This window comes from Cajanus cajan, chromosome 8, assembly GCF_000230855.2.
Source record: "Cajanus cajan strain Asha chromosome 8, NIPB_CcT2T_4, whole genome shotgun sequence".
In the NCBI taxonomy this organism is placed as follows: Eukaryota; Viridiplantae; Streptophyta; class Magnoliopsida; order Fabales; family Fabaceae; genus Cajanus; species Cajanus cajan.
Genome location: NC_138524.1, coordinates 19,952,446 through 20,096,624, shown reverse-complemented (window position 1 = coordinate 20,096,624; position 144,179 = coordinate 19,952,446). Strand labels below are relative to the sequence as shown.

Below are 144,179 nucleotides of genomic sequence, written 5' to 3'. Positions count from 1 at the left end.
TGGCGTGTTTATAACTGTTTAAACGTTTCAAGTATTTAAAAAAACCGCCCAGATAATCGATTATTTATGCAAATAATCGATTATTTGCATCAACAAAATCCCTTAAAAACTCAATCTGATGTGAATAATCGATTATATTCAAGATAATCGATTATTACAGAGAGTACTTTCTCCTAACTTTGCCCAGATAATCGATTATTTTCAAGATAATCGATTATTTTATAGGCCTTTCAAATTCCTCTTCCCAGATAATCGATTATTTCCCAAGATAAGCGATTATTCTAGAGACTTTTGAGATTCTTCATACCAGATAATTGATTATTACCCAAATAATCGATTATTTCAAAGGCTCTTGGAATTCTTCATGTTCCAGATAATCAATTATTACCCAAATAATCGATTATTATCATGGGTTTACTTAAAATAATCGATTATATTTTAAGATAATCGATTATTCCAGAGAAGTTTTGCTTCTCAGAAATTTTAACCTTTCAAATTACACCAAGTCTAATTTCCCGCTTGAGTACTCTATTCTATGTATCAGTGTATTATACATCTCTAACTATCATTCTCAAAGCATAATCAATCCAAACATGATTCTTTGATTATTCCTAATTCAATTCTTAATTGGTTGAATCTTTCCCTTGGTAGAGGTTTTGTAAATATATCAGCTAACTGCTTGCTTGTCTCCATAAACTCTACAACACAATCATTTCTTTGAACATGATCTCTCAAAAAGTGGTGTCTTATTTCAATATGTTTTGTCCTAGAGTGCGAAATTGGATTCTTGGTCAAATTTATTGCACTTGTGTTATCAAACCTCAAAGGTATTTTATTTAGCTCAACTCCATAATCTCTTAATTGTTGCTTCATCCAAAGAATTTGAGCACAACAACTTCCAGTAGCTATATACTCAGCCTCACCTGTACTTAAAGCAACACAAGCTTGCATTTTGCTATGCCATGAGACAAGTGCACTACCTAGTAGATGACAAGTACCACTTGTGCTCTTTCTATCTAGTCTACACCCAGCATAGTCTAAATTTGAGTAGCCTATCAGACTTAGTGAGACTCCCTTTGGATACCACAAACCTACATTGGTTGTACCTTTCAAATAATTAAGAATTTTCTTTACACTCTTCATATGAGATTCTTTAGGATTAGCCTGAAATCTTGCACATAGGCACACAACAAACATTATATCAAGCCTACTAGCTGTCAAATATAAGGGTGATCCAACGATACCTCTATACTTTGAGTTATCAACAGCTATTCCTTTTTCATCTAGGTCAAGATTGCAATTGTTTGATATTGGTGTGGCAGCCTCCTTACACCCTTCCATACCAAACTTTTTCAAAAGTTCATTGCAATACTTGCTTTGACTTATGAAAATTCCATCATGCATTTGTTTGATTTGCAACCCCAAAAAGAATGTAAGCTCCCCCATCATTGACATTTCAAATTCTCCTTGCATGGTTTTTGCAAATTCTTTACATAGAGAGGTATTTGTTGATCCAAATATAATATCATCCACATAGATTTATACATACATTGTATCATTTTTAAACTTCTTGACAAACAATGTATTATCCACCTTCCCTCTCACAGTCATTTTCAATCAAAAATTTGCTCAACCTGTCATACCATGATCTTGGAGCTTGCTTCAAGCCATAGAGTTCCCTTTTGAGCTTGTACAAATGATTAGGATTCTTAAAGTCCACAAAGCCTGGTGGTTGTTCAACATACACTTCTTCTTGTATCAACTCATTGAGCAAAGCACTTTTCACATCCATTTGATAAAGCTTGAAATTCATTATGGAGGAATAAGCAAGAAGTAATCTAATGGCTTATATCCTTGCTACAGAGGCAAAAGTCTCATCATAGTCAATTCTTCTTGATTATACCCCTTAGCCACTAGTCTTGCCTTATTTCTTAGAACTATCCCAGATTCATCAAGCTTATTTCTAAAAACCCACTTGGTTCCTATAACAGGATATTCTTTTGGTAATGGCACTAAACCCCATACTTCATTTCTTTCAAACTGATTTAGTTCCTTTTGCATTGCCATTAATCTTGATAATCAAAAGTCAATATAGCAAAATTTTTATATTCTCTCTCTGCCTTTTCAGCTTTAACTTTTTCTTCTTAGCATAACTTAAAGTTAGCTTACATCACTTTGCGAAAGCAACGAAAAGTAAGAAAGTTTGGGCAGTTACGTAGATATGGATGCATGACGTAGATTGGAAGTTTCAGTTAATAGTGTCGATCTATGCTATTAATAATATTATTAAAGATTATCATATTTAATATATCTATTTTTTAATTACTTTATTCTTATAATTACTTCTGAAATTATATTTTTACTCTCTAATTGATAGAGATGAATTTCACAAGAAGGAGAAGGAGAGTAAATTAGAGTGAATTTATCAAAAAATAATTATGATTAATAAGTATACTACTCACATCGGATACTCAAACCCAGCTCGATATCCGGTCATCATACGACATCGGTCAACATGCGAGCCCACGGTCCATTGGGCCATGACCAATCATGGGCCATGATCAACCCTACTCTCGTTTAAGGAAAAATCTTAATTCACACTAAGGTACGTGCATTATATATATGAGACCCACACACCTATAAGCACTAACTTAAGCATCAGAGTCTCTTTTGCAAGTACCGCCTCCATCTTGGAACAACCAGTGTACGAAGTAGAGGAGACTCACCAACCTCATCAAAGAGGTCGCCCCCAGACCGATCTCAGGTGAGAACATCTTGGCGCCCACCGGGGGGCCCGAAAAAGAATTCCCTTTTTGGCCAATCTTATGGTTTTCACCCAAAGCCACAACAGAAGAGTGACAAACGAGGAAGATCAAAACGTACCAAGGATTGAAGGAGAAACAACACTTCGGTGACTGCTCGAACAGGTCCAGCAATTGCGGCAACAACATACTGAGGCCATTGAAAACATGCGCACTCAGCATCAGGCCGATCTGGCGGCACTACGTGTAGAAAATGAGTGCATCCGTGCCTAGCTTCACCAGTAACCTTTCCACCTACCTCCTCAACCAAGAAACCAACATGAGGAGGAACATCAATCGGTCTCCCCACTGCCGATGGCACATTGAACAACCACTCATTGGTCAACAACACATCGGTCACACATGCCAACATAAAGATCGGACCACGAAGTCAGCCGTGCCCCAACCCAGGTCCTTGCAAATTGGATAGGCGTCCGCCGTCATCCCTTTGTTGACGGCATCATGGAAACACCCCTCCCTTTCAGATGGAAGCCTCTGAACATCTACAAGTATGATGGTACAACCGATCCAGATGAACATATCGATTTGTATGTCACGCAGCTGAACCTGTACACCAATGACGATGTTATCTTGTGTCGAGTCTTCCTGACCTCATTCAAAGGTCCAACACTTACCTGGTACACCAAATTTCCAACAGGATCAATCAACAATTTTTAAACCCTGGTAAGGCAATTTACGACACAATATGCAACAAGTCGGCCTCACCACATTACATCTATTGCCTTAGACAACCTCAAGCAGGGCGACGTTGAGTCACTGATAAAATTCATGGAACAATTCGCCAACGTCTCCATCCAGATCTGTAACTTGAATCCCGAAGTCACCCTACATGCCATGCTCATGGCACTGAAGTCAGGCCCCTTCGTCGACAGCCTTTGCCAACGACCTCCTCTCGACATGGATGAGCTACGTGCCTGGGCCGCTGGGTACATTTAGATGGAAGAACATAATGAGTTCTGCAATCAGATCCGCAGAAGTTCGTAGGGGAAGCAAGACCAAGGTCAAAAGGATAGGTTGAGAGTTTCCAATGACAGTCAATTCAACAAGTTGCGACAGAATAAGGGCGAGAAGTATGATTTCTACACTCCGCTAAACGCACCCCGAATACATATACTAGAAGAAACCAGCAAAGCTGACCTGATCACCCTACCACCACCCGGACACAATCCTAACAACACTAAAAAGACAAAACATTGTCGTTACCACATAAACTACGACCATACAATAGAAGAATGTCGATCACTCAGAGACCGCATTGAGGAGCTTGTCCAAGGTGGACACCTTGGGTAGTATGTTTAAAGATCCCAATGTCATAGAGGTGGTTACCAAGGGCAAGGTAGAGGGCGCAAGAGAGGTTGAGGCTCCAATTTCTGAGCCGATCAACCTTCTAGATCCCGAAAGAACACCGGGGAGACAAAACAACCTGAGGTAAGTCATTACACAGAAATGCCTTATTTATGAGGAGTCATTAACACAATTGCAGGTGGATTCGCTAGAGGCGGCCCGAGCAGCTCGGCACGCAAAAGACACCTACGGAGTATCAACAACGTCCATGTTGACACCACAACTCCGCCATGCAACACACCACCAATCACCTTCATGGATGACGATTACATTGATATCTGTCCAAACTAGGATGATCCCATGGTCATCCCAGTCGAAGTCGCCAACTAGGAGGTCCACAAGACATTGATTGACCAAGGAAGCTTAGCTGATGTCTTATATTGGCCAACTTTTCTGAGGTTAGACATCCCTCATACTCTCATCCAACCTCATAGTCGGTTTTGCAGGTGAACGAGTCCACACTCGTGGTTACATCAAGTTGCTAACAACCTTCAGAGCACCTCCTAATTCAAGAAGAACAATGGTTAGATACCTCTTTGTTGATGCCAACACGTCATATAACATCATCATAGGAAGGCTGACGCTGAACCAACTTAGCGCCGTGATGTCAACCTCACACTTGACAATGAAATTCCTGGGGAACAATGGGCATATAATCTCCATCAAGGCAAACCAGAGAACAGCTCGGTAGTGCTATACAGAAAGTCTGAAAGCATTGCCACCTCTGGCTAAGACGCAATGCCAAGGCGACACCCCCACTGTGGCTCACATAGCCCAAGTTGAAGTCACCGACCTCGACACAAGGTCGGAATACAATGATAATCGTCCAAGCCCCATTGATGATTTAGTCAACTTCCAGATCGGTAAACTGCCTGACCAATGTACAAAAATAAGCCAACAGCTAAACCTAGAGCTGTGAAAGCAACTCATGGCCACGATCTCTAAAAATGTCGACCTTTTTGCATGGTCAAGAGTCGACATGCCAGGTATCGACCCTAACCTTATCTATCACAGGTTGGTAGTCCACAAAGAGGCAAAACTGGTAGCTCAAAGAAAACAAAAGGTTGGGGGAGAATGACGAGATGCCATTCTAACTGAAACTCAGAAACTATTGAAAGTAGGCTTCATCCGAGAGGTAAGATATACCACTTGGCTAGCTAATGTTGTACTTGTCAAGAAAAGCTATGGAAAGTGGTGAATGTGCGTCGATTACATCGATTTAAACAAGGCATGCCCAAAAGACACATACCCGCTACAAGCATCGATAGGTTGGTCGATGGAGCCTCTGACCATGCCTTCCTCAGTTTCCTCGACTCATACTCTGGGTACAATTAGATCATGATGTACCCACCAAATAAGGAGAACACAACCTTCATTACCGATCAGGCCAACTTCTACTATCGAGTAATGCCCTTCAGCCTCAAAAATGCAGGGGACACCTACCAGAGATTGATGGACAAGGTCTTCAATCAACAAATTGGAAAGAACATGGAAGTTTACATAGATGACATGGTCGTAAAAACAACATCGGATGAATCACATGTGATAAATTTGGCTGAGGTATTTGGCCAGATACAGAAGCACAACATGTGCTTAAATCTTGAGAAATGTGTCTTTGGAGTCCAAGGAGGAAAGTTTCTCGGGTTCATGATCACTAATAGAGGGATCGAGGCCAACCCCGAAAAATGCGAAGCCATCATACAAATGCAAAGTCCCCAAACTACCAAAGATATCCAGAGATTGGCAAGAAGGTTAGCCTCTCTCTCACGCTTCATACCCAAGTTGGCTGAGAAGGCGGGGCCGATCTTCAACCTCCATGCAAGCCAAAAAAATTTGAGTGGACCAAATAGTGTGAAGAAGACTTCAAAGTCTTCAAAAGCTTTCTCGCAACCCCGCCAATCTTTCAAAGGCTAAACCACCAGTTCGACCTCCTCCTATATTTGGCAATAGCTGAGAATGCCATCAGTGCGGTGATAGTGCAGGAACACCACAAAAAGCAAAATCCCATCTTACTTCCAAAGCCACCAGGTGGTGGTAAAAATAAATTATCCAATCAAACTGATATTGAGAAAACCAAAAACTAACGGGACGTATGATCGCATTGTCAGTGGAGCTATCCGAGTTCAGCATCCGATGTGTTGAGCTTAGAGGAGCCTGAACTTGATAAGGTCAAGATTATCTCTAAAGCTTAATGGAGTTTTGATGATCACAAAACGTGTGTCAAGGACAACAACAAACAACAAACAACTTAGAAGACAAAAACAAAGTCAAAGAAAGTGCTATGTAATAGGAATTAGTGTGTAATTTGTTTTGAATGGTTTTATGTGTTGTGTGTTGTGTGCATAAGCTAAATCTATATCTATACTGAGTAGAGAGTGTATGATGATGAATTAAAGGGACTAAAAAGTTATTTTGAGACTTAAAAAGAAGTTTTGAAATCTAACTCAAAATAATCGATTATCGTTAAATATAATCGATTATTCCAACAACAGGAAAAATGGGATGCCTTGCTGCAATAATAGATTATTTGCAAAATAATCGATTATCCCAGAAATGACTCTCTGGAATAATCGATTATCCAGCAAAATAATCGATTATACTGTTCTTGGTTGGTTTCCAGAAAACCTGAAGAACAAAATAATCGATTATTCTTTAAAATAATCGATTATCTGGATCTAAAACTTTTATAAATAGTTTAAAATTTTAGAAACTTCAGACATGAGTTAGAATTGATAATCAAATTTAGAAAAGCGTTTTTGTGGAGTCTCTATGACAATCTTGGAGCGTGTTCTTTGTGAATCCAAGAAGAAAAACGTTTGTGAAAAACTTTGAGAAAGGATCATCATCATCATCATATTCTTGAAAGGGGAAGATTAAGGTTTGCTTCTGAATTCTAGGTGAATTTTATTCTTGTGAATACTTGTAAAATCTTGAGAAGGGTTTCTCAAGTGGAAAAGATTCTTGTAGTGGATTTCTACAAGGGGTGCTTTCTTGGGGTCAAGAAAGTGGTTATCTTTAGTGTTGAAGTATATGCATGTGTGGTGTGCTTGTAAACCTTCTTCATTGAGATAATGGAACAAATCTTGATCAGGTGTTGATTGAGGATTGGATGTAGGTCACATGTGGAGTGGTTGAACCAGTATAAAAGACTTGTGCAATCTTCTTCAACCTTTATCTTTTACTTTGAGTAATAGCTTGATTGTACATTAAAGAAGATGATTCTTGATTAACATGTGTGTGTGAATATTGATGGTTTAAACTAAATTAGAGCATTACATTTGAACATCATTATTTTTGTCATCAAGAAAGCATATAGCATTCATTTTTCTATAAGCAATTCTTTGAAGAAACTTCATTGAAAATTCAGTCTTAGAAAAGTTTAAGTGAAATAAAGATCCTAAATACTCTGAAATTTTTTAAAGGGTCATAGAATCCAATTCACCCCCTCTCTTGGATTGTGCCATTCTTTCCTAACAATTGGTATCTAGAGCAAGGTTCTTGAGAGTTATTCAAGATTTCAAAAATGGCCAACAACAACCTACCCTATGGTGAGGGTGTGTCTATTCATAGACCTCCTATTTTCAATGGTGAAAACTATGTCTACTGAAAAATTAGGATGAGAATTTTCATTAAAGCTATTGATATTGCTGTATGGGATGCAATAGAAAATGGACCCTATATCCCTATGAAAAAATATGGTGATGAGATCAAAGAAAAACATTGGAGTGAGTGGAGTGATGAGGAAAAGAAAAGAGCCCAACATGATAAGAGAGCCAAAAACATCATTACATCTGCATTGTCAGTTGATGAATTTTTTAGAATTTCACAATGCATATCTGCTAAAGAAATGTGGGATACTTTGCAAGTCACTCATGAAGGAATAAGTGATGTTAAGAGATCAAGAAAGCATACTCTCATAAGAGAATATGAGCTGTTTAGAATGCAAAATGGTGAATCTATTTCTGATTTTCAAAAGAGATTCACACACTTGATAAATCACCTTGTTGACCTTGGCAGGAAATTTGAGAAAGAAGAGCTGAATTTGAAAGTGCTGCAATGCTTGGACAGATCATGGCAAGCAAAGGCGACAGCCATTGAAGAATCAAAGGATTTGACCTCCTTGACACTTGCTACTCTTTTTGGGAAGCTAAGAGAGCATGAGCAAAAGCTGCACATATTTGAAATCTGCCAAAGGAAAAGAAGTGTGTGAAGAATCAAGCTCCGATGATTCCAAAACTGAAAACATCAATTTGCTGGTGAAGAAGTTCAGAAAATTCATAAGGAGAAAGAAAAATTCCCCCTACAAATTCAATAGAAAAACAAACAAGAAAGAGGAAGCAAGCACATCCTCCTTCAATTGCTTTGAATGTGGAAAATTGGGACACATGAAAGCTGAGTGTCCAAACATCTTGAAGAAGCAACAAGAGGAGAAGAAAAGCAAGAGAAATGGCAAAGGGAAGAGAGCCTACATTGCTTGGGAGGATAATGACTCAAGCACAACAAGTGATGAATCCGAATGTGAAGAAAATAATATGTGTTTGATGGCTGGAACTGACCTAGACACAATTGTAAGTGACTCTGACCTTGAATCAAATCTGGACTATGACCAACTCCAAGAAGCTTTTATACAAATTCATAAAGAAGCTGTAAAATTGGATGCATTGAATTCAAAGCTGAAAAACAAGCTGAAATGGTATGAAAATACTTTAATTAAATCTGAACAAGAGCTTGAGGATTTGAAACATGAGCATGAAAATATTCAAACTATGTTTAACTTTAGTGAATCTCATTGTGAAAACCCCACCTCCTCAAAAGATGTTTGTGAAAATTGCAAGACTTTTGAAAAAGAAAATGCTGATTTAAAATCCACTCTTGCAAAGTTCACTAATGGAAATGAAAATTTAAATATTCTTTTGGGAAAAAAAAGAAACACTTTTGATAGGAGTAGACCTGGTTTTAATCAAAGCATGAGCATGCCATTTAAGTCAAAGAAAGAGGCTTTTAGGAAAAACCAAAATTTCAGAAAATTTAAAAGCAACTTCTCTAGAAAAACAACTTGTTTTTATTGCTGTAAAAGAGGTCACACAATAAGGAACTGCTACTCTATAAAATATGAGTTCCAAATGGAGAGATGGTTTGGATTGAGAAGAGCTAAAGGCTGAGAACTAACCTACAAGGACCCTCCACATGGGTACCTAAATTTTTTCTCTGAATCTTTGTTGTAGGAATGCTTGAGGGCCAAGAATCTACTTTTGTATCTTGATAGTGGCTACTCAAGGCATATGACTGGAGATCCTTCAAAATTCTCAAGTCTGAAATTGAAGAATGAAGGGTATGTTACCTATGGTGACAACAACAAAGGGAAAATACTTGGTCATGGCAATGTTTGTAATTCCTCCTCTCAAACATTGATTGAAAATGTTTTGCTTGTTGATGGATTGAAACATAGTTTGCTGAGTATAAGTCAACTAAGTGACAAAGGCTTTAAAATTGAATTTGATGATACATGTTGCTTAATATGTGATAGAAAGACTAAAGAAATTAGATTCATTGGAAAAAGGATTGACAATATTTACATGCTTGACTTAGAACACTCTATAGCAATTTCAAATACTAAGTGCTTAATAACTCAAGAAGAAAATATATGGCTTTGGCATAAGAGAGCTGCACATATTCATATGGATCATTTGAATAAACTGAGTAGGAAAGAATTAGTGGTTGGTTTACCTAAACTCAAGTTTAGTAAGGACAAACTTTGTGATGCTTGTCAAAAGGGCAAGCAAGTGAAGGCTAGCTTTAAAAATAAAAATCTGATTTCCACAACTAGATCTTTACAATTAATTCGCATGGATTTGTTTGGTCCTTCAAGAACCATGAGTCTAGGTGGAAACTACTATGGTTTAATGATTGTTGATGACTACTCAAGATACACATGGGTTATGTTTCTTGCAAACAAAAATGATGCTTTTAATGCCTTTAGAAATTTGCCAAGCTTGTTCAAAATGAGAAATGTTCAAACATTACCTCTATAAGGAGTGATCATGGAGGTGAATTTCAAAACATAATGTTTCAAAAATTCTGTGAGGAACATGGTATAAACCATAATTTTTCAGCACCTAGGGCACCTCAACAAAATGGGGTTGTTGAGAGGAAAAATAGGTCCTTAGAAGAACTAGCTAGGACAATGTTGAATGAAACAAAATTGCCAAAATATTTTTGGGCTGATGCTATTAACACAGCTTGTCATATGTTAAACAAAGTTCTGATCTGGCCTATATTAAAGAAAACACCCTATGAAATTTACAAAGGAAGGAAGTCTAACATTTCATATTTTAGAGTGTTTGGGTGTAAGTGTTATGTGCTGAACAATGGAAAAGAGCAACTTGGAAAATTTGATGCAAAGGCTGATGAGGCAATCTTTCTAGGATACTCTACAAATAGTAAAGCCTATAGGATCTATAACAAGAGAACTCTAGTTGTAGAAAAATCTGTCCATGTGGTATTTGATGAGTCTAACAAACAAGAGACAAGGCAAACTGAAATTGAAGACTTGACTGATTTGCTTGATCAACCTCTATTGGAGAATGAACCAAATGAAAAGCCTAAGGAGAGTGAATCACATGAAAGCACAAAGGAAACATGTGAACAATTGCCTAATGAATGGAAAACTTCTAGGGACTTATCAATAGACAACATAATTGGAAATATTGGTAAGGGAGTCTCAACTAGAAGTGCCATCAAGAATATCTGCAACACTATGGCATTTGTGTCACAAGTTGAACCTAAGAGCATTGATGAAGCACTAAAAGATGAACTTGGTTAATGGCAATGCAAGAAAAACTAAATCAATTTGAAAGAAATGAAGTATGGGATTTAGTGCCATTACCAAAAGATTATCCTGTTATAGGAACCAAGTGGGTTTTTAGAGATAAGCTTGATGAATCTGGGATAATTCTAAGAAATAAGGCAAGACTAGTGGCTAAGGGGTATAATCAAGAAGAGGGAATTGACTATGATGAGACTTTTGCCCCTGTAGCAAGGATAGAAGCCCTTAGATTACTTCTTGCTTATTCCTCCATAATGAATTTCAAGCTTTATCAAATGGATGTGAAAATTGTTTTCCTTAATGAGTTGATACAAGAGGAAGTGTATGTTGAACAACCACCAGGCTTTGTGGACTTTAAGAATCCTAATCATTTGTACAAGCTCAAAAAGGAACTCTATGGCTTGAAGCAAGCTCCAAGATCATGGTATGACAGGTTGAGCAAATTTTTGATTGAAAATGACTATGTGAGAGAAAAGGTGGATAATACATTGTTTGTCAAGAAGTTTAAAAATGATACAATGTATGTACAAATCTATGTGGATGATATTATATTTGGATCAACAAATACCTCTCTATGTAAAGAATTTGCAAAAACCATGCAAGGAGAATTTGAAATGTCAATGATGGGGGAGCTTACATTCTTTTTGGGGTTGCAAATCAAACAAATGCATGATGGAATTTTCATAAGTCAAAGCAAGTATTACAATGAACTTCTGAAAAAGTTTGGTATGGAAGGGTGTAAGGAGGCTGCCACACCAATATCAAACAATTGCAATCTTGACTTAGATGAAAAAGGAATAGTTGTTGATAACTCAAAGTATAGAGGTATCATTGGATCACTCTTATATTTGACAGCTAGTAAGCTTGATATAATGTTTTCTGTGTGCCTATGTGCAAGATTTCAGGCTAATCCTAAAGAATCTCATATGAAGAGTGTAAAGAGAATTCTTAATTATTTGAAAGGTACAACCAATGTAGGTTTGTGGTATCCAAAGGGAGTCTCACTAAGTCTGATAGGTTACTCAGATTTAGACTATGCTGGGTGTAGACTAGATAGAAAGAGCACAAGTGGTACTTGTCATCTACTAGGTAGTGCACTTGTCTCATGGCATAGCAAAAAGCAAGCTTGTGTTACTTTAAGTATAGTTGAGGCTGAGTATATAGCTACTAGAAGTTGTTGTGCTCAAATTCTTTGGATGAAGCAACAATTAAGAGATTATGGAGTTGAGTTAAATAAAATACCTTTGAGGTTTGATAACACAAGTGCAATAAATTTGACCAAGAATCCAATTTTTCACTCTAGGACAAAACATATTGAAATAAGACACCACTTTTTGAGAGATCATGTTCAAAGAAATGATTGTGTTGTAGAGTTTGTGGAGACAAGCAAGCAGTTAGCTGATATATTTACAAAACCTCTACCAAGGGAAATATTCAACCAATTAAGAACTGAATTAGGAATAATCAAAGAATCATGTTTGGATTGATTATGCTTTGAGAATGATAGTTAGAGATGTATAATACACTGATACATAGAAGAGAGTACTCAAGCGGGAAATTAGACTTGGTGTAATTTGAAAGGTTAAAATTTCTGAGAAGCAAAACTTCTCTGGAATAATCGATTATCTTAAAATATAATCGATTATTTTAAGTAAACCCATGATAATAATCGATTCTTTGGGTAATAATCGATTATTTGGAACATGAAGAATTCCAAGAGCCTCTGAAATAATCGATTATTTGGGTAATAATCAATTATTTGGTATGAAGAATCTCAAAAGTCTTTGGAATAATCGATTATCTTGGGAAATAATCGATTATCTGGGAAGAGGAATTTGAAATGCCTATAAAATAATCGATTATCTTGAAAATAATCGATTATCTGGGCAAAGTTAGGAGAAACTACTCTCTGTAATAATCGATTATCTTGAAATAATCAATTATTCACATCAGATTGAGTTTTTAAGGGATTTTGCTGATGCAAATAATCGATTATCTGGGCGGTTTTTTTAAATACCTGAAACGTTTGAACAGTTATAAACGCGCCAAACTCTTAAAACCTCCCTGTCGCCACCCGCCGAAACGGACGTTGGCTTTCGCGACGATGGTTGGACTCTTTTTAATTTTGAAAGTGGTGGATTGTTAGAACGACTTATTCTCAAACTGAGACCTCATCGAACTAACAATTTTATTAAATGATTCACCAATCCATGTTAATCCCAAGCGGGACCCTCCATGGATTTAGTGTTTTTCGCAAAAAGAAGGGTTCTTGGAGTCGCCACCAATGTTTTACTCAAAACATTGGAAAAAGATATAAGGCAATTGATTTTTATAAATCAACTTCGGCCATTACAACCAGAGTTGGGTAAGGGAGTCGGTTACGTGCGAGGAAGGTGTTAGCACCCCACAGCGCCCCTTTCGGGTTCCCTATGACGGATTATTTCATGAATAACAGTGTAAAATTACTAAATTACCCCTATTTATTAGAAACGATTATAAATTAAATATTTACATGATAAAAGCTGTAAACGTGCTATGCAACAATCAAAAAGCAGTAAATAAAAGCGGTAAAAGAAGGGATTTGAAAAGAAACCTCCGAAGCAAGCTTTTATATATTCAAAACGAAGTTTAGGAGGCTTTTTGGCGCTCCTTCCCACTACAAGCTCGCTCGCTCCCTTCCTAAAAGATAATTTTTACTTTGGAAATCAAAAAGATTTCCCTTCGACTAGGTTCGAGACTCAAGCAAATGGCTCGTGACTCAAGAACTTAGCCGGATCGACTCTCAGAGAGATCTTTAGGGCAGAGAATAGCTCAAAAGCCCGAGAATACTCAGTAAGAGGGTCCAAAAAGTGTCCAAAAGTGTGGAATGACGTCCAAATGACGTCCTATATATAAGAGTGAGGCGCAGTACGGCCTCTGACATCAATACGGCCCGTACTGAAGTTTTGAACTACAGTACGACCATATTGAATTCAGTACGGCCGTACTGAAGTTCAAAAACTTCAGTACGGCCGTATTGGTTTCAGTACGACCGTATTGTAGTTCAAAATGTTCAGAACGGCCGTACTGAACTTCTAGGAGGCCGTATTGAGCTCCAATCCTCCCACATCCTTATTTTAAGCTACTCTAAGACCTCTAAACCTACAGATAATCATCCTAGGGTCTTCCAGGGTCTTCCAGGAGTCCCTCCGGCTGACTTTCCTTCGGTCTTCGAGAGTCTTCGAGTCTTATCTCCGACCCGAACAATTTTAGGGGTCTACAGCTGCCCCCCCTTTACTTAGTCAAACGGCTTTTTGGTGTACCGATTGACAAGTAAAGGAGTTGACCCAATTGTCCGGGGAATGAGCCATCCTTCCGACTTGTAGTGTCTTCCGGTGGAAAATTGTTGAGTAGCCTCTCCAGGTTGAGTATTAGTCGTCGCCTCTCCAGGCTCGTGCATACCTCGGTGTTTCTGACAACCTCGGTAGCTGAGTACCGCCTCTCCAGGCTCTGCTTCCGTGTTTCTGACGACGTTAGCAGTTGCACACCTCCGTGTTTCTGACGACGTTGGTGGCTGAGTACCGCCTCTCCAGGCTCTGCCTCTGTGTTTCTGAAGACATTGGCAGTTGCATACCTCCGTTGTTTCTGACGACGGGGTAGCTGAGTACCGCCTCTCCAGGCTCTGTCTCGGTGTTTCTTACAACCTTGACAGTTGCATACCTCCGTTGTTTCTGACGACGGGGTAGCTGAGTACCGCCTCTCCAGGCTCTGCTTCGGTGTTTCTGACAACCTTAGCAGTTGACTACCGCCTCTCTAGGCTCTGCCTCCGTGTTTCTGACGACGTTGGCAGTTGAGTTTGCCCTCTCCAGGGTCTGCGGTTTTCCCTCCCCGGGGTTGCATACCTCCGTGTTCCTGATCACTTCGGTAGCGTGAGTTTGCCCTCTCCAGGGTCTGCCTCCGTGTTTCTGACGACGTTGGCAGTGTGAGTTTGCCCTCTCCAGGGATTTGTGATGATTTTGTCTCCACAGTCCACGATGCTGCTTCGACGGTTGTTTTTTGATTTTTGTGCCATTGAGGGCTGGATAACGCAGGGATCCGTCTAGGGGATGTGCAGTTACTCATAGGTTCTTGTGTCCCAACTTTCCATTGCGTAGTTGGTGCCCACTGGGGAATTTCTGATTCCTTGGGGGTGCAGACACAAAGATGCTCTTTCTGAGGTGAGCGATGCCTTATGATTGGCTGACGTCCTTTCGACGTTGGTGGAGTATCCCGGTTATCCTTATTCGGGTGACTCTTTTTGATTTTCTGGTTTTATTGCCTCTGGGTAGGCTGTTATCCGCTGGGGGATTTTGTCGTTGATTTTGATTGGCCTCTTCTGTTAGGCGTATCATCTTGACGTTCAGTGTTTTGGCTGATTGCCAAATTCCGCTTGGGGAATGATTATTGATCTCTTTTTGGATTTTCTCTTTTTGAAGGAGTGCCTCTGAGTAGGCGAATTATCTTGATGTTTGGTGTTCGGCTGAGTGCCGGATTCCGCTTGGGGAATGGTTATTGATCTTTTCGGATTTTTCTCTTTTTTGAAGGAGTGCCTCTGAATAGGCGAATGGGGATTGAAGATCTTATGTATCCCAGAGTATTATTTAGAAAGCCTCTTCAGGCTTAGCTTCACTCGTCGCTCGAGTTGGAAAGCTATCTTCCACTGAGGAAGTCTAAGTCCTTTGACTTGGATATGTAGTTTGGATGATCATGCTTCCATTGGGGAATCTTGCTGATCGTGTTCTGATAGCTTTCACTGGGGAATTTGGCCCAAGAGTGCAAGCTGAGATGTCTCTGGGGAGTATTATTTCAGCAAGCCTCTCCAGGCTCAGTTATTCTGTACGATTGGGGAGTATTATTTCGGCAAGCCTCTCCAGGCTCAGTTATTCTGTATGATGAGGGAGTATTATTTCGGCAAGCCTCTCCAGGCTCAGTTATTCTGCACGATGGGGGAGTATTATTTCAGCAAGCCTCTCCAGGCTCAGTTATTCTGTATGATGAGGGAGTATTATTTCGGCAAGCCTCTCCAGGCTCAGTTATTCTGTATGATGTGGTTGATTTTCTGAATTTTTGCCTTTTTGTCGTTTTTTGGCTTTTTTATTATTGATTGCCGTTTTTTTTGTCGATTTTTGGCTTTTTCTGTACAAAAATTAAAGTGCTAAAGAATTTTGTACTCGAAAATTGAAAATTTCATTATTCAAATGGAATGAAATTTGTACAATAATTATCAAAAGAGTGGGGCGCAGCCCGATAAACAAAATAAACAAAAAGCGGAAAAATAGCCGGTCTTCACTCCTCTGCCAGCGGATCCTGTGGAGGGTCTGGGAAGCGACGATGCAGCCAGACTGATAGGCTGTCAAAATCCTGTCGTAGGGTGTTGATACTGTTAACATCCTGTCGTAGGGCGTCGATACTGTGCTGTGCAGCGTCGAATCGAGTGTCGATGCTCTGCTGCAACGCGTCGAAACGAGCATCGAAGTAGGCCCTGTCTTGCTGCGAGGTGTCAGCCTCTGGCTGTGGGTCCACATCACCCGGGAGCTCGATGTCTGCGAAGAGCTCGCTGAAGGTGTCATGGTTGGTCGCCCGTACATATTGCCTCCCTACCTTGGCAATGATCTTCATGTTGAGTAGGGTGGCAGCATTGATGGGTTTGGGCGCCAACTCCCCCGCATCTACGCCATCGGGGCACCCCCAATGCTCGGCGAGTCGTGAGAGAAGCGTGGAGACCATTATGTATCCTCGCCGAGCTTCGCTACCCTCTCTTGCCCCCAGATTCTTTATATGCTCGAGGAAGAAGAATCCGGGGTTGGCCTTCTGTCCGGTGGCCATGCAGTAGAGAGCCAGTAGATCCTGCTGCGTCACTGACTCTAGACTCTTCGGCCTGGCGTGAATGGAGCCGGTGATCAGCTTGTGGCAGATTCGGAGCGCAGTTGGGATCCGAGTACCCTTCACTCCAGCATGGTAATCCGTCTGACCCGTGATCTCTCTCCACATCTCGGTCTGGGTCGGACTATCAGGGTACTCGCAGATGGCGTCCCGATACTCCAGCTAATCGGCTCGCGGAAAGAAGCCGGCCTGGACGTTGAACTCGTCCAACGACAAGGAGCGGTATCCTCCATTCATCCAGAAGTCCACTGAGTAGACTGTCGCTCCAAAGTTGTTCGTCGACTCTGTGACGCCGACGGTAGCCAAAAATTCCTTTGTCGCAGTCGGGAAGATCCTAGGATGGGGGTCAAGGAGGAATCCCCATCCTATGGCGGCAATGTAGCCCCGGACCTCGTCCTCCCACTCCATTGCTTGAAGGATGCTGAAGTCGAGCACCCTTGACGGTAGGAAGATGAACGACTCAAGAAATTCCAGCCTCTCTAGATGCCGTGCAGTCATTTCGCGTTGAGCGGGGACCCTCTGCCTCTTTCTTGATGACTCGGCCATTTCGCAGAATTTGGAGAGATCTCAGACACACTCACAAAGAAGGTATGCAAAGGAATGAAGAATGCTGTGCAGAAATGAGAGGGAAAGGGGTCTATTTATAGACCAGTTTACGTCAGTACGGCCCGTATTGAATTCAATACGGCCGTACTGACCCTAACGTTATTGTGTAAAATGGGGAACCAATACGGGCCGTATTGAATTTAATACGCCCGTATTGGTGTGACCGTTACGGTCAATACGGGCGTATTCAATTCAATACGCCCGTATTAAACTGAAGAGTTGCCCATAACCCTAGTTTCAATACGGGCGTATTGAACCTGGTACGGGCGTAGTGATTTTTTTTTTTTTTTTTTTTGGAATAAACAGAGAATAAGTGATCTTCCATTACACCTATCATCTGTATGCATGTATGCGGTATGATGCACCTAATTCTATTTGATTTATCTTTCAAAAGAATTAATCGATGCGTTTCTTTGCGTGGATTTTTGCCATTCCTCTAGACGGGCTGTGCGCTGCCGATTTCTATAACCGAGGAATGATGCGTGTTATATCGAGATTTGGTGTCATCAACCAAGTGATCCTTCCCTTCCTTTAGAAGACGTATCAACCCTCCTATTGACCACTATATCTCCATGTTTCCACTAGATTATTCTAAAATCGTTTGGGACAAGAGAGAAAAGAAGGGAAAGATATATTTTTTCGAAAGTTTGTGTTTTAGAGGGGATTATTATTGTTTTTGAAAATGGTTTTTGTAAGAATGGCTGGCCAAGGTAGGCTTATGTGTTTAAGCTTGTTTGATTAAACACTTATGAAGTTAAGAAAGTCTTGTTATTGACGTTGTGAATTGACAACTTAGATAGCTTTCCTTGAACCTTTCTTTTTGAATTCGGTTCATGGTGCCATCATGGATTTCTTGTGCTTTTTTGATTGCCCTTATTTTTGCCTAAAACACCTCTTTGTGGCGTTTTAGCGAACCTTTGCTTTTGTTTATTTTTGCAACCCTAATTTTTGCCTAGGTCACCCTTTTGTGGGATTCCTAGCGGGTTATTTGCTCTTATTTTTGCGCAGCCCCCTTTTTGGGTTTCCTGCCGAGCTTCTTTGTTTTTTAGGATTTCTTTTTATCCATGACGGCACTTGTCGAGTCCAAGGAAAGGTGCTCTAAGTTGTCACACTTATTTTCGCATAAAAATGATGCGGGTTTATTGTTATTAAGACGATTTTAATCCTCATTTGTGCTTATTCAAACAGGGTTAAATAATGCTGTCTAGAATTTTATTGCAAGCAAGAAAAGAAGCAATAAGAATTAATAAAGAATGATTTTATTATAATCATAATGGAAACATGTGCCCTATCGAGGCTCGGGGGTCGGGCTGTCCCCGAGGAGTAATCTCTAATAGTCATCAGGTCTATACATCCCTATCGAAAGGAGAAGTGTGACACCCTCTACCCCAACATAATTACAGAATAAATATAACCATAAATATATATATATAAAAACCTTCAATAGTTTATTATAAAATAATAACCTCAAGAGTCATAGGGTAAAAGATGCACATTCATAATTTATACACATAAATATTAAAGTCAAGAGGTCATAATAAAACAAAGATTATAAATTAATCCCAGTAAAGGTGGCAGTGCCTCCTAGTTAGGAATTAATTTATAATTTATCAAATATTAATGTTAAAAGAAATGACAAAGTTTAATCGTTCAAAATTACAAAAGAAAAGAAAATGATTTTTAATATATTAATAACACAGAAGTAAGTCTAACTAAACCCGATGTCACATCCTATCAGAGCATGCCCAAATGAAGCCTTAGGCCTCATCACCAATTTCTTCATGATGCTGATCATCTGCAACATAATTTAAATACATACAAAAACAACAAGGGAGTGAGAAACATCTCACTCAGTTGCAGATGTAGAAATAAAAATAAATAGCACACACACACACAATATGGTACACATATATAATCATTATCACATATATGCTTATGTATCATGCAATGATTTTATTGACTCGACTCACAAATGCATGCATGTGGCGCCATAAGGAAGTTTCAGAATTCATCACTGGTGACCCGAAGGCACACCTATACAACTGTCGGTGACCCTAAGGTACACCTATCATTGGTGTCCATACGGCACACCTGGTTATCGTGTTACTTCGTGGGTGACCCTAAGGTTCACCTTGTTAGTCGTGGGTATGCGGCCTCAGCGGCACACCTGGAGTATATATGCATATGATGCATGTCATACATTCAATGACTCATGATGCAACTGATTACAGAAGTTTATCATATTTTATTCTTTTAATCATAGTTTATTTCAATTGTCTAATAATCTAGTTCGATAATCCAATAATCCAATAATCCAATAGTCCAATAGTCCAATATTCCAATGGTCCAATGGTTCAACAGTTCCAATAGTCCAATAGTTCAAAGGTAGCTTAGGTATCATATTTTTCATTTATAAAGATATATTAAAATTCTTAAATAAAGTAGGAAGCTTAAAAGGAAATATAAGAAAATAAGGAGGCTCAGCCTTCCATTCAAATAATAGATTATAAATTTATAAATACTTAGGAGGCTTAACCTTCCATTCAAATAACAGATTCCAATATGTAAATAAATAGGATATAAAACAAAACACATCAATAGTTTGCCACCCTTGTTACCCAACAGAGTACGCAATCCAACGCTCAATTACTTCGAAAGGAAAGGGCAAAGGTAAACCCACCTATCTGAAGGAAGCAATATGGAAACACTTGAACAAAGAAGCAAAGACCTAGACAAATTGTTTAGGTCTTTACTTGCCTTTGGAAAAGCAACATTTAGCCATCCAAAGGACAAGTAAAGAGGGGCAACAGTAGACACCCAATTTTGTCTAGGGTACCCAAACCAAGGAAAAAGGTCTACTAGAGCAAGACAAACAAGCCTTGAGGGGCCCAAAGCGTTGAACAACAGTTTTTTTATGATAATATCTCTCGTTATAGAACTAATTTTGACAATCTAACCGCTGAGATTAAAGATCAATGTATTGAGAAGCTATCATCAAAATTCCAGCATGATCCAATGGTTAATGAGTTCTCTAAAAGCCTCACCTTGCAATTGGAAAAAATAGCACGCACGGACCCTAAGGGCCCAATAAAGCACCTAAACGGGCCAAGATGGCTCTGAAAGGCCTAGAAAACTAAAAAAACACTAATTCGGGGCATGGAACGGCTCGTTCCCAAATTGGAACGAGCCGTTCCCAATGTTGGAATGGCCCGTTCCAAAATCAAAACAGCTCGTTCCATTTTCCAAAAAATTTTGCATTAGGCAGCATTTTTGTTCTGATAATATCTCCCTCTAAAGACCTAATTTTCACGATCCGACCGTTGAAGTTAAAGATCAATGTCTTAAGAAGATATCATCATATTTTTAGTATGATCCAACGATTAATGATTTCTCTATAGGCCTCCTATTCCAGCTAGAAAATATGAATCTTGTACCAGACAACGTTTTTGTTATGATAGTATCTCTCACTACAAACCTAATTTCAACGATCTAACCGTTGAAATTGAAGATTAATATACTGTGAGGAAACCATAATAAAACCAGCACGATCCGACAATTAACAGGTTCTCTAAAGGTCTTGCATGGTTGTAGACCCCTAAAATTGTCCGGGTCGGAAATAAGACTCGAAGACTCTCAAAGATCGAAGGAAAGTCAGCCAGAAGGACTCCCAGAAGACCATAGGATGACTATCTTTAGGTTTAGAGGTCTTAGAGTAGCCAAAAATAAGAAAGTGGGAGGTTTGGAGCTCAATACGGCCTCCTTGGAGTTCAGTACCGCCGTACTGCACATTTTGAACTACAATACGGCCGCACTGAACTCAATACGGCCGTATTGAAGTTTCTGAACTTCAATACGGCTGCATTGAATTTAATACGGCTGCACTGAACTTCAATACGGCTGCATTGAATTCAATACGGCTGCACTGAACTTCAATACGGCTGCACTGAACTTCAATACGGCCGTATTGAGGTTTTTGAACTTCAATACGGCCGTATTGAATTCAATACGGCCGTATTGTAGTTCAAAACTTCAATACGGACCGTATTGACCCCCAGAGACCGTATTGAGCCTCATCCCTATAAATATGACGTCAATGGGACGTCATTCTACACTTTCACACACAGTTTTAACCCTCTTCTTGAGTATTCTGGGCTTTTTTTTAGCAGTGCTCTGCCTAGAAATCACTCGGAGAGTTGATCCGACGAAGTTCTTGAGTCACGAGCCATTTGCTTGAGTCTCGAACCTAGTCGAAGGGAAATCCTCCGGATTTCCATAGTTAAAATTTTATAGGAGGGAGCGAGCGGTCTTGTAGAGGGAGGGAACGCCAAAACGCTTCCCAATTTCTGTCAAGATATATAAGAAAGCACGCTTCAAAGGTTTATATCTTTAAAGTCCCTTCTTTTACCGCTTTCTGTGTGTACATATTTAAACTGTCATCATGTAGATAGTTAATTTATAATTGCTTAGAATAAATAGGGGTAATTTAGTAATTTTGCACTATTATTTTTAAATAATCTGTCATAGGGAACCCGAAAGGGGCGCTGTGGGGTGCTAACACCTTCCCCACGCGTAACCGACTCCCTTACCCGACTCTGGTTGTAATGGCCGAAGTCGATTTTTGAATCGATTGCCTTAAACTTCTTTTTCCAATGTTTTGAGTAAAACATTGGTGGCGACTCCATGAACCCTTCCTTTTTATGAAAACCGCTAATCCATGGAGGGTCCCGCTTGGGATTAACATGGATTGGTGAGCCTTTTAATAAAATTGCTCGTTTGACAAGGTCTCAGTTTGAGAATAAGTCATTCTAGCAATCCATATTTTTAAACAAATAAAAGAGTCCAACCATCCTTCGCGAATGCTGAAAGCCCGTTTCGGGCCGGTGGCGACAGATGGCGACTCCACTGGGGAAGCCTCGAGAGTCAGTGCCATTTAGTGACAGATTATTTTTAACAAATAATAGTTAAAATTACTTTATTACCCCTTGCTTGTATGATAACACGTTTTACCTATTTGGCTTTTAATAACTGTTGTTTGTTTAAATTTCCGCAATTGTTTGAAATACAAACTGCACACAAACCTTTGCACACAACAGTTCCCTCTATACCCGGGGGCATGAGTGGTAAACCATAGGGAGTGGATGTTAGTACGGCCGGATGTCGAATGGGTCTATAGGTGCCCGTAGACCGTTGTCGGAAAGCATCACTCAAGGTGATAACCATGAACTCGAGTCCGACAGTGCGTTGGAGCTTTCCATCGACTTACGACGAGAGGAATTGGGTCCCTATAATGGGGGCACCTTGGGGGCCTCAGACCGGTGAGAACAGTTAGAACCACCTTGAATATGCACCTTTCTGCAGGAAACCCCTACCTCGTGATTCGCTCGTGACTGTTCGTGGATGAGTGAATTGTTTGTGTAAATGCTTAGGTGCAATTGTTTGTGCATTAATAAATAACCTCGCGATAAGGTCTAAAGAATAATCCCCATGCATGAAAATGTCATGACATGAGAGGAAAAACCAATGTGTGAAAATATAATAAAAGTGAGGAGCATGTGCATCATTACCAATAAGATATCATGCATCCTCATAAACCATGCATTCTAGGTTCACCAATACCTCTTGACATGAGTAAAAGAGACCCATAATTATCGAGACTCTCCGTTGGGGAGGGATCATAAGTCAAGGAGGGTGGTAACTCTCCGTTTTAAAAAGGCAGCGCCTTAAAAATGGAGGGTTATCAAGCTCATGTCAAGAGCGTATTCATTCCATAAATTAATTAAATTAAATATTCATTTTTAGAAAGTGGCTGGAGGACCAAAATAAGAAGCTTACAGCCGAGCTCTCACAGCTCAAAGAACAAATGGCGCAAATGATGGAACTCATGCGTCATCATAATGTACATGGGGCTCACCACAGTGACCATGAGTCCCATCATCATGAGGAGGAACATGAGGAAGAACCTCCACGAGCTATACCCCTTGGGGCGGGGATCATGATTAAAGAGCCCGAGGTTTCAAAGGAACAATTCCATGCTCTTGAGGATCGGCTAAGGGCTATGGAGGGGCATGATTTTGACATCAAAGATGCCGCCGACATGTGCTTGGTGAGGGACATCCAATTCCCTCCCAAATTTAAAGTGCCAGATTTCCCAAAATACGTGGGATCGACTTGCCCCAAGAGTCATCTCACCATGTACTGCCGAAAGATGGCTGCATATGCCACAAACGAAAAGCTCTTGATCCACTGCTTCCAAGAGAGCTTGGCTAATACCGCGCTCAACTGGTATATGCAGCTAGATGGAAATCTAGTACACACATGGAGGCAGTTGGCCGACGCCTTTCTCAAGCGCTACAAATACAACATCGACCTAACACCCGATAGGTCAGACCTTCAAGCCTTGAGTAAGAAAAATGATGAATCTTTCAAGGCGTACGCCCAACGATGGAGAGAGTTGGCGGCACAGATAGAGTCCCCGCTGTCGGATAAGGAGACGGTGTCCTTATTCATCAACTCGTTGACTGGTCCCTATTACGATAAAATGATAGGGAACACAACGACACTCTTCTCGGACATCATCACCATTGGGGAGAGAGTGGAACAAGGACTTAAAAGTGGGAAGCTGGCTAAGCCTTCCCAATCATATGAAGCTAAGAAGGCCTTCGGGAAGAAGAAGGAGGGAGGAGTCAACGCCATAAATATTTCTTCATCTTCTTCCACTTCGAAGTCGGGAAAGTCGCAATACAACCCTGTGAGGAAGTTTGATAAACTTCCGACCACATATAGCGACCTCCTGCCGAAGCTAGTAGAAGCGCGTCTTCTAGCTTATGTTCCACCGAGGAAATTTGATCCACCATACCCCGATTGGTACAAACCACAAGACAAATGTCTATACCATTCAGGGGCATCGGGGCATTCAACGGAGAACTGTAAAGTTCTCAAATATAAGGTCCAAGACCTTATTGATGCTGGGTGGGTCACCTTCGATTCGACAGCGCCCGACGTGAGCAAGAATCCTCTACCAAAGCAGGAGTAGAGAATGGCAAGCCACGATAGGGCCCCTTCATATTTTTCTTTTCTTTTCTTTTAGGGACTCATGATCAGTACCCGAGATCATGAGAACCTTTTCATGTAAATAAGGGTCTTTGTACAAATTTTAATACATATCAATAAAGAGGCATTTTTCACATATCATTCTCTCTTTTGTTCTTTTCTCTCTTTCCTCATTAAAAATTCTAAACCTAAACAGAACCAATAAAATAATTATGTCTGTAATTGTTCGCTCTGACCGGGATCCAAAAGTGAATGGGTTGAGTTGGAGAGTGATGAGGAGACCATCTCTCCGGATCTGCAAAGACTGCTAGAACGAGAAGCTCGCCTACTCCAACTCGTCAAGAGAAATTGGAGACTGTGAATTTGGGGCATGGCCGAGAGATATAAGAGGTCAACATTGGGACCCATATCAGTGATGAAATAAGGACACATATTTCCGCTATGATTATAATAAAATCATTCTTCATTGCTTCTTTTCTTGCTTATAATAAAATTCTAAACCACATTATTTTTAACCCTGTTTGAATAAACATGAATGAGGTTAAAATCATCTTAATAATAATAAACCCACATCATTTTTATGTGGAGGTGTGTGTGACAACTTGGAGCACCTTCCCTTGGCCTTGACAAGTGCCATCATGGGTAAAAAGAAATCTTTCAAAATAAAAGAAGCTCGGCAGGAAACTCAAAAAGGGGACTGCGCAAAAATAAGAGCAAAAGACCCGCTAGGAATCCCACAAAAGGGTGACCTAGGCAAAAGTTAGGGTTACAAAAATAAACAAAAACAAAGGTCCGCTAAAACGCCACAAAAGGGTGTTTTAGGCAAAAATAAGGACAATCAAAAAACAAAAATAAATCCATGATGGTACCATGAACCGAATTCAAAAAGAAAGGTTCAAGGGAAGCTATCCAAGTTGTCGAATCACAACACGACTTTTTAACTTCATAAGTGTTTAATCAAACAAGCCTAAACACATAAGCCTACCTTGGCCATCCATTCTTTCAAAAACCATTTTTGAAAAATAAATCCTCTCTAAAACACAAACTTCAGAACAAAAATATCTTTCTTTTCTTTTCTCTCTTGTCCCAAAAGATTTTAGGATAATCTAGTGGAAGCATGGAGAAATAAATCATCACTGAAAATGGATCTAATCTGAATAATAAAATGGGGGAAGAACTGTGCCAAGAATTCAAGATCCAACACCATAACTCTTCCCCATATCGGCCGAAGATGAATGGGGCAGTCGAGGCAACCAATAAGAACATCAAGAAAATAGTGCAAAAGATGGTTGTCTCATTTAAAGACTGGCACGAGATGTTACCCTTCGCTCCTCATGGCTATAGGACTTCAGTACATACATCTACAGGAGCTACTCCATTCTCCCTCGTTTATGGGATGGAGGCAGTTCTACCCATTGAAGTCGAAATACCTTCCCTAAGGGTAATCATGGAAGCAAAACTTTCCGAAGCAGAATGGGTTCAAAGCCGGTATGACCAGTTGAACCTCATTGAAGAAAAACGGTTGAACGCCATATGCCATGGTCAAGCCTATCAAAGGAAGATCAAAAAGGCTTTTGACGAGAAAGTCCACCCTCGAGTCTACCATGAGGGAGAGTTGGTAATGAAGAAATCGCTACCAACTCAAAAGGACAAAATCGGAAAGTATGCCCCAAATCACGGAGGACCATACGTGGAAAAACGAGTCTTCTCAGGAGGAGCATTGATCCTCACAGACATGGATGGAAAAGAACTTCGATACCCAGTCAACACTGACGTGGTAAAGAAGTACTATGCTTGAAGACATTGCTTGCATAGGCCCCCTAGGATGAAAACCCAAAAAGGGCGTCCTAGGCAAAAGTTAGGGCAAAATAAAAAGCCCGCCAGTACAAGGGTACTAGGCAAAACAAAGGCGAAATTATCCCCGCTAGGATACGTCCTAGGCAAAAGTTAGGGGCAAAAGAATAAGATGTAAAAGCAAAGCAAGCAACGGTCACTTGAATCGAAAACCGAAAGGCGGTTCAAGTGATTATCTTCTAGAAGCAAGCGTCTTGCAGCATCTACACTCCTGGCACAGGCATCTCACCCGAAACAATTAGGGGAATGTAAAGAGCAACAATTACAGATATAATTGTTAAACCCAATGTATATAGCCTACCCTGGCCAGCCATTCTTCAGAAAATTCCTTCTGTATATCTTTCTGTAAAAAAACACTTGTGAATATCAATAAAATATCTATTCATTTCTTTTCTCTCTTGACCATGTGATTATGCCTCTAAATTGGTATTTCTAAAAATTGTATGAAATTCCTTAATAATCGGTCAATAAAGAAAATTGGAGGGGTTCCTATAAAATCCATAATCTCCTGCATAAAAGGCTCACAAAAATATTCCCTCACGTCGATGACAGAAATTCCTCCAAGAAAAGGAGGATAGGGAGAGCCATTCATTTTTCTAAAAACATTAAATAATAAAACTTGCATTTGTGCATCACACACATTAGTTGCACATTCAAAGACCTTATCATGAGGCAATTGCATAAAATAGAAAATAGGAAAAATTGCTTGTGTATGGCAGCGGTCAACAGAAAAAGCCGCAAATCAACAGAAAAGGCAAAAATACAGAAAAAGCCAAAAAAATGACAAAAAAGGCAAAAAATACAGAAAAAGCCAAAAACGACAAAAAAAGGCAAAAGATTTAGAAAATCAATCGCCTCGTACAGAATAACTGAGCCTGGAGAGGCTTGCCGAAATAATACTCTCTCAGAATAATTGAGCCTGGAGAGGCTTGCCGAAACAATACTCATGCAGAATAACTGAGCCTGGAGAGGCTTGCCGAAATAATACTCCCACAGAATAATTGAGCCTGGAGAGGCTTGCCGAAATAATACTCCCACAGAATAATTGAGCCTGGAGAGGCTTGCTGAAAAAAATACTCCCACAAAATAATTAAGCCTGGAGAGGCTTGCCGAAATAATACTCTCCAAAAGACGTCTCAGCTCGCATTCTTGGGCTGAACAAAAAACCAATTCATCATACAGAATAATTGAGCCTGGAGAGGCTTGCCGAAATAATACTCGTATAAGAATAATTGAGCCTGGAGAGGCTCGCCGAAATAATACTCCCCAGAGATATCTCAGCTTCCACTCACGGGCCAAATTCCCCAGTGAAAGCTATCAAAGCGAGATCAGCAAAATTCCCCAACGGAAGCATGATCCAAACAAAATATCCAAGTCAAAGGACTTAGACTTCCTCAGTGGAAGATAGCTTTCCAACTCAAACGAAGAGTGAAGCTAAGCCTGAAGAGGCTTTCTAAATAATACTCTGGGATACATAAGAACTTCAAATCCCCAGTCGCCTACACAGAGGCATTCCTACAAAAAGAGAAAAAATCAAAAGATCAATAATCATTCCCCAAGTGGAATCCGGCTCTTAGCCAAACATCAAGCGTCAAGATGATCTGCCTAACTGAAGAGGCTAATCACAATCAATGACAAAATCCCCCAGCGGATAATAGCCTACACAGAGGCGACAAAATCAAAAAAAACCCAAAAGAGATACCCGAATAAGGATAACCGGGATACTCCACAACGTCGAAAGGACGACAGCCAAACATAAGGCATCGCTCAACTCAGAGAGAGAGCATCTGTGTCTACACCTCAAGGAGTCAGAAATTCTCCATGGGTACCAACTAAGCAATGCAAGTTGGGGCACAAAAACCTATGAATGACTGCACATCCCATAGACGGATCCCTGCGTTATCCAGCCCTCAGTGGCATCAAAATCAAAAACAACTGTCGAAGCAGCATCGTGGACTGTGGAGACAAAATCATCTCAAAGCCTAAGAGGCACTACTCAGCTACCCAGTTGTCGAAAGCACCGAGGTATGCACAAGCCTGGAGAGGCGGTACTCAGCTACCCAGTTGTCGAGAGCACCGAGGTATGCACAAGCCTAAGAGGCAATACTCAGCTACCCAGTTGTCGAGAGCACCGAGGTATGCACAAGCCTGAGAGGCAATACTTAGCTACCCAGTTGTCGAGAGCACCGAGGTATGCACAAGCCTGGAGAGGCGGTACTCAGCTACCCAGTTGTCGAGAGCACCGAGGTATGCACAAGCCTGAGAGGCAATACTCAGCTACCCAGTTGTCGAGAGCACCGAGGTATGCACAAGCCTGGAGAGGCAATACTTAGCTACCCAGTTGTCGAGAGCACCGAGGTATGCACAAGCCTGGAGAGGCGGTACTCAGCTACCCAGTTGTCGAGAGCACCGAGGTATGCACAACCCTGGAGAGGGCAAACTCAACTGCCTAGGATGTCAGAAGCACCGAAGCAGAGCCTGGAGAGGCGGTACTCACAGCTTTCAGCTTGGGCGGCAAGCGAAGCTAAGCCTGGAGAGGCGGTACTCACAACTTCCAGCTCGGGCGTCGAGTGAAGTTGAGCCTGGAGAGGCGGTACTCACGCTACCAGAGTGTTCAGAAGCACGGAGGTATGCATCTTCCGGCTCGGGCGACTGTAGACCCCTAAAATTGTCCGGGTCGGAAATAAAGCTTGAAGACTCTCGAAGACTGAAGGATAATCAGCCAGAAGGACTCCTCGAAGGCCCTAGGAGGGTTCTCTGTAGGTCTAGAGGTCTTAGAATAGCTCAAAATAAGGAAGTGGAGGGAAAAAGCCCAATACGGCCGTACTAAAGTCAATACGACCGTATTGACACTTCAATACGGTCGTACTGAAGTCAATACGACCGTATTGACACTTCAATACAACCGCAGCGAACTCAATACGGGCGTATTGAAATTTCTGAATTTCAATACGACCGTATTGAAGTTCAAAAATTTCAATACGGCCGTATTGCCCCTGTAGGCCGTATTGCGCCTATTCCCTATAAATATGACGTCAATTGGACGTCATTCCACACTTTTTCACTCAGTTTTGACTCCCTCCTTGAGTATTCTGGGGTTTTTGAGCAGTGTTCTGCCCTAGAAATCTCTCTGGGAGTCGATCCGACGAAGTTCTGGAATTCCGAGCACTTAGCTTGGAGATTCGAACCTAGTCGAAGGGAAATCCTCCGGATTTCCATAGTCAAAAGTTTTTAGGAAGGAGCGAGCGAGCTTGTAGAGCGAGGGAACGCCAAAAAGCTTCCCAGTTTTACTCAATATATAAAAGCACGCTTCAAGAGGTTTCTTCTTAAATCCTTCCTTTTACTGCTTTCTGTGTGCATATTTAAACTGTCATCATGTAGATAGTCAATTTATAATTGCTTATAATAAATAGGGGTAATTTAGTAATTTTATACTGTTCTTTTAAAAATAATCTGTCATAGGAAACCCGAAAGGGGCGCCGTGGGGTGCTAACACCTTCCCCACGCGTAACCGACTCCCTTACCCAACTCTGGTTGTAGTGGCCAAAGTTGATTTTTAAATCAATTGCCTTATCCCTTTTTCCAATGTTTTGAGTAAAACATTGGTGGCGACTCCACGAACCCTCCTTTTGCGAAAACCACTAATCCATGGAGGGTCCCGCTTGGGATTAATATGGATTGGTGAGCCTTTTAATAAAATTGCTCGTTTGATGAGGTCTCAGTTTGAGAATAAGTCATTCTAGCAATCCACATTTTTTAAACAAATAAACGAGTCCAACCATCCTTCGCGAATGCCGAAAGCCCGTTTCGGGCCGGTGGCGACAGCGACGAGCAAAGCAAAACCTGGAGAGGCTACTCAGCAAATTTTCCACCGGAAGACACTACAAGTCGGAAGGATGGCCTTATTCCCCGGACAATTGGGTCAACTCCTTTACTTATCAACCGGTACACTAAAAGGCCGTTTGACTAAGTAAAGGGGGGGCAGCTGTAGACCCCTAAAATTGTCCGGGTCGGAAATAAGACTCGAAGACTCTCAAAGATCAAAGGAAAGTCAGCCAGAAGGACTCCCAGAAGACCATAGGATGACTATCTTTAGGTTTAGAGGTCTTAGAGTAGCCAAAAATAAGAAAGTGGGAGGTTTGGAGCTCAATACGGCCTCCTTGGAGTTCAGTACGGCCGTACTGCACATTTTGAACTACAATACGGCCGCACTGAACTCAATACGGCCGTATTGAAGTTTCTGAACTTCAATACGGCTGCATTGAATTTAATACGGCTGCACTGAACTTCAATACGGCTGCATTGAATTCAATACGGCTGCACTGAACTTCAATACGGCTGCACTGAACTTCAATACGGCCGTATTGAGGTTTTTGAACTTCAATACGGCCGTATTGAATTCAATACGGCCGTATTGAATTCAATACGGCCGTATTGTAGTTCAACACTTCAATACGGACCGTATTGACCCCCAGAGACCGTATTGAGCCTCATCCCTATAAATATGACGTCAATGGGACGTCATTCTACACTTTCACACACAGTTTTAACCCTCTTCTTGAGTATTCTGGGTTTTTTTGAGCAGTGCTCTGCTTAGAAATCACTCGGAGAGTTGATCCGACGAAGTTCTTGAGTCACGAGCCATTTGCTTGAGTCTCGAACCTAGTCGAAGGGAAATCCTCCGGATTTCCATAGTTAAAATTTTATAGGAGGGAGCGAGCGGTCTTGTAGAGGGAGGGAACGCCAAAACGCTTCCCAATTTCTGTCAAGATATATAAGAAAGCACGCTTCAAAGGTTTATATCTTTAAAGTCCCTTCTTTTACCGCTTTCTGTGTGTACATATTTAAACTGTCATCATGTAGATAGTTAATTTATAATTGCTTAGAATAAATAGGGATAATTTAGTAATTTTGCACTATTATTTTTAAATAATCTGTCATAGGGAACCCGAAAGGGGCACTGTGGGGTGCTAACACCTTCCCCCACGCGTAACCGACTCCCTTACCCGACTCTGGTTGTAATGGCCTAAGTCGATTTTTGAATCGATTGCCTTAAACTTCTTTTTCCAATGTTTTGAGTAAAACATTGGTGGCGACTCCATGAACCCTTCCTTTTTATGAAAACCGCTAATCCATGGAGGGTCCCGCTTGGGATTAACATGGATTGGTGAGCCTTTTAATAAAATTGCTCGTTTGACAAGGTCTCAGTTTGAGAATAAGTCATTCTAGCAATCCATATTTTTAAACAAATAAAAGAGTCCAACCATCCTTCGCGAATGCCGAAAGCCCGTTTCGGGCCGGTGGCGACAATGGTGCCTAGGAAAAGATGGTATTTTTATAAAATTTAGTCCCACATACGATAGCTCTTTTATGCTTTTGTCTCCTACTTGGCTATATAAGAAACCCTTTGGCCAAGGGATGAAAAGAAAAGAAAAGTTGCATAGCTTCTTGCCTCTCTATATAAACCTTTGAGTGATAGGGAGGTGTGTGTAGAGTGAAGGGTTGCCAAAACACGCCCCGCACGCATTTGGGAAGATTCCCTTATAAAAGACTTGTTTTAGAGGTTCTAAATTCTTCTCTTTTATTTATTCTTTTTTTAATTATTTTATTTATTATTCTTTTTATTATTCTATTTCTTTATTTATCATTTTATTTATTTATAATTCTTATATACCAATAAATAATCATGTAGATAATAGGTATTTTTTGTCATGTAAATAATAACAGGGGATAAGATTTAAAATATTATTTATTATTATGCTAATTTCATCATTTAGGGCGTTGTAGGGGTGTCTAATATCGTCCCTACACATAACCGACCTCTGAACCTAATTCTGGCTATGAAGACCTTTATTTTAATTTCAAAATATTTTCTTTTTCCAATATTTTGAGTAAAACATTGGTGGCGACTCCATGAACTCATTTTTCAAAACCATTAATTAAGGATTAGTCTAGTTTCCAGGCATTCCCTACTTGATGAAATTTTTCAAAAGGTAGTCCAAACCATTGGTCGTAAGACCAGAATTTTTTGGGTTACAACACCTTAGTGGGGATAAACTTAAAGGATCCCAAATGCCACTTTCTCTTGCAGATCTCCTTGATCATAACTACCAGAGTTGTTGAATGGGGAATCAAAGTTGTTGGGGGAGGAACCCGAGCTCGCTTATCGGCCCTCGTGCATGATGACTCTCCTTGGCTCATTTTGTGAGGGTATGGAAGTAGAATGTGAGAAATGTGAAAAGAAAGTAGAGAAAGGAAGCATAAAGGCAAAGATTTGGAGTGGAATGAGAAGTGGGGTGGAAACCCCCTTATATAGGCCCTAGAGGGGCGCGAAATGGTCGTTTTGACCAATGGGCTTGGGATGACCGTTTTGCTTTTGGGAATGGCCGTTCCAGCCAAATTTTTTTTTTTTAATTATTACCCTCCTATATGCCCCTATTTCATATGCATCTAATGAATTTCATGCTCGTTTTTTATTCCTAAAAATGCAATTTGATTAAAGCTTTAAGAAACTTAAACTATGTGATGGAGTGAGGCAAGTGAAGTGAATGTTGAACCTCTTTTTCCTTAGTCCAAGGCCAAGATCTCCTCCTTGAGATTGAATTCTGGACGTGAAGATCTAGATACAAACACTTGAAGACCCACCTAGCTAGAGAAGGAAGAACCTAAGCAAGAAGAGCAAAGGATTGCTCAAGGAAAGGCTTAGAAGCTCTCGGGTTCCTAAAACTAAGCTCGGTATTTTGGTGAATTTTGGGAGAGAATTTGCTAAGCAAAAGTGTGTTGAAACTCTCATATATCAAAAGTGATTCAAATGTGGAAGAATGAGTGAATTTATAGGCTAAATGGATGGCACAATTGGTGCCAAACTCAAGCATTGCATTGGCGTCGGATTTTGAATTCAAATGGTATTTGAATTCAAAATTCTCGGTCACTCCCATGTGTTATGCCATGTGTTTGGTTCAATTATGCATTAAAGTTGCATTTAGAGGACATTTGAGGTTGATTTGGGACGTGCCATGTGCAGCCACCATTGGCTTAATACATGTGACCCAAATACAACTCAAATTACTTCTAAATGAAACTTAAATCTAGTTAACTTTTCCTATTTATGTTTTCACTCTATTTTCCTATTCTAATGGCTGAAATACAATGGTCTATCAAATACAAACAATAGAAAATAATAAAAGAAGCAAAATGTGCCCAATATTGGGTACCAAAATACCCAAGGCCCAAAAATAGGCCCTCTAAACCTATGGCCTAAAAATCTAATCCAGGTGGCCTAGAAATACAAGACCAAAACATATAAATCCTACACTACAAAGTTAAGTACAAAGAAGGTGGATCACTATGAAGCCCATGTGAAGAGTACCTTAGGTCCACCAATCCCATTGAAGTAATCAAATCTTCCTATAATCTTTTGGCCATGGCTCTAGTGGTTGGACCCTTGGTCCATGCTCTTCCATCACTATGCACATTTATTGCTGATTTAGACAACTTTTTTTCTTGTTCGTGTTGTGTTTGTTTATTATTGGGATGTGTTCTTCAGAACCTGAGATATGGTTATTCATTATTTGCATTGAATAAGTCTTAGTAGTCAAAACATTTCCAGACCCTATTCAGGGACATCTCCGTCTTTCCCTTGTGAGTATTCACTGTGCATTCTCTGTGTATCCTTTGGTACTTTCCTAATGCCATGTAGGTCAAAAGAAAAGAAAAGGAAAGGGTATTTTTGATTTTTCAAATGGTTTGTTTAGCAGGATTTTTCAAAAAGTTGCTTTTAGAAGAATGGTTGTTTGAGGTAGGCTAGTGTTTAGGTTAATAAATAGGCAAATTTGTAAGAGGGAAATTATCTTTGTGTTAGCCTTTTCTTTGAATGATGACTTGGGGTTTGTGGTTTTTGTGAATGATTTTTTTCTAAGCCACCTTTGGGTTTTCAGCCCGGGCTGCTACTTTTGCGTCCTAATAGAAAGGTCGTTTAACATAGCTCGAGGGCCTGGACATGTCCCGAGTTCATGATTCATACATAGGGAAATAGAAAGAGGGGCCCTTTAGAAAGGCCTAGTTGGTCTAACTACCAAAGTTACTCCTCCATTTGCTTGGATGCCAGCGATCCAAAAGATTTTGTGTAAAGGGAGGTTGCTTGGCTCCTTTCTGCTGAAAAATGTTGTTGGTTCGTATCCCAAACCATGTCGCCCTGGATTTCCTTGAAGTCTGGCAACTCTATGATCCCTTGAGTGTTCTTACCAAGCCCTTGTCCTGGTTGGTAACCATTCCTGAGCAGGATTTGTGCTACTAGGTTTCCTTTGTTTAAGACCTTCTCAACATGGATGATCTCCAATGGGCGATCTCGAATGCTTGGAAAGTAGTTTCCGAAGCTTCCTCTATAGCGTCCACATATGGAATAGTTGATGGCTTGTTCATGATCATATCTTCTTCTACTTGCACTACTATTAGTTTATCATTAACCACAAACTTGACCTTTTGGTGGAGCATGGAGGGTACAACTTTTGCTTGATGTATCCATGGGTGCCCAAAGAGACAATTGTAGGCAAAAGTGATGTCCATCACTTAGAACTTGATGTCAAAGGTAGTGGGCCCAACTTGGATTGGTAAGGTGATCTCTCCCATTACTTCTCTTCTAGATCTGTTGAAGTCTTAGATGACCATATGGCTTGGTCACATTTGGGCTTCCGTGTTTGTCAATTTGTCGAATGTGCTCTAGGGTAGCACGCTTAAAGAAGACCCGTTGTCCACTAAGAATTTAGCGATGAGGAACTCTTGGCACTTTATAGAGATATGTAAAGGCTTGTCATGGTCAACCTCATTGTTTGGAATCTCGTCATCTGTGAAAGTTAGATGATTGTTTGCCCTGATGTGACCTACGATCCCTTCAAACTTGTCTTGTGAGATGTTGTGTGCGACGTAAGCCTCGTTGAAGGCCTTCAATAGAGCCTTTCGGTGAGGCTCTAAGCTCATGATTGTAGACCCCTAAAATTGTCCGGGTCGGAAATAAAGCTTGAAGACTCTTGAAGACTGAAGGAAAGTCAGCCAGAAGGACTCATGGAAGGCCCTAGGAGGATTCTCTGTAGGTCTAGAGGTCTTATAATAGCTCAAAATAAGAAAGTGGAGGGAATGAAGCCCAATACGGCCTCCCAAAAGTTCAGTACGGCCGTATTGAACATTTTAAACTACAATACGGCCGCACTGAACTCAATACGGCCGTATTGAAGTTTCTGAACTTCAATACGGCTGCACTGAACTCAATACGGCCGTATTGAGGTTTTTTGAACTTCAATACGGCCGTACTGAATTCAATACGGCCGTATTGTAGTTCAAAACTTCAATACGGACCGTATTGACCCCCAGAGGCCGTATTGCGCCTCATCCCTATAAATATGACGTCAATTGGACGTCATTCGACACTTTCACACTGAGTTTTAACCCTCTTCTTGAGTATTCTGGGTTTTTTTGAGCAGTGCTCTGCCTAGAAATCACTCGGAGAGTTGATCCGACAAAGTTCTCGAGTTCTGAGCTTTTTGCTTGAGTCTCGAACTGAGTCGAAGGGAAATCCTCCGGATTTCCATAGTTAAAATTTTCTAGGAGGGAGCGAGCGGGCTTGTAGAGCGAGGGAACGCCAAAAAGCTTCCCAGTTTTACTTGAATATAAAAGCACGCTTCAAAGGTTTCTTCTTAAGACCTTCCTTTTACTGCTTTCTGTTTGTATATTTAACTGTCATCATGTAGATAGTTAAGTTATAATTGTTTAGAATAAATAGGGGTAATTTAGTAATTTCACACTATTATTTTTAGAAATAATCTGTCATAGGGAACCCGAAAGGGGCGCTGTGGGGTGCTAACACCTTCCCCACGCGTAACCGACTCCCTTACCCGACTCTGGTTGTCATGGCCGAAGTCGATTTTTGAATCGATTGCCTTAAACTTCTTTTTCCAATGTTTTGAGTAAAACATTGGTGGCGACTCCATGAACCCTTCCTTTTTATGAAAACCGCTAATCCATGGAGGGTCCCGCTTGGGATTAACATGGATTGGTGAGCCTTTTAATAAAATTGCTCGTTTGACAAGGTCTCAGTTTGAGAATAAGTCATTCTAGCAATCCATATTTTTAAACAAATAAAAGAGTCCAACCATCCTTCGCGAATGCCAAAAGCCCGTTTCGGGCCGGTGGCGACAGATGGCGACTCCACTAGGGAAGCCTCGAGAGTCAGTCCCATTTAGTGACAGATTATCTTTAACAAATAATAGTTAAAATTACTTTATTACCCCTTGCTTGTATGATAACATGCTTTATTTATTTGGCTTTAATAACTGTTGTTTGTTTAATTTTCTGCAATTGTTTGAAATATAAATTGCACACAAACCTTTGCACACAACAGTTCCCTCTATACCCGGGGGCATGAGTGGTAAGCCACAAGGAGTGGATGTTAGTACGGCCGGTTGTCGAATGGGTCTATAGGTGCCCGTAGACCGTTGTCGGAAAGCATCACTCAAGGTGATAACCATGAACTCGAGTCCGACAGTGCGTTGGAGCTTTCCATCGACTTACGACGAGAGGAATTGGGTCCCTATAATGGGGGCACCTTGGGGGCCTCAGACCGGTGAGAACAGTTAGAACCACCTTGAATATGCACCTTTCTGCAGGAAACCCCTACCTCGTGATTCGCTCGTGACTGTTCGTGGATGAGTGAATTGTTTGTGTAAATGCTTATGTGCAATTGTTTGTGCATTAATAAATAACCTCGTGATAAGGTCTAAGAATAAATCCCCATGCATGAAAATGCCATGACATGAGAGAAAAGACCATGTGTGAAAATATAATAAAAAGCGAGGAGCATGTACATCATTGCCAATAAGACCTCATGCATCCTCATCAATTATTCATTTTAGGATCACCAATACCCTCTCGATGTGAGTAAAAGGGACCCATGACTATTGAGATTCTCTGTTGGGGAGAGATCATAGGCTAGGGAGGGTGATAAACCTTCATCTTAAAAAGGCAGCGCCTTAAAGATGAAGTCTTATCAAGCTCACATCAAGAGTGTATTCATACCATGAATAAACTAATTAGAATAAAACATTCATTTTAGAAAGTGGCTGGTCATCTCTCTGTCCTCACACGCGCGTAGAAAATCAAGAAAATGGAAGCATTGGAGGAGCAAAATAAGAAGCTCACAACCGAGCTTTCACAGCTTAAAGAGCAGATGGCGCAAATGATGGAACTCATGCGTCAACATAACTTCCATGGATCAAGCCACAGTGACCATGGGTCCCATCATGAGGAAGAGGAGGTGCATGAAGAAGAGCCTCCGCACGCCATACCTATTGGGGTTGGAATTATGATTAAAGAGCCCGAAGTTTCAAAGGAACAATTCCACGCCCTAGAGGATCGGCTAAGGGCTATGGAGGGGCATGATTTCGATATTAAAGATGCCGCCGACATGTGCTTAGTGAGGGATATTCAATTTCCTCCTAAATTTAAAGTGCCAGATTTCCCGAGATACGTGGGATCGACTTGCCCCAAGAGTCATCTCACCATGTACTGCCGAAAGATGGCTGCATATGCCACAAACGAAAAGCTCTTGATCCACTGCTTCCAAGAGAGCTTGGCTGATACCGCGCTCAACTGGTATATGCAGCTAGATGGAAATCTAGTACACACATGGAGGCAGTTGGCCGACGCCTTTCTCAAGCGCTATAAATACAACATCGACCTAACACCCGATAGGTCAGATCTTCAAGCCTTGAGTAAGAAAAATGATGAATCTTTCAAGGCGTACGCCCAACGATGGAGGGAGTTGGCGGCACAGATAGAGCCCCCGCTGTCGGATAAGGAGACGGTGTCCTTATTCATAAACTCGTTGACCGGTCCCTATTATGACAAGATGATAGGGAACACGACAACACTCTTCTCGGACATCATCACCATTGGCGAAAGAGTGGAACAAGGGCTGAAAAGTGGGAAGCTAGCTGGGCTTCCCCAATCATTTGAAGCCAAGAAGACCTACGGGAAGAAGAAGGAGGGAGGAGTCAATGCCGTAAATATTTCTTCATCTTCTTCCACTTCGAAGTCAAGAAAGTCGCAATACAACCCTGTGAAGAAGTTTGATAAACTTCCGACCACATATAGCGACCTCCTACCGAAGCTAGTGGAAGCACGTCTTCTAGCTTATGTTCCACCAAAGAAAATGGATCCACCCTACCTCAATTGGTACAATCCACAAGATAAATGTCTATACCATCCGGGGGCACCGGGGCACTCAACGGAGAACTGCAGAGTTCTCAAATATAAGGTCCAAAGCCTTATTGATGCTGGGTGGGTCACTTTCGATTCGACAGCGCTCGACGTGAGCAAGAACCCTCTGCTAAAGCAGGAGTAGAGAGAAGGGAAAGCCACGATAGGGCCCCTCCTTAATTTTCTTTTTCTTTTTGGGACTCATGATCAGTACCCGAGATCATGAGGACCTTTCATATAAATAAGGGTTTTGTACAGTTTTAATACATATCAATAAAGAGGCATTTTTCACATATCATTCTCTCTTTTGTTCTTTTCTCTCTTTCCTCATTAACATTAATAATTCTAAACCTAAACAGAACCAATAAAATAATTATGTCTGTAATTGTTCGCTCTGACCGGGATCCGAAGGTGAATGGGTTGAGTTGGACAGTGATGAGGAGACCATCTCTCCGGATCTGCAAAGATTGCTAGATCAAGAAGCTCGTCAAGAGAAATTGGAGACTGTGAATTTGGGGCATGGCCGAGAGATATAAGAGGTCAACATTGGGACCCATATCAGTGATGAAATAAGGACACATGTTTCCGCTATGATTATAATAAAATCATTCTTCATTGCTTCTTTTCTTGCTTATAATAAAATTCTAAACCACATTATTTTTAACCCTGTTTGAATAAACATGAATGAGGTTAAAATCATCTTAATAATAATAAACCCGCATCATTTTTATGTGGAAGTGTGTGTGACAACTTGGAGCACCTTCCCTTGGCCTCGACAAGTGCCATCATGGATAAAAATAAATCCTTTAAAATAAAAGAAGCTCGGCAGAAAACCCAAAAAGGGGGATGCGCAAAAATAAGAGCAAAGAACCCGCTAGGAATCCCACGAAAGGGTGACCTAGGCAAAAATTAGGGTTGCAAAATAAACAAAAAACAAAAGAAATCCATGATGGTACCACGAGCCGAATTCAAGAAAGGTTCAAGGGAAGCTATCCAAGTTGTCGAATCACAACACGACTTTTTAACTTCATAAGTGTTTAATCAAACAAGCCTAAACACATAAGCCTACCTTGGCCATCCATTCTTACAAAAACCATTTTTGAAAAATAAATCCCCTCTAAAACACAAACTTCAGAACAAAAAATATCTTTCCTTTCTTTTCTCTCTTGTCCCAAATAATTTTAGAATAATCTAGTGGAAGCATGGAGAAATAAATCATCACTGATAATGGATCCAATCTGAACAACAAAATGGTGGAAGAACTGTGCCAAGAATTCAAGATCCAACACCATAACTCTTCCCCATATCGGCCAAAGATGAATGGGGCAGTCGAGGCAACCAATAAGAACATCAAGAAAATAGTGCAAAAGATGGTTGTCTCATTTAAAGACTGGCACGAGATGTTACCCTTCGCTCCTCATGGCTATAGGACTTCAGTACGTACATCTACAAGAGCTACTCCATTCTCCCTCGTTTATGGGATGGAGGCAGTTCTACCCGTCGAAGTCGAGATACCTTCTTTAAGGGTAATCATGGAAACAAAACTTTCCGAGGTAGAATGGGTTCAAAGCCGATACGACCAGTTGAACCTTATCAAAAAGAAACGGCTGAACGCCATATGCCATGGTCAAGCCTATCAGAGGAAGATCAAAAAGGCTTTTGACAAGAAAGTCCACCCTCGAGTCTACCATGAGGGAGAGTTGGTAATGAAGAAATTGCCACCAACTCAAAAGGACAAAATCGGAAAGTGTGCCCCAAATCACGGAGGACCATACATGGAAAAACGAGCCTTCTCAGGAGGAGCATTGATCCTCACAGACATGGATGGAAAAGAACTTCGATACCCAGTCAACGCTGACGTGGTAAAGAAGTACTATGCTTGAAGACGTTGCTTGCATAGGCCCGCTAGGATGAAAACCCAAAAAGGGCGTCCTAGGCAAAAGTTAGGGCAAAATAAAAAGCCCGCCAGTACAAGGGTACTAGGCAAAACAAAGGCGAATTTATCCCTGCTAGGATACGACCTAGGCAAAAGTTAGGGGCAAAAGAATAAGATGTAAAAGCAAAGCAAGCAACGGTCACTTGAATCGAAAACCGAAAGGCGGTTCAAGTGATTATCTTCTAGAAGCAAGCGTCTTGCAGCATCTACACTCCTGGCTCAGGCATCTCACCCGAAGCAACTAGGGGAATGTAAAGAGCAACAATTACAGATATAATTGTTAAACCCAATGTATATAGCCTACCCTGGCCAGCCATTCTTCAGAAATTCCTTCTGTATATCTTTCTGTAAAAACACTTGTGAATATCAATAAAATATCTATTCATTTTCTCTTCTCTCTTGACCATGTGATTATGCCTCTAAAATTGGTATTTCATAAAAATTGTACGAAATTCCTTTAATAATCAGTCAATAAAGAAAATTGGAGGGGTTCCTATAAAATCCATAATCTCCTGCATAAAAGGCTCACAAAAATATTCCCTCTCGTCGATGACAGAAATTCCTCCAAGAAAAGGAGGATAGGGAGAGCCATTCATTTTTCTAAAAAACATTAAATAATAAAACTTGCATTTGTGCATCACACACACATTAGTTGCACATTCAAAGACCTTATCATGAGGCAATCGCATAAAATAAAAAAATAGAAAAATTGCTTGTGTATGACAGCAGCAAACAAAAATGCAGAAATTCAGAAAATCAATAAAACGTACAGAATAACTGAGCCTGGAGAGGCTTGCCGAAATAATACTCTCAGAATAACTAAGCCTGGAGAGGCTTGCCGAAATAATACTCTCTCAGAATAATTGAGCCTGGAGAGGCTCGCCGAAATAATACTCTCTCAGAATAACTGAGCCTGGAGAGGCTCGCCGAAATAATACTCTCTCAGAATAACTGAGCCTGGAGAGGCTCGCCGAAATAATACTCTCTCAGAATAACTGAGCCTGAAGAGGCTTGCCAAAATAATACTCCCCAGAGACATTTCTGTACAGAAAAAGCCAAAACCTTCAAAAAAGGCAAAAATACAGAAAAAGCCAAAATCAACAAAAAATACAGAAAAAGCCGAAATCAACAAAAAAGGCAAAAAACACAGAAAAAGCCAAAATCAACAAAAAAGGCAAAAACACAGAAAAAGCCAAAATCAACAAAAAGGCAAAATACAGAAAATCCAACAAATTATACAGAATAACTGAGCCTGGAGAGGCTTGCCAAAATAATACTCTCCAAAAGACATCTCAGCTTGCATTCTTGGGCTGAACAAGAAAAGCAACTCATCGTACAGAATAACTGAGCCTGGAGAGGCTTGCCAAAATAATACTCTCTCAGAATAACTGAGCCTGGAGAGGCTTGCCGAAATAATACTCCCACAGAATAATTGAGCCTGGAGAGGCTTGCCGAAATAATACTCTCGCAGAATAACCGAGCCTGGAGAGGCTTGCCGAAATAATACTCTCTCAGAATAATTGAGCCTGGAGAGGCTTGCCGAAACAATACTCCCTCATCAGAATAATTAAGCCTGGAGAGGCTCGCCGAAATAATACTCCCCAGAGATATTTCAAGCTTGCACTCACGGGCCAAATTCCCCAGTGAAAGCTATCAGAATACGATCAGCAAAATTCCTCAAAGGAGGTCTGATCATCCAAACAGAATATCCAAGTCGAAAGGATTTAAACTTCCTCAGTGGGAGATAGCTTTCCAACTCAAGCAGTGAAGCTAAGCCTGAAGAGGCTTTCTAAATAATACTCTGGGATACATAAGAACTTCAAATCCCCTGTCGCCTACCAAGAGGCACCCTTTCAAAAAAGCAAAATCACAAAAGATCAATAAACCATTCCCCAAGTGGAATTCGGCTCTCAGCCAAACGTCAAGCATCAAGATGATTTACCTAACAGAAGAGGCCAATCAAAATCAACATCCAGAATCCTCAGCGGATAACAGCCTACACAGAGGCAGCAAAAATCAGAAAATCCAAAAGAGATACCCGAATAAGGATAACCGGGATACTCCACCAACGTCGAAAGGACGTCAGCCAATCATAAGGCATCGCTCACATCAGAAAGAGCATCTTTGTGTCTGCACCCTAAGGAATCAGAAATTCCCCAATGGGTACCAACTACGCAATGGAAAGTTGGGACACAGGAACCTATGAGTAACTGCACATCCCCTAGACGGATCCCTGCGTTATCTAGCCCTCAGCGGCATCAAAATAAAAAACAACCGTCGAAGCAGCATCGTGGACTGTGGAGACAAAATCAATGACAAAATCCCCAGCGGATAATAGCCTACACAGAGGCAACAAAACCAGAAAAACAAAAAGAGTCGCCCGAATAAGGATAACCGGGATACTCCACCACCGTCAAAAGGACGTCAGCCAACCATAAGGCACCGCTCATCTCAGAAAGAGCATCTTTGTGTCTACACCCCAAGGAAACAGAAATTCCTCAATGGGCACCAATTACGCAATGCAAAATTGGGACACAAGAACCTATGAGTAACTGCACATCCCCTAGACGGATCCCTGCGTTATCCAGCCCTCAGCGGCACCAAAATCAAAAACAGTCGTCGAAGCAGCATCGTGGACTGTGGAGACAAAACTATCACAAATCCCTGGAGAGGGCAAACTCACGCTACCCAGATGTCCAGAGCACCGAGGTATGCACAAAGCCTGGAGAGGCAATACTTAGCTACCCAGATGTCCAGAGCACCGAGGTATGCACAAGCCTGGAGAGGCAATACTCAGCTACCCAGATGTCTAGAGCACCGAGGTATGCACAAGCCTGGAGAGGCAATACTCAGCTACCCAGATGTCCAGAGCACCGAGGTATGCACAAGCCTGGAGAGGCAATACTCAGCTACCCAGATGTCCAGAGCACCGAGGTATGCACAAGCCTGGAGAGGCAATACTCAGCTACCCAGATGTCCAGAGCACCGAGGTATGCACAAGCCTGGAGAGGCAATACTCAGCTACCCAGATATCCAGAGCACCGAGGTATGCAATGAGCCTGGAGAGGCGACGACTAATACTCACCCTGGAGAGGGCAAACTCAACCTGGAGAGGCTACTCAACAATTTTCCCACCTGAAGACACTACAAGTCGGAAGGATGGCTTATTCCCCGGACAATTGGGTCAACTCCTTTACTTATCAAACGGTACACCAAAAGGCCGTTTGACTAAGTAAAGGGGGGGCAGCTGTAGACCCCTAAAATTGTCCGGGTCGGAAATAAAGCTTGAAGACTCTTGAAGACTGAAGGAAAGTCAGCCAGAAGGACTCATGGAAAGCCCTAGGAGGATTCTCTGTAGGTCTAGAGGTCTTATAATAGCTCAAAATAAGAAAGTGGAGGGAATGAAGCCCAATACGGCCTCCCAAAAGTTCAGTACGGCCGTATTGAACATTTTAAACTACAATACGGCCGCACTGAACTCAATACGGCCGTATTGAAGTTTCTGAACTTCAATACGGCTGCACTGAACTCAATACGGCTACACTGAACTTCAATACGGCTGCACTGAACTCAATACGGCCGTATTGAGGTTTTTTGAACTTCAATACGGCCGTACTGAATTCAATACGGCCGTATTGTAGTTCAAAACTTCAATACGGACCGTATTGACCCCCAGAGGCCGTATTGCGCCTCATCCCTATAAATATGACGTCAATTGGACGTCATTCGACACTTTCACACTGAGTTTTAACCCTCTTCTTGAGTATTCTGGGTTTTTTTGAGCAGTGCTCTGCCTAGAAATCACTCGGAGAGTTGATCCGACAAAGTTCTCGAGTTCTGAGCTTTTTGCTTGAGTCTCGAACTGAGTCGAAGGGAAATCCTCCGGATTTCCATAGTTAAAATTTTCTAGGAGGGAGCGAGCGGGCTTGTAGAGCGAGGGAACGCCAAAAAGCTTCCCAGTTTTACTTGAATATAAAAGCACGCTTCAAAGGTTTCTTCTTAAGACCTTCCTTTTACTGCTTTCTGTTTGTATATTTAACTGTCATCATGTAGATAGTTAAGTTATAATTGTTTAGAATAAATAGGGGTAATTTAGTAATTTCACACTATTATTTTTAGAAATAATCTGTCATAGGGAACCCGAAAGGGGCGCTGTGGGGTGCTAACACCTTCCCCACGCGTAACCGACTCCCTTACCCGACTCTGGTTGTCATGGCCGAAGTCGATTTTTGAATCGATTGCCTTAAACTTCTTTTTCCAATGTTTTGAGTAAAACATTGGTGGCGACTCCATGAACCCTTCCTTTTTATGAAAACCGCTAATCCATGGAGGGTCCCGCTTGGGATTAACATGGATTGGTGAGCCTTTTAATAAAATTGCTCGTTTGACAAGGTCTCAGTTTGAGAATAAGTCATTCTAGCAATCCATATTTTTAAACAAATAAAAGAGTCCAACCATCCTTCGCGAATGCCGAAAGCCCGTTTCGGGCCGGTGGCGACAATGATCAGTGACAACAATGTGATCTTTACTAGAGTGTGGTTTAGCTAATCTATAATGGAGTACTCACTCTACCTGATGTACTTGAGGAGTTCATCTTCTTCCTCGAGTTCTTTTCTCTTCTTATCCTTCTTATTTTCTTTTTCTTTGGAGTTTTTATCTTATAGTTCTTTAGAAGAATAGATTCGTCTGCTCCTTCTATCCTAGTAATGTTGGATGAGTCCATCGTCGATGAGCTTTGTACACAATATACCCATGGCATGACTTTATTGCTTGCCTATGGAAAAGGACTCGGTGTTTGAATTGTCAATTTGGGCATGTTTTTTCCCTTGTCCTTTTGTGAGATTACTGGTCTTAAATTAAGCATTTCCCGACTTTGTGTATTGGGTTTGCATTTGATTACTAGCAACTTCATTATCTAATTAATGTGCAAGGATTATATTTCCCTTTTTATTCTTATTTATTTATTTACAAGGAAGGCATAATGTTCTAAATGAATGCAATGTAGAATACAAAGACAATTGAAAAATTCAACAAATATCATTCTTATTGATTTATTTGTTTAGAGAACATTCTTATATAATGTTTTTCAATACACTTTGACAACATTGTAAAAGTCTAAAGTTCATGCTTGGCTGATATCTTTGTAGATCATCTTCAGCTTCTACGACATGTCTTCTCATTGTCTCCACCTACATGTGGTCCACCTTGCTCATCTCATCACAAACCAATTGCGCTTCTTTGGTCTTTTGCTAATGATACCTAGTCATCACCCTCAACTCCTGAACTTTTTCTAGAGCCCGGTCTCTTTGTTGGATAAGTTCCTTAAACTGTTTGTGTCCTTCTTCTTCCTTTTTTCATAAGTTGGAAAGAGCGATAACGCATTCTTAGGATAGTTTCCACCAAACTTGGGTCTCAAATCGGGCCATAGACAGCTCCTTTCATGCTTAACTTATCCCTTGTGCTTGCTTATGGACTTTAGCTTCAAGTTGTGCCATCTTTGATAAAGCTTCCTAAATTTGAGCATTCAGGTCGATTCTCTACAACTTCATCATAGCCTTTTCATGTTTATCAACAAACTTATCTTTGAGGCGCTTAATCTCCATGTCCTTCTTCTTGCATTGTCTTTGTAGACCATCGATGATAAGATTGGATGCTTCATCCTTTTCTTTCAAGGCTCTTAGTTGGCCTTCTAAAATTTCCATCGTCTTGGTCAAGGCATCAATTTGTTGTCCCTTGCACCAATCTATAGGTCTAGTCATATTTGTGGTTCCTCGTTTGCTTCTCCATAGGTCGTAGTCACTAGAAGAAGCTACCTTGGGTTTTCCTAGCTCGGTGTCTCCAATGTAGACTAGTTTTTCCCAAGCTTCCTTGATAGCATTCGTCATTTGTTGTTGCTCGAGGTAGTAAAGGTAACAAACCCATCTAAGGTCTTTCGTCCTAGGCAAAGTCTGAGTCCTCCAAAGTTGCCTCAATACTAGCATCAAGGAATAAGCTATGCACCTTTTTAGTCACATCAATGGAATGCTAAGGAAGTTGTCACATCGGATCAACACTTGTCCGGGATGAAACCAAGGGCATGTCCATGTGAAAGAATCCTTAGTATGACCTTCCAGTTTGGCTTTCCAGCATATAGCATATTTCTTCAACATGGGTATTTTGGGGAAACTTCTTAATGGATCGAGCAGATTTCCCATATGTCTTTTGGTGAAGAAATGGGTATATGCCCATACATATAGCAATGGACTGCAACACTTCAATTGTTTTCCTAACTTCTGGCTACAGATGTCGACAAAAATTAAGGTGTCGGCAAGGATGGTAGGCACGAGGCTCTTTAAATATGCACCCCAGGTGAAGAAAGTGTCAATTACGGCGCGGTCCACCATCTTTTTGTGAAAAGGGAAAAGGATAATCCTGAATACGATTAGAGCGAGGGTCTTGTTGAAGCTCAACCAATCTTCTTGATCAACTAAAAAGGAAAGGTGGCCCTCTAGTATGGAAAGCTTCCATCCCTTAATTACCTCATTGCATTCCAAGTCAGATAGATAAGGGGGCAATCTGATTAGCTTGGCTACTCTCTTTGTGGAAATGTGATGTTCTCTAATAGTGTAAACTCTTTTTGACTTGGGCCATTTGATTATCAAGTCGTATTCCTCTATAATGGGTACTATATCGAGATGTGGGAGCTCAAAACAACAGAGTTCTGGTTTCCAAAAGTGTACCAAGGCTTTCATGAAGCCAAGATCAACTATTATTCTTAGTAGATTGAGAATCCTTCTGTAACATTTCTTGAAATCCTATCGGACCTCCTTCGGCATTAAGACACAAGCTATTGACTCTTGGCATTGCATAGTTCATAATGTGCACTTTTCTCAATGGCCCATGCATGCTGTTATCTATGCCTTCCATATCTAATGATAAAATTGAAAGAGAATTGATGTACTATCCTAAGAAGGATGCATATTTTTCTGCCTAAGCCTTATCATGTTTTGATTGTCTATAGGGAGATGATGTATGATCAGGAGATTTTTCTTCATTCATCATTTTTTTTAAGAAAAAGAAACTACTTAGATGATCTTATTAAAATGATGACCAAAGGACATACAAGAGGCTATTAATTTACTTTATTTTATTTTATTATTATCTATATGTTTGTTTAAACTCTTAATCCACTCCAATTAAAACAAACAAAACAAACAAATGCAACACTGACATGCTCAAACAACATATATATACCCATGAATAGTCACATTCAAATCCATGGGTTGAAGTCTTGTAAAGAAAGGTGCGTGGTATATATGGTGGTTCTAACTATCCTCATCGATCTTTAAAAGGCTCCCAAGGTACCCCCATTATAGGGACCTACTATCTTTGTTGTTGTCAACCAGCAGACTCTAGGGTCCGTCCAAAGTATTTGAGCTAGAGTAACTAATTACCACCTTAAGTGTGACTTCCAATGATAACCTACAGGCTCAAGGCCATCACTTTGGTCGACTGTACATCAATTGCTCCCTATGGTTATCTCACTTGCCCTCGGGTATAGAGGGAACTTGTAGTGTGCAAAGGTTTGTGTATCATTTTATTTCAAGCAAATGCGTGATTTTAAACAAGCAAACAAATATTAAAGACATACTAAAGAAAAGATATGATGGTGAATTCAAGAGAAGTGATGGATGAACTCCTCCTTTCCTTCACCAAGCGTAGGATCTTCTTCTTGGAGACTTGAACCAAATAGATGAAGCTTGATTGATTGAGGAACACGAAGCAAGAAAGCCTAGGCTAGAGAAGGAAGTATCCTAGCTTGAAGGCTCAAAGGAATGCTCACTTCAAAGGTAGGAAACTAAAGGAATTTCCTAGGGTTTTGAAGGCACTCTCTCTCGATGACTCCTGTAGAAATTTGGCTGAATAAATGTTCAGAAATTTCATATATCAAAAGTGAATACAAGGTGCTAGGAGGGAACCTTTTATAAGCTCTATTTAGGAGACACTTGGAGCCAATGTGGAAGCTTCACATGTGGCGCCAAGATTTGAATTCAAATTTGAATTTTGAATTCAAATCTTAACCCACATGTGCATCACCAGATTCCAAGGGTGTTAAGTGAATTTAGTTTTAATTTAATTTACATTTAGGGTTGAATTTGAGTCACACATGTTCAGCCAATGTGGCGCCAACCATGTGACTCAAAATGCAACTTAAATGCAAGCTAAATTAAACCTAGTTTTGCCTAATCCTCTTAAACAAGTATTCCTCCCTAATTCCTATACTAATGACCTAAATACAATGGTCAATGAAATACAATGAATAGGAAAAATTACAAGAAAGAAAATGAGCCTAATATTGGGTATCAAAAGCCCAAAGGTCCATGAAGCCCAATTCTAAGCCCTATAAGCCCAAAGCTTACAATTCCTAATCTATAGTCCAAAATACAAGACCAAAACAAAGTAAATTCCTATTCTATGAATATGCAATAAAAAGTGGTGTCAAACAAGTAAAGCCCAAGTAAGGAGCACCCTAGGCCCACCGAGCCCATTGGGCCCACTAAGCTCTAAAGCAGTCAAGTCTTCAAGTAATCTACTGGCCATTACTCTAGTGGTTGGACCCTTGGTCCATGCTCTTTCATCATTCCCTCCCTCTTGAAAAGGATTCGTCCTCGAATCTAAAGACTCTTCCTCATCATCACTAGCACCTACAAAAGGTTTCAAATCACTAACATTAAAAGTAGGGCTAACTCCATAATCAGAGGGTAAATCAAGCCTATAAGCGTTATCATTGATACGCTGTAAGACTTGAAAGGGACCAACTCCTCTAGGACTAAGTTTGGACTTCCTTTGTTTGGGAAAACGTTCTTTTCTAAGATGAAGCCAAACCCAATCACCTTCCTCGAAGATCATAGTTCTTTTGCCTTTGTTATTTTGTTGAGCATACTTCTTATTTTGGAGTTGTATATGAGTTTTAATCCTTTCATGTATTTTCTTAACAAACTCAGCTCTTGAATTACCTTCCTTATGAATGAAATGTTCAACATTAGGAAGAGGTATCAAGTCCAAAGGTGTTAAAGGATTAAACCCATACACAGCTTCAAAAGGAGAAATATTGGTAGTTTTGTGAACTACCCTATTGTAGGCAAATTCAATGTGGCAGATACTCATCCCAAGATTTATGATTTCCCTTTAGAACTGCCCTAAGCATAGTAGACAAAGATCTATTAACTACCTCAGTTTGTCCATCTGTTTGAGGATGGCAAGTAGTTGAAAATAGGAGTTTAGTTCCTAGTCTTGACCATAAGACACGCCAAAAATGGCTTAAGAACTTGGTATCTCTATCAGATACTATAGACTTAGGAAGTCCATGGAGTTTATTTACATCTCTAAAGAAGAGTTTTGCAATGTTGCTTGCATCATCTATTTTATGGCATGGAATGAAATGGGCCATTTTACTAAAGCGGTCCACTACCACAAAGATAGAATCCATTCCCCTTTGGGTTCTAAGTAAACATAGCACAAAGTCCATGCTAATATCTACCCAAGGGGCTAAAGCAACAGGCAAAGGTGTGTATATACCACGAGGCATTACTTTGGACTTGGCTTGTAAACAAGCCAAACATCTAAAGCAATACCTTTGGACATCCTTTCGCATATGGGGCCAATAAAATATTTTTTTAAGCATACTAAGGGTTTTGTCAACACCAAAGTGCCCCATAAGCCCACCTTCATGGCTCTCTTTAATCAATAGTTTCCTAATGGAACCTTGGGGTATACATAATCTTCCTTCTTTGTACAAATACCCCTCAGCCATATAGAAACCATCGAAATCTTTTTGTTGGCATTTTTGATAATTATCACCAAATTCAAGATCTTTCTCATACAATTCCCTAATATTATCAAACCCAAGAATTTGAGTACCTAGAGACATAAGCAATGTATGCCTTCTAGATAAAGCATCAGCTACTATGTTAGCTTTCCCTTTCTTGAATTTAATAATATATGGAAATTGCTCAAGGAATTCTAGCCATTTGGCATGCCTCTTATTTAACTTACCTTGACCTTTTAAATATTTAAGTGACTCATGGTGTCTATGGATGAAAAACTCTTTGGACACTAGATAGTGTTCCCAAGTTTGCAAAGCCCTAACCAATGCATACAACTCCTTGTCATAGGTAAGGTAATTGAGGGAGGCACCTTTTAATTTTTCACTAAAATATGCAATGAGATGTCCTCCTTGCAATAACACAACTCCTATGCCAATTCCAGATGCATCACATTCTAGCTTAAAAGTATTTTCAAAATTAGGTAAAGCTAGTATGGGTGCATTTGTAAGTTGGTCTTTAAGAAGTTGAAATGCATGATCATGCTTTGGGGTCCATTCAAAGGGTACATCTTTTTTAACAAGCTCATTCAAGGGTGATGCAATGCTAGAGAAGTTAGGAACAAATCTTCTATAAAAACTTGCAAGTCCATGAAAACTCCTAACTTCACTAACATTCTTTGGTTTGGGCCACTCTTGAATAGCCTTGATTTTCTCCGAATCCACATGAACCCCTTCTTTACTCACAATGAACCCTAGGAAAACCACATGATCCACACAAAAAATACATTTTTCAACATTAGCAAACAAGTGGTTTTGCCTAAGGAACATCAAGACTTCTCTAAGATGTCCTATGTGATCATCTTGAGATCTACTATAGATTAAGATGTCATCAAAATAAACAACAACAAACTTCCCTATACACTCTTTCAAGACATGATTCATAAGCCTCATGAATGTACTTGGTGCATTAGTTAAACCAAAAGGCATAACAAGTCACTCATACAAACCAAATTTGGTCTTAACAGCAGTTTTTCACTCATCACCCTCCTTGATTCTTATTTGGTGATAACCACTTTTAAGATCAATTTTAGAGAAAATAGTAGCACCATGTAATTCATCAAGCATATCATCAAGTCTAGGGATTGAGTGCCTGTACTTGATTGTGATATTGTTAATAGCCCTACAATCACTACACATTCTCCATTTTCCATCTTTCTTGGGCACTAACAATACAGGCACAACACAGGGACTCAAACTCTTTTGCACCCACCCTTGTCCAACAATTCTTGAACTTGGTTCTCTATCTCCTTGGTTTCTTGTGGATTTGTCCTATAGGCAGGTCTATTGGGTAGACTTGCCCCAGGCACAAAATCAATTTGATGTTCTATACCCCTAAAAGGTGGAAGGTTCTTTGGACCCTCACTAGGGAATACATCATCAAATTCTTTTAATAATTGTGAAACACCAAGTGGTATAGAACTAGGTTCAAGATTTACATTATGACAATTAAGCATACCTCTACAAAGAAGAATGTAAGAAGGTTTTTCAACAAGTAAAGTTTGTTTTAAAATTTCTTCTTGTTGAATTCCTTCTATTGGAAGAGGTTTCTCTTCCTTCTTCTTCTTTGAAGATTTATGCTTCTTCTCTTTTTTTTCAACTTTTTTTTTTCAACTTTTTTTTTTCTTCTTCTCTTTTTAATTTCATTTGTACTTGATCCTCTATCGCTTGTTGTAGACCCCTAAAATTGTCCGGGTCGAAAATAAGACTCGAAGACTCTCAAAGACCGAAGGAAAGTCAGCCGGAAGGATTCCTGGAAGACCCTGGAAGACCCTAGGAGGATTATCTGTAGGTTTAGAGGTCTTAAGGTAGCTTAAAATAAGGATGTGGGAGGATTGGAGCTCAATACGGTCTCCTAGAAGTTCAGTACGGCCGTACTGATCATTTTGAACTACAATACGGTTGTACTGAAACCAATACGGCCGTACTGAAGTTTTTGAACTTCAATACGGCCGTATTGATGTCAGAGGCCGTACTGCGCCTCACTCCTATATATAGGACGTCATTTGGACGTCATTCCACACTTTTTGAGACTTTTTGGACTCTCTTGGACTCTCTTCTTGAGTATTCTGGGGTTTTTGAGCAGTGTTCTGCCCTAGAAATCTCTCTGAGAGCCGATCCGACGAAGTTCTTGAGTCACGAGCCATTTGCTTGAGTCTCGAACCCAGTCGAAGGGAAATCTCTTGGATTTCCATAGTAAAAAATTATTTTTTAGGGAAGGAGCGAGCGAGCGTGTAGTGGGAAGGAGCGCCAAAAAGCCTCCTAACATCTGTTTAAATATATAAAAGCACGCTTCAAAGGTTTCTTTTCCAAATCCCTTCTTTTACCGCTTTCTGATTGTTGCATTGCATACTTAGAATTTTCATCATGTAAATATTCCGCTTATAATCGTTTCTAATAAATAGGGGTAATTTAGTAATTTTACACTGTTATTTATGAAATAATCCATCATAGGGAACCCGAGAGGGGCGTTGTGGGGTGCTAACACCTTCCCCGCACGTAACCGACTCCCTTACCCAACTCTGGTTGTAATGGCCAAGGTTGATTTGCGAAAATCAATTGCCTTATCCCTTTTTCCAATGTTTTGAGTAAAACATTGGTGGCGACTCCAAGAACCTTTCTTTTTGCGAAAACCACTAATTCATGGAGGGTCCCGCTTGGGATTAACATGGATTGGTGAATCATTTAATAAAATCGTTAGTTCGATGAGGTCTCAGTTTGAGAATAAGTCGTTCTAACAATCCACCACTTTTCAAAATTTAAAAAGAGTCCAACCATCGTCGCGAATGCCAAAGTCCGTTTCGGCGGGTGGCGACAGATGGCGACTCCACTAGGGAAGCCTCGAGAGTCAGTCCCATTTAGTGATGGATTTTTTCTAAAATAATAGTTTAAAATTACTTCATTACCCCTCGCTTGTATAATAACATGTTTTATCTATTTGGCTTTAATAACTGTTGAATGTTTAAATTTTCGCAATTGTTTGAAATATAAACTGCACACAAACCTTTGCACACAACAGTTCCCTCTATACCCGGGGGCATGAGTGGAAAGCCATAGGGAGTCGATGTTAGTACGGCCGGTTGTCGAATGGGTCTATAGGTGCCCGTAGACCGTTGTCGGAAAACATCACTCAAGGTGAAAACCATGAACTCAAGTCCGACAGTGCGTTGGAGCTTTCCATCGACTTACGACGAGAGGAATTGGGTCCCTATAATGGGGGCACCTTGGGGGCCTTGGACCAGTGAGAACAGTTAGAACCACCTTGAATATGCACTTTTCTGCAGGATACCCCTACCTCGTGATTCGCTCGTGACTGTTCGTGGATGAGTGAATTGTTTGTGCATTGTTTATGTGACATTGTTTGAGCATACATTGCATTTTTTTTAAACATACAACATTCTCCTTGTAAAATAAGAATAAATAGGAATAAGAATCTTCCATTACATGGTGTTAACATCTACCTTCATCACATTCATATAGGTAGTTTCCCTTTTCACCCAAAAAAATACAAAAACAAAATACCCAAAGAAAAATAAAAGAAAAAGATATTTATCCAAACCAAGCAATATCATGCATCATCTTAGGAACATCCCAAAAACATGATAATGCTTAGTTGAATAAACACTATGCATGCATATTCAAACACCATCATCTCATATCATGCATTTTGTCGTAGATCATGGAGGGATCTAGGGAGATGCAAGGGCAGTTGAAGAAAGTGGATTTCTTATTATACCGTGCCGAGAGGTTGGATCACCTCTGTTCTTTGATGCCACGAGAGGCTCGTATGGAGTTCGAGAAATCTTATGGACGAGTCCTCGATTTAATGAAGATATGTGTGGATCCAGCTTTTCTAAAAGCATTGGTTCACTTTTGGAGTCTCGATCTGCATTGCTTCGAGTTCCCCCAGTTTGACTTAGTTCCTACTCTCGAGGAGTACGAGCTCATGCTGCGATGGCCCAAATCAGCAGGGGTCTATGTTTTTCATGGTAATTATGTGGCCGTGGAGAGGGTCGCTACTCAAGTCAAACTACCATCACGATCATCTGCCTTAGTAGGGAACGGCAGTATCAAAGGTTGGAAGCTCGCTATGATTGAGGATCACCTTTCTTCCTTAGCTGGTGAGGGAGATTGGTTAGCTTTCAACAAGACTCTAGCGTTAGCCGTGTTTGGGACAGTCTTATTCCCCTTTCACGCTAACACAGTGGACCATGCCGCTATGGACGCTTTCTTCGCATGGGACGTGCACATGAAGAGTCCCGTGCCTGCCATTTTTGCCGACACCTTGCTTTCTGTCAACATATCTCAGCAGAAGCAAGGGAGCCAAGCGGTCCATACGCAAGTCGAAGCAATGGCTCGCCATGTAGAGGAAGCCGAAGACGAATGGAGAAGAAACATGAACCCGCCTGTGGGTTTCTATCGGCTTTACTCATTTTGTAAAAAATTGCTTCAAAGCATTGTATAATAAGTTGTACACTTTCTATGATCAATAAAATTGAATTTTTGAGATCTATGAAATCTTTCAATTGCCTTTGCATTTCATAGTCATTCATTTGCATATATCTCTCCTAGTAATTTATTAATAACATTAATAAAAAGAAAGAATTAATCGATGCGTATGTTCAGAATGGATCGCACGCCATTTGTTATTAAATGCAAGCAAACAACCGCGCCAAGCAAGTGCACATCAACTCCGTTGTTGGTAATCAAGACGAATAAAGGGGAAGGTCCGACACCGTTAAGGATCATTGCTCCAAGACCTTTTCCCTACGAATCAAATAAGGCTGTGCCATGGATATACGACATCCATTCTTCTGCCGACAGCGATATCTCTAACATCGCTGGACTTGGGGGCATGTCTAGGAGTGGCAGGATCTACACTCCCGAAGATCTTCATGATAAAGCTCCCAAGAATAAAGGAAAAGAAAAAGAGAAAACCGAGGAGAATAAAGAATCCGAGGAGGAGACTGATGAGCTGTTGAAATATATCCGACAGAGTGAGTACTCCATCGTGGATCAACTTCATAGGACGCCAGCAAAAATTACGCTGTTGTCGTTGATCCTAAGCTCCGAACCGCATCGGCAAGCTCTGTTGAAAGTCTTGAACGAAGCATACGTGTCGCATACTATCTCCCAAGACAAGTTTGAGGGGATTGTTAGTCACATCACGGCTAGTGATCACCTCTCTTTCACCGATGAAGAGATCCCCGCTGAGGGACCGAATCACAACAAGCCCTTGCACATCTCTGTAAAGTGCAAGGAGTATCACATCGCTAAAGTCTTGGTGGATAACGGATCTTCTTTGAACGTGATGCCAAAAAGAACGTTCGATCAAATGGCAATCAAGGGAGTCCAAATGCGCCCGAGCAACATAATCGACCGAGCTTTCGACGGTTCTAAAAGAGAAGTGGTGGGAGAAGTCAATCTTCCAATCCAAATTGGACCCACCATCTTCAACGTCGAATTTCAAGTGATGGACATTACTCCCGCATACAGCTATCTCCTCGGCCGACCTTGGATTCATGATGCGAAAGCTATTCCCTCTACGCTCCACCAGAAAGTCAAATTCATAGTGGGTGACAAGCTGGTGACTGTACAAGCTGAAGATGACATACTCATCAACAAGCTATCCGCCATACCTTACGTGGATGCAGCAGAGGAAGCTCTAGAGACCGCCTTCCAAGCATTGAAAATTGCCAATGTCGAAACGTTTCCCCGAGAAATGAAGAAGGTAGCCCACATGCTCACTAAGAACGGATACTTGTCTGGACAAGGACTTGGCAAGGACTCCCAAGGAATTCCCGAGCTACCCATCATTAAGGACAATCCGGGGAAACAAGGGTTAGGATACAACCCTAATAAAGATCAAAGGACAAAGAGGAACCAAAATCCTTCTCGACGTTCTTTAAGCCAGATCTTTAGGAAGGCCGGTTCACAAGCGTCAAGGCCGGTCATCGTCATCAAGTGCTCTCCTCCTTCCGATAGGGATGTATAAACCTGATGACTATTAGAGATTACTCCTCGGGGACAGCCCGACCCCCGAGCCTCGAAAGGGCACATGTTTCCACTATGATTATAATAAAATCATTCTTTATTCTTTCTTATTGCTTCTCTTCTTACTTGCAATAAATTTCTAGACCGCATTATTTTAACCCTGTTTGAATAAACATGAATGAAGTTAAAATAGTCTTAATAGCAATAAACCCGCATCATTTTTATGCGAAAGTGTGTGTGATAACTTGGTGCACCATTCCTCGGCCTCGACAAGTGCCATCATGGATAAAAAGAAATCCTTTAAAAACAAAAATCATAAAAATAAAGAAGCTCGGCAAGAAACCCAAAAAAAGGGGGCTGCGCAAAAATAAGAGCAAAGAGCCCGCTAGGAATCCCACGAAAGGGTAACCTAGGCAAAAATTAGGGTTGCAAAAAAAAAAAACAAAGGTCCGCTAAGACGCCACAAATGGGTGTTTTAGGCAAAAATAAGGACAATCAAAAAAGCAAAATAAATCCATGGTGGTACCAAGAGCTGAATTCAAAAAGGGGTTCAAGGAAAACTATCTAAGTTGTCAAATCACAACACCAATAAACACGGCTTTCTTAACTTCATAAGTGTTTAATCAAACAAGCCTAAACACATAAGCCTACCTTGGCCAGCCATTCTTACAAAAACCATTTTCAAAACAAAAATAATCCCCTCTAAAACACAAACTTTCGAACAAAAAATATATTTTTCCCTTCTTTTCTCTCTTGTCCCAAACGATTTTAGAATAATCTAGTGGAAACATGGAGATATAGTAATCAATAGGAGGGTTGATACGTCTTCTAAAGGAAGAGAAGAATCACTGGGTCAATGACACCAAATCTCGATATAACACGCATCATTCCTCGGTTACAGAAATCGGCAGCGCACAGCCCGTCTAGAGGAATGGCAAGAATCCAAACAAGGGAACGCATCGGTTAATTCTTTTGAAAAAATGAATCAAATAGAATTAGGTGCATCATACCACATACATGCATACAGATGATAGGTGTAATGGAAGATCACTTATTCTTTGTTTATTTCCAAAAAAAAAAAAAAAAAAAAAAGAGAGCCCAATACGCCTGTATCAAGCTCAATACGCCCGTATTGAGACTAGGGTTACGGGCAACCCTTCAGCTTCAATACGGGCGTACTGAACCTAATACGCCCGTATTGACCCCAACGGACACACCAATACGGGCGTATTGAATCCAATACGGCCCGTATTGGTCCCCCATTTTGCACAATAACGGCCAAGTCAGTACGGCCGTATTGAATTCAATACGGGTCGTACTGACGTAAATTTTTCTATAAATAGGCCCCCTCCTCTCTCATTTCTACACAGCATTCTTCACTCCTTTGCATACCTTCTTTGTGAGTGTGTCTGAGATCTTCCCAAACTCCGAGAAATGGCCGAGTCATCGAGAAAGAGGCAAAGAGTCCCCGCGCAGCTCGAGATGACCGCGCGACATCAAGAAAGGCTGGAGTTCTTAGAGTCGTTCGTATTCCAGTCATCAAGGGTGCTCGACCTCAACATCCTTCGAGCGATGGAATGGGAGGATGAGGTCGTTGGCTACATCAACGCCATAGGATGGGGGTTCCTCCTTAACCCCCACCCTAAGATCTATCCGACGGCGACAAAGGAATTCCTAGCTACCGTCGGCATGACAGAGTCGACGAACAGTTTCGGCGCGACGGTTTGCTCGGTGGATTTTTGGATGAGGGGAGGGTACCGCTCCCTAACACTGGACGAGTTCAACGTCCAGGCTGGCTTCTTCCAGCGAGCCGATCAGCTGGAGTATCGGGACGCCATTTGTGAGTGCCCCGATAATCTGACCCCGAACGAGATGTGGAGAGAGCTCACGGGGCAGATGGACTATCACGCTAGAGTGAAGGGTACTCGGCTCCCGACTGCACTCCGGATCTGCCACAAGCTGATCACCGGCTCCATCCATGCCAGACCAAGGAGCCCAGAGTCAGTAACACGACAGGATCTACTGGCTCTTTACTGCATGGTCACCGGACAGAGGGCCAACCCCGGATTCTTTTTCCTCGAGCACGTAAAGAATCTGGGGGCACGAGAGGGTAGCGTAGCTTGGCAGGGATATATCATGGTCTCCACGCTTCTTTCACAGCTTGCCGAGAACTGGGGGTGCCCCGATGGTGTAGATGCGGGGGATTTGGCGCCCAAGCCCATCAACGCTGCCACCCTGCTCAACATGAGGATCATCGCCAAGGCAGGGAGGCAATACGTACGGGCGACCGCCCACGACACCTTCAGCGAGCTCTTCGCGGATATCGAGCTCCCGGGTGACGTGGACCCGCAGCCAGAGGCCGACACCTCGCAGCAGGACAGAACCTACTTCGATGCTCGCTTCGACGCCTTGCAGCAGAGCATCGACACTCGATTTGATACTGCTCAGCACAGTATCGACGCCCTCAGATAGGAGTTTGACAGCCTGTCGGTCTGGCTGCACCGTCGCTTCCCAGACCCTCCACAGGACCCGCCGGCAGAGGAGTGAAGACCGGCTATTTTTCTTGCTTTTTATGTATTTGTTTGATTGGGCTGTGCCCCACTTTCTTCATTTCTATTGTACAAATTTCATTCTATCTAATAAATAAAATTTTCTACTTTTGAGTCCAAATTCTTTAGCACTTTAATTTCTGTACAGAAAAAGACAAAATCAACAAAAAAGGCAGAAATACAGAAAAAGCCGAAATCAACAAAAAAGGCAAAACTCAGAAAACCCAACAAATCGTAACAGAATAACTGAGCCTGGAGAGGCTTGCCGAAATAATACTCCCCAGAGACTTTTCAGCTCACGCTCTTGGGCCGAATCCCCAGTAAGAGCTATCAAAGCAAGATCAGCAAGATTCCCCAATGGAAGCATGATCATCCAAACAAAATATCCGAGTCAAAGGACTCAGACTTCCTCAGTGGAAGATAGCTTTCCAACTCAAGCGACGAGTGAAGCTAAGCCTGCAGAGGCTTTCTAAATAATACTCTGGGATACATAAGATCCTCAATCCACATTCGCCTACTCAGAGGCACTCCTCCAAAAAAGAAAATCCAAAAAGACCAATACCCATTCCCCAAGAGGAAATCGGTATTCAATCAAACACCGAACGTCAAGATAATCTGCCTAACAGAAGAGGCCAGTCAAAATCAATACGACAGAATCCCCCAGCGGATAACAGCCTACGCAGAGGCAACAAAATCAAAAATCAAAAAGACTCCCGAATAAGGATAACCGGGATACTCCACCAACGTCGAAAGGACGTCAGCCAATCATAAGGCACCGCTCATCTCAGAAGGAGCATCTTTGTGTCTGCATCCCTAAGGAATCATAAATTCCCCAATGGGCACCAACTACACAATGGAAGGTTGGGACACAAGAACCTATGAGTAACTGCACATCCCCTAGACGGATCCCTGCGTTATCCAGCCCTTAGCGGCATCAAAATCAAAAACAACCGTCAAAGCAGCATCGTGGACTGTGGAGACGAAATCATCACAAATCCCTGGAGAGGGCAAACTCACGCTACCGAAGTGACTAGAAGCACGGAGGTATGCAACCCTGGGGAGGGCAAACCGCAGACCCTGGAGAGGGCAAACTCACGCTACCGAAGTGACTAGAAGCACGGAGGTATGCAACCCTGGGGAGGGCAAACCGCAGACCCTGGAGAGGGCAAACTCACGCTACCGAAGTGACCAGAAGCACGGAGGTATGCAACCCTGGGGAGGGCAAACCGCAGACCCTGGAGAGGGCAAACTCACGCTACCGAAGTGACCAGAAGCACGGAGGTATGCAACCCTGGGGAGGGCAAACCGCAGACCCTGGAGAGGGCAAACTCAGCTACCCCGTCGTCAGAAACAACGGAGGTATGCAACTGTCAAGGTTGTCAGAAACACCGAGACAGAGCCTGGAGAGGCGGTACTCAGCTACCCCGTCGTCAGAAACAACGGAGGTATGCAACTGCCAATGTCGTCAGAAACACAGAGGCAGAGCCTGGAGAGGCGGTACTCAGCCACCAACGTCGTCAGAAACACGGAGGTGTGCAACTGCTAACGTCGTCAGAAACACGGAGGCAGAGCCTGGAGAGGCGGTACTCAGCTACCGAGGTTGTCAGAAACACCGAGGTATGCACGAGCCTGGAGAGGCGACGACTAATACTCAACCTGGAGAGGCAACTCAACAATTTTCCACCGGAAGACACTACAAGTCGGAAGGATGGCTCATTCCCTGGACAATTGGGTCAACTCCTTTACTTGTCAACCAGTACACCAAAAAGTCGTTTGACTAAGTAAAGGGGGCAGCTGTAGACCCCTAAAATTGTCCGGGTCGGAAATAAGACTCGAAGACTCTCAAAGACCGAAGGAAAGTCAGCCGGAAGGATTCCTGGAAGACCCTGGAAGACCCTAAGAGGATTATCTGTAGGTTTAGAGGTCTTAAGGTAGCTTAAAATAAGGATGTGGGAGGATTGGAGCTCAATACGGCCTCCTAGAAGTTCAGTACGGCCGTACTGATCATTTTGAATTACAATACGGCCGTACTGAAACCAATACGGCCGTACTGAAGTTTTTGAACTTCAATACGGCCGTACTAAATTCAATACGGCCGTACTGTAGTTCAAAACTTCAGTACGGGCCGTATTGATGTCAGAGGTCGTACTGCGCCTCACTCCTATATATAGGACGTCATTTGGACGTCATTCCACACTTTTTGAGACTTTTTGGACTCTCTTGGACTCTCTTCTTGAGTATTCTGGGGTTTTTGAGCAGTGTTCTGCCCTAGAAATCTCTCTGAGAGCCGATCCGACGAAGTTCTTGAGTCACGAGCCATTTGCTTGAGTCTCGAACCCAGTCGAAGGGAAATCTCTTGGATTTCCATAGTAAAAAATTATTTTTTAGGGAAGGAGCGAGCGAGCGTGTAGTGGGAAGGAGCGCCAAAAAGCCTCCTAACGTCTGTTTGAATATATAAAAGCACGCTTCAAAGGTTTCTTTTCCAAATCCCTTCTTTTACCGCTTTCTGATTGTTGCATTGCATACTTAGAATTTTCATCATGTAAATATTCCGCTTATAATCGTTTCTAATAAATAGGGGTAATTTAGTAATTTTACACTGTTATTTATGAAATAATCCGTCATAGGGAACCCGAGAAGGGCGTTGTGGGGTGCTAACACCTTCCCCGCACGTAACCGACTCACTTACCCAACTCTGGTTGTAATGGCCAAGGTTGATTTGCGAAAATCAATTGCCTTATCCCTTTTTCCAATGTTTTGAGTAAAACATTGGTGGCGACTCCAAGAACCTTTCTTTTTGCGAAAACCACTAATTCATGGAGGGTCCCGCTTGGGATTAACATGGATTGGTGAATCATTTAATAAAATCGTTAGTTCGATGAGGTCTCAGTTTGAGAATAAGTCGTTCTAACAATCCACCACTTTTCAAAATTTAAAAAGAGTCCAACCATCGTCGCGAATGCCAAAGTCCGTTTCGGTGGGTGGCGACACTTGTGAAGGAGACAAAGGATGAAGTACAAACTTCTTTTCTTTATGAGTGAAAGTGATTTCATTGGTAAGGCCATTATGCATGGTTTTCTCTACAAATTGATATAAAAATCAACTCATTCTGACCACCAGAGCAAAAGTTATGCCCGTTTGAAGTTTTGGCTCACAAATTTTTTGTAACTTCCAAACTGGACCACCTTTTGGACTCTGGTTTTTTTTCACACAAAATATACGTTGAAAGAAGTTACCACACAAAAATTGAGGCAAAAATAACGAGTCTAGCTATGAAAACCAAAAATCACAATTAATTGGAAAAATTCGATTACTATTCAGCACTATTCACATTTCAGCACTATTCACATGCACCAGATTTTTGCACCAAAATGCACCACGAAATGCACTAGAATTGAAATTCAACACAACACTTAGCACACCAAATGGAATCAATATAATTGGTCAATGAATGAGCTATGGAATGCAATAGATATCAAACACCAAATGCACCAAAAACCAAATTCTAGTTACTGTTCCATTGGTTTACTGTTTATCAGACTTAACAACATGAATTGAATTCTTCAGCTGGCTCACTTGCTACACCTGGCGAGACTAATAACAAACACCAATACACAACATAACATGTAATGACACACAAAAACGCAAGCACCAACTGATACACAAAATTCATACAAAATTGAAACAGAAACTGATACACTAACACTGACACACTAATACACTACACACATAACATAACAGAGCTCTAAAACACAAAACACACAACAGAACAAATAACACACAACACACAGCCTCTAATAGGAACCGATGGTCCTCGGCAACGGCGCCAAATTTGATCGAAGCCGTATCCGGTCAAATAAATACAATTAAATGTAGTACTAGGAAGTGACTCCTAGGTCGTCTCTCAAGGACCGTCTTTTACTGTTAAAGGCTTAAACACACAAAGTGGGGGAGGGGGTTTGGTTCATATTTTTAGTTTATAACAAAATAAAACGAAATAACACAGCAAGTAAAATAGATTGGCTCCTTGCTCAGATTGCAACTCTTTTATCCCTAGTTCTCAGAACATTTCTCTGTTCATAACTTAATCCTTGTTCCATCCGAGTTAACCAACTAAGCGAAGATTAACTCAAGATTTCCCTACACGAATTAAGCAAACGTATACAACATTAAACCTCCCCACAAGATTAAGCAACTTGTGAGCAACCTGATTCATTAAGCATGAACAGCTATCATAAACGAAAACTTTTCAGAGGTTCAATGAAGAAGAACCAAGTAGAACACAGATTCAAATACAAATAAAACCTCAAATAGATATTTCAATCTGCTCAAGGAACCAACCCCAAGGGTTTTTAGCCTTCCATTAAAACAGAATAGCAAACAGAAACGAAAATGCAGCAAGGCAGACAAGGAAAATGAAAATGAAGGAAAACGAAAACGCAAACTGAAAGTAAAACAAAAACAGAAACAAAAATGCAAGGAAGAGAAGGAAAACGAAATGGTAGCTCAGAGAACAAAACGTAAGCTAGAGGAGAAGCAAAACATAAAGGAACAGAAGCTTTAAAGAGAAAAACGTGAATACAACAATGGAGTCTTTCAGTAGAGCAAACCAGGAGAAAAACAAAAACTTACAGAAACCTTCAAGAGAGAAAACGTAAAAACTCAACAAAGGAGGCTACTGTTCATGTAGTCACCTCAGACCCCTTGTTAGTGGCTGCCAAGTCAGCCCTAACCTAGACCTAAACCCTAAAACAAAATTGGGCCCCTCCAAATACAAGTCTGACCCAACTACAATAAAATGGACTAAAAACTAAAAATAAATGTTGAGGTGCAAAATGGTGCAGCAGTGACATGGCAGATGACATCGCAGATGATGTGGCAGCTCCACTTCAAGTCCAGAAATTAATTCCAAGCCCAAATGATTATTAAACTGCCCTGAAAATATAATTTGGAATAATTAGATTCAGAAAATTCAAATTAGTTAAAATATGAATTACCGGTCCAATTAAAGCCCAAATAGAAAACAGTCCAGAAAATCAACAATTAAGCGCAAATCGGAGATTAAAATAAGTACAAAAAGGTAAGAAAATAAGGGAAAATAATGACTCATCACCCACCCCAAAAAGTGTGGGAGATGTGAGGAGCTTCCATGGTTTAGCAAGCTTTTATAGAAGATTTGTCAAAGACTTCTCCACACTTGCATCCCCTCTTAATGAGCTTGTTAAGAAGGATGTCCCTTTCATTTGGGGTGAAGCCCAAGAAAAAGCTTTCAATGCTCTTAAGGAAAAGCTCACCAATGCACCCATTCTAGCCCTCCCAAACTTTGCTCAAACCTTTGAGCTAGAATGTGATGCATCCGGTTTTGGCATAGGTGTCGTGTTACTTCAAGGAGGCCACCCCATTGCTTACTTTAGTGAAAAAATTCATGGGGCCACCTTGAATTATCCCACCTATGACAAGGAGCTTTATGCCCTTATTAGAGCCCTCCAAGTATGGGAGCATTACTTAGTGACTAGAGAGTTTATCATACACACCGATCATGAGTCACTTAAGTACATTAGAGGGCAAGGGAAGTTGAACAAGAGACATGCCAAGTGGGTAGAATATCTTGAGCAATTTCCTTACATTATCAAATACAAGAAGGGATAGAATAATGTAGTGGCAGATGCTTTATCTAGAAGACACTCATTACTCTTTTCCTTGGGCTCTCAAATTCTTGGATTTGATAATATAAAGGAGTTGTATGGGAAGGATCAAGATTTCCAATCCACCTTCACCAAATGCCTCGAAAAGCCTTTTGATGGGTTCTATCTTCTTGAGGGGTATCTTTTTAAAATGGGAAGACTTTGCATACCCCAAGGATCCATTAGAAAGCTTTTGATTAAAGAAAGTCATGAGGGAGGTCTCATGGGCCATTTTGGGGTTGATAAAACCCTAAGTCTTTTAAAATATAAATTCTATTGGCCACACATGAGAGTGGATGTTCAAAGGCATTGCTCCAAGTGTATCACTTGTCTTCAAGCAAAATCAAGAGTGATGCCTCATGGACTCTACACCTCTCTCCCTATAGCTAGCTCCCCTTGGGTTGACATTAGTATGGATTTTGTACTTGGTCTCCCAAGGACCCAAAAGGGATTCGATTCTATCTTTGTGGTAGTAGATCGTTTTAGCAAAATGGCTTATTTTATACCATGCCACAAAGTAGATGATGCTAGCTATATTGCTAAACTTTTCTTCAAAGAGGTGGTCCATTTGCATGGGTTACCCAAGAATATTGTGTCTGATAAGGATGTTAAGTTCCTTAGTCATTTTTGGAAAATTCTTTGGGAAAAACTAGGAACAAAACTTGTCTATTCCACTACTTTCCACCCACAAACCGATGGACAAACTGAAGTAGTGAATAGATTCTTATCCACATTGTTAAGGGTCATTCTCAAAGGGAACAAGAAGACTTGGGATGAATGCCTCCCCCATATAGAGTTTGCCCACATTAGAGTAGTCCACAAGACTACTAACTTATCTCCCTTTGAGGTTGTATATGGCTTTAATCCTCTTACCCATCTTGACTTGCTCCAGCTACCTAATACTACTTCCTTGTATCACAAAGAAGGAGTATCAAGGGCTGACTTTATAAGAAAATACCACGAGAAAGTCAAGAGCCAAATTGAAAAACAAACTGAAAAATAAGCCAAATACAACAACAAAGGGAGGAAAAAGGTGACTTTTGAAGTTGGGGATTGGGTTTGGCTTCACTTGAGGAAGGGTAGATTTCCTACTCAAAGGAAGTCCAAACTAAGCCCTAAGGGAGACGGTCCTTTCCAACTCCTTAAGAAGATTAATGACAATGCATACATCCTAGACCTTCCCTCCGAATATGGAGTTAGTTCCTCTTTTAATGTTTGTGATCTTACACCTTTTGTAGAGACTAATGACATGGATGCGGTTGAAGATTTGAGGTCAAATCCTTCTCAAGAAGGAGGGGATGATGGAGGACCATCCTTGAGACATTATATAGGGCCTATCACAAGGTCCATGGCTAGGAGAGTAGAGGAAGATGAAGAACACACTACACCAAAAGCCATGATTATCATGTGTGTGGATTTTAAGCCCTCTCCTTAGCTTGTTGCTTTGCTTTCCTATTTTGCCCTTGTATTTTGGGGTACATTAGCTATTAGGATTTTATTGTGTATTTTTATTTAGCCTTTGTATTTTGGGGCAAAAATAGGCTTAGGATTTATTTAAGGACTTAACCTTGACTAGTAAGGTCAAAAGTCCATTTCTTTCATTTTCCAAGACTAAGGGTACTTTAGTCTTTTTGGAGAGATGAGAGCCATTTCATTTGGGTTGCATCTAGGGTTCATTTAGGGTGCATTTGGGCTTGAAATTTTCGGCCAAATGCTTCTAAGAAACCCTAGGATGCTCTCCTCTCTCTATAAGTACTCTAGTCCCTCCACCTTGTACCCAATTTGGAATATATGCATTTTGAGTGAGCCTTTGTGCCTCAAAATCCTTCCTTAGTCTCCTAGGGTCCTCATGCCCAACCTCCTCTCCTCTCTACCCTAAAGAGATTTTGAGTTTCCCTTAAGTGGCCTCCACCAACCCTTAATGGAGAGAGCTAGCCAAAAGCACCAAAAACATCTTCCACCTTCCCACCTCTATTTTTGTCCACCTTCACCTCCACCCTTTAATATTGTTTTTCCACCACCTTTGAGGAACATCCAGCCATCACACTTCTTCCTAGACCGTGGAGAAAGAGGGAGCTCCTCCTTCGAAGCCAAAGAACACACCATAGAGGGAAGGAGCCCATCAGGAATTGGGGTAAGATCTAGCTTCTCCACCAACCTTGTGCTAAAACAATTGCAACAAGATCCACTATCCACAATGAGAGAATAAGCTATATAAGAAATTTTACACCTTGTGTGAAAAATATTCTCTCTTTGTGAAATGTGAGATTCATTAGGTTGACTTCCTAGAAGCCTTTTTATCATCAACAGTTGACCATCATAAGGATAAGCTCTTTCAATTTGATGGTCTTCCTCACTAGTCTCACTATCACTTGAAGTGGTAGAACTACATTCATCATGACTACTATAAATGTCTTGTCCTCTTAAAATCATAACTTTCTTATTTGGACATTGAGAAGCTATGTGGCCTCTCCCAAGACATTTAAAGCATTTGATGTCACTAGTTTTACTACTAGAAGTGACAATATTTTTATTTTTATTTTCTTTTTCTTTTTCTTGACCCTTACTAAAGTTTTTAGAAGAGTCATATTGACCCTCCCTCTTGTAGTCCTTCTTGATATAAGAGCTAGCTTGAGTTTTACCTTTAAAAGAATTTTTTCTCAAATGTTGTTGTTCCACCCTTATACAAAGTTGGACCAAATCATCAAGATCCCTATAAGGGAGTAACTCAACCCTATCTCTTATATCAAAATTAAGACCACTTAAAAACCTAGCAATGGTCAATTTTTCTTCTTCCCTTATCCCAGCCCTCATTAGATACAACTCCATCTTTTACCCATACTCCTCCACACTCATGTTCTTTTGTTGGAGTCTTTGGAGCTTATCCATAAGCTCCCTACTATAATAAGAAGGTATGTGCCTTCTTCTCATAGCACTCCTCAAATTATTCCAATAGGCTATAGGAGGATCATTATGAAGTTGCCTTTCTCTAACCAAGGTTGTCCACCAATACATAGCTTGTCCTTGGAAAGCTAAGGTGGCTAAGGGAACTTTTCTTTCTTCACCTACTTGATGACAAGTGAAGATTTGCTCCACTTTCATTTCCCAGTCCAAGTAGGCATCAACATCTTCTTTTCCATGAAAGTAAGGGAGATCAACTCTTGATTCCCTCACCTTGGGTTCCTTAATGACTCTTCTAGGTATGACTTGGTAATATTCATCTATATTCAAACTACCCATATCCTCTTGACTTGTAGAGCCATGGGAACTTTTTGTGGAACTCTTTTGACTCTTTTTCTTTTTAAGTTTTTCCAAAAGTTTTCTTGTTGCTTAATTTTGTTTATCTCTTCCTCAAGAGCAACAAGTTGTACTTCTCTTTCAATCTTTTCTCTTTCTTTTTGAAGTACATCTTGTTGTCTCCATAGTTTTAGTGCCTCAACCTCCTTAACAATTTGAGAAAAACTTTTAGGAGATTCAAGATCACTATCATTGAGAAATATGACTCATGATTAAGCAATAAGAAGTTTATATGCTATGCAAAAGAGATAAAATATTTTTTTTGGTATTTTCTAGGAACAAAAACAGCACTTGGAAGTTTAAGTGTACAAATTGCACTATCAAGGGAGGTGAGCTACTAAGATCCACTTATTAACCAAGCCTTTTCAAGTGGAAATCACTAAACTCCCTTGTGGTATTTTCAATTCCACAAAACTTTTCACAATAATTTTTTGTGTTAAATGCTTTTCACAATTATTTTTGAAGATAACTAAACATAAACAATTAACTCTACACAATGCTAGTCGAAATAAGACAGCAAAGTAAACAATTTAAAGAACAAACAACTCAAAAGAAGCAAGATTAAGTAACTAGTCATTTTGCCCTAAGTGGAAGCTTGAAACATATGAAATTTCCAAGCCACTTCCACTAGTACTACACGTGAGTGAGGTACCAAGGGTTAGATATACCTGACCAGCTTCTTAATACTCCTGCCAAGCTTTACAAATTGATTGAAAATACAAGAGAAATTGCAAAAATTTAAACTACACTAAACAATTTTGTGGTGGCTTTAGTGACCAATTAGTGACGGATTTGTTGTCCAAGTTTTCCAATACTTGTTTAAGTGTTCCAATCCGCCACTAACCCTTGAATATTGGTGCTCCTAGACCCTGCACAAATAACACAACAAAGTAATGAATGTAGGCTGCTCACAAGGTAGATGGAAAGATCACTCTTGTGAAGGTAGGTTTAGGAATTTTTTTGGTCACTAAATTAGGTCAAGTTTCAAGTCTTTTATGTCCAATTCCTTTCCTACTTTTGTTGAGTCAATGTTTGGTCCTTAAGCAAGGATTTGAGGCCACTTCCAGCACAGAATTTTTAGTCAAAGAAAACTAGACAAGCAACAAAAGCACAATTTAACAAGCTTATACCAAAAATTGAAGAGTAAAGTGTTTAAGACAAGACTCAAAGATATCCAAAAATGAAAGCTGAAAATTAAGACTAAGAAAAAGAAGCTAGCACACAAAAGATAACCTATCAAAGGCACTAGAGTGGATTACAAAAACAAATCTAAGATTAGAAACAAAATTAAGACACAAAATATGTGGCTGGACTGAAAAAATTATAGACAAGAACACACCAAAACCGAGAGCTAGGTATACAAAATTTTTTCACTCCTTTTGGCTTTTTCTTTTGCTATTTTCTTTCTTCTTTTCTTTTTGCAAAATATTTCTCACTTCTTTTTCTTTGATTAATCAGGAGTCTAAATGCCTTTTGAACAATTATAGGTCTCGGCCTTAGGCTAGAAAATTGTAGCAAAAATTTTTACAAAACAAGACGTGTTCACATACATTTTGTAACTAGTGCTTCACAAATTTTGTAGTATTTTTAGGTCAAATTTTAGGCACTATTTTTCTTTTGTTTTCTCATGCATTAAGAACACATACACCTCTGTTTTGTCTCTATTTTAAGGCTTTAAAAATTGATATAGGTTTCAGCCACACACAAGACTCAAGGAAACCTAATAGAGAAATAATGTTTAACAATTTTTTTTTTGACAAACTTTTAACAAGACATAATAGAAACCTAAATCTAAGAAATTTGCTAGAACTAATAGAAAATTATGAACTCAAACATGTAACACAAAAGCACATATATGTAGGCACAGATTTAAAAAGCAAAAGACGTACCAAACAAAGTTTCACAAACAACTAAAAAAAATTAGGTCAAACAAGCTAGTCTAGGAAGTTTCAACATGTAAAACGACTACACATGACTTCTAAGACAAAACAATTGATTCAAAAATAAAACTAATGCAATGTGAATGAAGTCCAATCACGGACACATGTTAAGGAATGGAGAAGACGCAAGCAAATACAAAACGCACAAGCAAATAGGACCTATGTATATTGATTGTGGATTGAAACTCAAAATACAATCAACAATTGGATCTATGGATAAAAATGTTTTCAAAAATTTATAGATCTGAAAAGAAACTCAAAGTATGACAAACAAGAACACCAAAACACAAGAACAATTGGTCCAAAATCAAGAACACTTATCTCCAATGAAGAAACCTTGCTCTAGATACCAAAATTGATGGTGAATTCAAGAGAAGTGTGGATGAACTCCTCCTTTCCTTCACCAAGCGTAGGATCTTCTTCTTGGAGACTTGAACTGAATAGATGAAGCTTGATTGATTGAGGAACACGAACCAAGAAAGCCTAGGCTAGAGAAGGAAGTATCCTAGCTTGAAGGCTCAAAGGAATGTTCACTTCAAAGGTAGGAAACTAAAGGAATTTCCTAGGATTTTGAAGGCACTCTCTCAATGACTCTTGTAGAAATTTGGCTGAATAAATGTTCAGAAATTTCATATATCAAAAGTGAATACAAGATGCTAGGAGGGAACCTTTTATAAGCTCGGATTTAGGAGACACTTGGCGCCAATGTGGAGGCTTCACATGTGGCGCCAAGATTTGAATTCAAATTTGAATTTTGAATTCAAATCTTAACCCACTTGTGCATCACCGGATTCCAAGGGTGCTAAGTGAATTTAGGTTTAATTTAATTTACATTTAGGGTTGAATTTGAGTCACACATGTTCAGCCAAGGTGGCGCCAACCATGTGACTCAAAATGCAACTTAAATGCAAGCTAAATTAAACCTAGTTTTGCCTAATCCTCTTAAACAAGTATTCCTCCCTAATTCCTATACTAATGACCTAAATACAATGGTCAATGAAATACAATGAATAGGAAAAATTACAAGAAAGAAAATGAGCCCAATATTGGGTATCAAAAGCCCAAAGGCCCATGAAGCCTAATTCTAGGCCCTATAAGCCCAAAGCGTACAATTCCTAATCTATGGTCCAAAATACAAGACCAAAACAAAGTAAATTCCTATTCTATGAATATGGAATAAAAAGTGGTGTCAAACAAGTAAAGCCCAAGTGAGGAGCACCCTAGGCCCACCAAGCCCATTGGGCCCACTAAGCTCTGAAGTAGTCAAGTCTTCAAGTAATCTCTTGTCCATTGCTCTAGTGGTTGGACCCTTGGTCCATGCTCTTCCATCAAGATATATTTTACAAACAAGGTAAAATAGGGTAAAAATTTAATTTTTATTTTTATTATGCTAAATTCGTCATTTAATGGGCCTGATTCTTTCCTTAGTGGAGTTGTCATCTGTCGGAATCCAAAAAATTCTGATCTTGCCCATAGATGGTTTTAACTTCATTTTGAAAATCTCATCGGTTTAGGAATGCTTGAATATTAGACTAATCCTTCACCAATGATTTTTGAAAAGAGTTCGAAGGAATCGCCATTGACATTTTACTCAAAACATTAGAAATAGGAAAAGGTTTTCAAAAATTAATAATGGCCTTCACAACCAGAATTAGGTTTGGGGATCGATTACATGTGGGGAAGGTATTAGGTTCCCCATAGTGCCCTGAATTGGTATCCTATGACGATTTTAGCATAACAAGTAACAATGGTTAAATATTTACCCCTTTTTGTTAGCCATTTAAATGTTAATTATCTACATGATTATTGATTATTTTGTGGCAATAATGATATGAATAAAATGATTAAACAAATAAGGAGAGAGAGAGAGAGAGAGAGAAAGAGAATTGATAAAAATACCTTCCAAGCAAGCTTTATAGAAGAAATCTCAAATCTTGGTACAAAGGCGCGCTTTGGCAACCTTTCGCTCTACAAAGACCTCACAAACACTCAAGAAACTATAAAGGAAGAGAAAGGAGTGTTTCTGTCAGGAATTTTTCAACTAAATAGTGTGTGTGGGAGACTAAGCCCTAGGCAAGCTTATATAGGCACCCAAAGGCGTGGAACGGTCGTTCCTAGGCTTGGAACGGCCATTCTACCCTTAAAATTACATTAAAATATTTAGGAACAAGTCATTCAAAATTAGGGTTATAGGCTAAATTTTTAGTTAGGAATGGTCGTTCAAGGTTTTGGTAGGGTTGTTCCTAACTAGGGTTTCCCATATTAATTTTGAATTGGGAATGGCCGTTCCAAGTGTGGGAACAATTATTCCATGCCCTAAACCCTAGCTTCAAGTCTTTTAGGCCTCTTGGTGCTGTCCTAGTCCATCTCAGTGCTTTATCAAGCCCTCGAGGGCTACTCTTGTCGTCCTAGTGGCCCTTTGTTTTTGGTAAAGGTAACCTGGACGAAATCGGGTGTCTACAAGCTCTAACCCTCAATGAATCATTCTTTAGAAATCTAACTTGTCTACCATTCAAAATTGAATGCTCAAGTATTGTACCTTTAAACTCATCCAAGTTGCTAAATTCCATGCCAAGCTTAAATCGAAAATTCTTGCTCTTGTCTTCACTGTTATACCTTTGGTACCTAACAATTTTACCACCTAAATCTAAGTCTCCAATGTCCAAATATTTAGTGTCATATCCATCTACAAGTTGGTGTTCTAAGTCAGCATTATTGGGGAAAAACTCACTAACAACATCGTGTGCAAGTTGCCTATCCTCGACAATGTCCTCCCTACTTTGCATATCTTCAACCACATTTTTTTTTAACTTTTTGTTTGATAACCTTGTCAACCACTAAAATTTCATCTTTATGAAACCCATCATCATTATTGTTTGCTCTGTCTTCCTCATTATCTTCAAATTCACTAACATTTGTTCCATTATCCTCACTACCATCTGTTTCACCATCCTCACCACCATTTGTTTCACTAACTCCACTTTTTTCTTCTCACCTACAATAATCTCATGTTTCACAAACACTTGAACATGATATTTTTTACTTATAGCATAATTAGCCATCTCAATAGCATGGCTATCTAAACTTAATTCTTTCATACCATCAATTAAGTTTTCATCACTCCCCTTCCACCATATCTTAAAGTAACCACTACAGCCAATGCCTTCCTTCAAAATATTGAGTAACTCAAAAAAGGGGCCATTTGTTCAAGTCTAAATCACAAAGCAACATCATTTTCCTGCCAACATAGTTTGTTGTTGAGTCATGAATTAACAAGCCCTTATGGTTAACTTCCACAATGAAAGACATCCCAAAAGAAAACTGATAAATTCAACATGAAAAGGGACATAAAGGCAAAAAGGAAAAAAGGAACATATAACGTTCATATAGCCAAAGGAACATAAAAAGGGTAGAAACATATAGTGTGTATACAAATAAAGGCACACGAAGAAAAAACCCTAGCCAAAAAAGTTTAAAAAAAAGGAAACATGAAAGAAACATAAAATATAGTGGACAACCACATGTTCCAATCTCTAAAATATGGACAACAAAAATAAAGAGAAAAAGGTAATGAAATGACAAAAACAAACAAAATGCAAAAATGCACAAAGGAATCAAACAACCATGTGTTCCAAACTCCAAAACAAACAACAAAAAGGCACAAAAAGACAAATACACTTATACACTATTAAGGACCACAACGTTAGAGAGACCACAACACCAAAGGTACAAAGACCAAAAAAACCAACCAGAAACACAAAAAAAGCCAACACAACTTGTGGCCAACATAAAGAATGGCAAAAACGAAACACATATACAAAGGGGTAAAGGAGTATCTAACTTTTTCTCGCTTGCGTTTCTTAAGGATATTGTCCCAACCAAGAATGTGTCTCAATCACGACCCACTACAACCCAAACGCGTGTCTTTGCCTCCGTGAAGAGCAACAATGGTTCTCCTCACTCGCTTATCAACCTCAATCGCGTATTACAGATACAACATATGTTTATGCCATTTTAACCCTAGTTGAAGCCTAATTTGACTATCACCCTCCTCATTTCTAATTGAAACATTTTTTTAGTTCACTGACTGTTCAAATTATTTAAAATTTAATCAATAAAAATGTAATAATCAAATTAATAAAATAAAATATGTTAACATAATTGTTCCTGAATTAGGATACACACTTTGCTTATCCGAATTGTTGCGAATCTGATCCTTGGTCTAGGTCTTCTCATTCCGTTCTATGTAGTCCGAAGTGGGGGAATCCTGCAAAGACACTCCAACGCTCAAGTAAGTGTTCGGCGTATTAAATGCGCTAGTTGAAAGTTAGTTACGTACCTCGTTGAGGGCCTATTTATAGTGGTTGTTGTTGGGCCACGATTAGGGACTGGGCCTCGGAAAATTAGGGGGCTAAACCGATACATTAAATTATTTTCTCCTTAATTGACTTGACTTAATTCCATAATCTCGTGTGCTCGGAACTTGCTGGCTGACCAGGTCGACCACGGGTTAACCTAGTCGACCGGCTCGGCCGTGTTTGGCATAGTCGGTCGAGTCAGTTTAGGTGCGTGTTCGGTTTGGTCGGTTAACATCTGGTATAATAATTAAAAAGTGTGGACACATTTCACATGTTGATGTGTCAAATTAGTAAACATGTCATCAGTTAACAGTGAATATTTAATGGTGAAGAGCAAAAGGAAAATAAAAAATATAATGGGGATTAAAAGTTAAGCAAAATTTTGTTGAGGAGTAAAAGCGTAAAAGAGATATAACAATAAAAAAATATTTAAACATAGTTTTATTTACTGTGTTTTATAATTGTTTTATATCTATAACATTATATTTTTTAATTTATTTATCCTTTAATTAATGTGTTGAAATACATTTTCACTTTTTAATTAATTAGTATAACTATCCCATTATTTTAAAGATAACCACAAATTTTCTTAATTTTATTCTTTTATTATGGCCAACTCACTTTCACTAGTTGTTTGGAATTAGGGTTGTGCACACCAAATAAAACCCACAAAAAGAACACAACCATAGTGCGGTCTGAATTGCTTATTTTTCACGATTTTGACTGTGAAACACATTCGACGGCCCTTGGAGAAGCAACAACACAGTGAGACCCTCTTTGCCCAGAATCGTGTTATTCATCACGAAATCATAACGAGAACTTGCCATTTCAAGAGTTTTATGGTTTAGGGTTTTTTAAGATTGCAAGAAGATGGGTTTCAACATTCAACCCTATGGGATTCAATCCATGCTCAAGGAAGGGCACAAACACCTTATAGGTCTCAATGAAGCGGTTCTCAAGAACATCGACGCCTGCAAACAACTTTCCACTATCACTCGAACTTCCCTTGGACCCAATGGTAATAATCACACCTACACTTTCTCATTTCCAATCTGTTTTGTTCATCGCAAGTAATGTTGCATCTTCAGATTCCAAAAGTTTGGATTTTTATAATGTGGGTATGTGTTCGTTTGCATCATATGTTGATATAGGTTTTTCACGTAATCAAGTGCTAAGAGTAAATGTGATGTGCTTGAAAATTTAAGGGAGATTGTGAATAAGTAGCTTTTGTCTTTGTTTTTCGTCTACAGAGAGAATCTGCTAATTTGGGTCATGTGGAAGTTTTTGTTTGTTTGGATAGATTTAGAATGCGGTGGTGGTCTTGTTTCTAAAAGTTTTGTTTGATCTGCTTCAGGCATGAATAAGATGGTTATAAATCACTTGGACAAGCTTTTTGTCACGAATGATGCGCTACTATTGTGAATGAACTTGAAGTTCAGCATCCTGCTGCCAAGGTTTTGGTTTTGGCTGGGAAGGCGCAACAAGAGGAAATTAGGGATGGAGCTAATTTAACTATTTCATTTGCTGGGGAGCTCCTGCAGGGTGCAGAGGAACTTATTAGGATGGGTTTGCATCCTAGTGAGATCATCAGTGGATACACTAAAGCAATCAACAAGGTTTTTCCATTGTTGACGAGAGCCTTAGTCTTAGTGATTTGTCTTTATTCTTTAAATGTCATACTGCCCCTCTCTCTCCCCTCTAATTTTTTGCCTTGTTTCAGACTGTTCAAATATTGGATGAACTGGTTGAGGATGGTTCAGAGAATATGGATGTTCACGATAAGGAGCAAGTTCTTTCTCGAATGAAAGCAACTGTTGCTAGCAAGCAATTTGGTCAAGAACATACCATATGCTCACTTGTTGCCGATGTGAGTATATCCTAATTTACCCATTTTACTTGATAAAATGCTTTGGAAGCACACTGTTTACATTCTGACCTATGTTTGGAAAATATAGGCATGCATCCAAGTGTGTCCCAAAAACCCTGCAAACTTTAACGTAGACAATGTCCGTGTTGCAAAGCTCTTGGGAGGGGGCTTGCATAACAGTACAGTAGTTCGAGGAATGGTTTTGAAAAGTGATGTTATTGGAACTATAAAGCAAGCAGAAAAGGCGAAGGTGAGCTTTCTATGTGTTGGAATATTTTTGGTTTTATTCATTTATTGGAGAGTCTACTGTATAATATTTTTGTTAAGAATGAGATTCTTTACCACTGTGAACTGTTTCAAAGTACTGAAGTCTTTTGTCTGTTCTATTCAAGGTTGTTGTGTTTGCTGGTGGTGTTGATACGTCTACAACTGAAACTAAAGGGACTGTCCTCATACATACAGCTGAACAGGTAATATCAAAATGTCTAGAGTTCTTAATTTGATTACTACCTTCTACCTTTTGTTTTATGTATTTTTTTATTGTTTGAGTGGTGGAGCCTATTTGTGTTTGCTGGTATAAACTAGAGATCTATTTCGTCTCCCAAATAAGAAGGTTGAAAATGGATTGTGGTTGGGTACTGTGCTAAATCCTAATGCAGTAATGCCAATTGTAAACTTGTGGCATTGTTTCTCCTCACATAGTTTTATGTTTACTCCCACTGAAAATTGGGATGGCTCTAATAAGATATTATTTTGGGCCATGTCATAGTTGTGTTGTAGATTTTGTAAGGTGACATTGTTGATGGAGTTTCTAAGTTCATTTGCGCATGTATATGCTTTATGTTTCTACATTTTTGCTAATTGTTAAAACTCAAAATATGTTATAGCCTAACAGGTCTATAATGCTTGGTCAACATTGTTATTACATGGTGGCACCATTACTGCTATAGAAGAATGGCCTGGCAAGTTTTGCCAACTGCCATAGGCAATTTGTGAAGGGAGGCCCGCTATGGTGGTACCATTGGCTGCAATGCTGTGTTTATATGGAAAAATTTTGGCCTCCACCATCTGTCATTAATAACATTGTTGATCAATTGTTAATTCAAGTTGATTAAGAACTCAGGATGCTTTTTCAGCTGTATGACCAAATCTACTATGTATTTATAATGCTAAGCTATAATCATGTTTTTAGTGCAATATTTTTATGTAATGTGTATATAGCATCAGTTAGATTCTTCAGCTTGAGGTCAAGCAAGCCTTAGTTCTTTAATGCATACTAGCATGGGATTTCTCAAATTGTGCCTTTATTTATGACCTCATCTATTTCTTTCATGCTGAGCTTTATTGAAGTGATTTGTTACTAGAGCTTTTGGTTGGAAAGTGGAAACAATTTTAGACATGTAAATTTAAACTTGTAGAACAATTTGGCAATAACTTTTAGGACTACTTATTTTGATTTTCAACTATTTCTTGCTATATTAGGCAATGACTTTATTTATTACCTGAAGTACTAGTGGAGCCTTGAGATTTTATGGACCAAAATATTCCCATGTTTTGTTTTCTTAAATTGTTTGATGCTTTTGCTAATTGGAATTGTTATCTTCATTTGATTTATATAGCTAGAAAATTATTCAAAAACTGAAGAGGCTAAAGTTGAGGAGCTCATCAAAGTAGTAGCAGATTCTGGTGCCAAAGTGATTGTTAGTGGAGGATCAGTAGCAGAGATGGCTTTGCATTTTTGTGAGCGTTACAAGTATGTGAAGTCTTTATCCATGTTTGATGGTTTAATTGTCTCTTTCTGTTGAATTAATATGAATGTTACAAGTGTACACGTATAGATTGTTTTCTAATTTCAAAATTCCTGCTTGTAGACTTATGGTTCTCAAAATCAGCTCAAAGTTTGAACTACGTCGATTTTGCCGAACAACTGGTTTTGTTGCTATGGTTTGTGCTTTTGATTGTTCCTCTTCATAAAGTGGTTTTCTACTTTCTGTCTAACCCATTTTGTTTTCCTGAAATAGCTGAAACTTGGCCAACCAAATCCAGATGATCTTGGATATGTAGATTCTGTTTCAGTTGAGGAAATTGGTGGTGTTAGGGTATGTTAAAGCCGATTGTTTGGGTTCTGTCATTTTATTGGTTCCATCTGTCATTTATATATTAGATTATTCCCCCTTCTTTTTGTTCTTCTCATTTCCAATTATGGTATGCAATTTCCTTTATTTTTTTATATGATGAAATGATATGCTGGTGATCATTGTGAAAAATGAAGAGGGTGGAAATTCTGTGGCCACTGTTGTTTTACGAGGAAGTACTGATAGTATACTAGATGATCTTGAAAGAGCAGTTGATGATGGAGTGAACACTTACAAGGTATTTTCCAATGTTTTGTAATTTCCAATGATCTTGAGAAGGTAATTTTCTGATGCTTCCTTCCATCAATCTTGTGAAAATTTGGCCTACAAACATAAGGATTTTGGATTGCAGTTTAGAAGGAATTTTATTTTTAAAAACAATTTCATGTTTTAGCTATTTTTTATTTGAAATACTGGTTAGTCTTTTTCTAAGCAATTATTCTTTAGGCCATGTGCAGGGATAGCCGTATTGTACCTGGAGCTGCAGCGACTGAAATTGAGTTGGCTAAAAGGGTGAAAGATTTTTCCTTCAAGGAGACAGGGTACTTTTTATTTCCCTTTTCACTGTAAAAGATAGTGGTTTACATTCTTGGGGATACATTACTGTGTTTTTTTCAGACACATGCCTTTTGCACATTATTTATATATTTTTTAATTACAGGAAAGGTTTTTTTTTGTATGATTTTGGCATATGGTTGTGATATTGTTTCCAATTATATGTTTACATATTTCCGTTTGTGGAGTATGAAGCATGAGCATAATTACGTATCAAGATGTTTATAGAAGTACACCTCAAAAAAAAAAAAAAAAGCCACATCTTACTAGAGGAGGTTGACTACATGAATCACATGATGTCATTTGGCTCAGTTATAATCCAAATCTTCAATAAGGCTTATTCACCATCAGATCCCTTTTAATAACTTCCTCCAATGTCTTTGGTCTCCTTCACCGCCTTTTAACATGACTAAAACCATGCAATCTTTAATTCTTGATGATACTTCTAGTTGACTTTTTTGTATCCAAACCACCTTAACTGCCACTGTGATCTTTTCTTCAATTGGTGTTCACCAATATCTTTTTTGTACGATTATTTTTGTGTCTTCTCCTATTTTGGTGAGGCCACACTTCAAAGATATGCAAAAACTGAACTAGACTGATCTAGAACTATATTGTACTGAATTAGAAAACTGATTTTTGAGGGAAAAAACCCGAACGAAACTAAGGTTATCGATAACGGATAACTGTATATGGCGGTGAGCCAAAAATCCTTTATAAACTTATGGCGGTCTATGGCGGATGTCATAATGGACAAAAGAACAAAATATATATATACAAAAAAAAAAGCAAAAAAAAAAATCACACGCAGTAAAAATAAATTGAGAACAACTAAGTATCAACAAAAATAGTTTAAATATCATAACAACAATACCAAAAATTCATAATTCATTAATTGAAATTGATTAAATTAAAACACAACAAAAGGAGTAGAAAGACAACAAGAGTGCAAGACACATTTTGCTAATATAATTTTCATCATCCTCCTCATCCTCACAATTCTCCTCTTCCTCATTGTAATCATTTTCCTCATTGAAAGCCAAAGTGGCATAGCCTTCAACTTCTTCTGAATTTCAAAATTAATATTTGGCAATTCTTCCTCTAACTCCTCAGTAATGTCTTCTGAATCTTCTTCAACAACTTGAACCATTTTTCCTTTCCTAGTTGAAGGCCCTCTTTTGCCCCTTTTAGAAACATTTTGAGATGATGCTCCTTCCCCACATGGAGGTTGCTTCCTTCTACATCTAGTATACATTATAGGCTCTCCAACCCCTGAAGCCCTATAAACATATCCCCACGTAAGTGGATCATCTCCATCAAAAACCCTCTCATCTTGAGCTTCTTCATCATCGTCATCCCCATCCATCTCTTCAACAAGCCATTCATTACATTCATCAATATCATGAAGGCTAATGGGATCAACTTCGTCCTTAAGATTGTATCTTTGTTTGAGTGCTTGATTATACTTGACATAGACCAAGTTATGTAATTTTTTTATGCACAAGCCTATTCCTCCTCTTTGTATGAATTTGTAGCATTAAGTTAAATAATTAAGAAAACATTATAAGAAAATTTGGAATTAATTATTGACTCTTAAAAAGCAAATTAATTACTTTCTCAAAGACACTCCAATTACGTTCACAACCAGATGAAAAAGTCAAACCTAATATCTTCATAGCTAGTTGTTGTAAATTGGGGGTCGATGAACCGTATATTGACAACCTATTTGAATTCCACTCATCTGAAACAAACATCTTTCTTAAATTTGATTTTTCTTGGTGGATCCTTTCCAAGGAAAGAAAAGAGGTTGCAAATCGAGTCACTGCATGCCTCACTAGCTACCTTTTGTTTGTATAAAATCTCAACAAACTTAAACTGCTTGAATGGCTATAAATAAAGCCAACAAGAGAGATTGCCCGTTGAATTGTCTTCTTAATATTGGAAAGCTTTCCAATGTCCTCCAATATTAAATCTATGCAATGTGCTGCACACGGAGTTTAATAAATTTTGGGTCTTTTTTCCTCTAACATCTTGCCAGCAAGAACATAGTTACTTCCGTTGTCTGTGATGACTTGGACAACTTTTTCCTCTCCAATCTCCTCTACAATAGAGTCAAGTAACTCAACTTTTCTTCGATTTTCACAAAATTAGACCCATCAACAGATTTGATGAACATTGTCCCTACAAAAGAGCTCACCAAAAAATTAATTATGCATCTTTGCTTATTATTCATCAAAGCATCTGACATAATAGAACATCCAAAACTAGCCCATTGTTATTTTTGACTCTTCATCAAATTATTAGTATACTCTACCTCCTTTTGGAGAAGTGGAACTCTTATCTTATGATAAGTTGGAGGTTGCAAATGTGGTCCAAAAGATCCAATAGCTGCAACCATGTCATGGAAGCTCTCCAATTTGACCATGTTAAAAGATCATCTAGCTTGATACCAAAATCGGGCTATAAATTGGTGGATCCTTGCTATAGCTTACTTGTCACAAGTCTCCCTTATATTTATTTGCTTCAATTTATCCTTGTTTCTTACAATTATAGTTTCCTTCCATTTACAAAAAAGATCAATGGGACCCTTCTTCATAGCAAGCTTCTTCCTTTTATTGGCACCAAGTGTTTCAGCTTCTAGTTCTCTAAAATCTCACTCCGATGTATAATCTTCACTATCAAGAGTCACGTCTTCCACTACTCTTTGGCATGCCTCACTCTCTTTCATCTTCTTATTTTTTTCAAGTGCTCACAACTCATCTCTAACTTCCTTGGGACAACTTTGACAAGGTGCAACATTTCCCTTCTTTCCCATTAGATGTTTTCCTCTTGTAATTCCCCCTTTTCATGATTTTTTGACAATAATTACAACAATTTCATTGGTATCATTCTCTTTGGTAGGATGACAATGTTTTCATCCTATATCTATCCTCTTTACAGAGTTTGAGGATGTTTGACTTTGAGTAGGATTCCTAGACATTGTCCTAAAAATAAGAATAAGAACAATAATAAAATAGGAACTCAATGTTAGTTTAGAATTTAGAACAAAATAGGAATTTAAATTGACCCAATTGGTAGATTAGGATTAAAAAAAATTGTTGTAGATGCAGCAACAAACTCATTAAGAAAGGACTCAAAGGAGTTGGGAAAACCAAAGGAAGGAGGATTAAAACTGGAAAAAAAAAATAACAAGAGTTCAGTTTTTAAGTTTGGCTATGATCGTTAGAATTGCTCGCTCGAGTGTTGGGCCATCACAGTTTAGGTCGCCGGTCAGAAAGATGACCAAGGAGTGGTGAACGACGGTGAACGAAGGTGATCAAGGGCGGTTTCAACTTCTGTAAGTCCTGTTCGCGCATCATGGTTGCTTGTCGGAGTGTTGGACCACCGCGATTCAGGTCACCGGTCAGAAAGGTGAGCAGCGAGTGGTGGGTGATGATAAAGGAACGTCACTGGAGATGGATTGAAGGTCATAGAAGTGCATTTGGGTGGGTGGTTGTCGCGGCTCTATTCTCACTCTCGAACACCAAAACCATTAGGATACTCAAATTGGGCCTAGGTCAAAGCCCAAAATTGGCCCCAAAAACCCTAGACCCATTACGCCTACCATCACCTTCATAACGTAACGGGACAAAACGGCCATGGCGCCCGCCACGGCAGAAATGGTGGGCAGCATCACAAAATGCCATATTGCGGATATCGAATGGTGACAAGAACCAAAACCGCCCCGCCGTACTATTATATCGGTGTTATAACCATTTTTTGACAACATTGAACCAAACCACATTGTATAAATAGTTTGGTTAACCAAACTGCTTTTAGAAAGTGGATAATCAAACTAGATTGAATTGAGCCATTTTGAAAATGGTCCAGTCTCGCTCAGTTTGGTTTTCTGAAAAAACTGAACTTTGCACATACGTACTACTCATTCATCTCAACATTCTAATTTTTGCTAAGCCCAACGATACCATATAGTCTAATCAGGCATATAGAAGTATGATAAAGTTTTCCTTTGAACTTGATAGGTCCTTGATGCCTTTCTCAATTTTAGCTATCCCGCATGCATTTTGTGTGTCACGTTCTCATTAATTTCCCCATTCTTTTGTTGTATTTAACCTATATATTTAAACTTTGAAACATCTCCCAGTTTTATTTTCAAGTCATATTCCTCTGGTCACTTGATAAAGTTGCAATGCATATACTTTTTCTTTCTCTTACTTCTTCATTGGCTTTTGGCCCTTTGGTATTATTCACTGGTATGCCAAATGTATAAGCTTATTATACTCATTATCATCCTGGATATCTCTTTCTTTGTTTCAAAGATGTGGCTCTTTTCTGATCACCTGTTTGATGTAGTTTATTGGGTTATGTCAATGCTATGTCTACTTTGTTTAATGGTTATTTGGTATTTGACACAAGAATCTGATGGACTAAATGTTTGCAATGACTCTGCAGGTTGGATCAGTATGTTATAGCAAAATTTGCTGAAAGTTTTGAAATGATTCCTAGAACTTTGGCTGAGAATGCTGGGCTAAATGCAATGGAGATCATATCTTCTTTATATGCAGAACATGCATCTGGAAATGCCAAAGTTGGCATTGATTTGGAAGAAGGTGTTTGTAAGGATGTCTCAACCTTGAGCATTTGGGATCTCCATGTGACTAAGTAAGCTTTGTTCTAACACAAACATGTTTTATATAGTGGCAACCCCATAGTTTGAGAAAATAATGAACTGGCTTTTCTTTATTGTAGTGTAGATTTCTCTAAAAGCCTTGTCATATAAAAGTTATGGAGCTAATGCATTCTTTCAACTGCTAAGATTGGAGATACTATGTTGAATTGGGATTTATCTTCATATTGCCTGATAGACTAGTTTCATCTCATTGTTTTTTCTTTTCAGGTTCTTTGCTCTTAAGTATGTCGCGGATGCTTCATGCACTATACTACGGGTGGACCAGGTAATCATTTAAATAATTGTTCCTAGTCAATTCCATATTGCCACCTAAATATGTACCTCCAAAGCACAATTTTGTTTAGGAAACAAGCTTAGAAACCCGATTTTTTTAATAGTTAATAAATATATTTTTGAAGGATTATCCAACTAACAGTGGGCAAGCTGTATTGATGATGTGGACTTTTCCCCCTTTCTTGTTGTATCTTGTTCCATTTATTTTCAGGGAGAAACTTAGGAAAATTGCAACCTGCAGTTAAGAGTAATGTTAATAATATGCAGCTTTTGTAAATTAGCAACTATATTGAAGAGTATGGGTACATGATTAGGGATGGCAAAACGGGTCAGTTCGGCCCGTTTTGGCTCGCCCCGCTGTTGACCCGCCAAAAACGGGTCGGGCCGGACTGGCCCGCCAATATAAAACGGGCTTGAGATGCTGGCCCGCCCCGCCTAAGGACGGGCAGGCGGGTTGGCGGGCTAGCCCGCATACAAAAATAAAAAAAAAATAAAAAAAAGGAAAAAAAAAATATGCTACAAATAAATAAATATAACCATATAAAATTAAAAATGCATACATATTGTATATATTAAGCCTTGTCCGAAGAGTACTTCACTACCATTTGGTGGTTGATTTCTATCTTACTCTGGTTTGTCTCACTCATCTCTACACTTCTTGTTAGGGTTTTTGATTTATGTTTGGTCCTAGTATTTTGTTCATTTATATGTTTGGTTTCGTCTTTTAGAATTTTTTAATTTAAGTATATGAATTGATAAGCCTCCCAAAGATCCTTATTTGCAATTGTGATTAAATGTTGCTATATGTATCTGAACTATGACATTGGACGATAACACTTGAGAATTAAGCACATAAGGCGAAATATAACCACTCCCACTATTCCCATTGTATTGGCATGATGGGTTGTTATAGAATTGGATCCAAATGATGTCAAATAGACCCTTTTTATCAACTTCATATTGGAACAATTTATCAAAAAAAAAATAGTGGTAGCCATTGCAGAACTAATGCATCCTAACTAGTTTACTAATGTAATTCTAATCCTAATAAACAAGTTCGGTCCATGATTATGCCAAATATCATGGATTGTTGTCCTTTTCTTGGATGAAAGACAATAGTTAATTAACAAGGAGGAAAAATAATGATGATCTTGCAAAAGACTTCTGAAATCTCTCTGTTGTGTAGCTATTTTGAGGGGATCTCTCTGGCCACCGGAACAAAATTATCCATAGTAAGTTCATGAATTAAGACTTCCCCTTGCATATCTGTATATACAGCTCTAATTAGAGCCATCAAATGGAAACATATGTAGTGTGCTGCCAAAAATCTTTGTACTCCTTGCTTTTTTTCAAAATCATTTCTTAAGAAATTATTTAAGCTGTGGAGAAGCACACACATGGAATTAGGGATGGTAATGAGGTCTTATGAGAGCGGGTAATAGTAAACCCGTCTCCGCTCTACCGGATGAAAATTGACCCTATACCTATCCTATATTCATGCGGATATCCATTAAACGGGTATTCATGAATTCTTTGAATACCCATGAATATTTATGGATTTCCATGGTTATTTATAAATTTTTTAAGAAATTAAAAAAATTATATCATAAATAATTTTAAGTTTATATTTAATGTCATTGAAATATTAAAAATAAAAATTCAATGTTAATTTTGAACTTGTATTTAACGTTTGTTTTGTTGAAATAATAATAAAAATGCAAGATAATCAATAACTTAAAATACATTAATTTCATAAGTGAAAGTCTCATATCACAAAGCTACAATAATTCAATCTTATAATTCCAAACAAAAGTAAACAACTTAAAATATATAAATCTTATTAGTCTAATCAAAACTAGAAAATTAATCAAATTACATCCAACATAATTTTATAACATGCTTAATACATGTTGGTAACTTCATCAACCTTGTAACGACCCGTCATGGTCTCTACACTTAGTGGAATCGCACTATTGCTAGTGAACTAAGAGAAATATTAAGCTGGATAACTCATACATATAGGTATAAATAAGAATGAAAATAACTAAGTTTCTAGTTATAAAATAGAACACCATATATATACAGTCATCCCAAAAATAATATTCTCTAATGCTGGTCAAGCACAGACGAAATCGTTACCCAAAATGGTAACTCTAACACGAGGATCAAACTCCCCGTCTCGCAGCAGTCACCCCAACTCCAAGCTAGCCCTGACCTGCTCCCATACAAGGTATGATCATCGCAGTCCATCCACATGAAAATAGAAGAGTAAGCTAGAGTTCAAAAATCAATCATACAAGTATAGAACAATAATCTATATTACACAATCATATAACTATTAATCATATTCATAGAGTCACACCATACACTCTATCCAATACTACTCATGCATAAAATACAATCCACCAATCATGAAGTCAAACACCACACTTCATCATATTAATAACCATGCAATAAATGCATCTCATGACAGATATCAATGCATATCAATCATCTAATGCGTCGTCACGCATACACCTAGGAGATCTCCCTAACAATAGAGTTGTATAAGTGACATCCCATCCTACCGAAACCACCCCAACCGTTTTCACGCCCAATGCGCCCACTCGATCACAACTAAACAGGATATAATCCTCACTCGGGTTTACTCGGATGATGTCACCTACACAATTAGAAGTCCAGATCCACCATTAGGTATAGCACAGCTGGGTACAGGCTTACCACGACCTTGGCATACATAACCAAGTCAATTGTGGAGTTCGCCCACCGACTATCCACAAGGATCCACGCATTTCCCGAGTACTTGATTAAGGGAATAACCCTAAACCTCATACCCTGCTCCAACACTAGCTAAGGACTTAGAGGAGACTCACCCAACCTAGTGGCCTACTTGAGCACCACTCGCAAATCCAGTGGCCTACCTGAGCACCACTCTCATATATCATGAAAAACTGTTATTATCTACGGAATATTATCTACAAAATTTTTTCCGTAGATAACGTTTAATTATCTACGAAATATTATCTATGAAATTTTTTCCGTAGATAATATTTAATTTTCTACGAAATATTATCTACGAAATTTTTTTCGTAGATAATGTCCAGTTATTTACGAAAATATCCGAAGATAAGTTATCTATGGATATTTCCGTAGATAACTTATCTATAGATAATTTCGTCGATAAATTCCGTAGGTAAAACATATTTTTATTATCTTTTCATTTTTATTTATTATAAAATAATTAGAATATTTAATTTAACATCATCAAAAAAATAATCATTATAAAATTTATTCTTTTTTAATTTAATTATTTATTATAATACTTTTTAGTTACCGTATTTACCAAAAAATTATGTTTAATTAAAATATATTTTAAAATTTTAGTTAATTCATTATCATTCACTCACTTGATTAAAAAGTGATAAAATATAATTAATTTTTAATTAATTTAATAAAATAAAAACTTTAAAATATATATCTAAAATCTGTAACAATTTCTTAAATAGAAATATTTAATTAATTAATTTTAATATATACTAAATTTAATATTATAAAATTTATAAATATTTTAGTTATAATTTTTTTTTATTTTTTGATTTAATATTAGATTTCTTTTGATTATAAAAGATATTTACCTGGATTAAAGTTATGATTCTTATAATCTTTTGATTTAATATTGGATTTTATTTATTATAAAACATAATAAATAAAATCTAAAATCTAGAGCAATTTCTTTGATATAAATATGTAATTAATTTTAATATATAATAAATTTAATATCAGAATATAATTTAGTTATGATTTATATAATATTTTGATTTAATATTAAATTTCTTTTGATTATAATATTTTAATATATTTTATTTAAAATATCAGTTAACATATTTTATTATATTTTTATTTGTATTTATTATAAAATAATTAGAATATTTAATTTAGCATTATGAAAAAAATAACCATTATAAGAATTAATTTATTTAATTTGATTATTTATTATAATACTTTTTAGTTATCATATTGACCAAAAAGTTATTTTTAATAAAAATATATTTTAAAATTTTAATTAATTCATTATCATTCACTCACTTTATTAAAAAATGATAAAATATAATTAATTTTTAATTAATTTAATAAAATAGAAACTTTAAAATATGTCTAAAATCTGTAATAATTTCTTAAATATAAATATTTAATTAATTTTAATATATTAAATTTAATATTAAAAAATTTATTATTATTTAATATCAATAATAACATATTTGATTGAAATTAAATTTTAAAATAAATGTTTATTTATTTATTTATTTATTTTAAAAAAACTGAGCAGAAACAAAAATTAAAAAATAATGCTGATATACGGAATATGTTTTGAAACTTTCGTGTTACCCTAATAGACCTCCTCTCTTCTCTTCTCTGTTAAACGGCAGCAACACTCCCTCGCCGGCCACCATAGATCCTTCTCCGTTAAACCGTTCCAACAGTCCCTCGTTGGCCACCACTCCTCGTTTTGTGTTAAACCGTTCCAACAGTCCCTCGCCGGCCACCACACCTCCAGCTGTGTTAAATCGTTCCAGCAGTCCCTCGCCGGCCACCACACCTCCTTGTATTAGGTATTTTATGGCTTCTCTGCTCTGTTTCTCGCTTTCATTCTTCCTCAATTTTTATACTTTTATTTATTTAAGCTTTCATTCTGCTCTGTAAAAATAAGCTTCGTTCAGCATTTGTAAAAATACCAGTTGCAGTGACCTTGCTATTCTCTCGTAGATCACCAATTATTTTGACATTTATTACTTTAGGTGGTGCTGAGAATGAAACAAGCATCATAGCCAAACATTTCTTGGTTACGGGAAAACAGGGATTCCGGGTCTGTATTTTCTTCTTTGCACTTTACTAAAGGGCATGGAAGCATCAAGTTAAAATATAAATTCCTTTATTCTAGACTTTTGATTTGTGCTTTTGCAAATTAGAATTGCATTTTTTACAGTGCTTTGGGGATGCTTCCTGCTTTTGTTTTGTTTAAAAATTTAATTTTTTTTCATCCCTCATTGAACTTACTAAGCTCTTTACTCTTGTTTCATCGTGGAAAATCTATGCAGAAGCTTTTTGTTAGTATCAACAGGTACATCTGAGTATAACTTGACCAAAGAGAACGTTGGTTGTTGTTTGGCTTTTGTGTACATTCCCATTAATTTTGAAGGTTTAGCATCCAGACTTCCATCAGTGTATCTTTTCCAAATACTTGTGACTTGTTTCTATAATATATTCATTTGTATCTTTCAGGTCCGGAAGGAAAATCTATGTCAGTAATGTCTCCTGTTGTGAAACAAGGTACCATGATGAGTATTAGCAATATCTTATGTTCTTTGGTTCTGTTTTCTTTTCTCTGCTCTTTGTGATTTATATTGTTTGTTCTCAGTTCCATATCTCCCTTTCTGGAATTTTCTAATTTCATCCTATAAAAGAAGAAGACTTCCATCTTTCACACTTTAAATTCTGAAAATAGTTTTTTATATATTTGATGCATCAGCATTCATTCTTGTAAGAATTTATATATACTTGCCTCTCCTCTGCCTCGTCTATTTATATATACTTGCAATAATTTATATATATTGTTCCTACAATTTATTAAGTTTTACTTTCAGGTGTAATGTGTTGATGAAGTTATACTGTGCATTCATGTTGATAAGTAACATAGGAGGGGGGGTAAATTGGTTCATTTTTTTCACCCCTCGTTTTCATTGTCTTGAAATTTTCTGACAGTGGTCCTAATAGTGCAGCAAAAGTTACCAGCCTTCATATTTGTCTTTTTTAAAATTTGAATGAGTTGGCTAAAGAGGTCACTGATTATTCTCCTTCCGCTCATGATGATAAACCATGATGAGTTTGTCTTTTTTATGAATTAAGATAAGAACATCATTTAGCTATTGGTGGTGCTGATCATACTGAGGTGAGAAATTAAAATAAAAAGGGAAGCATGCATGACTTAGGGTCCAAAAAGCATGTGGTTTTGGGGCAGCAAAACATATTCATGAAGAATGCTGGAAGGCCACGTCCCACTCCTTGTTTAGTCACACTTTGGAGTCACTGGGACCAGAAACATTCTCTGTGACTTGTGTCTCCTTGACCAACTTCATTCTATTGCCTACATTCTAGCTTGTTCAAATATATTCTTAGCATAATCACCACCTTTGCCTTCAATTCATTAGTATCAGCTCTTGATAGTATTAAAATTAAATTACACATGCGGGGAAATTTCCTTGTTATGCTGTTTCCAACGTTGGATCAACTAGGATTTCTACTGACCTTCATTGTCAGGTGAATTGGTGGTTAACACAGGTGTCTGCATAATTAGCACATTCAGTCTGTTCTGCACGTTTTCAACCAAAATAAGCATTATGAAAATCTAATGGTTATGTATCAAGTAGTTATGTATCTAAATCTTACACAGAAAGCCAAAATAAGCATTTGCCTATCTAATGGTTTAATCTACATTAGCAAGAGGATGATTTCAGTTATCTAAAATCCTGAAACATCAATGAAAATCATATTTATCAGTGTAATTTTGTGAAGGAGCTGTTATGCTAATGCTAACCAAAGAAAATCTAATTTCACATAGGCAGGTTTGAAGCATGCATGCACTCCCCCACCCTCTCTACTGGAACTAGTTTGTTATGCTAATGATTACTTTAGACTTCTTTTTTAATTTTGATAAGTAATACCAGAAAGGTAATGAAGTCTGCATATATAGCATGAGTTTGAATTAATTTTCTATTCGATTAAAATCAATAATAAAATCACTTAAAGTCAAAACAGCAAATAACTTTTTCAACTTTTGACAGTAATTATGAGGCTGGGAATTGATTATATAGAAAGTGTCTGAATATAGTATTAGTATGATTGATATGCGTCAGCAGTTATGGAGGTAGAATATAAGTTTTAGAGTTATGACATGTATGTATGGGACATGTGCAAGTGTAAGCACTACATACACTGCTATGACTCTGGAATAATAATTAAATAGTATAAAAGCAATATAAATATTTAAAAGTAGTGATTTAATTGATAATAATAAATAGAGATGTGGGCCGGTTGAAGTTACATCAATGGTCAAGGGAATACCCTCAGTAGGCCAACATTTGGTGTGACTTTACTTTTGGGACCTGCACTGCTTCAAAAGTAATCATCATAAGTTAATAATCTATCTCCATTAACAGTAACCAATATGGTTTCTATTTTTCATCTTTCAGTACTGCTACGCAATCATAACTTGCATAAGGAATTGATCGAATGGCACCATAGCCATTATGGGACATGTTTGATTTAAATATAAGATTCTTCTAGCAATCACCTCAAACCATATAGTAGTGCTATATGGGGTTCACTATCTTTCTATGTGGTGACCAAAAATTAACGTGTGAAAGACTCTTATTATGGAGGCAGTTGCTTTGTCAATAGGAGAATATATATATATGACTAAATCTAAACCAAGAAAATCCTCAAGATGATGGAAGGAATGAAGCATCGGTTGTATCTTTATGGACTTGCTATTCAAAAATTAGGCTGTGATGACTCTAAAATCTCTTCTGACATTCAAAATCATCACCAGAGCCACTCAAACTGTTCTTGGTGCATGGTTGCATCTTATTTGGAGTTTTGAATTTTTCATTGGAATCTAATGCCTCTCATATTTAATGATTTGTTTTTTGTTGCTTGTATTCTTGGTTTGTTTATTATTTTGGGTTAGTGAAATATAGGTGAGAACGGAAGGGGAAATAGGGAGCTTGTCTTGGTGAGTCAGGCGTTCCTGATAATTGTGTGGACTGGTTGAGGATTCTTTGTGCTATTTCCCAGTCCTAGTCTATACGCTACATACTTATTGGTGCCTTGTTGAACGGAGACGTGTCTGTTTTAAATTGTTCATTTAGATTTGGATAGTGAGTCCTTATTTCTTATGTTTATAGTAGATTTGGTTTCATGAATGTGCATTTGTCAGAGAAAGTGGGAGAGAAATTTTAATTTTTATTAAATGGATCAGATTGATGTCTTTTGATTTTTGTTTATATGTTTTCTGATGGATCCAATTATTTTTGTTGAAATGTATCAGATTGTTTTCCTTTAATTTTTGTTTATATGTTTTTCTCATCAGCTTCTATAACATTGTGTATGGATATATTTGGCTCCCCAAGAAATAGTTCTTCTATGTTGAAATCAGTTATCTACAAAAATTTCCGTAGATAAGTTATCTACTGAAATTTCCATAGGTAACTTACCTACGGAAATTTCCGTAGATAACTTACCTACGGAAATTTCCATAGATAATGTTATCTATGACCTTATTATCTACGGATTTTTTTCCATAGATAATCTGTAGATAATTATCAGTTATCTACGGATTTTCATCATTATTTACGAATTTTTTCCGTAGATAATGCTGATTTTTCTTGAAGTGGTTCTGCGATTCATCCAAAACGGTCCGTTCTCCATCCAGAACGGCCCGTACTCCCTCCAGAATGCCCTGTACTCCATCCAGAACGGCCCGTTCTCAACTACGATTTACAGGTCAATTTAGTAGTTTGGAACGGCCCGTTCCAGATTGGGAACGACCCGTTCTAGGCTACTAAATCACCCATATTGTGCTTTTGGGCCTTCTGAAATAACTTGCTACGTTAAGAACCTCACTTTCATAAGAAAATAAAATGAGAGAGCGTGATTTTAGGGTTATGTGGTACAAGGATAATTAGGTTATTTAAGAAATATTATTAAACGAGTACCCACGATTATGGATATTATCATACTCACCCCCACCCCATTTATAAACGAGTAAAAAGTTATCCGTTCCTATTATTCGCAGGTACCCAATTAGTTTTTCTATTTATTATCTATAACGGATTTTATCCGCAAATACTCGTGGGTGCGGATATTTTTGTCATTCCTACATAGAATATCATAGATATTAATCCCGTGTAGCCGCGCATAGCCAGCGAGATATTGTTATTCTAATTTATATATATATATATATATATATATATATATATAATTTATAAATTAAATATTTTCAATAAAAAAAATTTATAGTAGTTAAATAAAATAAAAAATTAAGAATTTTTTTTTTAAAATCTTATATTAAATTTTTTATTACTTAAAATATTATCTGAATTATAATAATAATAATAATTAAAAATAAAGAAAGGTTACTCTCTAAAATAATAGAGAAATTAAAAGAGAAAATAAAAGTTGGACGGCCCAACTTTTCCGACCTATTTTTTTTTCCTGCAACCGTTCAATCCAGCCGTCACCGCCTGCCTGTCTTCCCTCTTAGAAGAAGACAGGTCAGTAGATGCCGAAGAAGACAGAGCCACCGTCGGAGAAGACAGAGCCGTCGTCGTAGGAGACAGATTGACGGATATCCACCGAAAAAAGAAGAGAAAATCTGTCGCCCACCCGCGATCGCGCTGCCACGCTCCGCCGCATTCGCGGCCGCTCCGACCTCTCCTTTAAAGCGCTCCGCAACAAACTTTCTGAAGCGGCACGGAGCCGCTCCGACGCGCCGCGGTAGCGGCCGCGACAAGCGCTATTGACTACTAATGAAAGTTAGATATATATTTAATTTTGTTACCATCCATTCATTATTCACTTTTGGTGTCGGTTAGAAACGCTACATTTTTTCTTTTATTTTTGAGTTAACACTTTGTTTTGTTTTGATTAAATTTTTAATAGGAGTTCAGATCTTATAATCCTCAATTGGGTCGTATGAAGGACAGACAACTGAAGAAAAGGTTGAAATACATGGTTGAACCAGATCAAAATTGCGAGACTAGGGTTGAAGATGTTGCTTGGCTTTGCTCTCTTTCAGAGTCTGAGATTGTAAGTCTCTTTTCTTATTCAATAACGTGATGGATCACATCGCATCGTTGTTTTCTTTATTTTTAGGTTCTCTAGGTTGGTGGCATCAGATTATGCTACTTTATTGTTTGGAGCTCTAGGTGTTTGGTAAAATGTTTCTTATCTGAAGTCATGCTCAGATTACAGAAGATGCAATAATCACACTCTTGAGCATTTTTCTATAGAATAATAATATTATTAGAGTGGATAGATAGATGAATGTGCAAAGTGTAAGGGGATGAAGATAAAATATCTTCAAGTTGAAAACAAAATTAATAATAGTACTGAAAGTAATAAAATAAATCTAATGTTTAGGTGTATTAGTTAACAAACTAACAACTCTCCTTTAAATAACATTGTAGTGTGGTATTTTCGCTCTAGCCAATTTCCTTTGGAATAAGAATTTTGCATGTTTGATGTATATTTCTATTTGTCCATATCTATGGTGGCTTTACAAGAAGGCACGTTTTCTGTAGCAGTATACTATCTTTACAGCCCTGTTTAATCAGAGAGGAATGGTCTCAATTTTTTAGGATTTGATTTGCCATTTTATTTGGGAAAGAATTGCGTCTATGATTTCTCTTTGGTGCTTGTTATTTCATCACTATAATTCAGAGATTAGGCCGCCTTGCTCTTTTTTAAAGATTCCATACACACATTTTTCTTTGATGGATATCTTATTCCCCTACCTGACCCCATTGTACCACTATTCTCTCTTTAATAAAACTTATTGTCTTTAAAAGCATTTGAGCATGTGAAAACAAAAATAATCGGATTATCTAGTTCATTAAAGAATGCAGTGTGATAGTCTCTGTCTTAGACTGGTTTAAACGTGCAAATCTAGTTTAAAGTGGACCATGTTTTATCGAGTTCATTAAATAATAGTCGTGTAATAAAGCCTGTCTTAGATCAGGTTATATGTGCAAATCTATTTTAAAGTAGACTTGGATCAGTCAATACTAGCTGGGTATGTGTGTACATGAATTTGGATATGCCCCTTCATTTTAGAGTGATTTCTCATGTAAGCTCTTAACTTTTGAGTTTTGATGTTCAAAATTGAAAACTTTTGCAGGACATGCTGATTAGTTTGAAATTGTTGATCATTCGGCTTGCAAAAATGATAGGTTGTAAGAAGCTAGCAAATAAATTCAACCTTAGAATGATTCGAGCCATTGGTACGTTGTTTGCAAGCCTTTTCAAAATTTCATATGCATAATGTTCCATGATTTTGAATGAAATAAAAAAAAACAAAACTATGCGTTTGTTGTTTCACGTCTCTTTTGTTGTGTTCCTGTATATTAATGTTGATATTAATAATGGTGAGGCAAGGTAGAAGAGGTCACATTTTTTTATTAGAAAAAGACAACACATACCCGTTATATCTGGAATTAGTTATAATGTTCTTTGCATGATTTCATTCATTGAAATCATTGGAGGAAACTGGCTTCTCCTAGGCTATTGCACCCTCCTGTTGCATACATAAAATGAATTTCTAGAGAATTAATGTCGCAATTCATGATTTGCACCTGCAATTTGAATTTGAGTTTTAGAACTCAAGGGAATATTATTATATTCATTGCAAATTTAATGAATTTCTTACTATCAGGTTGCATGAAAATCTATCCACTTCTTGCCTGGTGGTGGTTAGATTAGATAACACATGATTACTATTTAGCTACATTTTCTAACTTCCAATGAAATTTTGTGCAGCACTTGTTTTGATAGAACATCTCAAAGCAGAGGTAAAAGATTCATCACTTATCCCCAACAAGGTGAATTCTACTGCATTTCTAGATGCTTCCAACCTATTGAAATGTAACAATGAGGTTGATGCAAACATTGACGAGCTAAGTACTTGTCTCGATGCTGATATACAAACATTTCTTGGAAGGTAAGTTTACCAAACTTATATGTATGTTTACCAATTCTACAAATATGACTTGTTATAAAAATAAAAAGGAGATTATAGAAAACAGGAGATTGTATTGGTTTTTTGACACAAGCTACAAGGATTGGTACTCTATTTATGGTAGAGAAACCCATAACTATTACATGACTATTTAATCAGCACACTAAATTAGCACAATATCAATAACCCTTCATGAACTTTGTGGTTACAGAAGAATAATGTCTCTTAAAGCATATAAACTCTCAATCCTTCATCTAACACTTGTTCACAACCCTTTATTTTCTAATTATTTCTAACATAAGTGGCCTAATGTAGTATGAACTATTCAAGTGATTGACTGATTGTCTCTTGAATAGACTGTTTTAAAGCGATTTTAGTGGGGATTAGAGTCCCATTTGTTACAATTTTTTTAGTAAAAATATCAATTTTAAATGTTTTTCATTTGCTTCAACTTTTTAGAATACTCGGAAGCTAAAAGGAATCTAAATTTGATTAAATCGCTATTTTGAATAACCTTGCAAAATCAGCAGCTTTTCTATTATATATATACATATATTGTCAACAATCATAAATTTGTTTTTTATTTTAATATTTATGACAATCACTAGATTATTTTGCATTAGAAACATTTTTCTTTTAAAAAAAAATTGTAAACATCAATTAAAAAGCAGCTTGTCCATTTGACCGTCACCCTTAGGCCTGTTATGTTTTTGAGGTGTGTATATATGACAATGTTAATATTATTTTTTCTATGCAGTTCTCTGACAACCAAACAAAAGAAGCAGAAGGTTGGAAGCAGCGAATAAAGATTTGCTGTTTATGGAGGGCCTAAAATTTCTGAATTTCTAGTTTATGCTTGTGACAAAACATGTACTTTTTGTTGTGGAAACTCTCATTTAGAGTTTCTTCCTCATTGCAGAAGTTGCATGCAGGAGAATGAGGTTAAGGAGTATTGATATTAGGTTGCTCATAGCTTTTAGTTCTTAGACAACTTTTTCCTATTTGTGTAGGGGAGAAATAATAGCTGGAGCAGATACCCTTGTAGAAAATTGTTGCAAGGATGTGTAGCGTACTCCATTTTTTCGGGTAATTTTACATTATTTTATGTTTTATTTGTGAAGAAACAAAACTTAATGAGAGGTGGAACAAATTTTCGTTTTCTTGAACAAATCTTCTTTTTCTTAAATATCGTTCACAATGTTGTCTTTTTTCATTTTCATCCAATTACAGTTTACCATTATCATATATGGTAAATTTATTGATTTCGATAATAATTATTCTAAAATTTATTTCAATCGATGAATAATATAAAATCATTTGCTTTGAGTTTATATTCATTCAATTCTAATGTTCTTCGTTTATAGTATATAACATCAACTTACATGTCATAAAATTAACGCAAAAGACTGTCTTGTAGATATTTTCATCTTGCGACCTCTCTCTTGGGTTAATTGATGGAAGTTTCATGTTATTCTTATTGTCACAATCCTCTTTGTATTGGCTCTGATGGTTAATTACTTTTAGACTATAACATCATAAAATGCATCTTGTACTTTTTTTTAATAATTTTTTATTTTTGTTATGCCTAAGAAGTTGTAATAAAATTGTTGACATACCTATCTCTATGGATATGACTTAAAAAGTATTTTTGAAAACTATTTTATTAAAAATAAAAAATATATTTCAGTAGAAAATTCTTCAAAATATTTTTAGATTTGTATTCAAATGATGCGCATAATAGAATTATGAATTAATATTGCATGATATTCCTAAATTTGACATTCATCAATATATTGCACATTATCCATTTAAACTCTGACAAATTTTACTGAGTATTTTTCTTTTTATGCATCACTCGTCTTTAAGCTAATACTCAAGGACTACTCTCACTCGGTGGAGAGGTATTGAAATTAATAAATTAGAATTAATTAAAAAATGTCCCAAACAACAGTGCTTAAACCAAATATAGCACAAAGCAAAGTCCAAATAGCACAAAGCAAAGTCCAAAAATTCTGATGTCTACTATTATATGGAATTTACTTTATTCACTTTGTAAACGTTCTTTAGTTCATATAATCTGCCATGTTATCCCTACAGCTATAAACATCCTATCAAGTCTTTTGACAGTACATAAGGATAAAAGAGAGGATACAAAGTGAACTAGCCAAATGCTATCTCCTGAAGCACTTGAAGTGTCTTTCGGTGAACCTGAAAGCATGGGTAAAGAACAAGAACAACAATTATGGAGGTGATTATATGACTGATAACTTTAGAAGTTAGTTTAATCAACAATCATGGAGGTAATTATATGACTGATAACTTTAGAAGTTAATTTAATTAAGGAGGTGATTATATGACTGATAACTTTAGAAGTTAATTTAATTAAGGAGGTGATTATATGACTGATAAGTTTAGAAGTTAGTTTAATCAACAATTATGGAGGTGATTATGTGACTGATAACTTTAGAAGTTAATTTAATCGACAAAACTAAGCATGCATTAGAGGGAACACAGCTTATATTCAGCATCACATGTAAATGCAATATTGAAACAAATATACCCTACATTATCGATGACTTGAAGAAGGGACAGAAAACTAGAGGTTGATAATGCCTAACAAGTTTCATTCTGTTATAGAATTTTAGGGGACTTTTATTGTGCATTCTGTAGTCAAGAAAAGTCTTGCATCTTCATAGATAACAATGCAAGGTGTTTACCAAACCCTTCAATTGTAATTGCAACTACCAATTACAGGGAAAGCAAGTTTCTTTTAAAATAGTCAAGTCCAACGAGCATTTTACATAAACAAACAATATCGTTAAGTTCTCTAATAAGCTGATCTCAATCCAGCACCAAATTATCTTCCGTGGGTTAAACAAGTTTAACTAAAGGTCAGCTAATGAAAATCCGAAAGAAAGAAGAGATAAAACAGAAATTCTGAAGCATTGGCCTAAAATTATAAATAGATATTTATAAAGAAAAAGGGATGGTGTTTATCATTCCAATGGGCCACAGTACGGACACCAAATGAGATTTGATTTTGCAAATAGAAACATTTGAGAGTTTATAAGGAGGAAAATAATATACCCATTCAAGGTGTTGCGCAGTGATGCCAGAGTCAGTTCCAACATATAAACCGGATAAGACCTGATGAGCAAAAGAATTGAAAAAATATTAATTTGAAATACATAGAAAATAAAAGATCATTCAAGTTCAATGCAGCAAGCATTGTTCTACAAAGAGCTCTGAGTATAGGAGAAATTATCATGGTTAAAAGTTCAGGTGTTGCAAGGGTGAAATTTTTAACTGGACCAAATATTTTATAGGTTAAATTTGGTCCACTTGGCTTCAATGCAAACCATTCAAAACAAAAAGCATGGCATATAATTACCTTGGAAACAGTCTCAAGAAACATGTCGGGGCGTACTGGAAGTGTCTTTTGTCCTGTTACAATTGGCTGAATATCATGACAGACAAGTTAAATATGCTTTTAAATGACTATAATTTGCATACATGCATAACACATTTCTTAGTTAAATAATAGTATAATACACAAGCATCCAATTCTACCCACCCTTCCAAGAAATTCAACTGGCTCCTCATCTAGGGTGTCGTCCTTATCATCATTGTCAGAATTGTCTGCACCTTCATCTTTTCCTTGCATTACATTTCTTATCATATTAAGCACAATTTTTCCAGGCTTTAGAGCCACCAACTTGGCTAAAAAGTCCACCTGTAGTGCCAAAAGTTTAAAGATGTCAAGAAAATAACATTTCTGACAATGAAAGACAATGAGTGTATTTGGATGCAAGCTAAATCACTTTTGATAGCTTCTCTATTAAAATAAATTTTTTAAACTTGTGTCTAAACAAGCTCAAAACCTATGGAGTTTTGATTTCCAAGCCCTTTTAGTAACAAACAGTAAAATCAGATGAAATTGAAACACTATAGGTAAATGTTTTGCTCAAAGTGAGAACCATGTTAAGATCAAAACATGGAAGCTATATCTCGACATACCTCAGGCTGAGGAAGAGTATAGAATCCCCGGTGATTTCTTTCATCTAAAATTCCCCCTCCCATCATATCACGAGCTTCTTCTCTAATCAAAACAAGCCTAGCAAGAAGTTTTCGATCTGGGATAACAAGGCGAGTTTCCATTGCCTGCAAAGATATAGCCCAGCACCGAACAATTGCTCAAACAGTATCAACAAGAATTAAAGAAGCTGTTCCTTGAAAGACATGCAAATATTTTAAAATATACAAATAGAAATTGAAGGAAAAGAAAAGGTATATATATATATATATATATATATATATATATATATATTATCGGGAAAATTTTTTCAAGAGTTTGGCTCTGATAGCATTACTGGGAATTATAAGTTCTGAGAATATTAATTCTGTTGAAATATTGAATTAATTTCTAAACCATTTGAATATCGTTTTCTAACATAGAATTTCCTAAGAATAAAATTTATTATCTCAACCTTGCCTAGTTCATTGTGGGTAGTGGTAGCGTTGGTAAGCCAGAGATAGGTAGTAAGTCCTGGTAAGGCAGTAAAACCCGAGGTGTTCCCGTTAGACTACTTGTGTGATAGGATGGAAAGGGTAATAAAAATATTCAAAGGAAAAGATAAGTTAGAAGAAGATATGAAAAATGATGAAGAAAATAATATGAATCACTTATTACAACACGAATTAATAATCCCAGAAATAGAAAATCATTTGAATAAGTGGACTCTTCCAAAGTTAAAAATATCTACTATATATGAAAAAGAATGGACTTCAAAATTTACCTCTGAATATGTAATAAAAACAGTAGATAAAGAAATTGAACTTAAAACGAGTCATGAACAAATCCCATTAATAACTAAATCATTAATAGCCGAACACATAAAAAATTATAAATACATGCATATAGGTTCCATTCAAATTGCAATTAAACCTCTATTTAGGCTAGGAATGGATACCCCGATGTTCGTAGCGTTAAGAGATAATAGGCCAACTGAACTTGAAAATCAGATTTTGGCTATGTTTGAAACTAATCTACATCAAGGACCAGTGTATATCAATAATTATCCAAATTATTCAGTAGCTCTTAAAAGTTTTCATAATACTGAAAATAATTTAATATTAGATGTTAAAATACTTGAAAATAAATGGAATAAAAATTCATATCCAGTAGCAGTTATATATAGAATATATTATAAAGTCATGAAAACACATTTAGCTCCTAGAGCTTTATTAATGTCTCCTAAAGATGAAACTACTATGCTTCTAATAAATCCTGAAAAAATAAGTGCAGTAGTTCCCAAAACTTTAAAGCATAATGAAATAACCACTGGATTAAAATGGAGAATAGAAGATATATTAAAACCAGATCCTCCCGATCCTGTAGAAATAGAAGAAATAATTGAATATAAATCAGGAGCAGTGGAAGTTTCTTTCACTCCATTAAGAAGAATAAATTCTTTAAAGATAGGGGAAAGTTCAAAAGCATCCCCGCAAACTTTTCATACAGCAAGAAGATCATTAGATAGGCCTAGTTTTACTTATCATAAAACTATGAATCTAAAAGGAATAAGACCCAATCCTACAATACCATTTCCAGAATATGAATGGGAAAAACCTAAACTCCTAATTCTCCTTCAAATACAGAATTATCTGAAGAAGAACAAATAGATCCCTCTTTAAATGTAATTAAAAAATTTGAAATAAATAAAGAGTTATTAAAACAAGAATTTTTAGTAAAAGAAAATAAAGAGAAAAGACAATGGTTTTTTGATACTTTTACCCAAGAAGAATTAAAAAAATTTAGAGAAAAATATTATGATTATTTAGAAGAAATTCAAGAAAATATTCCTTATTTTTCTTGGTTTCAAGAAAATTGTTTTAAAAATTTATCTATAAATGTTTTAAAAAATGCTGAAAAAATATGGAAAACTAAATCAGGAGAAAAAATAAGTGAAATACCTCCTTTAGAAGAAGTTAGATTTCCAAATATAGAAAATAAAGAAGTAGTAGCATCACCATTTAAAATGATAGGAAAAAGAAAATTAGAGGAAAACCTAACAGTGATGGATATACAAAATGTTCATAGTCAATTGAATTATACAAATCAAATATTACACCAAGTAGCAATAAAAATTTACGAAGATAAATTAGATAACAAGACTCAAAATCCTTTAGGAATAAAACCTTTAGAAAGATCTTTAATTACCCCTACTAGATTTACAGATAAAGAATATAAAGAATTCAAATTAGGAAATAATACTGATAATCTTTTAAATGAAATAAATAAAAATTAGAAAATTTGAACATAAAAAATATAAATATATTAGAAATTCCTGAAGAAGAAATAGGAAACATAAATTTAGAAGATTTAGAAGATAATATATTTAAAATACAAAGAAAATTTACTCAAAATCCAAATACGAATAATATGCCTACTACTAGAAATTATTATCAAAGACCAACCCTTCCTGATATTCAATTTGAAGAATGGAATTTAGAAAGTCCATCTTCCTTTAATGGTGAAGGAATTACTGAATGGAATATAGATGGAATGACAGAACATCAAATTTTAAGAAAAACTCATGAAATGTCTATGGCTGCTTCGGCCTATAGAGCAAAACATAGTGAACAACAAACTGTTAAATTATTAATAGCAGGATTTACAGGATCTTTAAAAGGTTGGTGGGATAATTATCTCTCCTTAGAACAAAGAAATTATATTTTAACTATAGTAAAACCTGAAGATGGAACACCATTAATGGTAGAAACTTTAATAATAACTATAATTCAAAGTTTTATGGGAGATTCGAATATTTTTGATACTAAAACCAATATCCTTCTACATAACATAAGGTGTCCAACCTTAGGAGACTTTAGATGGTATGTAGACAATTTTATAATGATGGTAATGACTAGAGCAGACTGTAAAGAAAATTTTTGGAAAGAAAGATTTATTGCAGGATTACCCCCAGTCTTTGCCACTAAAGTTAGAGAAAAGTTAACAACTTTATATAATGAAAATTTGCAAGAATTAACTTATGGAAGAATAATATCGGTAATAAAAAATACTGCTTTAGAAATTTGTAATAATATGAAATTAGAAAGACAAATTAAAAAACAAAAAGAAAGTGGAATAAAAGAATTAGGAAACTTTTGTGCACAATACGGATATGAGGGATTAACTCCTCCTTCTAGAAAAAATAAACAAAAAATTCGAAAATCCTTTAAAAGAAATAAACCTTTTAAAAGTTTTCGTTATAAGAAAAGAAAATTTACACCTCTTAATAAAAATAAATTTAATAAAACACATCAAAACAAAGGAATAGTTTGCTTTAAGTGTGGAAGATATGGACATATGAAAAAAGATTGCAGAGTTAAAGAAAAAATTAATAATCTAGATATGTCTGAACAATTAAAAGATCAAATTGCTAAAATATTATTATACGAATCAGAAAGTGAAGAAGATTTTTTAGTGAAGACGAAAATTATCTAGAAAATATAGAAACCTCTAGTGAAGAAACCAGTGATTGTGAATGTGAAGAAAATCCTTGCTCATGTTCTTTTAATATTAAAGTAATATCTGCTAGTGAAAAATTAATGTTAGAAATGGTAGATAAACTACATAATGAAAATGAAAAATTAGATTATTTAATGAAATTAAAAAATTTAATATTACAAAATAATCACATTGAAGAATCAACTTCTACTCCTGAATTTAGTGGATATGATTTTTCTCAAATTATAAAGAAAGCATCAATTAAAGAAAAACCTGTAAATATACTAGATTTACAACGAGAAATAAATGAATTAAAAAGAGAAATAAATATAATTAAAACTCAATTGACTGAAATAAAAGCTGAAAATTCTCAAAAAAATGATTTAATAAAAGAAATATTAGAAAAAGAACAACCCTCTACCTCTAACAATGAAAACATTGTAATAAGTCAAATAAAAATAATACAACAAAAATGGTTAATAAAAGCTACTTTAAAAATTGGTAAAAATTTTCATAAAACTTTTACTGCATTAGTAGATTCTGTATAAGAGAAGGATTAATACCTACTCAATATTATGAAAAAACTGTACAAACATTAAGAGCAACGAATTCGAATAAATTAAAAGTAAAATATAAACTTTCTAAAGCCTATATTTGTAATCAAGGCCAATGTTTCAAAAATACCTTTATATTAACCCCAGATATAAGTGAAGAAATGATTTTAGGAACTCCTTTTCTAACTCAAATATATCCTTTTACTGTAACCACAGAAGGAATACAATTTAAAGAAATATTATTTGAATTCATAAATCCAAAGAAAATTAAAGAAATTAATAACATAAAAGATGTAAATGAAGATAATTTTATAACTAGAATAAAAGCTAAATCTGATCAAATAAAATTTTTAAAAAATGAAATAAAACACAAAAACATTGAAGAAAAGATACACGAACCTAAAGTAAGAGAAAAATTTAAAGAAATAGAACAAGAAATAATAAAAGAAATTTGTTCAGAGGTTCCCAACGCTTTTTGGGATAGGAATTCTTTCGAAATAGAATTACCATATGAAGAAGGCTTTTCAGAAAAGGATATACCTACCAAAGCTAAACCTGTACAATTGAATAAAGAAACTCTCGAATATTGTAGAAAAGAAATAAAACAATTTTTGGATAAAAAACTAATTAGACCTAGTAAATCTCCTTGGAGCTGTGCGGCATTTTATGTTCAAAATGCTTCAGAAATAGAAAGAGGAGAACCTAGAATGGTTATTAATTATAAACCTTTGAATAAAGCCTTAAAATGGATAAGATATCCCTTACCTAATAAATCAGAATTAATCAGTAGAATATATAATGCAGTAATATTTTCTAAATTTGATATGAAAAGTGGTTATTATCAAATAAAAGTAAAAGAAGAAGATAAATATAAAACTGCATTTGTAGTACCCTTTGGGCAATACGAGTGGAATGTAATGCCTATGGGACTTAAAAATGCTCCCTCAGAATTTCAGAATATCATGAATACTATTTTAAACCCTTATTCAAAATTTGCATTAGTTTATATAGATGATGTATTAATATTTTCAGAATCTATTGAACAACATTTAAAACACTTAAGAATATTTAAACATATAATCAAGAAAAATGGGATGGTAGTATCTCAAAAGAACAATAACTCCAATAAAAAGAAGTATTGAATTTTCTGAAAAATTTCCGAATGAAATAAGAGATAAAAATCAACTACAAAGATTCTTAGGATGTGTGAATTATGTAGCAGATTTTATTCCTAAGATTAGAATAATATGTAAACCTCTTTATAACAGGCTTAGAAAAAATCCTAAACCATGGACCCCTGAGTTAACCAAAATAGTTCAGGAAGTAAAGGCCCAAGTTAAAACTTTACCTTGTTTAGGAATACCAAACCCTGAAGCCCAATTAATAGTAGAGATTGATGCCTCAGAACAAGGGTATGGTAGGATTCTTAAACAAAAAATAGAAAACCATCCTGAACAAATAGTAAAATATCATTCGGGTATTTGGAACCCAGCCCAATCCAAGTATAGTACAATAAAAAAAGAAATTTTGAGCATAGTTTTATGTCTTCAAAAGTTTCAACATGAACTAATTAACAAACCATTTCTTTTAAGAATAGATTGTAAATCTGCGAAAGAAGTTTTGGAAAAAGATGTAAAAAATTTAGTTTCAAAACAAATTTTCGCTAGATGGCAAAGTTTAATATCTTGCTTTGATTTTCAAATAGAATTTATTAAAGGAAAGAATAATTCAATACCAGATTTTTTAACACGAGAATTCTTGCAGGGATTCCCTTATAACCACCCAAACCAAACAAATGGGTTCCCAGCCCAAACCTCCTGAAAAAACTGGGCCATCTAGTCTCTCACTAGATGACTTTTCTCCTTCGTATTCGAAAGCATCCCAAACTAGAAAATTGCCAAACACTCTGAAAAACCCCCTTGAAAATAAATTTACTGTTTTAGCTCATGCTCCTGAAACACCAGAAAAAGATTCTCCTTCTAATACAAAGAATATCCCAAAAAGAATTTCATATTCTTGAAATTTGTCAGCATGTGGTTACTTTAGAAGAACATTGGCAAGATGAAGATCCATGGAAGATTGTAAAAAATCTAGCTCCTCCTCACTGGAGTTGGATTCCAAAAAATGAAAATTTGAAGAAAACCAAAAAATTTTATCAGTTTATTTTAATAGATACCGGCTCAGTAGAAATAACTCCCGTAGCCGACCTGAAAAACCCTTCTATTATAAATTATTCCAAGTTGAAAATTATTAAAGTGTTGTCCTATCTTGATTGGAAACAACACCCCTGCACTGAGAAAAACTTCTCTAGACCTTTTGACCCGCCTTCATATTCATATTTTGACTACCAAAAGGCCTGGACCTACATACTACTAGAAGAAAATCCCAAACACTCATGGTATATTAGCTTTAAAAATGAATTACCCCTTCCTATTTCAAATTGGTTTGTAGATTGGTTCTTTCAAATAAGCCCAGTTCAATCCATTATTCCTGAAAATGTTTTAAATATCTACCGCAAGTATAAACTGCTTACCTCAAACCAACCTCCTCACCTTCGCCTTATAAAATTTTGCTCTACAATGGGTATAAGTTGGCTTTTAGCCCATCTCGTGGAAATACATCAGCATAAAGAGGAAACCTACCCAAAAACTATTTGTCGTAAGACAAAGGTTTTTTGGTGGAAAAAATTTGAAGTAAAATATGTTGAAGAAAGATTTCAAAAATGGAAAACTTTGGGCCTGTAGACCTCAACCAAGGCCCAAGCTACTCTGAAAATAGAAAAGCCTCTCACGAAGACTATTCTGGATACACTTCCCTCCTCTAAAGAAGAGAAAGCTAGTTTGAAAAAGAAATTATTAGATGCTTTATCTTCTTTAGGCTCCGAATCTGATGAAGAAGAAGAAGTTGAAGATTGTTATGCTATTCAAATGGCTCAAGCGCCTGAAAATGATAATATTGATTTCTATAATTTGTAGCAATCAACGGAAAAGGTTGCTCAAATTAAGAAGAAAATTCAAGAATACCTTCTTAAAGTCGAAGATCAAATTCAAATTCGTATCATGAAAAAATTAATAAATACAACAGATGGAGATCAACTCTGGAGTACCTTTGGAGATTTGAAGAAATTTGAAGAGTGTAGAGCATCTGAGTAAGAAGTCGTGGGTCCCTTGTCTCCCACGTCGCCCAAAAGATGCTTTAATATTTTGTCATTTTGTGTCGGCAGCCGAAAGTAAAGGCTTGCCAGTTGTAAGCATTTTCTTTTGTCGTTTGTATTTTGTCGTTTGTGTCGGCAGCCGAAAGTAAAGGCTTGCCAGTTGTATGCATTTTTTTTCAGATTGCAACACGTGTATGTATAGGATTTGTTGCCTTGAGTCTCGAAGTCACTTTTTCATCTATAAAAGAGCATTCATTTGGAGTAGTAAGCACAGCTCAGTTAGAGCCTTAAACTTCTACCTCCCTTTGAGTCTCCTGCATAGATAAGAAGCTTGACCCTCGCAAAAGTCTGTAAAATATTTGTAAGTTTAAATATGATTAAATATTTTATTGATGGATTTGCCCATGTACACATGTATGAAAATTATAATTTCTTCGAATCGTTTATGATTATTGAATTTTATTTTTATGAAATTTCATTCTTAATACCTGTATACATCTATAATCAAGAAATTAATTGTGATGAAGAATTTAATACTTTTATTAGTTCTTTTCTTCTTTTAAGTAGCAATTACGAATATTTAGAAGATTTTTTATGCTTGTTTTGTTAAATTTCATCTCCTCATCTTACTCTGAATAGATACTCTGAATATTTATGATCTGGTACCGAAATGATGTTTTGTTAAATTTCATCTCCTCATCTTACTCTGAATAGATACTCTGAATATTTATGATCTGGTACCGAAATGGTATCAGAGCCAAACTCTTGAAAAATTTTTCCCAATATAGTATTAATATTTGAAGAAGTTATATGAACCTAACTTGGAGGCTCTGCCACTATTACTGGGAATTATAAGTTCTGAGAATATTAATTCTGTTGAAATATTGAATTATATTATTTTCTAAACCATTTGAATATCGTTTTCTAACATAGAATTTCCTAAGAATAAAATTTATTATCTCAACCTTGCCTAGTTCATTGTGGGTAGTGGTAGCGTTGGTAAGCCAGAGATAGGTAGTAAGTCCTGGTAAGGCAGTAAAACCCGAGGTGTTCCCGTTAGACTACTTGTGTGATAGGATGGAAAGGGTAATAAAAATATTCAAAGGAAAAGATAAGTTAGAAGAAGATATGAAAAATGATGAAGAAAATAATATGAATCACTTATTACAACACGAATTAATAATCCCAGAAATAGAAAACCATTTGAATAAGTGGACTCTTCCAAAGTTAAAAATATCTACTATATATGAAAAAGAATGGACTTCAAAATTTACATCTGAATATATATATATATATATATATATATATATATATATATATATATCATTATAGCCCTTAAAGTTAAGAATCTTAAAATTTGAACAAAATTTTAGAAGATTGAAAATCTTCTAAAATATAAGGATATATATCACTATAGCCCCATAAAATTGAGAATCTTCTAAAACTAGAACAAAGTCAACTACTCTATAAATGTAAGGGAATCTGCATACTTTGTCAAAAACCAAGCTGTAAGGTACAAGACACATTAGTACAATATCAAAAAATAACTAATATATCAGTAATTTGATTTGTACAATTTGCAGGTGTAAAATGAAATGCAAAACACAAAGATGGTACAGGGGATTTTGTAAATCATGCAATTGCATTTTAAAAGAGGAGAATGTAATTTATACCAATCTCAAGGGATTTAAGAGCCACTTTACTCTTATCATTCAATATACAGAAAATTAAATACGGAACAGACAAGTATGAGTACTAAAAGTCACGAAAATTTATTTAATGCTTAAAGTTTCTATATATACCTCCAACAAATCATCAGCTTGGTTAGCGATGTCATTTAGATTTGCCCCTGGGATATGAACCTTCAACTCATTTTCACCTTTAAATACACCACCACCAGCTGCAACCCGGCACAATAATTCTTGCCTACTTTCCTTTTTTGGTGTTCTACAAAGAAGACCAATTACTTGAACCTAAAAGATGAAGGAAAAATTTGCACATTGATGAACAATATAAAATTTGGAGCTTCTCTTCAGTTAGAAGATGATCAAGAAGTAGCTCAAAGAAGTTCCTTACATGGGGTGGACATTTTTTTGTTAGATGTGATAATACTGTCTCTTTGATAACTTCCAACAGTGACTTCTGCTGAATGCAATAATTTGAAATACATAAACAGGTAATTCTTAATCACAAGTTCATCACAGTTTCTCTTCTCACTGTAAAAAAAGAATTTAATTAGAATGCACAGACAGTATAAAGGTTTTCTTCCTCTGTTATCCAATTACGGATTTCCATGTATTAAGATTGATGATTTTCATAATAATTACTTTAAAAGTCTTACTTAAAAGTAAAACCTGATTGGTTGACAGAGTAAAGAACATCGTACCAAAAGTGTATCGAAAGTAATTTCTTAAAAAACAAAAAAACAAAAAAAAATAATCTATTTCCAAAAAAGGATCCAAATGTAAATTTTTCATAAAATACTTTTGCAAACAAAAACTTATGGAGCAGAACATGTACATTTCTAACTTTTAACTGACAAATTATAATTTGATGTTTGAAAATCATACCTTATCATCCTGGTCCTTCTCAGCAAGCTGGATCATGTAGTCAAGAGCCATCATGAAATCAGACTCCATCTCATCAACTCTCTTTCCAATAATTCCTTGCGCAGCCAACTCTACCGCCACTTTTTCAGATTCTTCATCCATATTCATATCTTCCAACTGGATACACATTTATACACGTTATACAGGCTCAAAACAACATTGCACTGCACGATTCACTATCAAAATGACCAAGGACAATAAATATTTGTAAAACGAAGAAAAAAAGCACAGCGGACATAATTGTGTAAGAACTAAGAACTGACACACATATAATCAGTGATCTTCAACAAGAAAACGTGTGGCTAGGATGGTTCTTTCCCTTCACAAGAACACTGGAAATTTATCCAATACATTAATATCAAAGCCTACTAAAAGTAAAAGTCACTCATGAGCCACTCCAGATAAAAAGAAAAAAAAAATAGAACAAAAGATGAGGAGAAATATGTTGCAAGCACCTTCAAAATAAATAAAAATAAAAATGTTTTTCAACACAACACTACATTGATGAAAAAGATACCATAGATGAGGTTTCTGTCACTTGTTAGTTATACACACTTGCATTTAACAAACACAAAATCAGTAAATAAAATAAAATAAAAATTATTACCCACTAAGCAAAGAAATTAAAATAAAAATTTGATCAAATCATACTTAATTTTAAACCCATAGACGTTAAACTTTAAATTCATAAAATATACAATAACAAAAGAAATATTCTCATTTGTTATCCATTGAGTCTTAGATAATTACAAAACCATTTCTCTTTCACAACTTTGTCAAGAACAAAAATAAAATTATTTATGGACAGTGTTTCATCTTTCTCCTCATTAGTAGTAACTCACAAGGGTAATTATTTCCTGGAGAACAGTGACTTGGTCTCCTCCTTTGAGAAGGGCTTCACGCTGAGAAGATGTATCTGAGCTCGACTTTTCATTCCTACCATTTTGATTTTGTTCCAGTTCTGGATAGCCTCCTCCAACCTCATAGCTACCGCTGTCATTGCTCAAAACTGAGAGGCCACAATTCTTTGTAGTGAGTTGCTTCAATCTCAATGCATGGTGGTTGTAAGAGGAGATTAAAGCTGGACAAAAATAATGGAAAAGACTGGGGCAAGGGTAGTAGCAAAACATAGACCCAAACATTCTTAATTCATAATAATTGTGCCTCTTGCCTAAACTCTTTGCTCGTTCCAGTGTTGGGGTTTTAGCTCTACATAAGAATAGATTGAGGTGCGTTGGGCTGGCTTTTTTTTGAAAATTTTAAAGGATAGACTATATTGAATTTTAAAAAAAATTAAATTATAAAATATATAGCCATCTTAGCTCAGCTGGTAGAGCGCATGGCTTTTAACCAGGCCGTGGGTTTGATTCCCACAGATGGCGTAGATTTCTATTTTATCAATATTCTTAAAATTTCATTTATTTCATTTTAACTACATTTTTATCTATTTTTATGATGTTTACAATTATTACTTTTATTAAATAAATTTTTATTTTGTGGTTAATCTTTAAGATTTTATTTATTATTCTTTTATTTAATTTTAATTATATTTTATCTATTTTTATAATCTTTAATTTATAATTATTAGATTTTTTTCTCTCTGTAAATTGTAGTTTTTTTATTAATTTTTAAAATTAAGAAAATTTTTACTTCACTTTTATTAGTTATATTTTAATTCTGTTTATATAATTTATAATTTTATTAAATTTTATTTTGTTGGTAAATATCAAAATTTCATTATTTATTATTATTATTATTATTATTATTATTTAACTACACTTTTATCTATTTTTATAATGTTTGATTTATAATATAAATATTATTACTTTTTGTTTAACTTTATATTTTTATTTATTTGTTAATACTTCATTTACAATTATCTTGTCACTTTTTTCTTCTAATATTCTTAAAATAAAATAAAAACTTTTTATTTGGCTTCTATTAATTACTGGCACAAACTAACTCTCTAATTAAAAAAACTGCACAATTAGTTATGGTAGTTTTATAATAGAATAAACAAAGAAAAAATAGTAATGCAAGAAAAATTAATTTTTAAAATTTATAATTAATGAATAAAAATTAAAATGGTCTATATTAAAATAAAAATAAAAGTAGTTATTCAATAAATATTGTTGTTCTGTTTATATGATTTATAAACTTAATTTTTATTTGGATGATTTTAATTATTTTAAAGATAACTAATTTTTGGATCTATTAATTGAATATTTAATGAAATGTTAATGGTTAACATGATAATAATATTAAAAATAAAATTAATTTTTACTGTTCATGTATAAATTAAAACTACTAAATCATTCATATTATTTAATTTATAAAGTACACATTATATATAATTACTACTAAGGTTTAAAGATTATAAAAACTATTTTTGTTTTAATTATACTAATTTATAAATTATTCCAATTTTTTCATTAAATTATATAATTTACTTATTAAATATTTTTATTTTATTTTATATAAATTAAATTGATTTTAAAATTTTTAATATTTAATTACTCAAACTATAAATTTAAAAAAAATTAATAATAATAGACTATCAATGTAAAATTCTCTATAATGTCAATTAATAAAATTTATTTCTTAATTATTATTTTTTAATATAATTATTTTAAAAGTTAACAAACTTCCTTTAATAATGATTTGTGATTGAATACTCGTTTAAAACTTATTTACACTAACCATGCATAACTTTTTTTCTTTTAAATTTTAATATTTGTTGAATCTATTTTAACAATTATAAAACAAAAATTTATAATAAAAATTTAAATTTAATGCTAGTTAAAAATAATAAATAATAAATTTATATCACTAAGAAAAATAAAAAAAAATAGATAAAATATATAAATTATTATTTAATATATTTTTATACAGTAAATATAAAAATGCAACTACAATAAATTTATCAATTATTATTTTTAAAATTAAAATAAAAAAATTAATATTAAATAAAAATTAAATTCACATAATGATTTGATTTAACAATATAATTGACTCTTAATAATGTATATATATGATAGGAAAAAAAATGTTATACACCAATAATGTAAAATAATTTTATTCTATCGTTTAGTTATAAACCACATATATAATCAATATATTGAATTTTAAAATAAATAACTAAAAATTCATGCTAATAAATATTTTTAAATAATTAACCATATAAAATATCATCAATATATAATCTTTAAATTGTATATTATATAATGTTTATAATATTAATCAAATAATTTAAATAATTTGATGAGTTTGTTATCAGAGAAAAAATCGGCAATGCACTTTATTGAAGAAAAAAAATCTGAAAACATTCATTAAATATGAGAATTGATACTTATTATATAAGATTAGATTACTTTTTAGGAAAAAGCTATCAAAAGTATTAAATATTTGATGAATACTAACTTTGATCCTAAAGTAACAAATCAAAATAAAGTATTTAAAAATATAAATTATGTTTAAAACATAAAATCATTTGATACTCAATTTTTAAATAATGTATATTAGATTTATTTAATATTATTAGATTTATTTACTATTATTAGTTTTATAAATGTCTATTGATGCAAAAGCTAGAGTTTATTTTTCTTAAAATAAGATTAGATATTATTAGTTTATGCATAGTGGGTGCTACTTCTCTACTCAAATTATATATTCTTCTAATTATTATTTGCCCATCATTATGGATTTTCCTCATAAAGGCATGATACTTATAAAAGTTATAAGCTTATAACTTTAAATGATTTTGTTTCATATATATTGAAGGATCGGATCCAAGAGCATAACAAATCATTAATTGATTTTATCTTTTCAAGTCAAAGAGGAGGGGAGGGGAGATTTTTTTATATAAAAAATATTAGGAAAAGGAAAAGATGTCTTACTCAAAATTCAAAATATTACTAGAGGATTTTATCAAGTTCAAAAAGTATCACCATCCACCAACAAGAATCCAAGTTTTTTTTTTTCCTGTCATTACATTAAAAAAATTGTTACTTAATTTATGCATGTTTTAGTTATAGAAGCTTTCATTTCGAATTATATTCTATGCGAAATTGGTAAATTGTTCTAAATTATTTCATTTAGTTTTGTTGGATTCCTTACATGTTTTGATAAACTAATTATAAATGTGCTCGGGTGTATTATGTATTTTCTATGTTGAGTTTAGGTTTTTTTTTTAAGTTTATTTATCTTTTAGATCGATTCCTATAGTTTTATAATTTTTTTAATCTTTATAATTAAAACTTTTCATTTTAGTCTTTACACATACTTTTTTTTTAAAATGTTTACTCTCTATAGTTGCATTTTTTTTATAGTTTGCATCTGTATAAGATACACTAGTGTCTAAATATGACTTCATTCTTTACTACTCAGCTTAGTGGATTTTTTTGTTATGCCAAATGTTGTGTTCAAGTGGGAGCTGCCTACAAAAAAACACTCTGACATTCAAGTAAGTTAATAAATGAGAGTAGGTATGAATAATATTTTTTTAACTTGATATATGTTATGATTTATACTAACTATTGTGGGCCTTGGGCTTGGTCTATCAGATTACAATTAGGTAATGTACCTCTTAATTTGTATCTTCTAATAATTTTCTCATTTGTATAGGGTTAAGAGATCGTAATATCAATTAGGTTAACGTTATGTTGGGATGCAAGTAAAGTCCCACATCGTTCAAACAAGAGGATGATCATGGTTTTATATACACACAATTGTCTCCATTGGTAGAGAGACCTTTTGGGTAATGTCCAAAAGTAAAATCGTGAGGACTTGGACCCAAAGTGGACAATATCTTACCAATGTGGAGACATGTGTATGTGTGTGGTAACCCCCGGTGCATAATAAGTGGTATTAGAGCTCATGTTCTGATCAGGTGACTGGCTCAACAAGTATCATGACTGGCAAGTGGATCCAAGTTTGGGATCCCTTGTGTTGAAAGTCTTCCTAAATGGTGGAGGGTTAGGAGGTATGTCCCGTTGTCATGAAGGAGGTCATGATGGAACGGCGGTGCAAGCACTTAGAGCATGAGTGAGCTTACCTATGGTCAAGATTGATGCATGTGACTGAGACTCATGCATATGGCCGAGGCCAATTCCTAAGGTTGAGGCTTGTCAAATGTGATTTCAAACGAGGTTGAAGCATAAGGCTGAGGCTAATACGTAAGGCTGAATCTTGTCAAGTGTGATTCCACATGAGATTGAAGCATATGCTAAAACTTGTGCCTGGCATTGTCCTAAGTGTCGAAGGTAGCATTAGTTGAACGATATATCAGTGAATTTTACTCTATATGCCTGTGAAGCATATGGCTGATTAAAACAAATAAAAATAATATATATAGTAACTAAAATTAAATATATTTTAATTATAAGAAGCAAATAATAAAGTTGATAAAATTATAGAGAATAAAAGATAATTAAATATTTTTAATCGGTTCTACGATGAGTTTTCATATATAAACTGATTATCTAATATATCTATAAAATTAATAAACGACATAATAGACTTTCTTTTGTCTATTAGAGAAGGTTGATGGCCTAAGCAAGAAAACGAGTGCAAGGCTACATCATTGAGTTTTAGCCGTAACTTCTTTATGAAGAATGTACCTTTCCATCGTGCGTGATAGACATTATAGCATGGAAGTCGTGTGCGTCATATATGTTAAATTATAATTTGTTTTGGTTAGAAAAAAGTTTATAATTAATTAAATGAGGATTTTCTATTATAAAAGTGGTACATGTTAAAGGTTTTTAGTAAAATAACTTATGGTGGTATACATGATTTCTAGTATTAGAAAGTTAGAGGAATCAAACACAAAATGAATGAATTAAAACCATTTTATTTATGTGATGGAGTTTTTTTCTCGCAATTGGGATTTTCCTAGTCTGAAATATACTTTTTCCCTTTTTTAATTCAAGATGGGTTTGTTTGTTTGTTGTTTGTTTTAATTTTTATGTTTTCACTAAATTCCAATTTGGTTGTTAATTTAGCAAGTGCGTAAGGTGTGAAAATGATCGAGTTGGTTCGATAGGATCAAACCAGTTAAATTGCTCAAGTATTGTAAGAAATCTCCGTAAATGAATGCATGACAACACATTAGTTAAGGTATATGCATATGATATGTTGTGATTGATGTTCATATGTGTTGGTGCTTATATGGTTGTATGACATTGTTGTGGTGTAAGTTTGATTGCTTGTTGAGTTATTGCTTTTCAAACTTGTTGGTGAGCCATGAGGTGCATGTTGAGTGGTTCACATGTTATTGTTGGTAGTATATTGTATTTCATATATACTTGTTATATATTGGTCTTTTTAAAATCTAGTTTACTCATGCGTGTTTTCTTGGTGATCGGATTATAATGATCATGTTTACATGGGAGTAGGACAAGGTTGGCTAGAGGTAGGTCGGAGTTTTTGGTGAGCCACATTGTTGTAGTTGTTTGACTGACACCTAGGGTTATATATAATAGTTTTAGATTATTGTATATACATATGAATCTATATAGTTTTTTAGTTGTTTTTGCAAAACCTTATTCTAGATATATGTATATAGTTTGTTATGATGTCATCCAGAATCTATGTGAACCTTAGGTAGAGTTGTACTTTATATTGCTAATAGGTGATTTTATTAAGTGTAGAAATCATGATAAGTTGTTACATTAGTTTGAGTAATATTGAACTTGATCTCCTTAAATAAAATCTTGGTTTTGAGTCTTTTATATATATAAACATTCTTGAGAAGGAAAAGGTGAGCTAAATTCAAAAATTAATGATAAAAAAATCGATGAATATCATATTAATAATATTATCGAGAAAAGAAATCATCCCAAACTCGCCAAATCAAACAATCAAAGTCACCTTACTCATATTGGTCATACAAAATGCTCCAAAATATTTAGTAGTTATAGAAATCATATTGTGTTTAATTTACCTATGCATGCACTTTCGTACGTGGGTGGTGTCTCACTCATACTTGGCCATATATAAAAGATATCTCGTATATTACTAGGAAGATTTTATTTTGATATATTGTTAATGTACTTGAATTACATACATATTGACTAGGGTGTTAATGTCTTTGCATGTACCTCTATATGTTTTGATTGCATGTTGGATCAAACCAACTTCCTTATCCCCTTCATTAGAAGCAATTCAATCTCACGTGTCTTTGGATAAAGAAGCTCGCTTTAGATCCAGAGGTGGAAGGATAATGAGAATGTAGTTTATTTATATGCTAATTAACACAAAAAAGATATCAATATGTTTTGTTTTACGAAAGAAAATAAAAAATAAATATTAAAATTTGTTATTTCTTTGAGGGGACAAACAAAAAGGAAGTAAGTTTTTTTATGAATCTCGGGCCCCTTGAAATAGGGGTAGTTCTTTTTCTCTTTTTCTTAGTTATTATATCTTAGTAAAATAAACTCAGAAAAAACTTTTTTTTCTTAGTTTTGGTTGAAAATTAAATATTTTTTTTATAACTAATGAATAAAAAAAATCATATTAAAAATAACAGAACAAAAGTTTAAACATTTATTGGTTAAACATTTCTTTTAATTAGTATATTTTTTGTACATTTTATTTTATTTATTTATATTATTCACTACAAATAAACAAAAAAAAATTATTTTATTATTCTTACTAATCGATCTAAATAACATTTTTTAATCTATTTCTCTCTTTTTTCTTCTTTGTTTCATTTCTTTTCCAAAACAATGTGGGAAAATGAATTTTTGACATCATGTGTCTATCACTTAGTGTCATGGTCAATAGGGTCTCTAACATTCGGACTGAAGTGAACTCTTGTCCCCTATACTTCATCTCTAGATAATTTCCCTTGCTTTCGTCATGCTTCGGTAGGCAAAACTCGATTGCTATCTAATTATAGCTTTCATAAACTCCCACTTGGCCAAAACAATGTTGTAGGATTTTTAAAAATTAGAGATATACTTTAATGGCTAGAAATAGGGACTTGTTTTTTTTAGCATTTACATTTATTTGATTATATAATTGTTCTCATTAAGTAATTAACAATTGAAATGTCTTTCCAAAAATCATATCATTTTGACCAACAAGTAAAGTCACATATACCTCTTCAATTAACTATTAAATCACATTTTATTGAATAATGTTGAATATGATATAGATCGAAGAAGGAAGAGATGACTGAAAAATACCTCAATATTATTGATGATAGAAAATTATGAAAGATACACACACCCATGAATATATATATATATATATATATATATATATATATATATATGACTTAACAATATGACCTATAATAAAAGGTAAATCAATTGAATTAACTTGTTATCAGCAGTAAAAACTAAATTAACTTAAGATTTATGACTAACTAATCTATATTAATCCAATATATTTACTTGTCACACGAATAAGGCATATTTTAATACAAATTTGATTAGTTACAAGATTAAAAATTATTTAGTAAAAGTATAATACTTAATTTTTGAAAACTTGTAAAACTTAACTTTTTATTCGATATTTTTTTATTTTTGTATTCTTAACAAGTGTTGGTATTGTGTAACATATGCCTTAAACAAATTTAAGTGTTTGGAAATTGTGATTATACTGATTCCATCTTAGCCATCCGTAATAGAAAGATTAATTTTGAAAAATCAAAGCTTCTGTTCTACATTGTTCTTGCATGCAGCCATAATGTTAGACCAGCTTGATCCAACATTGATGTGATGTTAAATGGGTTTTACGTACTATTGAGAGACTGGGCCCAATGCATATATATAGCGAAAGTAACAAATCCATTTGGGTTTGGGCCTTCATAGGTAGTTGAGCTTCGTTAGATCGACTTACTATAAGTTCTTATAACATTAAATAACTTTTTTTTAGTTTACAAAATAGCTGTAATATATGAAATTAGACATTTATAAAATCTAACCAGACTTTTTTATCTAAAATATTTTTTATGTTAAAATGAAATAATCCCTTATTAGCATAAAAAAACAATTTTTTATTGACTTTTAATAATTATAATTCGAGTACTTACATAAATTTCACTTGGATGTAATTATCTTTTTAATTTCATTTTTCATTTAAATTTTTTATTCTTATTTGATTATTTATACTCTAAATTATGGTATAATAATTAAAAACACTTAGTGCCTATTTTTTCTCTATCAAACACACTTTATTTTTTTTTTTATCTCTCCTAAGCTTTCACTCCTTCCTCCTTGTTTCTTCTCCATTTCATTCCCACTAACATACCCTTCAAGAATAATGAAAAATTGATGTCTTCATATTTTCTTTCTTTTTATTTCATCCCCATTTTTTTTTTTATTCATTAAAACAAACAGTGCATATAGTAAGAGTGTTATGATCTTTGATGGGCCAGAGTCCACTAAAAGTCAAGCAATGGCGTGACGTACAGGGCGACACTTCTCAAAGTCACCACTCACCACACAACATAACCTTCTTAGAACCATGTCTTCTATGATAATGAGCCCATGCTGGCATGGTCTCACTATATGTTAAGCCGAAAAATTTGAAACTTATGCTGTTACGTATTGGGCCCAACTACTCAACTCAACCCATCATAATATCCCTCGTCACCACCTTTATTTCAGAAACGACTTAGTTGCATGCATTCTTTAGGTATAGGACTACAATTATCATGCACCAAAAATAATATATAATATGGGAAGATAGTTTTCTCAATCAGATTTTTGATTGTACATAAATTCCAATTCAAGACTTTTTGAAAGAAAAAAAAAAATCAAGCATATATATGGTTATAGTGGTTATAGCTTGCATATATTTATTACATTGATGTATTTATCATGCATTCTTGTGAAAGTCGAAAAACTCCAAATTTCACTGCAATTTTTTTTTAAATCACCCATAGTTTACTGATATTTTTATATGACATTTGTACAATAACATGTGACGTGATGTCTTGTATAAAATCCAACCTTACCAATATTTGAATGAATTATTAGAAAATAAATAAATAAAGTCAACTACAAGGTATTTCATATATTGCACTGGTTTATTTTGAAAATATAAATAGTTGAGATTTGAGAAGAAAAATGGAATTTTAATATGAAGAGAATTTTTCAAAGAAATTAAAGTTCAGGTTTAAGGAAAAAAATTAAAATAAAAGGAACATATAAAAATAATTAATAATTTGACTATTAAAATAAAATAAAATAATGATAAATCCACCTGCCACAAAGAGAAAGAGCACAAGAGAAAATATTCTCATTTCAAAAAATGTGAACTCATTTTTATATTATAGAGGTTGATTAGATAATTTTTCTTCTATATATATGTTCTTCTCTGATGGAATGATTTTTTATTTGATCTACTTTCTACACATAGCTGACACTTGTTAGTAATCTCCTCACATGATTAAACATCTTAAACTGTTTGCAGTGTTTTCTCCTCAATATAGGTGTAAATATTGAATTGGTAAATGGTGGTGTAGACTACCACATATAAATTTCAATAAGAATAAGGAAAAAGAAAGATATAGAGATAATTAACTTTTTTAGCAGCTTACATGAATGTCACTCAATCACAGTTTTCCGCTAACACATTGGAAGGAATTCAACTCCTATAACATAGTTTACAAATTTAGGTCCAAATCTGGTAGTCCAATTTCAATGGATATGGTTTTGATTGGGAAATTTTGGATTATGTCCAATCTTCGGATCCAATATGAGTATTTGACCCTTTAGTTACTTTATCCACAATGCAAATTAAAAAGCCAAAACTATTACAAGATGAGTTAACATATTCAATGAATTCGGTTAAAACCCAAATCATTAAAGAAACGACATGCATAGTCAACAAGAAATCAAATGTTTGGCTCAAAATTCCATTATACTTTCTTCATACATTAAAGTAGTGAGATATGATGTCGTATAGTGTAATTTCTACATTGAGGCTGCGTGTTGTCCAATAGTTAAGATTATAAATCCATGCCAGCGAATTACCGCCGAAGAATATGGGCAAGAGAGACCAAAACTCTTACATTCTTCATGACAATTATTTTTCTGTCACTGCCTTCTTGAGTTCATCTAATTCCAAAGTTATTACTATTGACTATTTGAACATTCAACACCCCGGACAGGTGGAATTTTATGAAGATAACTCTAGCTTCACTATTCTATATTACTTAAATTTGAACAAAACCATTTTTTTTAACAATTTTATTGCTCAAAATAATGAATAATTTCTATCAAAAGTCATGAGCACACAAAAAGATAAATATTTATCTCTTATCACAATCTATTTCAAATCTAATGTTAGAATTTCAAGTTGAACAACTTACTGAATTAAATCAAAGGATACAAACTAGATCTTATGGCTACTCACAAAAAATAGTCTCAATGAAGAGAGTAAAAACTAGCATAAATAGAAATAGGGATAAGACAAGAATTTACTTACAAAATTCAAGAGGGACGGGGACAAATATGAATATTATAGTACTCACCCTATCGAATGTTTTTTTATTTATATATAATTAATTATAAAAAATATTTTATATTATAATGTAAATTCTTAACTTCAAATTCTAAATCACAATATTTTACTTATTCAATTAGAGTTGTTGTATTTATTTATATATGATTTTAATTTTTAATTATTATTTTAATTAGTTTAATCTTTAGTTTCATGATATTTTAGTTTCTTTAGGTATTATTAGACCAAAATAGTATTTAATGATAAACATTTATACAATTGAGATTAATAATATATATAGCTAATACTAATAATTTTTTAAATAAAAAATTGAATTATGAATTTTAAAAGTTTTACTATTATTACAAAGTATAAAGGCTAATATTGCAAATATTCATTAACCTTTTTGCATTTATATATCTATTTTGTCTTGCTTTTTTTTATTTTTTTATTTTTTAGTTATAATTAAATCCTAAACTCTAAATCCTAAATTCTATAATTATAGGGAAGTGATCATTTTCATTAGTGATTGTGAATTTATAAAGTGTCTCTATATATTTGATATCTAAAATCTTCATGTAAATTTCAAATTTAATTTTATAAAGAAGATCACAGTTTTTTTTAATATAATAGCATGTTAATTTTTTTTTATTTAATATTATTACTATTATTAGTCTTGTGAAAACATTTATAGTCTTTATAAGGAATGAATGAGAACCGCTACACCAATCTAGTGGAAGTAGTTAGGGAAGTATACTAAAGATTTTTGTTTTTGGTAAATTATATGTCAAAGTACTTAAATTTGAACTATAATGCAACAATTATACATCTTTTATAAAATAAACTATGTAAATAAGTTTTTAGGCTAAACTAAATTTTAAACGGGCCAAGTCAGATCTTTAAAAAAATGCTTATAACATGTATTTAGGATAAATTAGACTCAAACTCCCTAAAATTTAGCCTAACTAACTTATTTTGACTCCTTTTAATGATAATACTTAAACGATTAGAATTTAAATTTAGAACTTTATGTCTCTAATGTTGTTTGATTATGAATTATGAGTTATGTTTGAATGATTTAAAGTTGTGTTCAAATATTTAAAGTGAATTTTCAATTTATTTGTAACAATTTTTTAATTATTTTTTGTATATAAATAAAGTGCATATAGCAAATGTAGGAATAGATATATAGGTACCCAAAGGGTATGAGGATGAAAATTAAAGTTGTTACTCACACATGTGTTCAAATATTTTTTTTCAAACATAGGTATGTGGATAGATAATATAGTACCTTACCAAGTGCCATCCTTACCTGTGTGTATTCGTAGACAAAGTTCATCACGAATAATAAATAGATAATTTATGAATTAATCACTTATATATTGTCAGTATAAAGTTTTTTTTACACTCGCAACCAATTAAATCTTTTAATTGTACCATGTCACTATTAAAAGTAAATGTATTTATAGTGACATGACACAATTAAAAGATCTAATTAGTTGCTAGTGTAAAAAAACTTTACACTAGCAGTGTATAGGTGATTAACTCATAATTTATATATATATAGATACTCATAAGTAATATGTACGAATTTTTTTTTATCCTTTTATAAACAAAATTAATGAGTATGATAGTATCCATACTCAGAGATATCTACTAAGTAAAATTATTTAAATATTCATATATATGCTTATCTTGTGTATTTTCATTTTCAATATTTCAACAAAATTAACATTAAATGCAAGTTCAAAAATTAACATCAATTATTTGCTTTAATATTTCAATAGAATTTATATTAAATACATGTTTAAATTTATTTGTAATATATATATATATATATATATATATACTTAATTTCTTAGTTTTTTTAATAAATTATAAATATCTATGAATATTCATTTATATATGTGTATTTATAGAATTTAAGATACTTGCACAAATATGAGATAAATTTTTATTCGATAAAATAGGGACATGTATCCTATTATTTATTCTCACAAGATCGCATTGTCTTGCCAATGACACCATACCAATATTTAACCATTATATGTTAATACACTAAAAAAAGTCAACTCTTTAAATAAATATTAATATTTTAAAAATTAACCTTTAATTATCAATCAGTTAAAAATATCCCGAGTTTACTAAAAACAAGAAAAACATCGATGGACTTTTTAATGTCTTACATCTGCGGTCTAGTTTAAGAAAACTATATACAATTTAACATTTAACATCTTAATACATGGGAAATAATATTGTAAAGAATATGTGTCGTTGAATTTTCTTGCACATTGTTGAAAGCAACGATCTATGCTGTCAAACACTTACAAAGATCAATGCATGCATGCACTTGGGTTGAAGTTTCGAATCATGGTGGTACTGTAGCTGCACACTACACACAACAAGGACCTTAACTAGTGACTAGTCGAAGAGAAGCACAATAAAAGATCCCAAAATTTCCACATCTGATTGGGGACTTTTAGGCAAGAAGAACAACTAGACTAGCAATGCGTTTATGCTGTGCCTTTATAGTTTTAACGAACATCATGTGACTGGTTAATAGCGAAAGCTTGACCAATTAACGGGACCGCATCAAGAATTGTCATCACCCATCAATTTTTTACTAAGATTAATAATTACCTTGATTGCGTCTATCGTTGACATGTGTGGCTTTTGGGTCTTTAATTAATCGTGCTACCATGGTTTGTCGGCAGAATAATCAGGTTATGCATGAATTAAAATAATGTTTGACTCTCCAACTCGTATATCAACTTATGCTTATAACATAATTATAAGTCAAATATTAAATATATAATTGGGTTAAATATTCTTTATTATCTTAAATATATAATAGATACTTGTAGTTTAGGGGGAAAAAGAATTCCCTGATAAATCATTTTTTTGTTATAAACCTGCAATGTCCCAACACAGAAGTATTGATAAGATAATCTTTTTTTTATCATGCCATGTGTTAATTGCTATAACATTCTTAATTTCTCTAGAAATCTTATTTATTCTATATATTGTAGGTTTGTGGCCCCATTACGGTAATGAATCACGGGTTTTGGCTCCTAGTTGGGACTACATATTCTGCTTTAGGCAGTGATGTAATTGAATATAATGAGTTGTTTTATTTTAGCAACGCTAATTTGATATTTTGAATGCGAAAACTTTCTAGAGCAAGTATCTGCCAGAGAGAAAAGGGCAATTGCAGATAAACTTCACATCTCATTCTTAATATGTAGGATGTTTATGTTGTTTTCTCAAAGTATCCAACTACTGCCATGTTTGCTACATTATCATGTAATAAGAAGTTAATCATACTATGACGTCTCACTATATATTTACTAATGAATCATTTTCTTTTGCCATGGTTTGCAAGTCATCCCCATGGATATTGTTTCTCTATTTGGGTGTTTGACTTTTAAATTATACCGAGTCCTCAGTGTGGTTTGCTTGATGCAGCATATCTCGTATGGTTAGTGGTAACATCGTCATAGCCTTTCTTTTTAATTTTTATTATTGTATGTCTAGGTACAACTCATGGTATTTGAATCTAAAGATTATTTGTACATCTTGGTAGTGATGGTTCCACAACAATAAGAAATTTAATCTTTCACGTGATCATCACGTGAGAAAGAATAAATAACATATAAAACAAAAGTACAAGTCTCTGAGGTATGCGCAAAACATTGATCTATAAGTTTGAATTGTTCTCATGAATCTCTATAAAATTAGATGCAGTATGGTGCATAAGGAAAGCAAGCAAGTCAATTGTGTTCTTATAATTTTTTTTTTCGTAAAAACTAATCCTATTTGTAAAGCATCTTATGTCTTTTGATAAAAAGTTACAACTTTTCAATAAGACACAATTTATGACTATTGATGGATGAAGGAATTCCTTGTTGAAATGGTGAGTGATTTCCTCCAAACAACTCTCAGATCCCTTCTTGAACTTCCATATTCCAAAACACTCCAAGAATGACATGTCAAGGATGAGGATGAAGTTAGTTTGTGTGCATTTCTCAAAGGAAGAGAAGAGCAAGCTAGGTGAAGCACTAGCTACAAGGAGAATTTCTTTAATGAATGTACTTAAGGAAAGATGTTTTCCAACGAGACTTTGGAGAGAATTCAAAGAGAATTTTGAATATGAAGCCCTAATTTCAGTCCAAAGTGTCGCACATATACAGGGAAAAAGGCCTTATATGGGATTATTAAGCTTATGGAATAAGTTAGGTTAACCAAGGTTCAAGTAGAGTCATGGTAGCCTAACCTAGATTGGCTTAGGTGCCCAAATTTGAAATCAAATTCAAATTTGTTCGTGAGCTCAAGCAATTCATGTGCTTCTAGATCTAGGAAGTTAAACAATAATTTGAATGTCATCTAAGTTACATTTGGATTTGAATTTAATTAAGCCATGTGCACCCCCACGTACATATCCGGTCACATGATATCAAATTCAAACTTGAATGTAGTTTAAAAGACAAAATGCATTTGTAACCTTGAGGCCCAAAATATAAAAAGTTTTATATTACTTGACTCAAAATACAAGACTCGAAACAACTATATTAATAGGGTCAAAATACAAGGCCAAAAAGAAATAAGTACAAACAATGAAATAAAAGGTATTGAACTTAATCATGTAGTAACCTGTAGCTCAAGATGAAACTTAGGCCCACTAACATCAATACATGCTCAATCTCTCTATATCCTTCTAGCCACAACCTAATGGTAGGACCCTTGACCGTGCCCCTACCATCAATAAAAAGTTATATCTTATGATTTTTTTATGAAGAAAAACATTCTTTAATGAAATAATACATTTATATTTGTATCTTTTAATGAAACTTCCATGAAATAATTCAATTTTTCATTTCTAGACATTTTCATGAATAGACATAATTTCGTGAAAGAATGCAAAATTTTCTTTCATTTTGAAAATCTCCCAAAGTATGTCTCTAAGTGATACTGACATAATTCTTTTAATTAAAATTATAGTTTTATTTCAATAATTAAATAAAAAAGATTGGTACTAAAGATTGGTACTAATTATTGAGATAAAACTCTAATTAATGATTAAAAAATATAAAAAATCAAAATATTACATATAAATTTCTTCTCCTTCAATGTCACATGTACTCTATTGCAATATGGTTATGATGACTCGTATGTACAACTACTCATATGATCATCAGCCACATCCCACCAACTTAATATTAAGCCCAAGTGGCGTATAATTAATTTATTGTTTTAATTTCCTATATACCATTGTTGTTTTCTTGCATATAGGATGTTATATTTAATGGGGAGATCAAATCAAATCGGTATAATTTTTATTAATTATTATATTATTTAATAATTTTAAATTAAATGTGAATTTTATCAAATTAATTGTTGAATTATAATTTTATATTATATTGTATGTTTATGTTAAATTTTGTTAAAATTGAACAAAAATTTGAAGTTAATCAATCTGTTCATATTTTAATATATTTTGAAATTTATATATTATATTAGTTTTAATTTATATATATGAGATATCAAATTATCTTAGATTAATATAAAATTTTGTATATAAAATCTAAAAGTATGGAACTTTCAATCTAATAATAAAATTTGAAAAATAGTCATTTATTGAAAACTATTGAATGGTATAATAGTTGATAAAATTATGTAACAAGTTCCACATCGGGGAGGTCTCCTTACCAAGGAGGCCTTATAATAAGGCGGGAGGTTCTTCAACCTCTTGGGCCGGCTTTTGAGGGATGGTTCCCCTCCTTAGCCTTATGTTTGTTACAATTGGTGCTTTCATTGAGAGCTAGACAAATCGAGAAGGGCTACCCACGGAGGGTTCTGACCGGCAAAGGGCCGAGTGAAGTGCCCGTGAGTGAAGTACCGTGGAGTGCAGCCATCAAGGACGCTGACTTTCGAAGGGGGTGGTAATGTAACAAGTCCGACATCGGGGAGGTCTCCTTACCAAGGAGGCCTTATAAGGCGGGAAGTTCTCCAACCTCTTGGGCTGGCTTTTGAGGGATGGTTCCCCTCCTTAACCTTATGCTTGTTACAAATTACATCAGTATTATTTGATCCCTCCTGGCATATACATATACATGTGTGCGTGTGTATATATATATATATAGGATTGGTTGACACTATAATGTCAAGTTAGTTAGTGAAATAACACCTTCAATATTATTTTTTTATAAAATACAAATTCAACCAATCTAACAATTGTATTTAATGATATTATTAATTAGATCAAGCATACAAATTTGCATACAATTATAAAATTATTTGTTAATTAATCATATCATTGTATTTCAATGTATAAAATAATATTCAAAATACATGTAAATATGTGTTGTTAGGTAACACATTTAGAAAAATCCAAATCATTTGAAATTTGATATGTATAATCATGAATATAATACCATCAAATATAATGATTAGATTGGTTAAATTTACATTGTATAAAATATTATTGAAGGTGTAATTTCAATAATTAATTTGATGCTTCTAATTTGACACCAATGTAAATAGAGATGTAAAAGTGAGTTTAATTTAATGTAAAAGTGACACTAATTTGATGCCACTACGGGTCTGAGCCATGCCAGATTAGAAAAAAATGTGCTGATTTTGGCTAAATTTTGACTAACTCACTTAACATGTGAATTAAACGGGTTCAAATCTAAGTGAGTCCTCAAACCACTACAATTAAAAAAATCATGTTTGTTTTATATTTTGTTATTTTGTGTTTTATTTATATTTATACTATATACAAAATGAATACATGGTTTGTAACTATTTTTTATCTCCAATTATTTTGAGACCATTATCTCCCTATATATTTTTTAAACAATTAAATCTATAAATACAAATCACTCCTTATTATGTATTTTTATTTATTATTTATCTATAATATATCTATAATTTATAATATATACCAATGATAAAGGAAATATAATTTTTTGGTTTTCACTTTTCTTAAGATATATTTACTGTTCAATAATTGCAAATTTCATTTTATTTGTAAATACTTTTATTTATCATTTCTATACTTCCTTTTTTAATAATTGCAAATCTCTCCTTTAAATAAAACCATCGATAATTTATAAACACAAAAATTTAAATGAGTCACCTCTTTTTATAATGTAACTATAGTAATAATGTACTAAATTAAACTCGTTCTCTCTCTTTCTCTTTCTCTCTTTCTCTCTCTCTTTTATAGTTTCCTTTTTATTTAAATAAAACATATAGAGATACAAAGTATCTTGACCCACTAGTATATATAGTCAGGATTCACTAACACCAATTATAAGTCTAAAAACTTACATCAAATTTTATACCTTCAATAACTTTTTATATAATATAAATTTAATTGATCTAACCGTTGATACTATAATCAAGATCATATATGAGTGTGTCTGTAAAGAGAGTGGGAAGATATCTACTTACTTTAAGAGTAGGTCGTGGTAGAATTATTTCATTCAATAACTTATATTTTATATTGAATTTCAATGATTCAACCAATGAATTAAAAGTTTTTACTGTATAGATCAAGTTTACAATTTTTTAAAGAATTTTAAAACCATACAATACTTCATTACATAAATTCAAATCAATCTAAGATTATGTCTATTTGAATTAATGAAATGAAATATCAAATTATTTTAAATGTGTTAAAATTTTATAGACTTGCTCTATATATTCAATTTTTTTAACTCAACAGTTGGATTGTTGAAATTCAATTTAAGTGATGAGTTATTTAGTGAAGTAAGTATATCAAGATTTACTCTTAAAGTAAGTGGATTCCTAGCTATATGAGGAAAAATCAAATTACTTCAAGAGTAAGTCTCAATAAAATTATTCTATTCAATAACTCATAGTATATATGTTAAATTTTAATAATCTATCTGTCAAATTCAAAATTATATATATATATATATACTAAATCTATAAATAATAAATTTAAAAATTATATGATACTTTATTATATAGATTCAAATTAATACTTAAAATATTTTTATAATTATTCATCATTTTAAATTAACAAAATGAAGTATTAAATAATTTTTAAATTTATAAATTGAGTTTATAATTAAAATTTTTTAATTTAACGGTTAAAAGATTTATTGAATTAAGTATATAATTCTATAAAGAGCTATTCTTAGATTAATTTAATTATATATATATATATATAAATAAATGAGAATGTGACTCTTTTTTTTTTGTTTTGTTTAGTTCCTAGAGTAAAACATGGGTTTCAAATTACACAGTTTCATCTGCCGTTTAATTTGAAAATTAATGAGCCCTGCGAAGACGGTGACAGGTGAGGATTATGTTTTGAAACAAAATATTGATGAGAGAGGGTATAATTTTTTTTATTATTATTTTAATTAAAATGAAAGATATTTATAAATTACTTTACCAGAATTCTTAAATAATATTCGAGAAATCTGGTATCATATCAAAGCAAGTGTAAATTTGAATAAAATGATGATCAAAATCAGATAGTTTTCAGACCATAATCCCTAAGTAACCACTTATTCTATCTTCCCCTTTGATAAGCCCTAATAATGATTTGTTACCAAAAATTGAACTAAAATCTAATTAGCCACTTCACAGATTAAGGGAAGGGCATATACTAGAGGGCTAGGTAACTTTTATCATATATATAATTTCTTGAAGACCAATAAACAGAAATAATCCTATATTGGCATATCGAGGTGTCACATTAACATCATGTTTGTTTGGTCTTTGATTTGTTCCACATTTTTCGCTTCGTAATTAATCCGTATAAAATCTTGATGTGCCTTTCTTTCCGGGGTCCAAGAAAACCTAGTTAGTTCAGTAGTATCTCTATTTTCTTCTCGAATTCTAGTCAAGAAGATATATACGTAGAGCTGAATTCACTGCACTAATCAGGATAAAGGGAGCAAAGAGACCAATGAAATGCAAACATGCATGTTGCTTATGGCTAGGGTTGGGGCCAAGATGTAGAATTATTTGGACGAGGATCATAACGACCAGTGTGAATCTGTGACCATAAATTTCAGAGTATTCGGCCAACATTTATCGGTGAAAGCGTAGTGTGTGACAAAGTCTTCAGGCAAATGCAAACAACAGAACGACGGGTGGGGACTTTGGAGTTTGGACAAAACCTTTTTTAATGTCATGAGTGAAACGAAAAAATAATATTTTCATAAATATTTGAATATTACTTACGGCCTCAATTTTTAACATAAAAAATGACTTAATTGTATAATACATTTGTACAAGACTATGAATTATTATTAGAATTTTTTTTAGAAGAGTCATTAGAAATTATTATGTAATGAAAAAATGAATTAATTATGATGATTATAAGGAAGTTTGTGGTAAAGAGGTTAAGATTCATAATTAGATTTCAAGATTTCATTATAATAAAATAATTTATGATTTAAAAAGTAGAAAGAAAATCGAGTAAATTAGAGATAAAGAAAAAAAGATAAAATTAAAGACAACTCTTATTTATTATTTTATGTTAACATTTATGGAAGTTTCAAGAAAGAAAAAAAAATAAGTCAATAACATATCTCATTTTCCTCTTTATTTATAATATTGCCAGTTTATTTTTTTTTTTAAATTATTGGTAAATTTTTGTTGACTAGTAAAAAAATTTATTATTAATTAATTTTTGATATATTTTTCACTCTATTTGATTTTTAATAGTTTAATTATGTAATTCGTTTTATTTTATGTAAACTAAATAATATATTTTTTTTGTGTCCTTATGACAATAAGGCACTGTGCAGTTGCCCACAACCTGTGCTTAAGGTTGCCAATGAGCGAAGGATGGTGGTAGTGAATGGCGATTGTGAATGAATGGTACAACTTTAAAATGTAAATTAATATTTAAGTATGTTTAATGCATATATATATATATATATATATATATATATATAAATTATATTTAAAATTAGTATACATAAATATTTCTAAACAAAAATGTACTAATCGTATTTTGCACCCGGGCTCAAAGCCCGGATTACTGATACAAAGACATCCTCGAGCGCACACCAAACGAGGTCAGCTCGGCATCTGAAGCACAGAAACTGGGCAGATCACACCCGAGCCCGGGGATCTCGCCCCAAACCTGAACTGCCCGCCAATCACGCCATATCATATCACATCACAACAAATCATACCACGATATATCATATCATGGCATATCCCATCTCGGGCCTAAAGCCCAATAAAACCCTAATCCACACAAAGGTACGTGCATTATATATACGAGACCATTATTCACCCAAGAACTAACTTTAGCATCGAAGTCTCTTTTGCAAGTACCTCCCCCATCTTGAAGCACCGGCGTACCAGTGAAGGAGGCTCATCAATCTTACTGGACGGATCACCTCTACGACCAAAATCCGGTAAGAACATTTGGCGCCCACCGTGGGGCCGATCGAGACGACTCTTATCGGCCACCTGCATGGTTTCTACTAGAAGCCACATCAGACGAGCAACAGACGACGCAAGCCATTCAATTACCATGAATAGCGACGCTGCAACCCTGAGACGGCTGATCGACCAAGTCGAGCAGATGCAACGACAACATGACGCAGACCTTCAGAACATGCGTGCCCAGCACGCAAACGACCTCGCAGCAATACGCACCGCTAATGAGGCCGACCTCGCAGCTTTGCGTGCCGAGAATGAGCGCATCCGCGCCCAGCTTCCTCGACACCACCCCGATCAACCGCCACGCGATAGTAACGATCATGGGGGAGAGGCACATTCAGCCTCCCGGACAACTACCAAAGCGCCAACCTCCCGGCCTGCCACACACCGGTCTCACGCATCAACACACAGGTCAGGACAAGGTACCAGTAGGGCCCCCACCCATGCCTCCGAAGGCCATGAACCTTTCCGCCGTCACCCCTTTGGGGACGGGATCATGGAGACCCCACTGCCCCGTGGGTGGAAGCCCCTTCATCTTGACCGTTACGACGGCACCACGGACCCCGACGAGCACGTAGACTCGTACACAACCCAGGTAAACCTCTACACTAACAATGACGTTGTATTGTGTAGGGTTTTTCCGACCTCACTAAAGGGGCTCGCGCTTCACTGGTACACCCAACTACCAGCCGGATCCATCGACAGCTTTGCCACCTTGGTGCGGCGATTCATGGCACAATACGCCACCAGTCGACCTCACCACACAACCTCAGCTGCCTTAGCCAACCTAAGGCAAAACGATGATGAACCCCTGCGAGCTTTCATGGAGCGCTTCTCCAATGTAGCGATCCAGATCCGAAATCTAAACCCGGAAGTCGCCTTGCACGCCATGCTCATGGCACTCAAGCCCGGATCGTTCGTCGACAGCCTATGCCGCGACGCCCCTCGCGACATGGATGAACTGCGTGCCCGCGCCGCCGGGTACATCCAGATGGAGGAACACTCAGCCTTCCGCGACCAAGTCCAAGGGAAGAACCTTGCAAAACAAGAACAGGGACGCAAAGACAAGGTAAAAGTCAACAATGACAGCCAATTCAAGAAGTCGGCCAAAGCGAATAGGGGCGGGAAGTACGACTTCTACACCCCCCTAACCGCCCCGAGAGTTCACATCTTGGAAGAAGCCAGTAACAACAACCTACTAGCTCTCCCGCCACCCGGCCACACTCCCAACAGTGCCGACAAGACCAAGCACTGCCGGTACCACAAGAACTACAGCCACACCACGGAAGAATGCCGCACGCTCCGAGATCGCATTGAAGAACTTGTCCAGGCAGGTCACCTTGGCCAGTATGTCCAACAACAGCAAGGCTCCCGAGGCGGCCGAGGACGGGGGAGAGGCCGCGGGTCAGGAGCCCGCACAGACTTACCCACAGGAACCCAACAAAATGCCACTGGCACAGTTCAAGCTGAAGTAAGCCAGGAAACAGAGTCAACCCCCCTGCGGGGAGTAATCAACACGATCGCGGGCGGCTTCGCCGGAGGAGGCTCCAGCAGCTCAGCCCGGAGGAGACACCTTCGAAGCATCAACTGCGCCCACTCCACCGTCGCGGTCACACACAAAAGCTCGCCTCCAATCTCCTTTTCCGATGAAGACTATGTGGGAATCAGCCCTAACCAAGATGATCCCATGGTCATCATGGTAGAGATCGCTAACTGGGAAATCCAAAAGACACTCATAGACCAAGGAAGCTCGGCCGACGTTTTGTACTGGCCAACATTCCTTAAACTCGACGTTCCTCATTCTCTCATCCAGCCACACATAGAGCCTTTGGTTGGTTTCGCCGGTGAGCGGGTCCACACTCGCGGATACGTGGACCTACTTTCAACCTTTGGAACACCCCCGGACACAAGAAGGGTCATGGTTCGATACCTCCTTGTAGAAGCCAATACCTCCTATAATATCATAATTGGGAGGCCGACCTTGAACCAACTCGGAGCAGTGGTATCTACCCCGCATCTCACCATGAAGTTCCCTGGGAATGACGGCAAAATCATCACTGTAAAGGCAAACCAAAAGACGGCTCGACAGTGCTATGCTGAGAGCCTGAAGATCTCCTCGTGCAGCAAGCAAAGCAGGGGGAACCCTCCCACCATAGCTCCCTAGGCCTTATTTAGTAATTTTTTTTCAAATGCAAATAAGATTGAGCACTCTTTTCTCACCTCAGCCTCCGACTGAAGAGGGTTTTAACGAGGCATACAAATTAGACACCATAAATAATACATTTCTTCTTGCTTATCGCATACTCTTAAGTCGTTCGTTTACATAAATTCGAGGTCGAGTACGAACCCCGGCACTAACACCTAAGGCCGAGTTCAAGCCTTAAGTAGTTCGTTTACCTAAATGTGAGGTCGAGTACGAACCTCAAGCGCATAAATTCAAGGTCAAGTACGAACCTCAAAACGCATAAATTCGAGGTCGAGTACGAACCCCGGCACTCTCACCTAAGGCCGAGTTCGAGCCTTAAGTAGTTCGTTTACCTAAATGTGAGGTCGAGCACGAACCTCAAGCGCATAAATTCAAGGGTGAGTACGAACCTTAAGTGCATAAATTCGAGGTCGAGTACGAACCCCGGCACTCTCACCTAAGGCCGAGTTCGAGCCTTAAGTAGTTCGTTTACCTAAATGTGAGGTCGAGTACGAACCTCAAGCGCATAAATTCAAGGTCGAGTACGAACCTCAAAACGCATAAATTCGAGGTCGAGTACGAACCCCGGCACTCTCACCTAAGGCCGAGTTCGAGCCTTAAGTAGTTCGTTTACCTAAATGTGAGGTCGAGCACGAACCTCAAGCGCATAAATTCAAGGGCGAGTACGAACCTTAAGTGCATAAATTCGAGGTCGAGTACGAACCCCGGCACTCTCACCTAAGACCGAGTTCGAGCCTTAAGTAGTTCGTTTACCTAAATGTGAGGTCGCGCACGAACCTTAAGCGCATAAATTCGAGGGCGAGTACGAACCTTAAGTGCATAAATTCGAGGTCGAGTACGAACCCCGACACTCTCACCTAAGGCCGAGTTCGAGCCTTAAGTAGTTCGTTTACCTAAATGCGAGGTCGAGCACGAACCTTAAGCGCATAAATTCGAGGTCGAGTACGAATCCCGGCACTCTCGCCCAAAGCCAAGTTCGAGCCTGTGTTTATCTCAATCGGGGATCAGGTTGAAAACCTCAATATTCCCCATCAAAAAGTCAAAACCAAACCTTCGTCAGCCAGCATACCACAAATTCAAGGGCGAGTGTGAAGTCCGACACCCCCGCAGGCTCGACTTTAAACCTTAATCAAATCGCTACGCTTATCACCTCACCAAGCCGGCCACCCATGATCGGAGGGCAAATCCGAGCTTTCGTCAAAATGGCAAGATGAACCTCGTTAAACCCAGGCCGAGTCCGAACCTTGAGGCTATATTTCCTTAACCAAAGCCGAAAAACAGACCGAAATACACTTCGCTACAAGACAAATCCCGGCCTCAACAAAACCATCTTACTCAAAGTCAAGGTCGAATTCGAACCTGAGCCCAATCACTTTACTCATATCAGAAGCCGCGTACAAACGCGCAAGTTAAGGTCGAGTACGAGCTTTAGCTAAACCACTTCGCCCCAATTTCGAGGGCTAGTACGAACCCCAGTTCAATCGCTTCACCCAAATTGGAAGTCAAACTTGAACATCCACAAAGCCAGAATCTCGCATCATCAAGGTCATGCATGAACTCTTATGAAAATTTCAGAAAATGCGTACAACAGACATCAAAGGCGTACAAGCACAAGCGCAACGCGATCATTCACTTCAGAAAGCCTGACGCCCTCGCCTAGGATCGCAAACAAAATCTAACATATCAGTATAATGGCGAGATCAAACTCCCATGAGCGGGTCACGCAACGAAAACGTGGGCCGAGCTCGCAACACACCATAAACACCAAAAATATGTCCCAGAACACGCAAGTGTGGAAAAATCAAGCACAGCCACAATGAAAAAAGAAAAGATACGCATATATAAATACAAATTTACAATCAGTTCGATACATGAACTAAAGAAAAGGAAACAAAAATTGCAGGAGACAGCCTAGGTGGAGGCATTTTCACTAGAGCTGTCATTGACATCATCCTCCTGAACCAGCCGCCCAGATCAGACCACCTTCTCCACATGCATGGAAGAGAAGTCGAACCCAGGAGCAAGAAGCCGCGCTTGGCGAGCGGCCTTCTGGAAGCCCCTCTTGTGCTCCGCCACGAGGGAACGCTCCACCACGGCCAGCCGTTCTTCCACAGCTGCCTTCCCGGCTGCCAGCTCCGCAAGCTCCTCCCTCAAGGCAGCAATCTCGTCCTCCCAACCGCCCAAAACGGCCTCATTGCGGAGCCGCTCCTCGCCCGCCTCTGCCAGCTCCCCCTTTAAAGAAGACACAACGTCCTCCAAGGCCCGCACCTGATCACGCGAGGACGTCACCTCATCTTCTAAAGATCGAACCCGGGATCGGGAAAAGGCGGCAAGTTCCTGCAAATCCCCCACCCGGGAAACGTACGTCTCATTGGACCGCAGGGCAATCTCAAGAGACTTACGCAGCCGTGTAAGGTCGCTACGCACATTTCGGAGGTCAGCCTCCCGCAGTTTTGCCTCATCGAGTGCCGCGCTAAGGGCCTTGTTATCCTCCTTCAGGATCTTGTTCGCTTCCTTCCATGGCTGAAGCCAGCCTTTCACCTTAGCCAGCTCCTGCGCTTGCTTAGCAAGCTCCTGCTCCTGCTTAGCAAGCTCCTGCTGTTGCTGGCCCCACTTGGGTTTCCAGTGACCCATTATGCCCATCACCCTCTGCAGCATTACTTGGGTAGCATCAAAACTGTCCTCGGGACCAATCCTGTCAATCAATCCCTGGTCGTCGGAGCTCAACGAACCCTGAGGAAAGAACCTCTCCGCGGTCACCCCCGCACTCCACAGCGAGTCCATATCAGCGGAGGCACTCACGTGATCCAGCCGCATCGTATCTACCCCCTTCCCAAAACGGTGAGCCAGATACGGAGCCCGGGAAGGCCCTCGAGATGTTCCCGCCGGCGATACCGAAGCGGTAGAAGCCGGCGTCCCATGCTCAGTATCTTGGAAGTCAACAATAGGGACTCCCAATCCTTCCTGCAACGACCAAGCTCATGTCAAAAGTAAAACAGGGCGACATACGAAGAACTACAACAACAAACGAATAAGCTTTGCTTACCTCAGCAGCACGAGCAGTATGCTCGGTGGCTGGAGCCCCCTCCTCAGCAGGATGGACTCCCAGCCCGGGGGCCCGTGCAGCCACCTCAGCGACATCCTCAGCCTGCGAAACACAGCCCCAGATCAACAAGACAAAAAGCATAACAACAGAATAAAGAAATATACAAGAGATGCGATACCCACCACCTTGGCAACTTGAGCAGCATGCTCGGCAACGTGGGCGACCGCCCCAGCGGCCCCAGCCAGCCCCTCAGCTGCCGCCTGCGGCGCCCCCTGGGGCGGAGGGCTCTCGGTGAGGTCCACAGCATCGACCTCGGCGGCCACAGAAGCCACCCCTTCACCGCCCAGCACGGTTGAGGTTCCCCCGACCTCCTCCTCTCTCCTCTTCCTCTTCCGGGTGGTCTTCTGGGAGGGAGCATTCTCCTCGGGGACCTCCAGCTCAACAACATTGTAACGGCACTTGAGCTCTCTCCACAAGTTTTTCCCCATTATGCCTGCAATCAGAAAAAGAAACGCATTGGCAAACGACAACCACGCAAGCCCTAATCAACTATCGAAACACGAAATACTCACTCTCTAGGCCCCTCTCCCTGTAACGCGAATTCGCAAGCGACAGAACAAGCTTGCAATCCAGCGGGCGAGGGAGCGCGGCGAGATTTTTAATGGCGGCCGCCTCCGAGGCCGTCAATTTTAAGTCCCCCAAACCATGAAACCTGGACGGTTTAGGGCACCAGTAGAAAGGAAACTTCGGCAAGCCACCAAAGTAGAACACCTCGTCCTCCAACGGGTTCACGCCCACAAGAGCCACCTGGAAGAACTCCTGTTTGAAGTTTTTATAAGATTAGGAATAGGGGGTAAACAGACCCCCAGCCTTACTCCCACTCAGAGACAAAATGCCATAAGGCGGAACACCCATCTTCAGTTGATAAAAATAAAGAAATACGCGGAGAGACACCTCCATGCCCAAAACTGTACACAGGACCTGAAAAGCCCTCAAAAAACCCCAACTGTTGGGGTGCAACTGGCAGGGAGCCGAGTTGATGAAGTTCAAAAAATCACACTCAAACTGAGTGAAAGGAAGACAAATACCTAAATCCCTAAAAAAGCACTGGTACACATAGAAATGAGGAGGGTCAGTAGACCTCCCCATGTACACACCCTCATCGGCCTGACAAGGCTCAAGCCGAATCATATGGGAGATGGAAGGATCGCAGACCCTGTGCGACCTCTGAAGCGCATTCACGTCAAGAAAGGAGCGAAAAATGCTCTGAACCTCAGCCACCTCAGGCTTAACCCAGTCATAACCAGGAACACCTGGCTCTGGACCCCTTTGCAGTGACGGGTCTGGCCTCCGGGCGGTAACCCTTCCGGCGGTTACCGCCTTGCCACGTGCCTTGCCCTCGGCAGACCCAGAGGTCCCCGCACCACTTCCACCAGCCATTAAAACGAAGAAGAGAAACAAATAAAAAGAAGATACCTGGTATTCCTCCCCAGAAAGTGAGCCTAACAAGAAAATGACTACCGGAAACGACGCCAAAAACTCAAAGAAGAAAAGAAGGCGAAAGGAAAGCGAGAAAACAAAGAGAACCCTCTCACACTCAAGGATGTCAGGAAGGAAGACCAAAAGATAGAAACAAGGAAGCGCGAGGGAAAGAAAAACTCTCTCCCCAAATTTCAAAACGACACGACACGCGTCAGTCGAACGACACACCTAACGGCACAGTTACCACGAAGTCATTATTACATAACCGTCAATACCTTTAATGCGCCACTTAAACGTCTCCAGCACGCGAATAGTCGCGACACGTGGCAGACCTTCAGACAGCGTACACGCGAAGCCACTCTCCCCTCTGGTGAGCCCGGTCCCAACTCTTCGACCAACGGCCTTCAGAGCTCGGGGGGCTAGTGTACTAACCGTATTTTGCACTCGGGCTCAAAACCCGGATTACTGATACAAAGACATCCTCGAGCGCACACCAAACGAGGTCAGCTCGGCATTTGAAGCACAGAAACTAGGCAGATCACACCCGAGCCCGGGGATCTCGCCCCAGACCTGAACTGCCCGCCAATCACGCCATATCATATCACATCACAACAGATCATACCACGATATATCATATCATGACATATCCCATCTCAGGCCTAAAGCCCAATAAAACCCTAATCCACACAAAGGTACGTGCATTATATATACGAGACCATTATTCACCCAAGAACTAACTTTAGCATCGGAGTCTCTTTTGCAGGTACCTCCCCCATCTTGAAGCCCAGCGTACCAGTGAAGGAGGCTCATCAATCTTACTGGACGGATCACCTCTACGACCAAAATCCGGTAAGAACAAAAAATAATTTGTATCGCAATAAAAAAATTATTTATTTATAACACTCATGTTTAGTAGAGAGTGGGGGCTTGTGTGAGAGACCTCTTTTCCTTCTTCTTTTTTTCCTTCCCCTAGGTTGAGACTATTTTTCTTCTCTTTCCTTTGTGTAGTTGGTAAGTAGTTGTGAGAATTTCTTCCTAAAGTTGTGTTATGAAGCAGGCTCAAAGCGTGCGAAGCTTCTTTTCCCATCTCCTCTTAGCAAATTGTGGTTCTCCTAAAAGGTAAGGGAAGCTTACATTTTAGTTGTGTCTTATGCATTTTGATTTGGTACCTTTTTAAGCCCCTAAATTTTGTGTCGTAAGTATTGCTGGAATCATGGTGGTTGAGTTTAGGGTTTTAGGAGTTCCATAAGTTGTGTTCTTTGGCTTGAGGTGAATCTCTAAATTAAAGGATTCATGTAACTTGATTGGTGAAATTGTGATGAATAAGTATTGTATGTTGCAAATTACTAGTTGTGAAGTTATTGATTGCAAGATTTTGGGTAAAAATCAATTTTGCATAAAGTGTGGAACTGATGTTGCGTCAAGCACGCCTTCACTGTATCGAGAACAATTCAACCAAAAAGTCCTCTTTTTCTCCATGTTGGGCACATGATTGGTGGCGCTAGGCGTGAGAAGAGGGAATGGTCCCAAGTTGGACTAATGTCGAGCTGATTGAAGTGGTCCTCAAAGAAGCTCACTTAGTTGTATATTAGGGAGATAATATAGTTACACGATATACCTAGCAGTATAATCTCCAATAGAGGTTTGAGGCTCACTTTTAGATTCTAGTAGAGTTTGCACCAAGCTTGGGAACAAGACTAACGTTAAATTTTGCCTATCACCCATAGATTGATGGCCAATCGAAGAGGATGATCTATTCACTGGAAGATTTATTAATGGCTTGTGTTCTGCATCATCTTGGCAGTTGATTGGAGGTGTTACCGTTGGTTGAGTTCATATATAACAATAGTTTTCATACAAGTATTGACATGATTTCCTTTGAAGTGTTGCATGAGAGAAGATGCATGACTCTTTTGCATTAGTTCAAGAAAGAAGTATCCATTATTATTAGGTCAGAGTTAGTTTTACAAACTATAAAGAAAGTAAAAGAAATTCAGAATTTATAAAAATGTGTAAATCTATAAGTAGAATTTTCAAATAAAAAATGAATTTAACTCTTTTAAAGTGAAAAAAAATTACTTAAAAAATAAATCTTCTTAATTATTGATTATAAAATTAATAATTAAAATTTGAGATAAATCAATTTTTTATTAAATAAGTTTTTTAATTAATTATAATATTAAGTATTAGTTTTAATAAATAAATATTATTATCCTTTATTTTTTAAGTGCAATTCTATATGCATTAAGTTAAGAAAATTTTGTGAAATGACCTTAACAGTCCATTTGGAAGGGATTCAGAGGGAAGAAAGGAGAAGACCTCGTAGCGTCCATTTGGGAGGGATTCAGAGAGGAGAAGACACGTGTTTGGTATTAGAAAAAGAAGGAAGTGGAGGTATTAAAATTATGGGACCTATGATAAAATAATTCTCCTATAAAATAAAAATTTTAAATTTATAAATTTAATCTATGCATTAAGAATTTAAATTTAATAATTTAATCGTTAAAATTTAATATAAATCATAAATTATTGAACAGAATAAATTTAAATAGACTTATTTCTAAAATAAATAACCGTGATCTTAATATATGTATATATAGATACTTATTTTAACCCTTGAGCTCTTTCTATACATCTCTCTTGCACAAAATTTCGAATACCTACATGACTTACGTTAATTAAAGATTAAATTATATATTTAATTATTCGATATCTTTTCTATGATTAAAATAGTCAAAGGGATAAGATATTTGCCACGTGGAGATGAAACCTCAGATCTGCCATTTTATATTTCATCGTTTATCGTGCTCGAAATCCAATTGGTCCTCAGGGATTGGGGCTTGGATATGGATTGGATAATAAACTATTCTGACAGAGTTTTTTTATAGTAGCATTAGTTGATTTTTGGTGATATATTAACAGTGATTCTAATATTTAAAGTAGTGTTAGCTGAAAAAGATTAAATCTTGGAATTAGGTATCTCATCTTTTGAGGTGTCTCCAATGTAATTAAGAAATTGATCACTGTTATTGATGGTGATACTTTATGAACGAAAAAAAAAGAAAGAGATTAAACACGTGAAACTTTGATGATTAAAAAAATTAATTTCGATGTAAAATAATTTTGTATTTTTTATATATAAATTCAAATATTTATATGAAAAGTTAATGTTTTTAACAAGTATTATTTAAAGAGTATTTTTAAGATTTTTTAAAATAATTTATTAACCTTGTATAAAAGTAATTATTAATGGCTAAAAATAATATAATGTTTCAATATAAATTTTAATAATAAATATAAAATTTAAAATATATTTTATATATTAAAAATATTAAATTATGAGTATAAAGATGATATATTGACAATATAAAATAATTATATATTATTAATTAATTAGATATTATTATTGATATGACTTTTAATTTATTATAAAAGTAAATAATTTATCTTACATGATAATTTGCTATTAAATGATACTATAAAATTATTTTATATTTATATTATTATTGTGTCATCTATTTTCTCTTTAATTATTATATAATTTAAATATTTCAAAATAGTTATTATAAATTTTGATTATATAAATAAAAAACTTGTGTATTGCACATCATAATACATTAATTTTAAAAAATGAAATAATTAAATAATTTTAAAAAACATTAATTTTAAAAAATATGTTTGTGTTTATAGCAAAGTGTTGGCACATGCAGAAGTGTCCATCACCAAAGGAATGCCAATAGGAATGTAATGCTGCAATCATCACACCACCAAACTGACCACTTCTTTAAGAAATAGAATTCAATCTTTAAACATAAAGTATATATGGTATTTTTGTCAAGCATTGTAATGCAATCATCTGGTGGATTGGTAATGGTTTATTGTGCATTCAAGACTGGTTGCTAGAAAAGAAATCGTAGTCCTCTGTAGTCTGAATAAGACGCATAAAACAATAATCAAGTGTGACAGAATTTAGTCCCCTTTACTAGAAAAGCCAAGACAATGAGCAATAGCTCAAATGTCCACCCCACATAATATAAGTTGGAATGCTAATTTGCCCAATTTGAGAGATGAATTTATCTTTTGTGCTTTAAATAGTATGGAATAGTTAATGAGTAAGCACTCCTCAATGATTTTTTTATATTACAATTAGTAGCACTTGAGAATAAATTAGGTTCCAGATGTTTGACACAATTGCTTTTCTACCCTGCCATTAGAAAGGAAAACACATGCTTACTGCAACTGTTTAACATATAGCAATTTCCATAAGACAAACAAACAAGTATGAACAGACAAAAACACAGCATAAATTGTATCTCCTTCATGACTTTTCTATTCATACAAAATCATGGTTAGAAAGTTGGTTGTGGATTAATTAACTACAAATGTGGATGATACCTTGCCATCAGATTTTTTTTTAAAGGCAAAGGTATAATTTTATTAATTCATGCTTGAACAACGTTTGCAATCACCAAAAGTCATTACAGAAATAAAAAATGAAACAAAAATTACTATTGCATAATAGTAGCGACATCGTCCAACAGAAAAAAAAAAAAAAAAAAAAGCTAAGCTATTAAACCATCAGATATAGAAAACATATATCAAGAAATTCCTCTTAAAGGAAATTTCTCTTGTCATCAGATGTTTGAAACCTAAATACCACTGAAATTCGAACTCTTTCAAACAAGATTTTCAGGGCAAAAATGTTTTCACTTTGCCAATCACAATTGCCACATTGCATAACTGAAATCTTTTTCAGCTCGACAATGGAACACGGCAAGAAAAATCTAGTACATGATGGTTTACAATTACATATATAGTGAATTCAATAAGTTAGCGGTTTAACATCATTACTTGTTTGGTATGCAAGTTGGTGACTTTATTTCCCACGCACATCCAAAGTCAAGGAAAAAAATATGGTCATAACTGCATCATTGTGGAAGCATGAAAGGAACGTAAAAAGAGGAGAGAAAAAAGTCACATTTTCACCATCATAGTGAATGAATTGCACTAGAAGTAAATGAAATCAACAAAAGGGAGGTTAAAGTGCACCTTAGGTGATAGATTTTCCAACTTTCCTCCAAAGTCGATTTGGTGTTCAAGATCTATGGGAGTTGCAACATTGGCTTCACTTGATCTTTGCCTAAGAAACCTCTCAAAGATAGCCAAAAGAAGAAACATAGAAATGAGGATGGCAGTGGCAACAAACCCAAAAGACACTGCATTTACTGAGTCATCAAAATGCTCCCAATGCTCAGGTCTCTGAGTATTAAAGGGTGACACCATTGGAGTTGTGGCTTCCACACCCATCATCAAAGCAAAAATGTTTTAGCACCCCTTGTTTGTTTTGTTGCTCTAACTTTCTCATTAACAATTCAAGACAAAGAGAGAAACCGAGTTATTTTACTTTGTTTTTTTGTTGCCCTTAAGAGAGTACATACATGCATGATATGATGGAATTTGCAGTTTGAGGGTAAGAAATTGGTTGTCACAAGTCAGAGATGGTGATGGCCTCAGGTTGGGGTACATATTAGCAATGTCTATGACAGGAGAGAGCTGAAGGGGACAACGAAATGATGAAACAGAGGGACATGACAAAGAAAGAACAGCACCTCAGACTAACTGTGCCATAGAGGGACAGCAAAAACCAAGGGTTTTACCAGGTTCATTAATTGATATTTGTTCTTCTTCAAACTTGATGCAGTTTTAGGTACTGAAATTAGTGGCCCATAGTTTCAACACATTTTTATCTATTATGCAGTGAAATTTTTTAATTTGAAAAAAAAATTGTTATAGTTAGATTTAATGGTTAAACTTTAATAAAAATTAAATTGATATTAATAAAATAATAATAATAATAATTAATAATAAATATAATTTTATAATTTTATAATACTAAAATTAAAATAAAATATTATTTATAGATTATCAAAATTTAATATATACGTAAAATTATAAAATAAATATAATATAATATTTAAATTTAAATTTTAATAAAATATAATAAATATATTAATAATAATAAATTTATATCTATAAAAGTATTAAATTAATATAATATAAATTATAAAAAAAAATATTAAAATTTATAAATTAATATAAATTATAAATTAATATAAATAAATTATTCTAATTAAT

General features: G+C 36.6%; 4 protein-coding genes and 1 non-coding gene across 8 annotated transcripts; 4 read left to right on the top strand and 1 right to left on the bottom strand.

The window, feature by feature from the left end:
- Positions 1–74,922: 74,922 nt before the first annotated feature.
- On the top strand, positions 74,923–91,826 carry LOC109801802 (T-complex protein 1 subunit theta). The gene is given in 18 exon segments (XM_083062117.1): positions 74,923–75,290; positions 75,627–75,677; positions 75,680–75,888; positions 75,993–76,139; positions 76,228–76,389; positions 76,532–76,609; positions 77,759–77,892; positions 78,011–78,083; positions 78,161–78,233; positions 78,385–78,512; positions 78,722–78,816; positions 83,282–83,491; positions 83,727–83,784; positions 85,919–86,022; positions 88,220–88,402; positions 88,889–88,989; positions 89,073–89,120; positions 91,547–91,826. Coding segments are annotated over 18 exon segments (2,076 nt in total). The 5' UTR covers positions 74,923–75,142; the 3' UTR covers positions 91,621–91,826.
- Positions 91,827–92,910: 1,084 nt separating this feature from the next.
- Positions 92,911–96,753, top strand: LOC109802611 (uncharacterized). The gene is made up of 5 exons (XM_020364056.3): positions 92,911–93,382; positions 93,510–93,656; positions 94,747–94,849; positions 95,385–95,565; positions 96,341–96,753. The coding sequence occupies exons 1-5, from the start codon at positions 93,377–93,379 to the stop codon at positions 96,387–96,389; spliced, it is 486 nt and encodes a 161-aa protein (XP_020219645.2). The 5' UTR covers positions 92,911–93,376; the 3' UTR covers positions 96,390–96,753.
- An 832-nt stretch (positions 96,754–97,585) lies between these two features.
- Positions 97,586–110,684, bottom strand: LOC109802688 (protein PEP-RELATED DEVELOPMENT ARRESTED 1, chloroplastic). Of its 4 annotated transcripts, none has more exons than XM_083062113.1 (9): positions 110,253–110,684; positions 109,372–109,527; positions 108,878–108,946; positions 108,604–108,774; positions 99,601–99,744; positions 99,158–99,316; positions 98,975–99,040; positions 98,671–98,730; positions 97,586–97,791 (listed from the first exon to the last, which is right to left on the bottom strand). In XM_083062113.1, the coding sequence occupies exons 1-9, from the start codon at positions 110,550–110,552 to the stop codon at positions 97,744–97,746; spliced, it is 1,173 nt and encodes a 390-aa protein (XP_082918239.1). In that variant the 5' UTR covers positions 110,553–110,684; the 3' UTR covers positions 97,586–97,743. The 4 variants fall into 4 exon arrangements, with proteins under 4 accessions (XP_082918239.1, XP_082918241.1, XP_082918240.1 ...); XM_083062115.1 differs by having other exon boundaries at positions 110,283–110,683; XM_083062114.1 differs by having other exon boundaries at positions 108,878–108,943; positions 110,253–110,679.
- A 38-nt stretch (positions 110,685–110,722) lies between these two features.
- Positions 110,723–110,792, top strand: TRNAK-UUU (transfer RNA lysine (anticodon UUU)). The gene has a single exon. It is a non-coding gene; the product is annotated as a tRNA-Lys (tRNA).
- A 21,470-nt stretch (positions 110,793–132,262) lies between these two features.
- On the top strand, positions 132,263–133,474 carry LOC145950302 (uncharacterized). Its single transcript, XM_083061386.1, has one exon. It carries the CDS (start codon positions 132,263–132,265, stop codon positions 133,472–133,474), a length of 1,212 nt encoding a protein of 403 aa, XP_082917512.1.
- The last annotated feature ends 10,705 nt before the right edge of the window (positions 133,475–144,179 follow it).

Excerpts from the sequence above, each read along its gene's own strand:
- LOC109802688 (XM_083062113.1), bottom strand. The coding sequence starts at position 110,552 with ATGTTTGGGTCTATGTTTTGCTACTACCCTTGCCCCAGTCTTTTCCAT. Across the intron at positions 108,775-108,877 it reads CAAAAAAATGTCCACCCCAT|GTTCAAGTAATTGGTCTTCT; the intron begins GTAAGGAACTTC and ends TTCATCTTTTAG. Across the intron at positions 99,317-99,600 it reads ATACTCTTCCTCAGCCTGAG|GTGGACTTTTTAGCCAAGTT; the intron begins GTATGTCGAGAT and ends TTGGCACTACAG.
- LOC145950302 (XM_083061386.1), top strand. The coding sequence starts at position 132,263 with ATGGATGAACTGCGTGCCCGCGCCGCCGGGTACATCCAGATGGAGGAA.
- LOC109802611 (XM_020364056.3), top strand. Across the intron at positions 93,657-94,746 it reads CTCTTTCAGAGTCTGAGATT|GACATGCTGATTAGTTTGAA; the intron begins GTAAGTCTCTTT and ends AAACTTTTGCAG. Across the intron at positions 94,850-95,384 it reads TAGAATGATTCGAGCCATTG|CACTTGTTTTGATAGAACAT; the intron begins GTACGTTGTTTG and ends AATTTTGTGCAG.